The sequence below is a fragment of the Cibotium barometz genome, chromosome 17, assembly GCF_041138505.1.
Source record: "Cibotium barometz isolate CiBa-2024 chromosome 17, ASM4113850v1, whole genome shotgun sequence".
Lineage (NCBI taxonomy): Eukaryota > Viridiplantae > Streptophyta > Polypodiopsida > Cyatheales > Cibotiaceae > Cibotium > Cibotium barometz.
The window spans coordinates 36,283,516-36,427,694 of record NC_141062.1 but is presented as its reverse complement, the minus strand read 5'-3'; the positions used below and the strand labels follow the sequence as shown (position 1 = coordinate 36,427,694).

At 42.1% G+C, this 144,179-nt stretch overlaps 3 protein-coding genes across 4 annotated transcripts; 2 read left to right on the top strand and 1 right to left on the bottom strand.

Moving 5' to 3' along the window:
- Positions 1-3,807: 3,807 nt before the first annotated feature.
- RECQI1 (RECQ helicase l1) lies at positions 3,808-8,441 on the bottom strand. 2 transcript variants are annotated; one of them, XM_086811472.1, is made up of 10 exons: positions 8,206-8,439; positions 7,078-7,538; positions 6,599-6,859; positions 6,192-6,355; positions 5,983-6,079; positions 5,820-5,863; positions 5,602-5,716; positions 5,128-5,481; positions 4,794-5,018; positions 3,808-4,420 (listed from the first exon to the last, which is right to left on the bottom strand). In XM_086811472.1, the coding sequence occupies exons 1-10, from the start codon at positions 8,315-8,317 to the stop codon at positions 4,298-4,300; spliced, it is 1,956 nt and encodes a 651-aa protein (XP_086667598.1). In that variant the 5' UTR covers positions 8,318-8,439; the 3' UTR covers positions 3,808-4,297. The 2 variants fall into 2 exon arrangements, with proteins under 2 accessions (XP_086667598.1, XP_086667600.1); XM_086811474.1 differs by lacking the exon at positions 3,808-4,420 and adding an exon at positions 4,431-4,584 and having other exon boundaries at positions 8,206-8,441.
- Positions 8,442-41,276: 32,835 nt separating this feature from the next.
- Positions 41,277-93,766, top strand: LOC147629941 (vacuolar protein sorting-associated protein 35B-like). Its single transcript, XM_086811471.1, has 22 exons — positions 41,277-41,680; positions 75,010-75,106; positions 75,460-75,583; positions 75,685-75,870; positions 76,016-76,103; positions 76,347-76,403; positions 76,653-76,742; positions 76,849-76,971; positions 77,074-77,148; positions 77,777-77,836; positions 77,955-78,071; positions 78,172-78,411; positions 78,510-78,578; positions 78,734-78,823; positions 79,108-79,197; positions 79,289-79,378; positions 79,639-79,707; positions 79,825-79,905; positions 92,376-92,483; positions 92,571-92,674; positions 92,849-92,962; positions 93,091-93,766. Exons 1-22 carry the CDS (start codon positions 41,570-41,572, stop codon positions 93,299-93,301), a joined length of 2,394 nt encoding a protein of 797 aa, XP_086667597.1. The 5' UTR covers positions 41,277-41,569; the 3' UTR covers positions 93,302-93,766.
- A 37,764-nt stretch (positions 93,767-131,530) lies between these two features.
- LOC147629940 (stress-response A/B barrel domain-containing protein UP3-like) lies at positions 131,531-132,512 on the top strand. Its single transcript, XM_086811470.1, has one exon. The coding sequence runs from the start codon at positions 131,585-131,587 to the stop codon at positions 132,215-132,217; it is 633 nt and encodes a 210-aa protein (XP_086667596.1). The 5' UTR covers positions 131,531-131,584; the 3' UTR covers positions 132,218-132,512.
- The last annotated feature ends 11,667 nt before the right edge of the window (positions 132,513-144,179 follow it).

The following is a 144,179-nucleotide window of genomic DNA, read 5'->3' as shown; positions in this document are numbered from 1 at the left end:
CAAAGAGAGTCAAGCAGCAAGCCCAAACCATAGTTCAAGCCCAGTAGTAGCCGACATATCAATGGATCATTACCAAGCTGTACAAAGGTCAAGGCTTCCACAAAGGGAGCCCCTACATTTGGGTTCCAAGGTCAAGGAAACCCAGACCACAAACCTCTATAGATATGCCACCAAATGCCAAATCAAAGGTGGAGTGGAGAACTAAAGCCATGTGTTGGCGCCATTCCTAAAGCTTAAGTAGGAATGGAGAGAAGTCGCTACCACCTTGATTCATGAGCTGACACCACCTATGAAGGAGTCAAAAGAATGTATGGAAACGAAGCAGCAAGAGGCATCACCAAGTAATGTGTGACGGCCCTAGCCGCCTCCATGATCATCAAAGACGCACCACCTATAGTGCCAAACTCCCAAGAGAGTTGTGCACACGCTTCCTTGTTGGTATAGCCAAGTAAACCTAAGGCTCCAAGGGGATCAACACGGTCCCATAGCATCCCTGTGTATTGCCACACTACTGCAACACTAACTCACTAGCTAAAGGCCAAAGCTCAATCAAGCGCACCAGCTAAAATCGACTCAAAGCTTTCATTATTGATGGGCTTCACCTTCACACTCTCAATGAGTCACAAGGTAAGTTGGGAGCCTTACATATGTAACGTAGCACCACCCATCACTTGTACAACACATATACTTGGGAATGATTAGAAAACTTAAATTTTAAAAAAAATTCAACCCCCTCCCCCCATCCATAACACACACAAAGACACCCCCATAAGTATGCACATTTGGACTACACAATACTTTTGGCGAAGTGGGATCCGCGAGACGATCACGAACATGCTGTTTATCCAAGTCAAGTGCTATGAGATTATGCAAGGGATTGGTATCAAAGGCAAGATGAGAGCATACGAGATGATTGGGAGCTTCTTCAATAAGCACTAGTGGACAAGTTTGGCTTTACACAGGCAAGAAAATTTGTGGATGTAGTTTAAAGGTGAAACAAGAAGACCAAGAGACCCTTTGAAGATTATGGAGATAGAGTTATGTTGATGTGGTCCTATTTGGTAGCATTATTTGGTGATTTGGATGACTCCTATTTTTTGGCCATTTATGTTCAAGGTTCGCTTCCACAAATTCAATAATATGTGCTTCTTTTTGGAGCATCAGGACGACTGCATGGCATTGAGGAAGTGGAGTTTAATCTGGCGGGGCTTGATGGTGCTCTTCCACAAATTGTTTCTTTTTTATTCAAAATTCTATGTAGACAACGAGAATGTAGATTTGAGTTCATCTTCTAAGATGGAGACTATGGATGGTTCCCTATTAGATGAGGAGGAGGAGACTACTATGGTCTTGAAGCTGACCAAGGAGATAAGTGGCTTGGATGATGGTGTCTGTGTTGGTGCTGATTTGCTTGGTACCAATGTGAAGGTGCACTATGCCCTATGTGATGAAGGTAGGTATGTAGCTTGTTAACTTATTCCTGAGTTGGAGAAAGTAACACTAACTGAAGAATCATCTATTGATGATGAGGACGAGGTGTGTTGGGAGGAAATTCAAGAGGTATGTTATGATGACGATTTATATCTCAATGTGAGTCAGGAGTTAGTCTATGATATAGATGAGGATGGTGATAGTCATGCATGCAATAATGTGCATGTAACCTTTGAAGATAAACACGAGGTGGATCTTGGTGAACCTGTGTGGTGTGGACATACTTAATGATGATGCAAATGAATTTTAGAATGCAAAGAGAGATGCAGTTTTTGCTTGTGAGGAGTTACATTTGTTGCCTATGATGACATATTTGGATGTGGATCTAGAGAAGTACAAAAAGATGGATGTAGGAGGCAACACATTTTCTTCAATAGTGGTGGCATGTCTTATTTCAAATGTTCTATGCTTTGGGTTGACAACCTATTTAACTCAACAAAAAATCTAAAAACTATGTAAAAGCACTAATCTACAAATGGATTAAGTACTAATCAAAACATCAAGATCTAAACCAAGATGCAAGAAAGGAAGATGACTAAGCTGAGATATTAACTTAAGAAGACATTTTAAATGATAAGGTGATAAAAGGATAAAAAGTACAGTAGCCTAGACCAAGGTCACTTATATAGTCCCTAATCATTTCATACTAGCTAATCAATATGTCTGTGCCCCAAATCTATGCTCAAGGGACCCAAGGTCCATGTGCCTAGGTCCATACCCATACATGTGCATGTACATATATAACACTTTGCACAAGAGAAGATAGGGTTGCAACCAAGGGTGAGACTCATGCCTTTTTTCTCTCTACTACCTTTAGCAGCCATCGATTTCTAGGTTTATTGGCTTGTTCTTTGCTTTAGAATCAAACGCTTTGAGCTTGGTCTTCTTGTTTGCGAGACGAACGACTCGGTGGTGGCTATATTCCTAGAGTTTTCCGAGAGCTCTTTCTTCACTCTCACATACACTTATGCCATGCATGTTCATTTGGCCACTTTTCATATAGGTTATACAAATTTGAAAAAGGTAAATTTTTTATTAATAATTTCCATATGTAAATGAAGGATTGGATGATGCCCAAGTCATCATAGAAACGTGTGAAGATTTTATAGGTGATGTTTTTGGTTGATAAAGCCCATCTGTACGTTACTCTTGCTAGAGTGAAAAGTGCTTGTAAACACTCATCATGTGAACAAGATCTTGTGTAAGAAGTGGTGTGAAGGGATGTTTGAATAAAAGACTCTCTCTGTAATGTAGCTGATACAAAGTTAAAATTCACTAAGCTAAGATGGTTCAAGGTATAAAAACAACTCCATGATTAATTAGGGATACTAATCAAACACTAATAACAATTAAATGGACGTAATAACAAGCAAAGTTTCCATTAATCAAAGGAAGAAGAGGGTAAGTAGAAGCAAATCAAAGAACTAATGAAGAGTAGCGAATAGACTTGTGAAGAGATTAGCGGGTGAATTAGTGCTAGTGAACGTATGGCAAAGAAGGGAGAATAGGGAAGGTTTCATAGAATGAACACATGACTGAGATTAGTTGAAAGCAATAATTAAATATATTCGCTTGGAGTACTGGTAGTGCTTAGATTTGAGCAAATAGCTTTCACCATTGGCCCAAACACCCACCAATTTTGCAACAATGTGTTTCCTGCTCGTCAGACTTATTGCATCAATCGTGCATGCCCTGAATCATAATGAAGCAAACTAACCTTTATTTTTCATCGGTTTCAAACAATTGTGATTACTTTACGCTTAGATTTTTGCCACTTTAGTATTGCCTACTACAATTCATGAGAATGCTTAAAGTGGAATTACATTCTTTCGATGCAAACCCATCTGAAAATTGGTTTGAAGAGCCTCTAATTACATTCCAACGCTAATGATCGTTGCATTAGTTCATTCGTCACTATTGTCTTAATTTTCTACACGTTCAATTGCTGGGAAATTATTGCTTGGAGTTTTTAAGGACTTGACTTACATAAGAGATTCTTGTATGTACTCATTTTAACTGCAGTTTGGCTTTGTATGTTCAGATTGCTCAAAATCATAAGGTCTGAACAAGCTGACTCGTGCAAATGGGCTCTTTGCCTTGATATATTACTTCATGATAATTGATTTTTAAATATCGAACCAAGTGATTTGCTCGATGTAGTCTACCCATGTTCTTAAAAGGTTTAGATCCTTATGAATCACTTTTTTACTTTTTGTAATATAATATATTTTGGACTCTTGAAGTAGCTAAGAAATTGGAATTTTATAAATAAGAACAGTCATTCTTCATCTACTACCATGACAAAGCCATAAGTTGAAAAAATAAACTTTGTTTTTCAAATTATTTGGATAGCACTAGGACCTGTACAGGTATGAACTACACAACTCCACTATGACCACTATGAACATGTTGTCAACCCTCCTTGCCTTCAATAAGGCCCCTTACATATATAACACCCTTCCCATCCCTGCTGTCAAAGGATCACCAGGCAGCGGCAGCCACTCACTCATGCGGCCCAGCATAAGTCACAAGATACAAAAAGTGAACTTTTAAAATTAAAGATCAAAGCCATGAAGTCCCTTGTGAAGATAATTTACAAGCCATGAAATCAATGATTCCCACACTAACAAGTCCCCTGCGAGGGATTTTTTGCCCTTTACACCTTGTCACAGCTTTTGGCAACTTCAATCTTTAGCATGGTTTTTTGCACATGCCTGTCACTTAAAAACTTTTCAAACTTCTCACCTTAACTAAGGAGATGAGAGCCACTATAAAATTTAAGGAGAAAAGAGAGTCCAGCCTACAACTACAACTTATTTCCCTTCATCTTGCTTTGGCAATTGTCACAAGGGCTTCTACCAAGCCGGCAGTTGTTGCTATCAAACCTCTCACCAAAATAATCAAGCAACATCTCTCGCCTGCAACGATTCTGCAAATGTACATGTAAAATCAATCATAACAGCACCAAAGTTGCTCATGTTTACAGTGCGTGCGTCTGCAACTCTAGACTTTTGAATGTCTAGTAACTTCTTCATTGAATGAGAAGAAGTCTAGCCTAAAGTAAGAATGTTATGGCCCCCAGCACATGCATGTCTGCATAAAACATAGGAATCACTCTGCAATATGAAGAAGCATTGCTTTTCAAGCCATATTAACCAATAACTACCCATTCATCTCACCCTATGCGTGGGGCATACACGTAGACAATGCAGAAAATGTCTTCTTGATACCACCATAACCACAGAAATCATCCCTCCTGCACATTCAGCTTTAGTACTATTCAAAGGAGAAAAAAAGCTGACCTTTTCTCCACAGTAAGCCTGCATTTTGCGGGCCTGCTCCATTCCCCACTTGAACCTATTGCCACCAACTCCTTTTGCAGTGCGGAGCATGCACACTATGCGGCTGAAATCCTTTTTGGCATAAAGAATCATGCAAGTCGATGGTAGACCATCTCGTCCTGCTCTTCCTGACTCCTGATAGTAGCTCTCCACAGCCTTTGACATGGAATTGTGGACCACGAACCGCTGCAGACATACATTTCTCAAAGTTGGATAAGAATCCTAGTGATTTATCATGTGATAAGCATGTTCTAATCAACACTTCTAAAGTGCAAAAGCTCCAATGTAAACTGACCACATCGGCCTTGTCAATGCCCATCCCAAAAGCAATGGTGGCACACACCACTTGTGCTTCTCCATTCTGCCACTTCCTCTGCACTAGCATTCTCTCCCGAGCCGACAGGCCCGCATGATAGTAGACGGTTTTGATGTGGAACTTCTCATTGAGGTAACCGGACACATCCATGCATTCATTCTTTGAAAGACAGTACACAATCCCACATGTGCCATCGAATCTATCTTGAATAGCCTGGCCAAGCTGCTTGAAAGGGTCCAGCTCCTTTGTGACAACTTCATATGTGAGGTTTGGCCGGTCGAAGCTTGCTTCCAACACAAGGGCTTGGGGTATACAAAGAATTTTCATGATTTCCTGCAAAATTTAGAAAAGATCTCCAGTACTGTCAATATCTTCTAGCATGCAGTTTGAAATGGTGTAAGAGCCTATATGCTAGCATAACGTATAAGGCAGCAAGAGAATGGTAGTTCATACCTCCCTAACAGGTTGAGTAGCTGTAGCTGTGAGGGCCATGAGGGGAACACTTTGAAAATGCTGCTTCAACACTCCCAAAGCTTTGTAGTCAGGTCGGAAGTCATGCCCCCATTGGCTGCAAGACAAGGGGATACAAAGGCAAAGCAACAAGAAAAAAAGAGGCTCAAAAGCTGTGTTAAGAAGTGTTGGAGAACAAACTAGCTTTTGTTGATCATCACCTCACACAGTGAGCCTCATCTATCACAAAACGAGCCAATTGTCCCTGCACAAGTAAGCAGTTTCCTGTAATGAAAGCATGCAATTTGGGTAGATTATAATATTCACCATAGCAAGAAAGGAAGCCTGGCAACTCTTAAAGAAGGGCAGGAGGTTAAGGCTCACCCTTTGCTGCAAGCCCCGCAGCAAGGCTTGAAAAGATGGACTTCCAGCTATTTTCTCAGGCGTAACATAAAGGAGCTTGCAGGAGGGCCTCGCCTTCCTGGATTCAGTTGATCAGATGATTGATTACATGACAAACTTAAAGTTGCCATGCATCTCCTTGCACTCAACTTGAAGTGGGGGGAAGCATTACGTAGAATTGGCCGACTTACTTAAGCTCTTGCAAAACCGCCCCTGCTTGAGATGAGCTCTGCTGAGAGCTTAAGAATGTTGCCGGGATGCCAAACTTGCCTATGAGAGCAAGAACCTGATCTTGTATGAGAGATAACAATGGTGAAACCACGACTGTCACCCCCGCAGAGAGCACTGCAGGAAGCTAGGATCCAACATAAACCATCAACAGTTAGCAAGTTAACGAAGTTTAGTGTAACATGGGACTGCAGAAAGACATGTGGGAATCAAGCAACAAACGGACCATTACAATGCAACAAGATGACTCTTAAGTATAAGTTGCCATAACATTTTATGTGCACGCTCACACATGTGCATGCATGCATCATGTGCATGCATGTGCCATGTGCACGCTCACACGTGCGCAACAGACCTCCCACAAACTCACCTGATAGCACAAGCTCTTGCCACCACCAGTTGGCATTAGGAGGAAACAATCCTTCCCTGCCATTGTGGCTTCACATGCTCTACGTTGAAGACAGCGGAATGCCTTGTGCCCAAAGATCGCAAAATTGGCCAGATCAAAGTCATCCATACCCTTAAGCTGATCAAATGTGGGCGCTCCTGCCATTGAACTACCCAGCCCCGGAATTTCATGTGCCTTTTGGAAAAAGGATGCGATGGAACCACCTTTCTTCAGGTTCATATCCTGCATATAGACAAAAAGGCATTGCTTGATGTCCCTTGCAAGCATGCATCCATACATTCGCATCTCATGCAAGACTCTACAAGAATGCAGTTTACACATGCCGCATGCAAGTGTTTACAATACATCTTAGCATCATCTAAAACACCACACATATATGGATGGAGCTTGAAAAACATATACTAAGGTTTGAGCATGTAAAACATGGGGATATTTCATACCTGTTGATCAGCAACAGTAACTGGGGGCTGCAAACCCATTGCATGCTGCCTTTTCTTCTGAGTGGCATTCGCCAGATTACCATCTTTGAACTTTGACAAGAGGCTGATACCAGGTTTTTCGATTATCATAACATTATCACTATCGCTAGAATCCAGAACACAAGCGGAAGACTTGGGTACTTTTCCACCATGTACAGCTCCATCATTGATAGTATAATCTTCATCTGAGGTTTCTTCTTCTTCTTCTTCTTCTTCTTCTTCTTCTTCTTCATAATCACTAGCAGAGTTATCCACATTATCATCAGGAAGAAGAGCTTCCATATCCCAATCTTCTCCTGCATATTTTTCAGCCTCATGAGCCCCTGTGTCCCAGTCTTCTTCACCTTGAGTGGCATCTGCAAGCCTGGCTAAGTAGTCATCTCCACAGTGCTCCACAGTGAGAAAGTCCTGCCCATCATCTCCTGTCCCAAAAGAAGGCCCTAATCATAACATGCTCTGCATCCCAAAACTCTTCTTTGGCACAGAAGGGGAAAAAAACCCTGAAACCAGAGTCTTTTCACATAAACAAACCCTTACCGCAGAAGGGTAGAGAACCCTAAAATCTAGTAGCTCTGTCAAGGATTTAAATAAGACCATAACTTGAAGCCATATGGGACTTCCAAAAAGTTTGTTGTCTAAGAAGCCTAAGGGTAGGACCTAGGCTCTGTCAATGCAGAAGGTAATTCTGACTGTCTCAATATAGGCTGGTGAATGTACATATGCACTTGCTCATCCAATCCAAAAACCCTCAAGAATACAAAGTGTAAATGAGATATGGCACTCTATTTTAAAAATCTGCATATGAGCGTGTTGGTATTGCACAAACCTAAATCTCATATTGACCACCACTTTCTGCACCGCAGGCTAAACCTTCAAAACTATCCCTGTAAAACCTAAGGAGCAAAGAAACCCTCATTCCTAATACCTAGGGAGCAAAGAAACACTCGGGAACCCTAATCTCAAAACCTAAGAAGCAAAGAAAGAAACCCCGAGACCTCCATGTCACAGAAGAAGGGCATAAACCCCAAAAAAAAAAAGCACTAAGCCCTGTGTGTTGTTAATGGAGTTCTCTCAGGATAGAGAGCTTACCGTAGAGGTCAGCAAGTTGTTGCAGGCATTTGCGGGCGACATCAGTTTTGAATCCAAACTCTGAGGCGAGGCTGAGAAGCCTGGCTTTCTCCAGCTCTAAATCACACCCCATCGGATTAACTATCGCCCGCCAGTCTGTAGTCTATATTCAAGGTGTTTACACACTTGGTATGTCATGGGCGGACACTTGGAGTAACGGCCAGCCGGACATGGAAACATCCTTCCAACATACATATTTGGTCCTGCTAGTGTAGGGAGTCTGGACTGCCTTGGGCACTCAATAAAGCTAGATTATCTTATGGTGGATGTCTCTTTTTTAGGATTGCTCATTTCGAACTTTGATTATAGCATTTTTTTTTTTAAATGTCGCCTTTTTGGATTGCCAATTTTGGGCTTCCATTAAAGAGTTTTAAATTTGAAACAATGTCACCTTTTGAGTGACTACCGAGATGTTTCCTCTTTGTGTAGTGGGAACAGTTATGACAACTTGTTGTGCTTGCACCTTTCAAGGCAAGGTGTCCCACCCCCCCATCCTGAGATGTTACTCTCATCATAGAGCAGCTGCTACAGTAGTTAGCCAATTGAAATGATGAATGGCAAGATAATTAGCTCGTCCCCCATTGATATGACTAGCTATTTGATCGAGTGGGAGATTAGCTACAATGCCATGAGTGACAAATATGAAAATTTCCTTAGAGCTGGTGTTAGACCTTACAAAGGTTACCAAGTGTGCGTTGCATCTGTTGTGCAGGCATGATCTTGACAACTCGGGTCATTGTGGTGGAGAAGCCTTCTTGGAGGACTAGGGAGTGACTGCTGTCATATGAGCACATCTCACAACCAGCAAAGCGTCGAGGGGAGGGGAGGGGAGGGGGGGGGGCTCTTGGGCAAGCCAATGGCACTGTGCTCAACACTACGGCAGCTAAAGTCAATGTAGTAGCGAGCTGCTTGCCTCCCTCCTATGTGACTTCGTTTGCAGCAGTTGAGCACATCACGCGAGCCTTGCTCACAACCAAAGTGATGCATTGAAGACAAAGCCCGTCAGAAGGGATAAAGAGAGATGGTGATCTCAACTATCGCAGGAGGGTAGCCATGCAGCTCATTAAATCGACAGCACCTCGTAGGAGAGAAGACAGTGATCATTCCATAAAACGACGACAGCAAGAGCGTAGAGAACAAGAGGTTATGCAGGAGAGCTCTACAAAAAAGAATGTGGCTTGCGCTATTCGTTTTAAAAAGATAAGATAGGGTTTCCCTTCACACCCAGCCACGTCTTTATTTTAGCCCCATTCACACAGTTTATGGTTGAGATTATTTTGATTTCAAAAGAACTTAGCTTCATGTTACGGGCATGCAATTTGGTCAAGGCATATGTGTTTTTTATACATATAATTTTCTAATTCCCTTCATAGCCTTGAAATATTAGTCTTTTGAAAAAGCCGTGGTGTTTTTGACTACATTTGATTGGTGCCCTACCCTTGCCTTGATGCATAAAAAGGATTGTATTTTTCCTCATCCAAAATTATGAGGGTACCTTGCCCAAGCCTCGAGAGCTCAAAACGGATGTATTTGTGGTGTGTTTTGAGTTGTGCATACATGGGCATCACTCTTTATGGGTTGGTTTCTTCTCCTAGGCACATGGGTATCCAAAAAGCACTTGGGTGGCTCCTCTCGAGCAAAATGGTGCTTGAAATGGACTTGAGGTGTCTAGGTTAGCTAGATACATGCACACACACTCCTTGAACACTCCAATTTGCATTGAGGGGGACTGTTGAGATTGGCAATGCCAAATTGTTGGGGGTGAGAGGTGAGTTGGTCAAATTGGTTGGAGGGATGGTTAGTTCATACACTTAAGTTTACATTGAGGAGGGGTGTTGAAATGTGCAATGTAAAATAAACGGGTTATTTGGTTAAGTATGTGAACGCACCCTAGAGGTGCAAGATATTGTGAAAAGATAAGAATGCCACATAAGATATTGTGTGAATGGTGAGAGCCACATAAAAGAATGTGAAAAAGGGATAGCCACATGGCATGATGATGTGTAAAGGAGATTGGGCTAAAGGCTATCTATATTAGAAGCCTTTCATTGTATGGTTCATACACATTACGATACAGCAGGTTGAGTGTGCGTATCTTGTCTACCTCTCATTAGTGTGCAATTAACATCATGGAGTTTCTTGATTACTATTAGCCTCCTTAAGCATATGATTAATATGTGATTAGCACTAGAATTAGCACGATTCTCTCTTTTTTAACAAGTTCACACTATGGACCGACCTTTCTAAGTTATAGGAGGAGAGTAATTTCCCTTATAATATGTACTCTTATATCTTGAGTTTATGGTTGTAGAGAAGAGAAGCTATCCATCTCTTTCTTGGGTCTTGCTCTCTCTTGTGTATGTGTGTTTACTTACAAGGAACTCTCCCTCCCTCTTACATTCTCTTTATGGTATCAGAGCCCTAGTTCATGTGAGAAGCTAAGGAGGCAAGAACAAGGCAAGCAAGGAAGCAGTACACAGGTTATGGTATTTCCATCTCTTTCCCTCTTTGATTTTGGAGCAACACCTTTGGTAGCTGTGTGAGAGCTACAAGTAGATAGGGAAGTCATTATCTCAGATTGATACATCCTCATGGGAGAAGAAAGAAGATCCTATTATGTGTAGTTAACTTTATTAATTAATATTTTACACATTTTTTCGGGGCCCATTTTGGCTTTATGAATTTTTCACATATGTTGTTGCCATATATACATAGGCAGTGATGTGTGTGAACACACTTAGGACCGCCGGGGCACTTTTTCCCTCTTTAGGAGGTTTTTTCCCTCGGCTTGTATATACGCCCATCCTTCTAGGGCTAACTTATCTTTTGTACATTGACACAATCTAATACACTTTGTGTTGTGTGCATTATTGCTTCTTCTTCTTCAAGCTTTGTGTGCTTTCCTGCAACCCTAATTCCAACAATTGGTATCAGAGCAGGCATCGGCTCCCAGGGCTACGCCGCCAGCACCCTCCGACTCATGTTCTCCGATTGAGGTGAGGTGAGTTTTCACGAGCGCTTGCAGGTCCCTATACTCTGAGGTCATTTCGGGCTCTGTTTTTGCATTTCAAGTTCTGCACAGGTGTTTTCGTCATTTTCTGCAAAAATTTCGACAGTGCAGTTTTCTGCAAAATAGGCATACGTATTCTATTGTGGACCGTGCTACATAGCACGAGTTGTTTTCTGTTCAGTCTTTGCTTCATTACAGGTAGCTTTTGCATCAGTTTCAGTCAGTGGCCATGGCTGATAACAACAATGATGTATTTTGCATGTTATCTGCTGATGACAAATTGGATGGAGATAGCAACTACCCACTTTGGGCATACATGATACAGCATGTTTTGGTTGCAAAAGGAGTGTGAAACATTGTGCAGGGTATGGATGTACGTCCAGGTTCTGTGGATGTAGGATCTGTTGAGGATGTTGCAGGTTCTAGCAGCTCTACTGTTGCTGCTATTTTACCCACTGCTGAACAAGCTCGTTGGGATGGTAAAGATGCGCAGGCTCATGCCTTGATTGCACTTTCTATCAAACGTAACATCACCCCACATATTCGTTCAGCTAAAACAGCAAAACAGGCTTGGGATATTCTAGCTGGTTTGTATGCAGGTCGTAACGAGACAAAAATCGCTTACCTGCGTAAAGAGCTAGAATTGAAGATTATGCAAGAAGATGATGACATGAATGTTTTTCTTGCTGAGATTAAAGATCTCAAAGAACAGTTGATTTCTGCAGGTGAGATTATTCCTGATCATTCTCTTGTGCAGACTGTTCTTGATGCTTTACCTAAGACATATCAGACTTTTGCTTCCACGTAGAGACTTCTTAATGAGGACAGACCTGATGCTCTCAAGTATGATACTTTAGTCAACAAACTCTTGCAACAAGAAGTGCAGTCCAGGCAAAACAGGGCCAGGCAGCATGCAGTTGATCAAGCATTTATTGCTGCCCAGCAGTAGAGAAGAAGTGGTAAGGCAGCCCCTTCCACTGTTTCTTCTCCTATTAGTAGGTCTATAACTTTTTCTCCTTCCACAGGTAGCAACAATAAGTCTGAGAAGGCTCTTGATAAAGGCAAGAAAAAGACCAGGTGCAACTATTGTAAGGCAAATGATCATGTCATTAAGAATTGCCCTAAGCTAAAGGCTAAAGAGGCAAAGAAGAAAGAGTCAAATGCAACCACAATAGCGGATGCTTCTACAAATGCAGATTCTGCAAATGTTGTGCAGGATACAGAATGGGCGTTTAGCGTGTATTGCCAATATGACCCATCTGTACATGATGCATGTTTGGCAATTTCTGTTGACTCTAATGTATGGTATTTTGACAGTGGTGCTACAAAGCACATTATCTCGCATCGTGATATGTTCACTTGTCTTGAGGCTGTCTCTAATGGGAATACTATCACATGTGCCAATAATGCTTCTTACCCAGTGAAGGGCGTTGGTAAAATTATGCTTACTGCTGCAGATGGTAGCGCTTTCACACTTTCAGATGCTTTGTATGTGCTAGGGATAAAGAAGAATCTATTGTCTGTCTCTGCGCTTCCTAGACTTGGACTTGTAGTCAAATTTGTGGATGACAGATGTACTGTTCATGATTTGACTTCTGGTGATACGATTATTGCATCTGGCACCTTATTTCATGGGCTGTATAGGCTCAATTCTTATGACAAGTGTGTGGAAGATTCAGCAAATGCAGTTTCTGATGAAAAGGCAGTTTCAGATGCAAAACTATGGCATGCTCGTTTTGGTCATCTGAACTTTGCTAGTTTGCTGCATTTGCAGAAATTTGATATGGTTGCTTCATTGCCCCCTCTTGAGGCACCATTGAAACATGTTTGTGAAGGCTGTATTTTGGGCAAAATGCAGCGTTCTGCGTTTCCAAAGGATGGTTCTGTGCGGGCCACTCGCAAATTGCAACTTGTACATAGTGATGTATGTGGGCCTATGCAAACTCCGTCGTTTGGTAAACACTTGTACTTCGTGACTTTCATTGATGATTACTCAAGGCATGCATGGGTATATCCACTAAAGGCAAAGTCCGAAGTGATTTTGTGCTTCAACCAGTTTATGGTTGAAAATGTATCCAATTGTATTGTGGGCACCCTCCGTTCTGATCGAGGGGGGGAGTACTTGTCTAAAGAGTTTGATGCATTTCTAGCTAGTTGTGGGATAAAACACCAATGTATAGTGCCATATACCCCTCAGCAAAATAGTGTTACTGAGAGGAAAAACAGGTCACTTATGGAGATGGCACGATGTATGGTCAAGAGCCAAGCTTTGCCACATGCGTTTTGGCTTGAGGCTGTCATGTGTGCTGCATATGTACTCAACAGGTGCCTTGCAATCTATTACTCCATACAAAGCTTGGCATGGCAAGAAGCCTTCTATTGGTCACTTATGTGTCTTTGGTTGCTTGGCCTATGCTTTAGTGCCTGTGCAACAACGCAGGAAATTGGATTTGAAGACTGCAAGCCTATTGCTACTCCAATGGAGACAGGTTTGAAATTGAGTCTTCATGATGCTGGAGATCACTTTGATGTCACACTCTATCAGACAGCTGTTGGTTGCCTCATTTATGTATGCATTACGAGGCCGGACATTCAGTTTGCAGTCTCATAAGTGAGCAGGTTTATGCATAGCCCAGGGTCTCAGCATTGGAAGGCAGTTAAACGCATCTTTCGCTACTTGAGTGGCACCATACATCTTGGGTTGTTTTATCCCAAGGGGGGATCGTTGCCGCCAGATTTACATGCTTTTTCGGACTCAGATTGGACTGGTTACTATGACACAAGAGTGTCCACAAGTGGTTTTTGTTTCATACTTGGTAGCTCATGCATATCTTGGTTGAGCAAGAAGCAACCTACTATGGCCACTTCTAGTTGTGAAGCTGAGTACAGGGCAGCTTTCACAGCTATGGTTGAGTGTGTGTGGCTCAGACGGCTTATTGGCTGACTTGGGTGTTGGACAGGAGTCTGCCACCTCTATCTTCACTGACAGTCAGAGCGCATTGGCAGTTGCGAGAAACCCAGTTTTTTATGCTCGCACAAAGCACATTGAGGTGCATTATCACTATGTCAGGGAGAGACTCTCAGCAGGAGAGATCAGCTTGGCCTATGTGCCAACACAGGACAACCTCGCCGATCTTTTCACAAAGGCGCTTCCTTGTGAGAAGTTCGAAGCTTTCCGCAAAGCTTTGGGCTTGCTCCCCTTTGTGGACTGATCTACTTCGAGCATGGCACTCCCCTATACATGAGTGCCAGCTCTCGTTCACACCATCACTCCCAGGGGGGATTTGTTGCCATATATATATAGGCAATGATGTGTGTGAACACACTTAGGACCGCCGGGGCACTTTTTCCCTCTTTAGGAGGTTTTTTTCCTCGGCTTGTATATACGCCCATCCTTCTAGGGCTAACTTATCTTTTGTACCTTGACACAATCTAATACACTTTGTGTTGTGTGCATTCTTGCTTCTTCTTCTTCAAGCTTTGTGTGCTTTTCTGCAACCCTAATTCCAACATATGCAATGTGAAAGTGTCGATTCTAGTTCGGTGCAAAGTTCTAACATAAATTTGGTTATAGGAGATTATGAGATTTGCAATAGGTGTTAGTAGATGTATAATACAGTGGCATTATAACAGGTTTACAATATTGAAAACAATGATGAGTATCAAATTTTGCAAGACATTATAAGTGAAGAAGTTGTTAAAAGTGCTTAGTTACTACAAGTATAGATATCTGGTAGCTTGTCATAGATTGTGAGTGAGAAGATGGACAATAATAATTTCTAAGCATGGAAATTCATGATGATTAATTTCTTTATAGGAAAAGGATATTAGGAGTTCATCACACAGGTGATGAAAATGAGATTGCTTGCTAAAAAAAAAGGATATTAGGAATTCATCACATGTGATGAAAAGTGTCAAGAAAATTTGACTTCATAGCAAGTTCTGGCATATAAAGCATGGCATGAAAGAGTCAAAAAAGTATTATAATGGTTTTCTATCAACTGTGATAAGTTCTATGATTGTGCATATACAGGATGCATAAATACCTAAGGAGGCATGGGACACCTTGGTGAAGATGTATAACATAACATTCAAGTTACTAGGCCAAATTTGAGCTATGTTATTGGACTTGTGAGTCAATTTATGTAGGTGCCGCACCCAGGAAGCCACACTTAAATATGGCTAGATGGATTCTATGGTACATAAAGTCTATAGTTGATTTATGTACTTTTCATGAGTTTGGCACATAGATACATCTATATGGGCACACATATATTAATTGGGCTAGTAGTGTCACAAGCACGAGATCTACCAGCAGCTTTATGTTTTCTTTTGGGAGTGCTACTATGAGTTAGATCAGCAACAAGAAATAATTGACAGTTGTCTTGTCAAGTAAAGAGGCAACATATAGGGGTGCTGTTATGGCAGCTTGTGAGGTAGCTTGGTTTTCAGAAGCTTCTTGTTGATGATATGGGTGAACTCATGGTGGATAGGGCCGTTGTCATTTATCATGATAACATTAGCATACAACTCGGTCAATAACCTAGTCTATCATGCTAGGACAAAGCATATTGAGGTATATTATCACTTTGTGAAGGGATGTGGATTTGGTATATGTCAGCATAAAGGATCAAGTGGCTGACATCCTCGCGAAGGCACTATGTACAAAGAAGCTCCACAAGTTTAGGAGCTTACTTGGCATGCAGTGTGTGGAGTTGAGCTTGAGGGGGAGCGTTGAGATATTGAGCTTAACTAGTGCTTTGGACATTGATGACCCCCTTTGGCTTATAGCTTCCGCACTTATGCTGCATGCACGTTGGTGAGACTATGGGTGATAATGTGACACTTTGGTGTACTAAAGTTATGGCATTGTTATAGTGCTAGCTCATGTAGTCGGGCTCACACTATGGACTGACCTTTTGTAAGTTATAGTAGGAGAGTACTTTCCCTTATAGTATGTACTCTTATCTCTTTACTTTATGGTTGTAGAGAGGAGAAGAACATAGAAGAAAATTCACCCATCCATCTCTTTCATCTATCTTACTCTCGTTTGTGCTTGTTGGCTTGTAAGGAAATCAAGCTCTCCCTCTCCCTCAAATTCTAATTACTTCCATGATTGATGTTTTCCTTGTAAGGAACTCAAGATTTCCCTCTCCCTCACATTCTCTTTACTTTCATGATTGATGTTGTCCTGAAAAAATAGTTTAGTTTTTCATAGTGTGAAAAACTAGAGTTTTTCATGTTGTTAAATTCTTGGGGAAAAGGTTAATTATCCCCCTATCACATTAATTTTTGTTAATCACCATTTTTATGTTTTTACTAAATGATGTGAAAAAACCAATTTAGTTTTTCATGGCATGGAAGTACAAGTGATTTTCAGAGCATGAAAATCTCATGAACACCATTTGGGTTGGATTTGAGTTAATGATAATGAGGGTAGGGAGGAGAGATAAGTATGATTTGAATTAATGATGAGGGTGGGAGGTAAGTATGATTTACAGATATCCATTAGCTTATTGGTTGTTATGCCACCTATCCACCATGTGTCTACTTAATCCCATATGATGTTGCATTATATCCTTCACCCTAGTATATAGGGTAAAAACTCTCTAAGGCATCCCCTATCCCCCAACCTTATGATTGGAAACATGGGATCTAGGAAGGAGCGCCTCCCAGTGTCGTCGTCTGACAATGCCCAAATTCTTGCTCGCATGTGCCTAGCATCAACATCCTACATTTCTACATGGTATCAGTGGGGGGGGGTGCCCCCTCACGCCTTCTGCATTGCCATGCTACTCGCGTGCTAATACTGTTGAAATATACAAGTGAATAGGGTGTGTGCGGGAACAAGCCCTTGGTTAGAGGCTGTAAAAGAGAATGTGTAAATGTGAAAGAACCTGTGAAAAGGTGAGAAGAATCTACTAGGAGAGAATAAAGGGTAGCATGAGAAGATTTAGGAAGTGTGGAGATATTCTGGGAAAAGTGAAGAGGTGGAGAGAATCAAGCAAAAGAGGTGGAGATATTCTGGGAGAGGTGGAGTGAATCAAGGAGAAATCAATGGGATTAGATGCTTGGATGTAAACTCTATAAATTGAGGCATTGCCCTAATGAGAATTTGCTGGTTTTTTATTATCCATGCCTACATTAAGCTATTTGCTAATTACTCACTAATTACATCTTAATTATTTATTGGTTTTTGATTATCCATGCTTACATTAAGCTATTTGCTAATTACTCACATCTTAATTATTTGCTAATCACTTGTTAATGATGTTGATTCTAGTATTTGATCCACCATAGCTCATCACATTGCTCTAATTTCAACATGGTATTAGAGCCATGCCTAGAATCCATCATTTTGTGAGCTCATTATCTTGCTAATTATTTTGCTAATTAAGATTAGTAGAAAATTATAATTTTCCCTCTTTTTTCAACTAGCCTCTGTACCCCCAGCTGGTGGAGGAGCTCTAGCTCCTTGCACACTTCAAAATAGGCCAAACTCTTCTAGCACAAGGTAGCTAACACACTAATGCTCCAGCCAGTCGAATCCACGTAGCAAACTGCCAAGAAACGCAGGAGAAATCGTAATTTTTGCTGCCTGGTGCCATTTTTCTGAGGAGGTTTTGACATTGCTACTTCATCAAATCAAATTGCTCTAATTCCTTATAGCCCCGGGGGTTTTCAAGCATGCTCTACAAGCTGGTGAAGACAGAATTCAATTTGATCAAGTCTACAGTGAGATCCAAGCTCTTCATCAAATCTACAAAGTGACTTTGGTAAAACAGAGATTAAGCTTTCAATATTTGGTCAAATCTTGTGTTTATTGGCTTAATCCTATACTAGACTCATTGCTATTGATGGCTTTAAAAGCATTTGAGCTCATTTGAAGTCTAAGGCACCATATCTGGACTCCCCGCATACTCTGTTTTTTGCACACAAAATAGTGGATTAATTTGCTAATCAGTGATTAATCAATGCTAATCACTATATTTTGATATAATTGAGGGTTCAAATCAACCATTAGGTATCTGATACAGATCCCTATAACTTCAGATTGCAATTCGGAGTTGGTTTGATACTCCAACCATTCCGTATAAATTGGTTACCCTTGATTTAATGTAATTTCTGGTGATTTTATGCTGATAAATTTGTTGTAATCATCTTAAACACCAGATTGAGTTGTAAAAGTGTAGAAACTGCCCTTGAATCTTGAAATTGGATCGAGGTAAGACCCCCTTCACATCACCATGAGTACAGCACAAGAAATAGCCAAATTTAATGGGGAGCAGTTTTACACATGGCAGACAAAAACCATGTATTTGCTCATGAGGAAAAATCTGTGGGGGCTAGTTGAGGGAAGAGATGAATGTCCAGAGAGAGGGAAAAATGAGTGGAAGAGCAGGAATGAAAAAGCATTGGGACTTATTGCACTCAGTTTAAATGATGAAATCATTCATCACATCACAGGGATACAATGGGAAAAAGATGCATGGGATGAACTCAATAAATTATTTGGCACACAAGCTAAAAATTCAAAGATAAATCTATTCATGTAATTCTACAAATTGGACATGAAGGAAAGTGAACCTTTAATCACACACTTGAACAGATATAAAAGCATTAAGCAACAACTGGCAGCTATTGGCAAAAAGGTAGAAGATGATGAGGCACTAGCTGTACTTCTGAAGAGTGTGGACAAAGGAGAATATGAAAACATTGTAGCAACACTAAAGAATGTACCTGAATTGAAGCTACACAAGATAGAAGCAGCTCTACTAGAGCAAGAGAGCAGAGGCAAAGAGAAGAAATGGCTCGACTCAACAGCAGGAGAAGAAAAAGCATTCTTCACCCGAGGAGGATTCTCTCAAGGACGAGGACGAGGAAGAGGCAGAGTAGGAGGAAGGACCTTCACTTGCCACAAATGTGGAAAGCCAGGACACATGGCAAGAGACTGCTATAGCAAACCCAGTGGAGAAGGGACGACATCGGAAAACTTCATGGAGGCTCCAAAGGAAGTGGAGTCGGATCATCTTTTCTGAGAGAGAGAGAGAGAGAGAGAGAGAGACCCCACAACCCAATGTAACCTGCCCCAACAAAGTAAAACCACCTCTGAGCCACTGATGATGTAGGCCACGTGATAGATGTATGTGTGAGCACTTTAGTCAAGGTCGCGGCACTTATAGTAGCCTTGGACACATAGAGAGAAAGAGTGTCAAGGACTATGGAGTTTAGGGACTTGAGGCACTGGTCGTGGACTATCAAGTAAGAGGGAAACTTGGTATAGGGTCCAGGTGTGCTAGAGAGTTTTCACTTGAGGGGAGGTATTGAAATGTACAAGTGAATAGGGTGTGTGCGGGAACAAGCCCTTGGTTAGAGGCTGTAAAAGAGAATGTGTAAATGTGAAAGAACCTGTGAAAAGGTGAGAAGAATCTACTGGGAGAGAATGAAGGGTAGCATGAGAAGATTTAGGAAGTGTGGAGATATTCTAGGAAAAGTGAAGAGGTGGAGAGAATCAAGCAAAAGAGATGGAGATATTCTGGGAGAGGTGGAGTGAATCAAGGAGAAATCAGTGGGATTAGATGCTTGGATGTAAACTCTATAAATTGAGGCATTGCCCTAATGAGAATTTGCTGGTTTTTGATTATCCATGCCTACATTACGCTATTTGCTAATTACTCACTAATTACATCTTAATTATTTGCTAATCACTTGTTAATGATGTTGATTCTAGTATTTGATCCACCATAGCTCATCACATTGCTCTAATTTCAACAAATACAAGCCAAAGAAAAGGGACCATGTCAACATATGACATGGTAAGCAACATTATATTCCTAACTAAACTATCATGCCGGTAATTGAACATGCTAGTAGCACATCTATATAGGCAGGGAAAAGGCTTCAACCATGTTAGACATAAGGGGGTGGTGGCTATTCCATCCTGCCACCTAGCTGCCGTCGCCACGTGTTTGCTTAATCCCATATGATGTTGCATCATATCCTTCGCCCTAGTATATAGGGTAAAAACCCTCTAAGGTCTCCCTTAGTTTCCAACCTTATGATTGGAAACACATAATTAGGGAAGGTAGGCCTCTTGGCCCACAATGGCCACATTCCTGCCCACATATGCCTAGCATCCACATCCTATGCTTCTACACAGCTTTATCTATTTTAGATGGAATAGACAAGGATGTTGAACCTTGGAGTTACCACTCATCAAGTGGAGATGCAAGAGGAGCATGTTGCTTGCCCTTATTGAGTTGAGGGCAAGCAAGTTCAGCTTCTCCATTTTTGGGAGAGGGTTCTTGTGGTCTGCTTATTGTGCTCTTATTGAGTTGAGGGCCATCACATTTGACTCCTCTATTTTTAGGAGAGGGTTCTTGTAGTATGCTTCTTGTTGCTACTTTGGCCTCCATATCATGTGACTCTTTGGTACCCTTATCACTGAGGTTGGTGGTGAGGCTTTACTTTTGTTGATTTTTTTGGACACCCATTTGAAGGAATTGACTTCATGATACCCTTGAGCATGTAGTAGGTGGGTGGGCACCCATATTTTATGAACCTTTTAAATTAGAAGTTGGTTACATTGCTAATGAGGTTTGTTCTTTTATGTAGTCCTAGGGGATCTTATGGATTTCTTTGTGGGATCCACAAAGAAATCCACAATTAAGCATTATCATAATAATATCCCTGAGCTTGTAATAAGATCTTTGGGATCTTGTAATAAGATCTTTGGGAGCTTGTAATAAGATCTTTGGGACCCACAATGTTTGAGTTGATAAAAAGCTTTGATATGACGTCTCTCTCATTTGGGCTAGTCAAGGGGCTTTTCTTCACATTCTACCCTTATAGAAGTCCTTCAAATTTTATGGTAATAAATTTTGAGATGTTACATGACTTTATTTGGGTTTCAAATAAATATTTTTGAAGATTTCTATTGATAAGGCTAACTTCATGGTTTTCATCCCAACTTGTAATTTAAAAACATATGTTTTCTGAGGTCTAAACAAAGTTATGTCTTCACATACTAGTTCCTCATATTAAATAAAATTTTTATATTTAGATAGAATGGCTAGGATTGTGTGGGTTGCTATGGAAACACTACTTCTTTTTCTAAACTTTGGAGATTTGTGTTGAATGCGCCACATAGGTTGGTGAAGTAGACAATTTAGATTTCCACCCTCATATTAGCTTTGCGCTACAAGCAGTTGTTTCCCTAAATTGGATTACCCTTCTTGGCATGATCTTGCCAGCTAGCACTCGTGTTTGTGGATTTGGGTAGCTTTGATGATGAGGCTTGGGTCAGCAACAATAGAGGAGTTGCCAATGTCGAGGTCACATTAGGAGGTCACATTAGTGGTTTTATCTTTATCAATCTAGAGTGGTAACCTTTGGTGTTGTTGTCACCGCCTTAGGGATGTGTACAAGAGGGGTTGGTGACATTTACAAGAGGGGTTGGCGATGATGAAGTTTTGGTGTGATTTCCATGGACACTGCAATTCCAACCTCTATTCTTCTAGGAAAAGAAGGAACAAGATTAAAAGAAAGAGCAAGATTACGTATTGAGACCCTTGATGGTATTGAGACCAATGGTGGGTACATCAACATGAGCAAGAGAAAAAGAAAGAGCAAGATTAAAAGGCTCACACCCACCAATCAACATATGTATACCCATGTAGATATATCTCTAAACCAACCTCATAGAATAGTCCATAATCAATTATGGACTTTTGAGAATCCATCTAGCCATATCCAAGTGGGGCTTCCTGGGGGCTTGTATAAAATGACTCATAAGTCTAACAACATAGCTCAAGTTTAGCCTAATAATGGTCATGTAGATCAAGCTACCCACTATGCGCCTGTATATGGTAGGATCCTCCAAAAGCTCTCCTATATCTAAGGAAAGCTCTAAAATAGGCTTACGGTCTGTCGTACCATACTTGGACAACATGTCCAAGCATACTGCATTTTGTAATAGCAAAATACCATGAGGTAACATAGCTCACCTATATCCTTCATCTCAAACTTCCACTTCAAAAGTATCATGACATCACGTATGTCAAAATCACGTATGTCAAAATCACTATCACTAGCGATAATCAAGTTATCCACATAAGCGACTAGTAGCATGATCCCTCTATCTGTATTTTTTACATAGAGTGAAAAATGTACATTGGTGGATACCTGAAATCCAATGGTAACAAGATACCTAATCTTGTTTAACCATGATGTGGGTGTTCAAGCTATATAAGGCTTTGCATGACCTACATACAAAATTTGGGTGTACATCACTCTCATAACCCAATGGTGGCTACATCATGTATACTTCTCCTTACAAATCACCATGTAAGAAAGTATTCTTTAACGTCCATCTGATGTAAAGACCAACCCTTTGCTATAGCCATAGTAATGATAGCTCTCACACGGTTGCCATTCTCATCAATGCATAGGTCAATGTCTCCTCATAATCAATGCTATAGGTCTACACATAACCCTTGACAAAAACCAATCTTGCCTTATATCTGCTATCTCTTATATGCATGTACGTGCTGTGGGGTCACATTTTCTTTAGAAATCTCCAGGTCCTTTTTATCACCTATGGTGATGAACTCCCGATATCCTTTTCTAATAAGGAAATTGGTCATCCTGAACATCCATTGCTTGGAAGCTATTAGCTTCTCACTCACAATCTGGGATAGACTATCAATAGACATCTTTACTTGTTGCCAGCAACTAACATTGCTTGCAAAAAACCTCCAGAACTTGTAAAACAAATCTATAATCTTCAATAGCAGTAATGTAAACATGTTACAATGGCACTATATGTGAACTAGTTACATACACATTCATCTGCTAACACCTGTAAATCTTAGATATTCTCTGCATATATTGTTCTATAACCAAAATTGTACTATAACTTTGCACCGAACTAAAAATTGGGCATACATAGTCAAAATTGACACTTTATATAGAATGTCGCAAAAACTTGAAGAGGTAAAAAATGAGGCCCCAAACACACTTGGATATTTCCAAAATACACAAAATTTCAGTCAACAAAGTTAACTTTACACAACATGGTCTTTTTCCTTCACCCAAGAGGATGCCTCAATCTAAGATAGTAGCTCTCATAGCTACCAAAGGTGTTGCTCTAAAATGAAAGAGGGAAAGAGATGAAAATACCCTTACCTATGTATCGCTTCCTTCCTTGCCTTGTTCTTGCCACTTGCTTACCTCCTTAGCTCTCACATGAACCTGAGATCTGATACCATAAAGAGAATGTAGGGAGGAGGGAGATCTTTAAACTCCTTGTTGCAAGAAAACACACACACATAAGAGAGAGCAAGACATAAGAGAGAGATAGATGGTGGCTAAATTTTTTCCTATCTTCTTCTCTTGTCTACAACCATTACCATGAAGAGATAAGAGTACATACTATAAAGGAAAATTCTCTTCTATTATAACATGCAAAGGTTAGGTAAACCCAACTACATGAGATGATTCTATACCTACGTCAGACTCTAGTAATCTAGATGTGGCTACCACATAGCCTATCATCTCTACAATGGCAACATATCAACCATAATCTCACCAACCATGCTAGTGGTGTAAGTACAAAGCTGTCATCCTGGGCATGTCACCAATATCCGCGTTAGTTGAGCTTCGTATCTTAACAAATACTACTTAACTTTAGATCGTGGTACCGATTACTAATAACCTCTATCATTTTGGATGAGAGGGAAGACATGCTTGAGCTCTTGTTGCCCCCTAACCTTCCTTCCACTCCCACCAATTTTGAAACTCTCACTAACTCGTTTTCTTGGTTTTAACCCAATGATGGATAGAGGCCTACGACACATACAAGTATCTTACATTAGAGTACACTATAGTTCCAAACCTAAGGATGGATAGAGGCTTACGACACATGAGTATCTAAGCTTATATGAGAGTCCACTATACCATCCTTATGGTATACTATAGCTCTACCATAAAATATATAAACATCTAAGAGCAAATTTTAGTATATTTGGTACATGATTTTTATATCAAACATATTGAATATCCTACTATTATTACTCATGAAGAGCAATTAGAACTAATCCCATGCATTCATTCATACCACTGATCCCTGACTCTTAATGAATATAGAGAGGAAGAAAATCCTTATCCCCTTAATAGGCCTTTATCCTCCAAGCTCCTTCCCTGTCATGAGCCAGCCCCTAAAACCACTAACACTAAGGAACCTACTAACATATCTTCTTCTTCTTTCTATCATAATTTTTCCATTGACACTCTCATCCCCCCATCCCCGCTGTCTGTGCCGATAGAAATAAGCTACACTGAGGTAAAACCACTATCACCCTTCACCATGCCTATAGACTATGCTAACAAAAATATTTTGGCACAACTTTTTGTAACAGATTATAAGGATATCATTAGAGTGGGGAACCCGATCCATGGCTAAAGCTATTCTTTAAGGTGCTCATGTAGGTATAATTCCCAAGCCACTCTTGCTTCAACTTTCCAGTGTTTAAGCTAGTAAAGGTTTGACTGCATAGAGTGTTAAAGGAAGGGGCTTCTATTATGAATCATAGCATGGAGAAGGATCCCTGATGGTAGCTATGCCCTACTACTTGAAGAAGATAATTGTAGTTTTATTCGATTAAAAAAAGAAAGTGATGGAGAATTAGTGCTATGCTTTGACATGAATAGGGGAGTCCAAAAGAACAGGTTATGTAATATTATCATCATCTAAGGTCTCTACCAAGCTACATGCACATCACCTTTAAATACATGATCAATACATCATTATAGATGCCTCATCCTTATTTCCAGCACATTTTATGCAAGCTTCAATCACGTAGAAACCATTATAGGTTCAAATTTGGTGACATGGCTTTCAGGTCTTGACAAGGATAGAACATGCATCAGTAAGTAGGGGGGATGTTAACCCCATTTTGGGCTTAACAAAGGCACTCCCTACTACACATGGGAGTAGTAGAATAAGTGTGATATAAATGGCACTATAAACTAGCTTATTAGATTAGGGTGTTAAGTTTGGGTGCCCAAGTAAAAATAAGGGCAAGTTGTATATAAGTGACTTTCTCATAATGAAAAAACCAATCCCCCTTTATGCTAATTGAGTCTTTCACATCTAGTAATGCGGGCTCTCAAAATTCCAACAAGCATAAGAAAGGCATGAGTCCCACTATTATGTCTTGTAAGTGAGCGATATTTGCCTCCTTTTGAATCCTCTTTGAATCCTCTTTCACATATAGCAATGCGGGCTATCAAAATTCCAACAAGCATAAGAAAGGCATGAGGCCTACTATTATGTCTTGCACAAGTGAGCGATATTTGCACTCACTTAGAGGAGTATCGCACGGCTTGTATGGGCCTTGTTGCTCATAAGTCTTGTAGCTCTCCTGTTCTTGGGTTTCTAACTCTGTAATTAGAGATTCATCGGGTACTATACTAGTGTGCAGTTCTTGAAGAAATGGGTTGAGCTAGTAGTACTGAAGGTGGTATGACAATTGTGATGATTTAAACATAAGGGGTTTTGGGAGGCTATGAGCATATGAACTTGTGCCTATTGAAGAGTTACTAGTGGGGCAGGTAAGGCTAAGGATTTTGCCTCCTTAGCACGAAGAGTATTTGTCATGGTGCCACCATGATAGGTTTGTTGAGATATCGAGCTCATCTAGTGAGGCGGTGGACACTGATGACCCGCATGGGGGATAGGCCCCACACTTACACTTACACCACTGGCATGGATGGTGAGATCATGGGTGATATGCAGCCAGTGGGATGACAGGCTGTGTGACAACCATTCTAGAGACTGGCATAGTTATAGCGCCAGCTCATTTAGTTGGGTTCACACTATAGAGAATCCTAGTATGTATTTGGTTGAGTACCTTTTCATATGGAGTGTACTCTTATCTTTGTATATGGTGTGTTGAGTGTTGTGTGAAGAAGAAGAAGATTTTCAGCCTCTCACCTTGTGTGTTCTCTTTTAGGGTTTTGTGAGTGTGTGTGTGTGCTTGTTTGCAAGAGCTCAAGACCTCTTCTCCCCTGCATCTTTTCATGGTATTAGAGCCTGGTTCGTGCTAAGGGCTGAGCTGCAAGCAAGAGAAGCACAGGAAGCGATACAAGGGTAAGAGCTTCATCTACTCTTCCCTATTTGTGTTGGCGACGACTACACCCTTGTCGGGAGCTCTACGGGAGGCACCGACAAATGATCTCTAATTGAGGAGCTTTCTTCGCGAGCGGGAGTAAAGCTATAGGGCAACTATAATGTCCTATTGGACAGTCTTTTTCAGGCCGAAAACGAGATTCAGGCACGTTAGGACCTCTGCTTTTCAGAAAGCAAGCGATTTCGAGCACTGCGGGTAAGTCATCGATTCTTTGCAGAACTCTGTTTTAAGAACTGCAGGAAGACAGATTGGTTGTGCAGACATTGTGTATGCTGCAAGGAGGTCAACAGTTGCCATTGGGTGTATGTATACACATTGAGGTCACTAGTTGTGACATTTGAGTCTAGTACAGTACTGCTACAGAAAATACAGCAGTTTGTGCAGGACAAACCAGAGTGCTGTTTCTAGTAAATTTGTGTGTCTGGCAAGATGTCAAATGATGGAATAAACCAGATTGTTGCTGAGAAGCTTGATAAGAACAACTTCCATTCTTGGAGGTTCAGGTTGACAAATTTCCTGATGGAAAAGGGTTACTGGGACTACATAGAAGGTGAGCATGAAGAGGCACTGGAGATACCGGAGATCAATCTCACTGCTGTAGATGTGAAAGAGTTCAAGGATTGGAACCAAGGAGCCAGAAAAGTTATGTATTGGCTCTCTATCAGTTACAGGACACCATGATTGGGCACATGCAGGAGGCCAAGTCCCCCAAGGAGGTGTGGGACACCTTGGTAAAACTCTATGAAACGAATACCAAGGCACGAAAGATACAGTTAAAGAATGAACTTCATACTATGGAGGTTGGTTGCAAAAGGCAACAGAGTGGGCAGAATGTTTACATTGAATGTAAACATGCCTGAAGTGAGTGGTGCGATGTTTGCAAATGGTTCAGGAATTGTTACAGACATAGACATTTGGCATAAAAGAATTGGACATATGAATGTGCAGAGAATGAAGTCTATGCAGACAAAAGGTTCTCTGAATTTTTGAAGAAGAATGGTATTCGGAGACAGTTTACATGCAGATACACTTCGCAGCAAAATGGAGTTGCTGAGCAGAAAAATAGGCACATTGCTGAGATTGCACGAGCATTGATAGGAGAGAAGAATATGCCGTATAGCTATTGGGCCGAGGCTGGGTTGAGGCTGTTTCTACAGCAGTTTACATCACGAACAGGACTCCAACTGCAACCATACATGATGTAACTCCAGAGGAGAGGTTTACTGTGGCAGAAAACCTGATTTATCTCATCTGAAAGTCTTTGGATGCATTGCATATGTGCATGTGCCAGATGAGCTGAGACTTAAGCTGGATCCAAAAGCTGAAAAATGTGTGTTTTTTGGGTATTCCCTTGAGCAAAAGGGATACAGGTGTTATAACCCTGCTACACGTGAGTTGAGGGTAAGCAGGGATGTTGTTTTTTATGAGATGAGTAGCTGGTATGCTGCTGAAAAAGAACCTGTTGGGGCTCATGTGAGTGGAAATGGGGCTGATGTGAGTGGAAATGTGGTTGCACAGAATGCAAGTCCACCACTCAAAGATTGTGATTGCTGACTTGCATTCTGTGCAACCACATTTCCACTCACATCAGCCCCATTTCCACTCACATCAGCCCCAACAGCTTCTTTTTCAGCAGCATACCAGCTGCTCATCTCATAAAAAACAACATCCCTGCTTACCCTCAACTCACGTGTAGCAGGGTTATAACACCTGTATCCCTTTTGCTCAAGGGAATACCCAAAAAACACACATTTTTCAGCTTTTGGATCCAGCTTAAGTCTCAGCTCATCTGGCACATGCACATATGCAATGCATCCAAAGACTTTCAGATGAGATAAATCAGGTTTTTTGCCACAGTAAACCTCTCCTCTGGAGTTACATCATGTATGGTTGCAGTTGGAGTCCTGTTCATGATGTAAACTGCTGTAGAAACAGCCTCAACCCAGCCTCGGCCCAATAGCTATACGGCATATTCTTCTCTCCTATCAATGCTCGTGCAATCTCAGCAATGTGCCTATTTTTCTGCTCAGCAACTCCATTTTGCTGCGAAGTGTATCTGCATGTAAACTGTCTCCGAATACCATTCTTCTTCAAAAATTCAGAGAACCTTTTGCCTGCATAGACTTCATTCTCTGCACATTCACATGTCCAATTCTTTTATGCCAAATGTCTATGTCTGTAACAATTCCTGAACCATTTGCAAACATCGCACCACTCACTTCAGGCATGTTTACATTCAATGTAAACATTCTGCCCACTCTGTTGCCTTTTGCAACCAACCTACACTTGTTTTTAAAGTCTTTAACATAATAACCATCAGGGTTAAACCAAACCTGCAAACCGTGTTCAATCATTTGGCCAACTGAAACCGGATTCTTTGTTATGTTTGGAACATGAAGTACATCTGCAAGGTACTTCATTTTGCCATCCTGCATAGACAATGGCATATCTCCAACATGGGCAATTGGATGAGCAGTGTCATCCCTTGTTTCCACAAAACCTGGTCTTTCAAGGTTTTTCATCTCCTTGAACCACTCCCCATGACTTGTCATGTGGTCCGAAGCACCTGAATCAACGTACCATACATCATCTTTATGTGCTACTTCAACATTTTCAGACATGGCATTAACGACATGCTGCATAACAAACAACCTTTCATTATCCTCATTGTTTCTGCTCGAGGATGCATAGTTGTTTTGCTACAATTTTCCATTTTGCATACCAGCCTGCTTCTTATAACAATCTGCCTGCACATGTCTAGGCTTACCACAATAAAAGCATCCACGTGTATTGTTATACTGCCTTTGCCAATTTCTACGACCTCTTTGACTCCCCCTGTCTCTGAATTGGCCTCTGTCCAACTTTTCGCCTCCAAAGAGACACCAAGGTCCTAATCTGAATGTGGAGATGGGAAGCTTTAGAAATGAAGGAAGACCTTTCGTTAGAGGGTAGTAAATGGAGATGAGCTCAAGGAAGGGAGTGAGGTTAATGTCAAAGCATGGACAAATAAGGATACAAAAGCCATTGCCATCATTGGGTTAACCTTTAGGGATAATATCATTCATCACATTAGCGACAAAGAGCATGCCAAAGAAGCCATCGATGAGCTAGAGAAGTGTTTGGGGCTAGGGCAAAAAAATCAAAGATAAGTCTGAAAATTCAATTGTTTGGGCTTGATATGGAGTTCAAAGACTCATTTGTGGAGCATGTTGGTAAGAGAAGAGTATTATGATGCAACTTGCATGTATCAAGGCACCCATTAATGAGAAGGATGCAATAATGGTCTTAATCAACAATATGCATCAAGAGTTTTCTTCAATGGTAACAACTCTTACTAATCTTCTAAATCTTACTTTTGAAGATGTTGAATCCTCCTTGTTTGAAGAGGATAAGAAGCTAAAAGGTACATGACAAAGCTCAACAAACAACATGGAGACTACTTTATTTAATAAGTCCAATATCAAATGTAACCATTATGTAACCATTATTTAATAAGTCCAATATCAAATGTAACCATTATGAAAGAATGGGGCATGTAATGGCCCAATGTCATCATTGAAATAAGCCCAAGCTTGTATGTGATGCATGTGGCAAGGTAGGCCACCTTGAGAACAATTTTTGGTCAAAGTAGAAGCAACAATAAAATTTAATAGTGGAAGTAACCTCTTTGGTGAAGTAAAAGCATAGTGTATATTGTGTGTCCAAAGGGCCCAAAGGATAATCTACCATTAGTTTTGCCATCCAAAGTCATTTTTTGGACCCCGTTTTAGCCTTGTAAGGCTTGCAAACACTATGTAAAAGGTGCATAAGTGTTGATAGTTAGACACTCTATGTGGAAGTGACATCCTGCAAGGTTTTTTATAGACACTATGCATAAGTGTTGATAGTTGAGTTTTTTACTTTGTAATGTTTCTATGCATGTTTTGCTAGATTGTTGTGCATAGTGGTTGAAGTGACTACAACGATTTTAGGATCTGCACATATGGCAGATGTATAATGTTGATATGATTGGTTCACATAAGTGGTTACATAACAAGTTTACAATATTATTGGTAATTATGTATGCATCTGCCAAATAGATTATTGGAGATTGCAAGATTGCTTTGTGAGTGTAGAAGTTACTTTAAGTTCTATTTGGCCTACAAAATACCATTATTTTATGCAAGTGAAAGTTACTACATGTAAGATTGTTTGACAATTTATCCCACATTATGAGCGAGAACCTAGACAATAACAACTTCTAAGCATCTAAGTTCAGGATGACAAACTTCCTCATGGGAAAAAGATATTGGGAGTTTATTATTAGTGATGAGAAGGAGCTAAAGCTTCTTGATGACGAGAATCCCACAATAATGACTTGGTGTGTTGGCCACATTGAATGAGCTTGGAAAATATTATGAGCATTTATGAACATCTATCCAAACTCAAGAAAATTTCCTAATCTTTCAGGACCTTAAATCCCCAATCTTTCAGGACCTTAAATCCCTTTTGAGTAGTGAGGCAATGAATATCAAGAGTAAATCATTCTTCGAAAGCAGGCCTTCTACTTTAACAACACAAGTAGATCTTTATCTAGAGGATGAGGTGCAAGTGCAAGAGTAGGCCTTCTACTCATACACAAGAAGATGAATCGTCTATAATACCCTGCATGCCCCATGAATCTCTATACCCCCTTGTATTTTTTGATGAGTGGTGATAACTCCAAGATAACATGGATCTTATTCTTGTTTGTGAAGATGTCATTCTTAAAGATGATGTATGACATCGTAGAATTGATAGTTAAGATGTGGTAAATTCTATATCTCTCAATGAATAGTCCAAAATGATAGTTAAGTGGGTCCATAAGATGTGGTAAAGCCTATATCTCTCAATGAATAGCTTGAGATAAGCAAGATGCCCCTTCCACTTTAAAGGCATGTATAGGTCATCAATGAATATCTCCAAAATCTTTCCTCAATCTTTCAAAGGATATTTTTAAAGCAGATTCTTGAAGGCTATGCACATTGTTGGCGGGTGAACAACCCCACAGTTCACACCACCAATGGATGCTTTGTGGCCTCACATCGATAACTAATGCATCATGAGCTGACAATCTTGCATTGTAGCAACCTTTTACAATGGGTAGTACCTAGATGAGCAAAAAGTGACAAAAGTCTTAGTCTAGGATCAAGATCAAGGAGCTCAAGAAATTCAAGAAGATCATAAATTTCAAGAAAGACAAGGCAACGGTGGAGAACAACTAGAGCTGGAAGACATAGGCAAGGAAGACGAAAGGAAATCCATAGCAATGGAACTAATACCCAAAGTTCAAATGGAAGAGTAAGGAAGATCCAAATGCCCATGTTTTCTCATTTAAAACCTTATTTTGGCCCACTAGAGTTTTAGTAGCTCGAAACTTAGAGTTCTTTACAATAAAACTAGTAGGTGGCAAAGCAACCAGCTAGTAAACATAGGATGGTTTAGACCACTTCCAGACATTTAATGAGCTCTTGAAGAGGTTTCAAAAGGACAAGACAACCACATAACTACCCGTGAAGCTGCAAAGACTAACATAAAGGAAAAGGCCCATGGAAGAGTATGCTATTGAATTCAGAGTGCTCTTCATGAGACTAGATGAAGGTGACAAACCAATAGTAGATACTCTAACCCAATGGTTTGTGGGAGGATTTCAAATGACGTTGCAAATAGCTCAGCCTCATCTGACCTAAAGACTCTCACATTTGAGCAAGTGGTAGGAAGGAGAAATGAAAGCAGAGAGAATCCCAAGAAGAAAAGCAAGAAAGAGCCTAAGAAGAAGAATAAAAGTTTTGAGAAAGGAAAAGAGAAAGAAGAGGAGCCTTTAGTGCCGAAATCTTTAGAAGTTAATTCTAAATTGGGCTCCAATTTAGATTCGGATATTGATGAAGAGAGAAAGCCTCGAAAGAAGAAAGGTAAAAAGCAGGCAGTGGATATTCATGAAGAATTGAAGGCTACCCTAGCCAAGCTTGCTGAAGGACATGAAGGAAAGAATGGATTCAGAGTGAGACATGATGTCTCGTATATGAAGTGTAAAAACCAGGTCACACTAAGGGGGAGTGCTTATTGCTCAGTTGTGTGCTATCTCACATAATAGCTCAAAAGTTCAAGGACATCACATATAAATTGAGATGGAGGATTTCACGCAAAACCTAAGGCTATAAACAACGAAGGAGAATACAAGAAGACCACCATTAAAGCAGGACACTCTAGAAGAAGACTATGAAGGGAACCTAGAGATGGAAGAGTAAGAGGCATTGCTCAAGAAATGAAAGAGAAAATGGAAAAGGGAGAGCCAAGCAAGTCTTGTGCTAAGAGCACGAGAATAGGTCTGACAAAGAAAAAGGAAATGCAGGAGGATTATGAGCTTTGGGAAGACCTCAGTAGGATTGTGAGCTTTGGGAAGACCTTTAGTAAAATGAAGCTCAATGAGCTTTGGGATCAATTCATAATTCTAGTGCCAAATTGCGTCCAAAAATTTCTCCAAAAATTGGTACCCAACCAAAGAGAAGCTAGTGAAGATGGCAATGGAGCCATAAGCCATAGTAGCCTAATTGTACCAGTGTGGAGAAGGGTGGAGATTGTGATACAGCCGTGCCAAATGTGATAGTCAAGATGAGAGGAGAGGTCATACCTTATGTGATTTTGGATGGAGGATTGAGGGTCAACATTCTATCAGAAAGTTTGGCCAAAAAAATGGGCATAACACAATGTAGCCAGCACCATTTTAAGTCAAAATGGTGTTGACTAGAGGGGAATGGGCATAACAACAATGCAGCAAGCACCATTTTAAGTCTAAATGGCAAACCAAAGGAGTAAAAATGGCAAACCGATAGAGATGGAAGGATGCAGCAAGCACCATTTTAAGTCTAAATGGCAAACCAAAGGAGTCAAAATGGCAAACCGATAGAGATGGAAGGATGTGTGTTTTGAATGGCATTCATTGTAAAAAATGAAGGAAATATTAAGAGTCTACCTAATGCTACTAGGAAGACCATCTAAGGAGAGTGGCAAGATCAAGCCTAACTACCTAGGAGATAGATCATATCCGAAAAGGAAAAAAAAAAGTTTGAGTCTTTATGAAATCCAAGGATAAGTTGAATCTTGCTAGTAGACCTATGCCTGCAAAAGGGTTGGGGTGTCATGACTCAAGGATTCAAGTGAGGAGGCAAAAGCCCGTGTAGAGGGCAACACTCACCAACAGATTAAGCTAGCTGAAAGGGAAAAACCAATGTGGCTCCACCTCTAGCTAGAAGAATCTAGAAGGTCTCCATAGGGGTGGGCCTAAAGCATTGGTGGTAGGAGAAGAGCCAAGGAGCTAGAACAATAAGTCTATTATGATAATGCCATTGCTCTCGAATTTATAGAGCCTCATACTTTTGCTACCAAGATGGCAACCATGTTTAGGGCACAACTTAATTTTCCACAAGCCAAGGTGATAGAAGTGGAGCATAGGAGGGGATGCGAAGGCCAATGTCAAACATGCTCTAGCCATTGAAGAGAATGTAAACCCAGTTACAATGTAAGAAATGAAAATATAATTTATATAAGGTGATGCCAATGCACCGATTGCCTCAAGAAGAAAGGATGAGACTATGCTTAATTATTTATAGACTTGACAAAATTTGTCTAAAGCCTTCAAAGTCAATTGAAAGCTAGCGTAGTGTCCATCATGTGTACGAAGTGTTGATGGGGGTGAATAGCCTCATAGTTCACCACCAACAGATGCTTCTTGGCCTCATTGTACACTCGATGGTCTTACATTATAACAATATTTTACAATGGGTAGTACCTAAATGAGAAAAAGAGGGACAAAAAGCTTATTCATGTAAGAATACACAATAGCAGAAGTTGGATCAACACAATACAAAGCAATGAATTGTAAAAAGAAGTGGAGGGTAAACAATATTACTGCTTGCAAAAACTTGAATACAAACTAATGGTGTCTGTGTGCTCTGATTAAGGAGCTTTCAATAGACTTTGGTAGATAGAGAATGTCTTGCTTACAAGAGTGCTTAAACACAATGAACTCAATGATGAACTAAGGCTAGCAAAACTAGTCTATATATAGTACAATGGCACGACCATGTCAACCAACCCACAACTTGGTCCGGGATGACCAACCAACCAGATCATCCGAATGGGACCATATTAGACTACAACATGATTCCGTAGGGACCTACTATAGCTCCTACACTATCTAAGACCATGTGGATCCTCAAATGGGCCTTGCAACTCGAGAACATTGTGTCCTTGGTTTGTTGGTGGTCTAGCACTCACTAATGCCGTGACATGGCTTGCACAAGCATGCATCATACTTGGCATCTAAATTATGAACTATCCGGGTGCTCCCCACAATGGTCACTCCTCACCACAACTACCGGTCAAGTGCCCGAGTGCTCACCACAACGGCTACTCCTCACCCACAATTTTCGGGTGCCCAGGTGCTTCACAACAGCTACTTGGCAGAGTGCCAAGTCTACACAAGATGTTTCCTCACCATCTGGCCACCATCTAGTGTCTAAATTGGGAATTGATCAGTACTCGCATGCTCACCACAATGGTTACTCCTCACCACAATGACTACTCCTCACGGCAATGGTTACTCCTCACCACAATGATTAATCCTCACCATAACTATCATGTATGGGTGCTTACCACGCCACAATGGCTACTTGGGAGAGTGCGAAGTTTACATAAGCTATCTCCTAACCGTTTGGCCACCATCAAGTGCTTAAACTGAGAACTGATGGGTGCTCGGGTGCTCACCACAATGGTTACTCCTTACCACAACTATTGGGTGCCCAGATGCTCACACCATAATGACTACTCACCAATAATTGTCAAGTGATGGGTGTTCACCACATCAGCTACTCCTCACCACAACTATCGGGTTCCCGGGTGCTCACCACAACAGCTACTCCTTATAAAGGGGGCCTTACAAAATAGAGCACTTTCGTCACCCCTAGAAACAACACGAGGGTGGGAACTCCTGGCTCCTATTTCAAAAGCTTTCTAGAAAGTTCTCTAGCTCATATAGACTAACCTCTAAAATGTCCCTAGTTCATATAGACTGGTGCGCCAACACATGGGTTTAGACGGATAGCTTGGCTAGGTGATGCCGGCTAGGTGGTCCAGAAGGTATCAATAGGCTTTCTTTGTTTGGAAAGAGCAGGCTTTAGTTTATCTCTACTAGAGAGGCAGCTTCGGAGCTCTTATTCCAACCACCTTCAATGGCCATGACATTGTTATCCTTAACAACTGACTACACTCTACATTTTTATTTGCTCTTTGAGGTCTTCTTCTTTTGGACCTCTAGTTCTAAATCATAAGTCTTTCTAGGGGCTAGTGTAGCCTTTGGGGTGGCTTGCACCTCATGCTCTTTTACTGCTTGCTTTGAAGTTGAAGCTTAAAACTTTTGCTTATTGTAGCCTATCCCCTTGACTATTGTCGTCATCTTTGCTTAGATCATTGCGTGATGGCATTAAGGGGGATTATATGAGTAAGTCCTCCTTGTACATTACTCAATAAGTTAAGGCTCGTTTGATGCGTTTATAGATGCTTTAGCCACTTGGGAAATTTCTTTGTGTTGGAATATTCCTTATAAGCATGATTGAATCCGCTCTTGTAGCATGTGCCTCCATAAGGAATCACATTAGGGTTTAGGATGAGATTCAAAGTGCTTGGAGCACTCGGGGGATTTGGTGCCAAGTCTTTGTGAGGGCACTCTGTAATGTAGTGTGACCCTTTTCTTCAAAAGAATTACATTGGTGACCTACGTACCATATTGTTAAGATCTCTTGCTCTTTGTTACACCACAGCCTTGAGCAAAGAGTTATAGTCTATAAGTGAAGCATATTCAGGATGCCCATAGGGATCATAGCCTACATAGCATATTGTTGAGATCTCCCACTCTTTGTTACACCATAGCCTTGAACACAGAGGCATAGTCTATAAATGAAGCCTATTCAAGATATCCATAGGGATCATACTCTTGCTGCTTATGTGGGTCTGTAGGTGAAGCGCTGTAGGTGAAGCCTATTAGGATACCCATAGGGATCATACTATTCCTACTCATATGGGTTTTGATGTTCATAAGACTCATAGCTCTCTTGTTCATGAGTTCATATAACTATAGGTAGAGTCACCAAGTATTCTTATACTAGTGTGTGGTTCTTGGAGGAACCTATTGAGGTGGTAATGCAAGAGGTGGATATGGCAACTGTGGAGGTCTATACATACCTCTTTGTGCGGTAAGGGGTTTTACTAGGTAGCCATTGAAGCTTGTGTTCTGGTAATGTTCATAAGACTCATAGCTCTCTTGTTCTTGAGTTCATATTTCTATAGGCTGAGTCGTCGAGTATTCTTGAACCAGTGTGTGGTTCTTGGAGAAACCTATTGAGGTGGTAATACAAGAGGTGGATATTGCAACTTTGGTGGTCTATACATGCCTCTCTGTGTGGTGAGGGGTTTTACTAGGTTGGCATTGGAGCTTGTGTTCTGGTAATGGTTACCTTAGCATGAGAAGCATATGTTGTGGTGCAAGATGATCTATGTCATGGTTCACATGGCACTAGTAACAAGCACAAAATTGTTGTTGTCTAGGCCTTAGCATCAGACACTTTATACTTGTATGATTTTGGTGGAAAATTACACATACCAAGTTATATCTCTCCATTTTAAATAGGTGTGGGTGTCCTGCTTGTTGCTTGAGGAAGTAGTTGGGGCTGGCCCTGGGTTAGCCTTGCCACTACTAGCCTAGATATTATGCCAACTCTTCCATGCTCATGTCCTTGACTAGGACTATAGCTAGAGCTGGTTGGGCACACCCTTAGTTTGTTAAGGCTGAATGGAATCTCCAAATTGATCAAATTTGGTAGTCATCATCATTGAGATTTGTTTTGCCTAATTGTGAGCCTTTAGGTGTTACCCCTTCTTCAAGCATATCTTCTACATATTCATGTGGTGGCAGTGGAACGTAGGGGAGTGGCTACACAAAACTCTCTATTTCAGGGTTTGGGATTTCTTATCCCATGGGGTGATGTGCAGTTTCCAATGGCACTTGCCCTATGCCTCTAGGTGTAGGCTTATTGTTCCGATTGAGGACACGTTATGTGAATTCCCTTGTGGATCCCTTGGTTTGAGGTAGTCCCACAGATTGGCTCTTTACCCTTCCCCATGGTCCCTATTCCTCCTTCGAATGGACTAGAGATGAAACTTGGTTCCATTAGGTGAAGAAGCTTCTATAATGGGCTCTCATGTGGAAAGTGGGACTCTTGGATCTTGCACTATCTATGCTCGATGTTGGGTGTTTTGCAAAATGCTTGTCCCTAATGTTCAGTAAGAGAGACATGTCCCAATTCACGTAGATGTGGTTTTTGAGCTGCTTGGTCTCATCTCACCTTGGGATAAACCCATCTCAGGAGGATTGACACCAAATGTTCGAAACATTGTGGCATCCGGCATGGTTTGACCACTTCTTGAGAGAGCGAACCTTGAGTTTCCTAGTCCTAGTCCTACTCCTACTCCTTCATTGGAGCTTCGTCCAAAGACATGGCAATTTAATGTTCTTTTTCATGAAGTTTATGGAACTATTTACAGAGCTTATTAGTGATTTTGGGGTTTGGAGGACAGCCAAGCATTGGCTCCTATTTCTAGGGGTTGCATTGTTCCTCCACTCACATCTACATTTAGTTGGCTCATTTCGTCCCAAAGCTCCTCACTTAAGGTGGATCCAAAAGAGTTTTGCTTTTGTTAAGTACTGGGAGTACTTTGTTAAGTACTGGTTATTGCTGGGATCGAAGGCTAGGTGGGTTTGAGGGAGTATAGTTTGATGCAATGTAATCGATTGTATTATAACATTATGGGGGCGTTTTGTTGAGTACTGGTCATTGCTGGGATTGAAGGCTAGGTGGGTTTGAGGAAGTATGGTTTGATGCACTACAATCGATTGTATCATTGTTTTCAACAATTAGTATAGATTGTATTGTCATTTTCAATAATTAGTCTAAATTAGATTCGCACCAAAGGTTTCACTCTAGTGAAACGATCTCTAGTGCTTCCTGAAGCAGGTCTGAAATTGATTTTAGACATGCTTGTTATGGTCAAGCTACAAAAAAATATGATTCTTGTAAAAGTTTTTTTTTTTGGGGGTTTTTGAATCCTTTTTTTAATGTGTTGCTAGGCTCGCGTCTCTAGATTCATGTATGTAGACTCATGTCTCTAGACACATATATAGACTTCCACACCTTTTTTTGGTATGAAATAGGCTTACATGGATTTGGTGAGCTAGATTCACATCACGCGTGGTGGACATATGCCTATAGACTCATGTCTTTGGTCTCATAGATGTAGATTCATGCCTATAGACTCGCTTTTGTAGGCTCATGCATCTTTTGTATGAACTAGGCTCACAGGTTTTATTTTTTTTAAATAAGCCTACCTAGGCACATGCTTGTAGACTCACTTCTGTAGGCTCACGCCTCTTTGTATGAACTAGGCTCACGAATTTTATTTTTATGACTTAGGTATATACTTCTATGAAATAGACCTTGGTGGGCATAGTTGTACATTAATGTCCACATGACAAGATTTTCCCGTGGAAATTGTAGTTAGTAAAGATTGTATAATAGGAAAATCTTAGTTTTATGAAATAGGCCTATGATATGGTTGGTGTGCAATTATTAGGCATAGTTATACATTAATGCCCAAAAAACAAGAATTTTTCTTGAAAGTTGTAGCTGTTAAAGATTGTATGACAGGAAAATCTTCTAAGGAGATGAGTAGGTATGTCCTTACAAGTCTTCGATGTAATAATAATTGGGTTGGTACAATATTAGGTATAACTACCTCTAGACTCATGTCTGTTGACTCACGACTCATAGCTCATATGTCCACAAACTCTCGGCTTATGTGTTTGACTCACGACTCATAGCTCATATGTCCACAAACTCTCGGCTTATGTGTTTGACTCACGTCTTTTTTGTGGGACTGGGATCATGTCTCCTAACTCGAGATTTGGTTTTGCATGGTTTTTAGAGTTTTTTGGACTTGATGGGGGAGGGGGCTGATTAAGATTCTTAATTCTAATTAATGAAGGTTATGCAAGTGATTATGTATTTTTCAATTGTTTTTGGTTAATTTTGCATGCTCTAAGCTACCAATTTTGACAATGCATGTCACGAACACAAATTAACTCTCCCACTCTAATCCACATCTAATAGAGCTTAAAGCTTATGCTTTTGGAATGGATTTCACTCCTAATCACAATTACTAAGCTATTACTCGGCTCAATGCAATGAAATCTAACCCTTGTGGGCTCTAAAATCATGCAAATCTTTTGTAAGAGTAGAGAAGAGAAGAGCTTACAAGTAAGATTCAACAAATACATGCAAGCAATATTTGAGGAGAGAAGACCTTACAAGTAATCTATTGCAAGGGTAGAGGAGATAAGAGCTTACAAGTAATGTATTGCAAGGGAATCATTGTCCATTGCTTAGTGTAAAAAATGGCTTACATACAAGTGATTAGTTTTCACACTAGGCCGACCAAACTTAAAAATGGTACAACCATTTTTTGGGGTCTTAAGTAAGTATGTACATGAAGTCCTTAGACTTTCGTTATTTGACATTAAGATCAAGATAAGGCTCCTTTATATATTCTAGCACCATCTTACAAAATCTTTATTAAAGATAAGTGCCCATTTGAGCAAGTAAGATGGTAAAGTGCCCCTACCACATATTGGGCGGGTGAAACCATGTTAACCTATGAAGTGGTTAACACCATTAATTAAAATTTCTCGTTGTTGTGTAAGTGAGTTTTCTTGATTTATTACCTAATTTGCTTGATATGCTCTCTCTCTCTCTCTCACACACACACACACACAATCTTCATTGCCTTCTCTTTAGGGTAGACATGCTAATAAGGAGGCACTTTCTAAAACAAAATCATGCCCCCCCATTTTATCTCACACGAGAGCACTAGTAAAGAGGCACTTTTTCCCTCTTCAAACGATCAAGTAGTCTGATGTGGGGGTGTACTGCTTGATTTCTCTCTTTCTTTAGTGTTCATAAGCGTCGTTCTTCTCCCCCTTAAGGTGATCTTAAATTGGCACGAGCGTAGGAGTCAATAATTTTCAGAGAGATTAATATAAAAAAATTATCTTGCTTACGCGAATCCAAAAATCAAAACTGTTTTGAAAACAAGTGGGGTTTGAGTCCTCCTTGTATCATAATATGCCATTTTTATGAGGTTCCCCAAGATTTATTCGTTACCTCAATATCCTTATAGGTTAAAAGTAATGTAAGGCCCTTTATTTAGTCTCCTCACATTGTCTCCTTCCTATCTAGACATCCACTCATGTAGCCTCTTCTTCATCCCACCCGCACAAATGCTTACATTCTTTTTGCTCATTTTTCTTTGTTATTTGAAATAAATATGGAAATTTCCAAAACAATTTTTTACAACAAGAGGATGCATAATCTACAATGTTTTCTTATTTGTGTTGGGACAGAAATTGATCCATCCATAGCTGATCCTGCCCAACAATGTATTCACAAGAGTGTAACTTCTCACGAACCCATATTGGGTGTAACCTAGTGTAACTACTTCACGAACCCATATGTGCCACGCGTGTGTGTGTGTGTGTGTGTGTGTGTGTGTGTGTGTGTATGTATAGATAGGCTGCACTAAAATGAGAGAGATAGAGAGATCGCTTTTTAAAGGAAATAATTATTTTTTTGAGAAAATAATTAGAACTAAACATAAGGCGCCACGTGGCTCGAGGACACTACCCAAGTAAAAAGTGGTGGTAGAGTATATAAAAATAGAGCGTCCAAATAAAATATAAATATGAACAAAGAAAGGTAATGGAAAGAACGTGAGAGGTGTGTTCACATGGCGCGCAAGGACACACATCTAAGGCAGGCAGCTAGGCAGCTTTTCTCTTTGTAGGCGTTGATCTCTGGACTTGAACACAGGAACCAGGAAACCCTAATCCTAACCCTAACTATCTGACAGTCTGCCTAACCCTGATCCAAGCCTTTCCCTCAGGGAACCCTAACCCTAACAGTCTTTGTTGCAGAAATCGATTCAGCAGGGCCTTTTGACCATGCAGAGCCCCAACGGCGACGGAGTCCCCAGCACAGAGGAGCAGGAGAAATGGCTCGCTGATGCCCTGGCTCTTGTCCAGCATCATGCCTTCTACATGCACCGAGCTCTGGTATGTCATGCTTTTCTAATTCTCTTCTTAATCTTATGAATCGCATCAGATATCACCAATGGAAGGCTAATGTTAATCAGCTCCGGAATTGAACATCCATGAATAAGGTTCATCTGAGGTAGGGCTGAAACAGAAGGAAATTTATTGCCCCTTGAGTGTTGGTGAATTTAGAGAGTGTAGAGTTATTATCAATGGATACCTGAGTGGGCCCCGACAGGGAATGTGGGGCGAAGAGGTCACATTGCCTTTTGGTTGTCCTGGATGGTGTGGATTGCTGTGTATTAGTCACCGACGGGATTGTGAGGCGCAATGTGGTAAACAGATGCTCAATACTATTATTGTTGTGGTGGAGCAGAAGGTGGGTGGTGACACTGAAGTAACAGATCTATGCCGGTCATTTAGGTTCCCATGGTCTCGAACAGCAAAGTATGGAGATTTAGAAACATAGTCTTAGAGTTTATTTTACAGATGTTAACAAGTTATGGTTGTGCATGATCTCTTGGCCCAGTTAAGGGCCCGATTCAACCACAGTAGGACTCAGTATTGGCCTGAGGCTAGGCTGTATTGAGTGTCTGCTGAGAAAGTTGCAGCGCAAATGCCCCAAGATCCTGTGCCTGAATGGGCTGGTGTGTAACATAGCTCACCCTTGTACTCAAGGGAGACATGAGGCAGCTGATGCTGCCTTAGTTTTGCCAGGAACATACTATAGTCGATTTTTACACTATGTAAACATTTTTGGTGAGTTTCCTAGGGAGTTTTGGTACTCTTATTTTATTATAGATTGGGACTCAAGTGCAGCAAAGCACAAGACTTCACATGTGTAATGCAAATTTTTGTTTTCAAAGAGAGGAGGGTTGGCTTTCAAACCTTGGTTTCTATGATTTTAAGGTGCTCATCCATGGGATGTCATTTGGGGACAACCACATGTTATAAGCTTTTAGCTATAACTAGCCCCTTCCTATTATTTATTGACCCACAGCTAGTCTAGACCTCATCTTGCTAGCACCGTTAGCGTACACGTGAACCCTCGAGGTATCCACATCTTGCTAAGCCTTAACCTGGACACACTTTCTTATGCCATCAATGCGTATTAAACATTAAACATGGCCACAACCACTTAACCACAATCCATAAAGAACTTGCACAATAGACACAACACTAGAGTCAGAATGGGTTGACCCCCCTCAAAAGGTAATTACAAGCTCTAGGGGTTTTCCTAGATTTGGGCAAAATTGGATTATCCACATACAATACCATTTCATCATAATCATATACAATGAATCCATAAATCCCGGTTCTTAAAACTTGGCAATATCGTGTGCGGGTTCTCATTCTTCCCTTCAATGCACATAGGCCAGCATTTGCCAATAATCGTCTTGGTTCCACTTAAATACATGTGAATACGCATGGTATTAACCATGTGAACATATTTAAGCCCCCAAAACTCATAAAATTTACCCAGTAATGCACGCAAATAAAAGACATGTAGCCAAGCACGAATGAGTGCGTGTTCCAGATGGTAAATCATCTATTTCATACTTATAATTTAAATGTGCTAGGGGTAGCTAAACCGTGCACCCATCATTTGACTCAATAACCTTGCTCCATCACATGAGTACCGCTTGAACAAAATATGCTAACCCTTATGATATCAGAAATGTCTGCATATAAGGAAAAGCATTTTAGCATTTTGTCATATGTATCTTCAGAGACAAGTGTTCTTGTCATGTATCGTTAGAGACAAATATTTTTGCCATGTGTATCCCTCATAAACAATCTTGTCATTTCATCTGGTTCCAGAAGGATCCATTAGTATACATTCGCAAGCCCAAGACGTTGGTATAGTGGTCTTCTACAGGCCTATGTCAAAGCTTTTCAGTTGAGCACAACTCATTAGAAACCGGGGGAATGTCACCAATTGTAGCTTCTTCTTGATAGTCCCAGAGAAAATCTGCAATAATAGCATCAGCATGTAACAGCACAAACTTTTGTAAATAATCCTCTTTTGTGGATAGGGCATTGACTTCTGAATCAGAAGTCTCCTGTGTGACCACTAGGACGGACTCATCCTGCTCCTCCTGTGAAGATGAAAGAATAGGGGGATCATAGACGGCAAGAAAAGCAATCTTGGCATGAGACTTCGTACTCTCCTCTGTTGTTGAAGTATTTGAGCCATCTGTCGTTGGTGAAGTATCTGAGCCATCGGAGGAGGAATTCTACTTTGCTTTAGCTTTGACTTTAGCTTTGCGGGAAGCAGCCTGTCGGGCAAAACATTTGGCCTCGGAATGACCAAGTCGGCCACAAAACTCACAAGAATCCTTCATCTTGGAACCCTTGATGCTATTAGTGTTGGGTAGGAGGGTAGCTAGCACGCACGCACACTCACACACAAGCTCAAGCACAGAGAAACGTGAGTGCTGGAAAAGATGTACTCGATGATGAAAATGAAAGTACAATATGAGAGTACTAAAAAGCCTAGAGCTAAGTGCCCAACACACAAGAGTGTGTTCACACGGGGAAATAACCTGTGTCCAGCCATAGAGAAAAAGTGCCCGTGAGTAAGCTGGGTTCACACTTGAACTAGCCGAGAGTGGCCAGGTGGACATGACCAACAAACCCCCCTCAAGTGAATGGTGTGAACGGGTAGCAGGGTGATAAAGCTGTGAATGCTGCCGTGCACTATGCTCCACAGGAAGAGTGATCAAGAGAGATCACGATGGCGAAGATGAACTGCAGTGCCAATGGGAAAAGCAAGCACTATATGACGGGGAAGATGAGAAACCCCAATGTCATAGTGCTAAAGCTAGAGCATAGGTGTTATGACCCTGTCTTTTTCTCTTGACAGTATGCAAGTGTGCACGGGGACATGGTGGACAGTGTGAATGGCATCAGCTTGGGGCAATAGCTTCAAGGACAGATTCATTTATAAAGACCTTTTCTTTCATAACCCCATGTGCAAGTGGGGGACAAAGGATTTAAAGGTTTAAAAACCAATCCCTTTTTATTTTGGGATAAATCGTGGCCCTTGGAGGGGCTATGTTATTTTTTTGGGAGACCCTTTTTATGGAGAAAAGTGGGGCTGCAGCATATATGTGCTTTTCTTGGCGGGCAGGGAAAAAAGCTTCACGTGTGTGCGTTTTTCTCTTGGAGGGGCTGACAGGCTGAAGCTGCGGCACATGTTCTCTCTCTCTCTCTCCCTCTTTCGCTTGGCACATGGAGGACTGGACTGCATGCTGAGGGGGCACACACGCTTATGGAGGGGCTGGTGGCTGCAGAGAGGCTTCTTTCTTGGTGAAAAGCAGGCGGGGCAGAACAGCACGTACACGCCTTCTTCTTCTCTCTTATGAGGGGGCTGGCGGGCTGGGCTGCAGGAAAAGGAGAGCTGAGCAGGGACCGCAGAGTCCAGCTGGATAGCAGGCTCATCCACGGGCTTCTCTCTCCCTCTCTTGCTACAAGTCGGGTAGCAGCACACACAGGGCCCTTTTTTTTTGTGCAACAGACTGGCGGGCTGAACTGCCATGTCTCTCTCTCTCTCTCTCTCTCTCTCTCTCTCTCTCTTGCTAGGAAGCGGGGCTAGATTGAGCACGCTTTCTCTCTCTTTGAGGACTGGCAGGGCTGGACAGCAGGGAGCGTCGGGTTGGACAGCAGCCTTGCCCATGCGCTTCTCTCTCTCTCTCTTGGGAGGAGGGGTTTGGCAGCTTGGAGAGTGGATTCTAGGGACTGTTTATGGGCTGTTTTGGTTGGCCGCAAGTACAGGTCACTTGGATGTGTTTCTTGGCATGGAAGTGATGCAAGCTCGCATGGGTGCATGTTCATAGAGTAGATTGCTTTCATCCTGCTTGAAAGGAATAGAGGGACCTACAGTTGTGGTCATATCTATGTTTCCAGATGTTTCATGAGGAAACAGGTCATTGGATGTATGCCGTTGTTGGCACTGTCTTTGAATGGTGCTGTGTATGGTTTTGTGTGGAAATAGGATGGAGGTTTCAAGGGGAAAACATGCCTAAGGGTTTCATGTGGAAACAGGTCGTAGGTTTCTCGAGGAAACATGTTTATGGTTTCTCCAGGAGATAGGTCACATGTAGGCAATGGATATAGGGATTGACACATGTTGTATAGCCTTGTTGCTAATTGGACAGGGCTCGGGAAATCCATGGCTGAGATGGATAGTACTCTTGGAAGGCAGAGAGGGTTGGTACAGGTGTGTCGCTTGTATGGTATGCTATGCTGTGATTCGAGTTCTCTTTTGGGAAACAGTTTGGAGTCGTCGTCGTGATGCAGGAGCACTGGATGTGTTAGGGTGTGATGCTGTTCATAGGGTGAGAGGCTATGGATGGTTGTGGCAGCCCTGATCATGGGAGAAAGCTTCTGTATGCAGTCTCAATGTGTGGGAGTCTTTTGATGTGAATAATGGTTGGACTTGTTTGTGGATGCGGAGTGGACATGAAGCCATGATGCAGGGTCTTTGCAGGTTTCAGGAGTTCTACTGTGACGGCTGAGTTTCCAGTCTTATTGAAATCATAGCTCTCTTATAATTAATTAAAGAAATATTGCAAGGGGTGTCACTGCGTTTTGGGGCCATTCGGTGTCCGTGTATTGTTTGCAGGAGCACTCTAGCTCCCCTTGTTTGTTTTCCTTTCCTTGGTCCTCAAAGGTGTTGAAGTGTTTTGTGTGCAAGTTTGTTTTTGCACTGCTCTTTGGTTTTGCTTGAAGACTGCGGTTTACAATAGGAGTACATAAATGCATCACTTGAAATGCATGTCAAAGATCATGTGGACATCAACTGCATCAAATCAAGAGGCATCGCATAAGCCGCATTAGGAGGAGGTGTGTTATAAAATCCTCCAGTAAGGAAAGTAAATATAACACCCCCCTCAAGGTAAGCATCCAAATTGCCAAACTGAATTGCATGTAATCCACATCAATGACAACAAGAGAGCAAAGCATAGCTCTGTAACGGCACCAGTGATAAGCATAAGAAAATGTAGCAGATATACGCATGTGTAAAGGCAATAGGATCTAGAAGTCATGCTTGTGAGACGTGCAATGTAAGCTGCAAGAGGTAAACTCATCAATGGAGGGACCGATGAGGAAAAAATCAGCAATGGTAGGGCTGATAAAAATAAAAATTCAGCAATGGGGGAAAGCTGAAAATCGGGAGAAAAAATGGAGGCTCGGGGCGGGCATCAGCCAATGCTATGAGAGGATGGGTAAACTCTAGTCTCTCAGCAATGCCATGATCAATGGCATGTATGGTGCTAGCCTGAAGTGCATGTAATCCACATCAATGACAACAAGAGATCAAAGCATAGCTCTGTAACGGCACCAATGATAAGCATAAGAAGATGTAGCAGATATATGCATGTGTAAAGGCAACAGGATCCAGAAGTCATGTCTGTGAGACATGCAATGTAAGCTGCAAGAGGTAAACTCATCAATGGAGGGTCTGATGAGGAAAAAATCAGCAATGGTAGGGCTGATAAAAATAAAAAATTTAGCAATGGGGGAAAGCCGAAAATCAGGAGAAAAAGTGGGGGCTCAGGGCGGGCATCAGCCAATGCTATGAGAGGATGGGTAAACTCTCAGCGATGCCATGATTAGTGGCATGTATGACAAGTGTAAAGATGCATAATCCCACACAATGAATAATATATATGTGACATGTCAAAACCATGAGGGCAAGCCAACACTGGCCATGGGTGTAGAAGGCACTCCCAGTAAACATCACATGTGAGAGTGACAATGTCAACATTGTAGAAACAATCCCGCTGCAAGGAAAAGCAGCATAAAAGGCATCTCCAGTAGACATCACATAAGAGAAAGTGTCTAGCATAGACAAGCATAAGGGTCAACAAGAATAAGTGACCATGAGGCATCACCAACTGCATGTGGGCAAGTAAAATCCCAATTATTTGTAAGTTCAGATTCATTTGGCCTTATGAGGGTATATAGTCATCTGTCAAGACCTCATCAATGTCGATGAGTTGCTCTCGAAGGTCTTTCTCATGCGTAAGGTACTGATTGTCACCTTCAAGCATGCGGTTAGTCTCAAGCTTGCCCCGAAGGTAAGCTACATGAGCCTCATTGTGACTTGAATACAACTCCACCAAGGTATCCCAAGCACCCTTAGCAGTGGTGCAAGTACGAATATGTGGAATGATGTGTCTGCGGCACGAGAGAGCAATTAATGCATGGGCCTTAGCATCCCTAGCATCCCAAGTATGCTGCTGCTGGGTAGGAGGACGAGAAGGTTGACTTGCAAGAGGGTGAGTGGGAATCACTTCACCTTTCGTTGGAGTAGGTGCGAGGGGACGCCCCTGAGTGCCATCCACATATAGCCATACATTCTTGGCAACCAGTACTACATGACGCATTATATAAGCCCACATAGGGTAGTTATCCCCATTGAGCTTGTCCTCTTGAGGCAGCATGCCAAAGAGGTCATTGTTACTGTTGGCCATGACAACACAGCAAAAGAGATCTGTCATAGGTCACCACAAGAGTAGGCAATGCCCAACAAAACTGTAAGAATGCGGGAGAGAAATAGCAAGAAAATCAATGGACTAAAAGGGAACTCCTTCACCACAAGAAATACATATGCATGTCCCAAATTTGCAAGTAAATCAATGGACTAAAAGGGAACTCCCTTCACCACAAGAAATACATATGCATGTCCGAAATTTGCAAGTGTATTGCACGATAATGCAAATTTGTCAAAATGTCCACAATGGCATACATATACTGCAGCTTGTAACACCCAAAATGCTTGCAAATGTCTATAATAGACCTTCAAATAGTGTCAATTTCTGCAAAATCCCCAAATTTTTAGTGCATTGATGCACCAAATCTGATGAAATCAATGCCAATGTGTGCCAATGTTGCAATTTTAGGCTCAATGGTGAAAAGCCCCAAATTTTAACGAACAAAATGTGCAATTTCAGGTCAAAATCTGTCAAATCCCACAAACTTGTAAACCTGTATGGGCTGAAATTTTGTGAAAAATTTCAGATGCCCTAAATTTTACAGTGTCAGGTACACTTGTAGGACGAACAACAGGGTCAGATCTGTACACTGTCAGCTACGCGGATGCTCGGCAGGTACAGTACGGCTGCAGCTGTAGATCTGCGCAAGGCAGCAAGGTGGCACTATGCAGAAGCTGTAGGGCGGCGCAGGTCGGCCGTTGGGCGGCAGAGGGCGGCAATTGCAGGTCGTTGGCGGCGCAGGGCACTAGCTGGGCGGCACAGGGTAGCGGCCGCAGGTCGTTGGCGGCGCACAACAAGAAGTTGGAGGGTAGCGCTTACGAGCTGAAGGGGGTGAGTGTTCTTGCGTACAATAGGTTGAAGCAAGAGCAGAGGGCAGCCGGAGGAAACCCTAACTAGAGTGCAGTCGGAGGAAACCCTAACCCGCTCTGATACCAATGTTGGGTAGGAGGGTAGCTAGCTTGCGCGCGCGCGCGCACACACACACACACACACACACACAAGCTCAAGCACAGAGAAACGTAAGTGCTGGAAAAGATGTACTCGATGATGAAAATGAAAGTACAATATGAGAGTACTAAAAAGCCTAGAGCTAAGTGCCCAACACACAAGAGTGTGTTCACACGGGGAAAAAACCTGTGTCTAGCCGCCATAGGGAAAAAGTTCCCGTAAGTAAGCTAGGTTCACACCCGAACTAGCGGGGAGTGGCCGGGTGGCCATGACCAACAATTAGAATTGTCAGAATCGTTGTCATCGGAAGATGACTTTGTGGTGACTTTCTGCTTGTTGCTGCTGTTGCCACCACGGCCACCTTTGGTCCTGCCCTTGTCTTGGGTAAGAAATGCAAATTTTGGCTTCCCTTTGCCTCTCATCAAGCACTTATGATGTAAATAGCTCAAGACCTCCTCAAAAGAGGGGAGAGGTTTACGAAAATATATGGTATCTTTGAAAGCATCAAAGGAAGAAGGAAGTTTACCTAGTAACTTGTGGATGGGGTTATTGATAGCGCTCCCAAATTCTTCAAGTTGTCGTTTAAGCCGAGAGAACTCCCCAATCTTCTCAGTGATATTGTCAGAATCACTGATCGTCAACTTCTCAAGGTTCGCTTCCAACTTAGCAATCTTTACGAAGGAAACACGACCATACCTCCTTTGAATCTCTATCCATATGTGCCGTGCATTGCTCCTAGAAGAGATGAACTGAGCATTAATGGTGGGAGTCATGCAATGTGTGAACGAGCATCCAACTATCCTTGAAACGCTGGATCCACCAACGAAGGTGTAGAAATAGAAATCCATACAGCAGTACTCTTAAGACTTGGGGAGGAGCATAGATACTGTAGAAGAGGAGAACCAAGAGAAGTGGTGGGGTGGGTAAATGGCAGTGGATACAAGAAAGAAGAAGAAGTAGTGGGTAAGGTGAAACCGGCCTTCAGAAATTTGACGGGCAGTGAAACAAACACTTGCACACAAAACACTTCATCACCCATGGGGACCTGGAAAAGGAAACAAACACAGGGAGCTAGAGTGCTCCTGCAAATAGTACAAGGACACCAATTGGCCCCAAAACACAGTGGCGCCCCTTGCGGTATTTCTTTACTTGATCAAAATTTGAGTACAAAGTACAACTTGTAGAATCCTCCACCAATAGGATCCCTTATAGTTTCACCCAGGACTTCCAAATGAGAACTCTCGTTATTACAGCACAACATACCATAGAGAAGGCACACCTGTACAACACCTCCTTGCTTGAAAAGGTCTTCTCCATCTCTACCATGGATCCCTCAAACCCTTTCCCAAACAGCAGTAGGGCTATACCAAACCATATGTCCTTCCCTATAGCCACAACTTGCATGTAACCTCGAGAAAACTACAACGTGTTCACATGAATCCAAAGACATGTTTTCCATATGAAACCAAAGACCTGTATCCGATAAACCAAAGGCCTGTATCCCATAAACCATAGGCCTGCTTCCTCGTAACCAAAGTCCTGTTTCCTCTCGAAAACCAATGTCCTGTTTCCATGACAGATATACCATCCAATCATGGTGCCAAAGCCAGGGTTGTTTTCCATAGCAATAACCTGTGCTTTTTCCATAACCCAGAGAGAGAGAAAGAGAAAAGCCTATCTCTATTCTCCTTCAAAAGTATCTAGCAGCCTCCCAACACCATTGAGACTACCAAGAGACACCGTGTAGCCCAGTATGGCATGGCCTGCTTCCTCAAGTCTAACAACCGCACGCTGCACTCCACCCATGTTGCAGGGGTACAGCCGGCTGCCAAGAAGTCAGGCGCGCTTGGTGTGGGCACCCTCGCCGTTAGAAGACGCCGCTTCCCTCACTCCTCGCTCACTGGCAACCCCATGCTTTGTCTCCTTTTAAAAGAGAGAGATAGTCACCCTCAAGCTTCGAGCTATGGTGTGGCTGAGTGTTGCGTGATGGCTGTATGGGCTTGCTGTGCGCTCATGGCTGCTCTCAGATTCTGCGCCTGTTCGCTGCTGTATGGTCGCCCGCCTGGCTGCTTCCACATACGCAGCCCAACAGAGGCACCACACAAAAGCTCGAACGCCCACAGCACAGAGCCGCCACAACAGCAGCCCACGTGCGCTTCTTGTCTTGCAGACCTGCGAGGCGCCTGAGAACGAGAGAGATTCAAATCGTGAACGTCAAGGTGATGCGCCACTCCACCACATGACTCCACGACCCACGAATTTTGCCACCCTGCGCCTTTTTTTAAAGATGCGATTCTCTTCGCTTTTCTCCAAAAAGCCAAAAGCAAAGTAGCAAAAACACAAACTTCCAAAAATAATAATATTTTGAGTCATCAAAGGTTATAAAACCTTATAAACTCAAAATCCCTTTTTGTCCCTTTCACACTTGGGCTGTCCATACATGGGTTCCCTTCTCAATTTCAAACCAATGCCATTCACATTGTCCATCCCGTGCCCATGCCCACTTGCTTGTTGTCGAGAGAAAAACACAGGGTCGTAACATACCCCCCTCTTGAAAAATAGCAAGCGTCCTCGATTGCACTCAATAACACAGTAAGGCATCGTATGAGCAAAGATTCCCCATATGACAAAAGCAATACCCCTTCAGTGCATCTGGGTTATGAAACAATCATCCTGGACAATAAGGCCACACCGTCACGTCAAAGTGACAAACAACTCTTGCTTGTTCCTTCAGAACTTGCAGCAAAAGTCTAAAACCAAGTGGAAACACGTAACCTGTGTTAGCCAAAAACAAATCGATGTATCATTCTACATATGACAAACATATGCACGACACATATATGCATTCGCAAACAATATGCTCCTCAAGAGTCTCTACCTACTCTAAAGTAACAGTCTAAGGGCTGCTCGCAAGCCTTACACCCATGGACATCCCGCAAGAGTCACGACTGGTGGTACAACATGAGCATATGAAAGCATTCAATAACTCAAAATCCCTTCTTGTCCCTCTCACACTTGGGCCGGCCATACATGGGTTCCCTTCTCAATTTCAAACCAATGCCATTCACACTGTCCATCCCGTGCCCGTGCCCACCTGCTTGTTGTGCAGAGAAAAACACAGGGTCGTAACCTAAGGGGACAGGGCACAGGAATTTGGGTAGAGGGAATATGTATGTGTGAAGAGGACACATGTGTACTGTGAGTAGGGGAAGAGAAGAGAATCCCCAAGAGGGGAGAATGGTGATCTCTAGAAGCCATCATCTCCAAGAGCCCAAACCTCCTTTAGAAAGACTAGAAGATAGGGTGGGTTGGAGGGAACCAGAAAGAGAAGAGAATAGAATGACTCTCCAGTGGTAAAGGCTGTAAAGCAGCTCTGTAGGAAGAAAAACGTAGCACTTGAGGCAGTCTCCAGTGAAAATGCAGCTCCACAGGAAAAAACATAGGTTACTGATGAAAAACGCAGCAAGTGCACAGCTCCTATATGCTGTAAACAGTCAACAGCAGCATGGGAAAAAGAACGCAGGTCCTTGTAGATGTTTCCCACTTTGATACCATGAAAGAATGGGTACTATGCAATGATACCCACAAAGAACTGCTGCAGAAGCTGAAACAGTGTGTATGGACAGCAAGCATAAAAAGAGAAAAGAAGATCCCATAGACACACACACATTGAACTGGACACATGGCACACTTAGCCTATGCACACATAGGGGGTGTTACTGTCAGAATACACAGCGGAGATGAAGGCAAAATCTGGAAACAGAAGAGCAAGTGCAGAAAAAGAGAGCAATGGAGAGAGAGGCGTGTAACTCTACTATATATACACAAGAAGAATCCCGAATACAAGACAAAATGGCAAGAGGGCAGTGGGGCCATTTTATATGGCCACCAGACTGTAGTTGGCCTGCATCAGAGGCAGCCGACAGGCCCTGAAGCTCCACGACCAGCCACAACCACTAGTCGGCCAGCTGTCATGAGTCGGCCAGAACAGTGACCAGTCGGGTAATACCTGAGAACTCCAGCCACCACATGGCAGCCACCCAAGCCATAGAAAAATGGGAAAAATGTGGGGAAAACTACGGGGAGTGAGGAAAAATGGGAAAAATGTGGGGAAAACTACGGGGAGTGAGGAAAAATGAGAACAACAACTACAAGGGCGGGCACACCCACAACAAAGGCCCTGGTGTCCATATAAAGATAGGAGATGACTTCTAACACCCCCTCTCAGCTCCTGGCTTTGAAACCAACCAGAGGGAGCTCGGGTGCCGCCTGAGCAAATCCTGAGATAGCGACTTCGTAAAGAGGTCCACCGTACTGTCCTCCGTCGAACAGAACTCTAGCAAGATGTCATCAGCAAAACGAACTGTTCACGAACAAAGTGCCTCTGGATGACCGTGGGTTCCTCCAGTGGAAGCCTTATCTTGCCATGCAACCTCTGCAACCTCACTACCTCTGCAACCTCACTACCTCACAAGCAGCATCACAAGCAGCCCGGTACTCTGCCTCTGTCGACTACAAGGCAAAGATGACTGCCTCTTACTGCTCCATAAAACTGCTCCTGGGCTTGAAGTAGATCTCCTCATGTCTCGATCTCCTCCCCAATCTGAGTCACTCCAACCGTGGAGTCGGACTCCATCCATCAATCCCCCTCCTGTGTAAAAGAGTCCATGATCCTTCGCATGCCGCAAAAACCACAAGATACGCAATCCTGTCTCCCAAAGAATCATCTGCAACCATGAGCTCAACTGCCTCATCAAGAAGCTCCCGTCCAATTTGGTATCCATCAACCAAATCAATGAACCATTCTGCTTCCAAGTCAAAGAGGCATCACATTGCTCACAAGGATCAACACCTGTTACTACGGTGGGAAGCCAAGTCTTGGAAACCTGCTGAAGACCACGCAAGGCCTTCTGAAATCTGTCAACCACCCCCTTTGAATCCGGAACCACAAAGCCTGGAGAATCCACCTCCTTCTGCAAGTAATCAACTGCCACCTGCATGGCTTTTCGAGAGGTCCCCGTGGAAAGAACATCCTCATTACAGGAGTTTCTTTGTCCCGAATACTACAAGACATCAGAGCATAAGTTACCTGTTCAGTTTCCTCTGATTGACGAACACAAGAACCACCAACATCAGTACTAGAAAGTTCCTGCCAACTGCTGCCATCAACTGGCAAGCTTTTCTATCTGGTCCCGGAAAGCCTACACTTGCAGCGTATCCACACGTAAGTGGCTATTACCAGACTGCCACTCATCACAAACCTGAGGACTTGGGAGAGAAAGTGTTGAAAGCTTGTAAACTCCATTCTCCACTCCGCCTTCCCAGACTACCTGGCCTGTTGCCTTGTCCCGGAGAGCAACAAAATGCTCATCAAACTCCACCCGTACGCTAGTCTTGCAAACGTGATGCACTGACAACAGATGAAAACCAAGTGACGGAACATACAACACATGGGAGGAATGCTTCCCCCCTCTGCCATCGGGAACTATCTCCAACTTGCCCTCACTGTGAACTGGGATAGTGGATGTATCCCCAGTAAGAATGTGACCAGAATACCTGCAGAGATCCTGTAAAGCCGAACGGGAAGGAGTCGTGTGCCTGGAAGCACCATCGTCTAGAGCCGAGCCTGCCACTGGTAATCAAAGACGAGTAAAATGCTGAGTACTGAGAGGGCAAATGCGACAGCAACGTTATGGCCATGTCCTCCGATGGTATCTCCTTCCCAGCCTGAAGAACTTCCTGTTGAAGAGCTTGCAGCTTGTTAATATGCTCCCGCATCGTCGACGACTTTGCAGGGCTCATAACCCGCACCTGTACTTCCAAGGAAATCCTCTTCATAAGCGATACCCTGTTGTAAAGAGAAGCCAAATGCTGCCATATACCTCTGGCCAGCGACATATGCTTTACATGATTGATTACCTGCGGTGTGCAGTTGAGGAAGATAAATGAACGGACCCTGGCGTTGACACGATCCCACAAGTGTGCCTGTGTCTCCCGGTCCTTACGGGTCGACGGTAACTCCCCTTCCTCTACTTCCGGCCGTGGAGACCCAACAACGATGAAATCAGCAAGGTCGTAAGACTCCAGAACAGATTCCAACATAACCTTCCATATGCCGTAGTTGTTCCCGTCCAACTGACGGTCCACTAGGAACGTGGGGAGTGTAGGGTTCTTCACATGCCTCTCGGCCATCTCTAACAAATCTGCCATTGCAGGGATGTACTCTGAAAAAAAAGGTGGGTGGGTGGGAACAAAGAAGAACTTACACCTGCAAGTGGCTGTCCAGCAAATCAGCCTGCCGTCCTCTTGCTTCTCCTCTTCCCGAACAGCCCCGAACAGTCCACCAATCAGCAACACAGGTCCCCCTCTTGCTCACACAACTCCCAAGAACTATCAAGAGTCTATGGCTCTGATACCATGTCAGAATACGCAGCGGAGATGAAGACAAAATCTGGAAACACAAGAGCAAGTGCAGAAAAAGAGAGCAATGGAGAGAGAGGCGTGTAACTCTACTATATATACACAAGAAGAATCCGGAATACAAGACAAAATGGCAAGAGGGCGGTGGGGCCATTTTATATGGCCCCCAGATTGCAGTCGGCCTGCATCAGAGGCAGCCGACAGGCCCTAAAGTTCCACGACCAGCCACAACCACCAGTTGGCCAGCTGTCATGAGTCGGCCAGAACAGTGACCGGTCGGGTAGTACCTGAGAACTCCAGCCACCACATGGCAGCCACCCAAGCCATAGAAAAATGGAAAAAATGTGGGGAAAAATACGGGGAGTGAGGAAAAATGAGAACAACAACTACAAGGGCGGGCACACCCACAACAAAGGCCCTGGTGTCCACATAAAGACAGGAGATGACTTCTAACAGTTACACACCTAAGAGGGTGTTCACATCTAAGAGGGTGTCTGGCCCCGAATCCCAACAATAGCAACACAAAGAGTCAAGACACAACACTAGGAGCCGCATAGCAAACCTGTGGCCATATGACAATGATGATACATGCAGTTGTACAATACAGTGCGATGATGCCATGCGGCCAGCATCTGTACAATGATGATGTAGATGTTTGTATAGAAGATGACGTAGGCGTATGGAGGAGTCCGTACAACGATGGTGTGGAGAGCTTCTTGCTCTTGATGATTCCTTAATAACCCCAGCCATAGATTTATATGGGTCAGGTTGCTTTTCTTTAATTTGCTTTTTGATAGAAATAGCTTATATGTATTTATATCTTGCTTTCCTCTAATACCCGGCTCTCTTATACAGGTTGGCCCCCTTTGTTTGGCCTTGTGTGGTTCCACTTATAAATACATGTGAAAGAATATGCATGGTATTAAATCATGTGAACAATTTTAAGCCTACAAAACTCATGAAAGTCATTGGTTAACGTTAGATTAATGCAACACTACTGTCCTTGGGCTTTTCCAGTCGTCTCTGACCCTGGGACGCATACATAGCATAAAACCACGCACATGTCGGAATGCACAACGGAAAATGAGACAACTGAACTGATGTGAGAAACAAAACGCAGAAGTGTAGAGAGAGAGAGAGAGAGAGAGAGAGAGAGAGAGAGAGAGAAGCTGTGTAAACTCTACTATATACACATGATCTCTAATCTGCCCTCATTATGAATAGGGATAGTGGACTTGTCACCAACAAGGATGTGACTTGTTGGATTGCTCGCTGAAGCTCGCGCTCCCCCCCTGCTCGCGCTACTGCACACCCCCCCCCTCCTCCGCCTTCGCGTTTGCTCACCCCTCCCCCCCCCCCCCCCCCCCCGCCTGCATTCGCGTTCGCCCCCCCTCCCCCGCCTGGCTGTCCTGCGCGCCCCTGCGCTGCAGCGCCCGCCGCCCCCTGCTCTTTCTCCTCTCCTTCGCGCCCTCCCATCTTCCTTCAACGCCCCGCTCCCCCTTTTCGCCGCTGTTGCCATATCTTCCCCCCCGCCCCCTGATTCGCGTTGCTTCCGCCTCCCCCCTAGGGCCCTTTTTTTTGTCTTCGCCGCCTACCTTCCCCCCCTTTTTTTTCTGATTTTTCCATCCCCTGGGTTTTTCCCCCTTTTTTTCGTTTTTGCCTTCCACCCTTGTGTGCAGCTCGGCTCCTGCAGGACTCCGCTTCGCTCCGCCTTCGACCTAGCTTCAGACTCTGATGGAGGCTCCTCCCGCCCCACCTCAGAGGGACTCTCCCGCAGCCCCCTCGCCCGCCCCTGAGGATACCCCCATCAGGCTTTCTCTTTCGCCAATCAGGCTTTCTCTTTCGCCAGAAGAGGAAGCGAGCCTCACCGCAGAGGTGGAACGCCTCCAGGCGCATTCCACCATTTGCCGTATAGTCGGCACTCGCCCCAGCAGAGGGGAGATCCGGGATCTTCTCCAGGCCCGCCTTCTTGCAGATGTGGGCAAGATCCTGGACGTTCAGCTATACTGGGCCGTGGTCACTACCAGATCGAGTTCGAGACTGCCCAGAGCGTGGCCAAGGTCCTAGCCATGAGTCCCCTAGACATCAGGGGTGCTCAGGCATTCTTCAGACCTTGGCAGCATGGCTTTGACCCAGCAGCGCTCTCTTCCATGTTACAGTTTGCTTCCCTGGACTCCGTCGTCAGAGTTTTGGTTCCGGACATCTCCTCCCTTCCGAAGGTCATTCAGCTACCGAGGATAGGGGGGGGATGGATTGATCAGAGAGTGGAGTTCTCGGGGCTCCCGAACCAGTGCTTTATTTGCAGGCAGGTCGGCCATCTGGCCAAGGCCTGTCCTCGCAGGAGGCCCCGACCCTAACCGCAGCAGCAGGCCCCTGATGGCCCGCCCACAGATGCGGCTCGGCAGGCAGCCTCCGAGACACCTGCTCAGGCCACAGAGACCTCGGAGTGGCAGCCTGGACAGGGGCGCCGCCGAGGGAGACAACAGCCACAGCAGCATGCCCAGAGACCGATGCAGCCGCAGCCTCAGACTCGGCACCACTGGGTTCCCGTGAGGAACAGCTTTGCTCCCCTACAGGAGGAGACCCCTGCGACGACTGAGGACCAGGAGATGCCAGCACCCCCTCCTTCACCCCCCCCACCCCCATCCCCCCCTACCGCCTCGCTTCCTCCTTCGCGGCCTCCCGCCCCCGCTCCGGTTTCGGCAGCGGCTTCTTCACCCCCCCCCCCTCGCCCCCCCTCGCCCCCCCTCCTCCCCCCCCCCCCCCCCCCCGCCAGCCTTAGCTCCCCGGCAGGCCTTGGCAGTCGCCTGGCGTTCACCTGCAGTCCGGAGGGCTCTGAGCTCCGATCTTGATCGAGCACCGTAGAGGAGACTTACCATGCCGATTCGGGCTTCACGGATATCATCTATCCGCAGTCGGTTGAGTCGCCTCGGCACTAGACAGCGCTTGGAGGCTTTTGACTACTCCTTCACACGGCTTTTTGGAGCAGAGGGCCCCCATGAGCCAACACCCATCCGAGTTTATGTAGTGATACCTTTGGCTCGCGGGGAGGAGGCACTTGACTCAGCGGTGGCCTTCTCGTTCCCTCTCTGTGGCCCATGCGACCGGGAGTGGACTCGGGAGCTCGCTCTTAGTACTTTGAAGACTCAGGCAGTTGAGTTTTCACATCATGTGAGCGATCTGGAGGTGACAGATGTGATAGGCCGACTATGGGAGTTGGCTCATTTTTTCTTGGATCCCGGGAGTGTGGATGCCTCAGGGATTCGCCATTTGGTCGTTCGCATAGTGGCAGACTTAGCACGCGACCTTGGATATGTATGCATTCACGAGGTTGCTATGTCTGAGCGAGAGGCAGTCGCCATGGGACACAGCCACTGGCGCCTGATCCGTGATCCTTGCAGCACACCGGGTGGGCAGATTCTTAGCCGGTTGGATGGGGACTATTCTCCATCCAAGCCGCTTGCGAAGGCCCGCCGTACGGCTGAGACAGCATCCACCTCAGCAGGTCATCCATGAGGATCATCTCATGGAATGTACAGGGCCTCGGCGGAGCACATTACATACGCTATCATGGTTGCTTGAGGCAGGAGCTGCAGAGATGCCTGGTTGGTGGCAGTATTGATATTTTGATGATGCAGGAGCACCACTTGGGTGAGAGCAGGATCCGGAGATATGGTTCGGTGATGCCTGGTAGATGGGACACCTTTTGGTCTGCAGGGTTCGGTCCTTTGGGAGCCAAAGGGCAAAAGTGGAGTCAAGATTGAAGAAGTCAATGTGTCACATGCAGGTGATTGTGAGGATGAAGTCCTACTCATGTCTTCACTTGATGCCCATTCACTCCATGCAGGAGATGGTCATGGTATGCACTCATGGATCATTGATTCAGGTGCCTCCTTTCATGTCACAGGTTGCCAGATTCTCGGCAGAGGTGATGTGAGGCTTGTTTTTTCAGATGGCTCACAGCTTATGCCCCATGATGTCAGGCATGTGCCTGAGATCAAGAAGAACCTGTTTTCTACTGGACAGCTTGATGATGCTGGTTATGTTACCACATTTGGTAATGGAAAGTGGAAGATTAGCGAGGGCTCACTGGTTGTTGCCAGAGGCTCTAAGGTGGACACTCTTTACTTCATGCATGCTTGTGTTTGTCACCATGCTAATGTAAATGCAACCGAGCTGCCGGAAATCTCTCTGTGGCATAGCCGGTTGGGACACATGAGTGTCAAAGGAATGGAGCAATTGTCTCGTTTTGGTTACTTGCCTTCTCTAAAGTTCTCAAGTTTTCAGTTTTGTGAGCATTGTATATATGGCAGGCAACTCCAGTGCCCCCACAAGAAAGCTCTTGGACAGAAATATGCTCAGTTAGAGCTTGTGCATACAGATGTATGTGAGATGCCTCAGCTTTCTTTGGGAGGGGCAAAATATTTTGTGTCTTTTATTGATGATGCCACACGCAAGGTGAGGGTTTATCCTCTTCGTTTGAAGAGTGATACATTCTCAGTGTTTGAGAAGTTTGTTGCTCATGTTGAGAATCAAATTGGCAAAACACTGAAGGCTTTGCGTTCCGACAATGGTGGAGAGTATATGTCCAAACAGTTTCAGGACTTTTGTGATGCTAAAGGCATCAAGAGGGAGCTCTCTGCTCCTTATGATCCTCCACAAAACGGGACAGCAGAGAGGATGAACAGGACCATTCTGGAGAAGGTCCGTTCTATGTTGTCACATGCTGCGTTACCTCATGGTTTTTGGGCTGAAGCTGTTATGACAGCCGTTCATCTTATAAACAGGTCACCTAACACGAGGCTTGGTGGGAAAGTGCCAGAGGAAGTATGGACAGGGAAGCCTCCGTCCTACAAGCACTTGAAAGTGTTTGGTTGCGTTGCGTACGTGCACATACGCAGGGAAATACGCACCAAACTTGATCCTAAGTCTCACAAATGCATATTCCTAGGATATGGTGACAGAGGTGAAATGGGGTATAGACTTTGGGATCCAGTGAATAGAAAGATTATACGCAGCAATGATGTCATTTTTGATGAAACATGCATGTATAAGGAGCCTGTAAGGCAACAGGAGCCTGGCAGAGTCATCTTTGATGATGATGGACATCATGGACAACAACCAAGGGCTGTAAATCAGCCATTACAGCAACAAAACCAGCCCTTAAATGGTGCTGAAAATGGTCCAAATGGATAGCCAGAGATGGCAGAAGATATCCCTATGGAAAATTATCTTTGTCGGGCATAAAAAATCTTCTTAGGTGGCCACTGACCTGCTATTATGTGAAGATGGTAACATGAGAACATGTGATTAGCTTATTCCCATGTGTAGCCAAGCTTTTAAGGGGTTCCCAAATGGCAAGTGACCTGTTATTTTGTGAACGGTTACATGAGAACATGTGAATAACTTGTTCACATGTGTTATTATCACCAAAAATCTTGTGATCACGTGAATATTAAATCCCTGATAGAGACCAACGCTTTTTTCCTCATTGAGAGGCACAGCCGTTGCCATAAAATAATTTTTGTCTGGGATTTACTTCTTCTATCGTACCATAACAGAATTGAGTCTCAATTTAAGGATCCATCAGTCCAGCCTAACTGGACAGCAACCTGCAAATGATGGTCATTGGGTACGGAGGTCCACAAGACCCTCCAGACCCCCTGACAGGTTTGTTCCAGGGGTTGACTACTTGATGCTCACTGATTGTGGGGAGCCCTCTTGTTATAAGGAGGCTTTACAGAGGGCAGACACGGCTCTTTGGGAGCGTGCTATGAAGTCAGAGATGGATTCTCTGCACAAAAATGGAACATGGAAGTTGGTGCATTTGCCTACAGGCAAGAAGGTTTTGCCATGCAAGTGGGTTTACAGGCTCAAAGTTGCACCTGATGCAAAGCCAAGATACAAAGCCAAGTTAGTGGCTAAGGGCTTCAAGCAGGAATATGGTGTGGACTTTGATGAGATCTTCTCTCAAGGGGTCAATATGACCACAGTTAGAGCTGTATTAGCTTTGGTTGCTCATGATGATCTGGATTTGATTCAGATGGATGTGAAGACTGCTTTTCTTCACGGTGATCTCTATGAGGAGATATATATGCAACAGCCAGAGGGTTATGCAGTGAATGGAAAGGAGAAGCTTGTATGCAAGCTGAAAAAGAGTCTTTATGGGCTCAAACAGGCACCAAGGGAATGGTATCATAAATTTGATACATTCATGAAATCCCAGGATTTCAGGAGGAGTGGCATAGATCACTGCTTATACACCAAGAAAGCTTTGGATGGCAGTCTATTGATCCTCATCTTGTATGTTGATGATATGTTGATTGCCGGGAAATCTCGTAAAGAGATGGATGCCTTGAAGAAGAGACTGCATTAGACCTTTGATATGAAGGATTTGGGTGATGCAAATCACATTTTGGGTATGCGGATACTTCGGGACAGAAATCAGCATGTGTTGTATTTGTCTCAGAAGGAATACATTGGCAAAGTTTTACAAAGGTTCAATATGGAGGGGGGGAAGAAGACTAGTACTCCTTTGCCTCCATATGTGAAACTCAGTGCTATGGACAGCCCACAGTTGGATAGTGACAGGGTTGACATGGCCAAGATTCCGTATGCTCATGTATGCCATGGTTGCTACCAGGCCGGACATTGCATTTGCAGTGGGAGTGGTTACTAGATACATGGCCAAACCTGGCAAGAAGCATTGGGAAGCAGTGAAAGGTGTCATGAGATACCTGAAGGGCACACAGGATATGTGCATCTCCTTTGGCAAACAGGATGCATTAGTGCATGGTTACACGGATTCGGATTATGCCGGTCATCCAGATAACCGGAAGTCTACTACCGGTTATGTGTTTACATTCACAAGAGGTGCTGTGTCATGGATATCCAGGATGCAGAAGTGCACTGCCTTATCTACTATAGAGGCCGAGTATATTGCAGCCACAGAGGCTTGCAAGGAGGCATTATGGCTATCTCGGTTAGTGGTTGATTTGGGTTATACAGGGGATATTCCATTGTTGCATTGTGACAGTCAGAGTGCCATCCAGTTGGCAAAGAACCCTGTCTTTCATGCAAAGACGAAGCATGTGGATGTGAAGTATCACTTCATCAGAGAGGTGATAGAGAACAAGCTGATTCAGCTTGTCAAGATTCATACGGATGACAACCCGGCTGATCTGTTGACAAAGAGTTTGCCTCCAGAGCGGTTTGCTCATTGCAGACACTTGATGGGCATTGGATGAGGCCAGTTTTAGCCTTGATATGGCCTTGTATATTATCATGTACATGCTGATTTTTCTTTTCCTTTATTTAAGGGCACTTTGCCTTTAAGTGGGATGTTGTTGGGGTAAAGGCATTATGTCCACCCTTGTAGTGTGTAGAAGTCCAGAAGTTTTATAGTACATAGTACACTTAGTACTTTTAATGTACTAAGTGCACTATGTATACTAGAGCAAATATACATGTGTGATAGGGGAGTCACACACTCATACTTTGTGAGTTGACTTATTCCCACATGTCTCTCTCTCTCTCTCTCTCCCTTCTTCTTTGTGTGTGTCCCCCACATGAAACCCTAATTATTTCAGCTGAGCTTCTTTAGCTCCCTTCAACATCCAAGTCACGCACATAGTCATCAGCTGCAAAAATCTCATCCTTTGTACGAAGGATGGGTGGCAAGACCACTCTGCCATAAATAATCTCAAACGGGGCCTTTCCCGTGGAGGTATGAACTGTGTTGTTGTAGGCAAACTCTACAAGTGGAAGATACTTCTCCCATGCAGCCTTTTGATCTGCCACATAACACTTCAACAAATCCAACATGGCTGAATTTGCAGCTTCACTTTGGCCATCCGTTTGGGGATGATAAGCTGATGAAAACTCAAGTTTAGTGTCCATGTTATCAAATAAAGCCCTCTAGAAGAGGCTCGTAGTCGTGGGATCTCTATCCCCAACAATGGACTTAGGCATACCATGATGCTTGAAGATGTTAGCAAGAAAAAGCTTCACCATATGATCAACTTTAATGGTTTTCTTGACGGGCAAGAAGTGAGCGTGCTTGCTAAATCTGTCCACAATGGTCCAAATAGCATCATTCCCATGCTGTGATCTAGGCAAGTCCATAGTAATACTTTCCCATGGTTGCGAGGGAATAGGCAATGGTTGAAGCAAACTTGGAGGCTTTTGCCTATCAAATTCACCTTTTGGCAAGTAAGACATGCACGTACATATGCCTCAATGTCTTTACGCATGCTTGGCCAAAAGAAATCTCTCTCAATCATGCGTGTAGTAGGCATGATACCTCTATGACCAGACCAGCATAAGGTGGAGCGTGACATTCCTCCATAACCTTTGGACGCATATCCTTCACTACACATAAGTAGTTATCCTTCATAAGATAATCATCTTTGATCACATAAGAGGCATGTGAGTGACCAGCCATGAAATCAGTCCATATATGGCAAAAATTAGCATCCAAATGATACAAATCTCACATGGTAGATAAGTCCCCATGAGAGGCCACTGAAACTGTAGCCATATAAGGCATCCTGGACAATGCATTTGCCGCTATATTCTTCTTTCCCAGAGTATGTACAATCTGACAATGAAACATGGAAAGAAAGTTTGCCATTCTCATCTGCTTCTCCGAAAGCTTTGTTTGAGATAGAAAGTATCTCAAGCTTTGATGATCTGTCTTGACTACAAATTCAACCCCAAGAAGATAATGTTTCCATATCTTTAAGGCATGAATTACAGCCAAGAGCTCTTTCTCATAGATATCCATATGAAGCTCGGCATCATGCAATCGACGGCTCTCATATGCAACTGCATGACCTTCTTGATTTAGGACAGTCCCTATACAGTCGCCACAAGCATCACATTCCACTATGAATGACCTTTGCGAGTCGGGAACAATCAATACGGGTCCACATATGATAGCATTCTTGAGTAGCAAGAAGGCATCTTGCTCCTTTGGGGTCCATTTAAAAGTGGCTTTCTTCTTCGTGAGATCATGTAGAGGCGTGGCAATCATGGCAAAATGCCTTATGAAGCGCCTGTAATATGAACATAAACCCAGAAAACTACGTACTTGATGTACATTTTGCAACTTTGGCCAATTCCGAATGGTTTCAATCTTGGCAGGATCCATTCTTACACCATCCTTGGATACAATGTGACCCAAATAGTGTATCTCTGAAAGAAAGAACTCACTTTTCTTGGCATTAATGAAGAGTTTATGCTTCCGTAACTCTTCAAACACTGTGGCCAAATGAGTCCTATGCTCCTGCTCATTCTTGGAGAAAACCAAGATGTCATCAAAGAATACACCTGTGAATTTTCGATGGGGTCGGAATATCCTATCCATCATACGATTGAATGTGGCTGGGGCATTGGTAAGACCAAAAGGCATCACCAAAAATTCATACAATCTAAAAGCTATCTTGAATGCAGTTTTGTGGACATCCTGTGGCACCACTCGTATCTGGTGATAACCACTCTTCAAATCAATACGGCTGAAACAAGCCGAGCCATCAAGCTTATCCAGAATGTCATCAATACGTGGGATTGGAAAGCTATTCTTGATGGTGAGCTTATTTAGAGCTCTATAATCCACACACATGCGGAATGATCCATCTTTCTTTTGAACAAGAAGCACGGGAGAGCAATAAGGTGAGGAACTTGGTTGAACCAAACCTTTCTCCAAAAGCTCATTAACTTGCTTCATGATCTCTTCTTGTTGTGCGGCACTCACACGATATGCAGGTTTGTTAGGTGGAGAACTACTTGGCACAAGGTCTATGCGATGATCCTCGGGCCTTTGAGGAGGTAATGCTCCTGGCAATGCATCAGCAAAACAATCTTTGTATGCATGAAGAAAATTCAGCCTATCCTGAGTCAAAACATCCACATTTTCATGACTTGGTTCAATGCTATCACGAACAAAAACCAAGTACGCAGAAAGACTCTTTTTCATTGCTTTATTAATCTGGATGTGAGATACAACTGGGATAGAATCCCCTTCCTTGCCAGCATCAATAACATGCATGCGGCCTCTATGCATAAAGGAAATCTTGCTTGTCTTGTACTCTTTGCGGGGCTCAAGCCTATGGCCAAGCAATACATCACATCCATTAAGTGGTGCAACCAAGAAATGCTCATGATCAAGGTAACCCTGGATATGTATGCGCAACTTCCTAATAACTGGGGTAACCTGCACCTCTTTACCAAGAAAGGCAGCTTCTGCTTCAATTTGAGGCCCCATGTCGTCAACCTCAATGCTAAAGGCGGCTGCCATCTGAATAGAGATGAAGTTATCTGTTGCACAATCATCAAACATAAATAGAGCGGGCTGATCCTTGATTTGACCCCAAGCTTTGCATACCATCCTCTCTTTACCATCATGCTTCGTGTTTCCCTGCACATCAGGAACTGCATGCACATTTGCCTTGGGTTGCTTGTCCTCATGCTTTTGTTTGCGGTTGGGGCATTGTCTAAACATATGCTCTTTGTTGCCACAAGAAAAGGATTTTCCCTCCTTTGCATATTGCTCCCTTTGCTCGGGATCAAGCGAAATTTGTTCTTCTTTGGCCCATGATCCTTGGATGAGGTATTTTCAGCTTTACCTCCCTTTTGGACATCCCGAAAGCTCTTTTTAGGTGGCTGTCCACCTTTTTGCAGGTTTGGGACAGCCTTCTCTTTTCCCTTAGAACCACCCTGATCTTGCTTGATTTTGAGCACCAATTGCTCCGTAGCAAGAGCAGAGGCTATAAGCTGTTGTAGAGTGTGTTTCGGGTGCAATTCAATGCCCGAACGATAAGCTGGTTGCAATCCGGAGCGAAACTTCCTCTTTCGTTCATCCTCGGAGAGTTGCATAAAGGGAGTTACCTGAAGCAACACTTTCCAAAACTTATTGACATACTGCTGCACACTTTCTGTTGGGTTTTATGCTGTGTATGCACCCAGAGGAGTGCTAGTGATCATCAGTAGATTACTGGGGCACTTTTTACTTCAGTTAGTGGAGGTTTTTTCCCCCAGTTTAGTTCAGTTTCACTTATATGCAGTTTATAAGTGTTTTGGTTCACCCGGCACATTTATGGCCGGACATGTGAACACTTATCTTTTAGGGTCACTATCATGTGGCTATTGTACTTGATTTTTCTTATCATTGAAGCATACTGAAGTCGTGTTCACTCTTCTCTTGGTTTCCACGCTTGCTTGAACCTGTGTAAATCCTAACCCTAACCCTCCATTGTCTTCAATTGGTATCAGAGCATTGAAGCTCTGCATTGCTGCTGCCCGTACAGCATACGCACATCCAGTCTGCGCCGGCTTCAACATCTGCTGCCCGTACACCTTGTCTGCGCCGCCTTCAGCTACAACTGTGCGCTGTACAGCATTCCGTACCTGACAGCGCCGTACAGCATACTGTACCTGTCAGCGTACGTGTACCAGCCCCGTACAGTAAGCTCCGCCAGCAAATCGCCGCCTGCAGCCTGGAGTACTTGTTCGCTGCTATCAGCATCAGGACCAGCTCTTGTCAACGCTGGTCGCATTGAGTACTCAGTCGACTTGCTTACGTACAGTCAGCGCTAATCGTCACCTGCACAGAGAAACGTGCAGCTTGGTACCTGGCGACTGCACCTGGCGACTGTACAAACACTTACCTGACGTGTACCTGCTCGCCCAACATAGAATTGTACCTGCCCGTACAGTAAGCGTTACTTGCACAGTACTTCCACCTACATCAGCCTGTGAAGTACAGTCATTTGTACTTGCACTCTGGTGATCAGTACCTGCAGAAATACCACAACCTACACAGTCATTCAGTGGTAAGCATTAAAATTCAGTTTTTGGGCATTTTTATTTTCTCTGTGAAAAATATACAGGCACAACAGGCAGATTTTCTAGCAAAGAACAATACAGGTTTTTTTGCACAATTTGGGTGCAGCAAATTTGGGCATTTTGACATTGTGTACGCCATTTGCTGCTCTACTCAGTCATTGGTGCATTGAGCTGCACATTCAGAGGATTGAGAGTGCAGGCAGATTTGGGTGAACTGTATTCAGTGGAGTACAGTTATTATCAGGGTTTTTGCTATTGGGTTTTTTGGTAAACAGGTACAACATTGTGCGTAAAGCATAATGGCAAATCAACAGCAAAGTGATGTATTCACATATTTGTCTAAGGAAGACAAATTGGATGGCACGAACTACTCCTTGTGGAGTTTTATGCTGAAAAATGTGCTTGTGGCAAAAGGTCTTTGGGATTTTGTTAGTGGTGATGAACCACGTCCAGGTCCATTGGCTCCAGAGACTCCTCCCCAAGGGGGTGCTCGTGGACGAGGACAACAGGTACAGGCTCCAGGACAGCCATTGCCTGTTCAGAGAACAAATGCTCAAAAGACATGGGATGCCAGGGATGCACAAGCTTTGTCACTCATTCATTGTCAGTACACAGAGGTCCATTATACCTCATATTCGTTCAGCTGGCTCTTCACAGAATGCATGGGTGACTTTGGAGCAGATGTATGCTGCTCGTAATGAGGCTAGGATCTCATTTTTGAAAAAAGAGCTGGAAAATCAGAAAATGAATGAAGGAGATGATATGTCTAGCCACTTAAACAAGCTGCAGGATTTGAGAGAGCAACTCATCAATGTGGATGAGATTATTCCTGAGACACAGCTTGTGTCCACCATCTTGCACTCTTTGCCAAGATCTTACTTGGCTTTCCATACCTCTTTGAACCTCAACATGAGGAATGCTGTTGAACCCCTCAAGTATCAGGAACTTGTTGCTCTCTTACTACAAGAGGAGCAAATGAGGAAGAATATGAATATGAACACAAATGCTGAACAAGCATTTACTACAGGTCAAAAGGGGAAAGGAAAAACTCAGCCAAAGAGTGCAAATCAAAATTCAGGTGATGGTGGTTCTTCACAGGATACCAAGAAAGGTGATGGACAGCCCAAGAAGAAGGGCAAATGTCATTACTGTAAGAAGCCAGGTCACTACATCACGGAATGTAGGAAGAGGATTGCCAAAGAGAAGGCAAAGGAAGCTGGGATGTCAGTTAATGATACTTCTAAAGCTCCTCCAGAGACTGCTTCTTTTGTTGAGGACAGGGATTACTGTTTTTATACATGCAGCTATGATGCCTCTTGGTCTTCACAGGCACTCAGTTTGACAGAGCATGCATGTACTTGGTATTTTGATAGTGGTGCCTCAAAGCATATCACATCTCGCAGGGATTTGTTTAGTCATGTTGGCCCTGCCCCTGTTGGCAAAACTGTTCAGTGTGCCAACAATGCTTCATATCCAGTTCGTGGCATTGGGGAGATTCAGCTCACAGCCATTGATGGCTCCATTCTCCGCCTTACAGATGCTTTATATGTACCAAGGATAAAGAAGAATTTGTTGTCCATTTCTTCTTTAGCACATTGTGGAATGCAGGTCCACTTTGATGATGATAAATGCATGGTCAGAGACAAAGCTAATGCCTTGACCTTGATGCTCACTGGTACATTATGTCATGGACTTTATTAGTTGGATGCATTTCAGCCAGTGGATCAGTCTGCTTATCATGCATTCACTCTTACTCCAGCTATGGTTGATGCGGAGTTATGGCATGCTCGCATGGGGCATGTAAATTTTGGTAGTCTTATGCTTATGCAGCGACATAACATGTTTACAGATCTACCTCTCATGGAGAAGCCTCCAGATCACATTTGTGAAGGATGTATTTTGGGAAAAATGCACAGGTTTTCCTTCCCACGTGATCAGGCTCTAAGAGCAACTGCAAAGTTGCAACTTATACACAGTGATCTTTGTGGTCCCATGCAGACGAAGTCATTAGGTGGTTGCTTCTATTTTGCAACATTTATTGATGACTTCTCTCGTATATGCTGGGTGTATCCTTTGACATAGAAATCACAGGTATATGATGCATTTTTGGCATTTGTAGCACTTGCTGAGACAGAGTCAGGATGCAAAGTGAAGACTCTCCGTTCTGACCGAGGGGGGGAATATATGTCACATGTGCTGAATTCCTTTCTTGGGAGTAGAGGTATAAAACATCAGTATACTACTCCTTACACTCCACAGCAGAATGGGGTTGCAGAAAGGAAGAATCGGTTACTCATGGAGATGGCCAGATGTATGCTAAAGGCAAAAAGACTACCACATATCTTTTGGGTGGAAGCAGTAATGTGTGCTTGTCATATTTTGAATCGATGTCCCACAAAGGCATTGGTTTCTATTACTCCTTTTGAGGCTTGGCATGGCCGCAAGCCTTCTGTATCGCATTTTCGTATCTTTGGGTGTCTTGCATATGCACACATACCCAAAGAGTTGAGGAGGAAGCTTGATGATAAAGCCACAAAATGCATTTTTGTTGGGTATAGCCGTGAGAGCAAGGGCTACAGGTTATATGACCCACTATCCAGGAAGATATTCATCAGTCGGGATGTGATTTTTGATGAAAAATCAGAAATATCCATGGCTGGTTATGAGGCAAATCAGGCTGAAAATGATGTGTTTGAAGGTCTACTACCCATGGAGTTTCATTCCACAGTTGGTGATCCAACTCATGAGGGTACTGGACAGCCAGCAAATGATGTAGGTGGTGCAGAAATTCAGCAGCCAAATGAGCCAGAAGCTGAACCAAATATGGGACAGCAGGCACCACAGGTCAGACATATACCTAGATGGTATTTGAGGACATTACAGGACAGCCATTTAGAGGGTCCTCTTGCTGGTCGTACTCGTAGGGAGACAAGGACCAATGAGCATGCACACATCATGGATTTGAATCTGGTTATGGCAGCCAGTTTACAGGATGATGATGAGCTTGATTCATTCGTGGATGCACGAGATAATGTGCATTGGAACAAAGCCATGCAAGATGAGATTGATTCTATTAAAAAGAATCAAACATGGGATTTGGTTGATCTGCCCAAAGGCAAGAAAGCCATTGGTACTAAATGGGTCTATAAGTTGAAAAGACATACAGATGGATCCATTGACAGGTACAAAGCCCGTCTAGTTGCAAAGGGCTATGCACAGAAGAAGGGCATTGATTATGAGGAGACATTTGCTCCTACATCCCGTATGTCGACACTTAGGTGTGTCATTGCATTGGCTGCATATCGTGGTTGGGTTGTTCACCAGTTGGACATAAAGACTGCATTCCTACATGGGGACCTCGAGGAGGAAGTTTATGTATTTCAGCCCATGGGATTTGCAGAACATGGTCATGAGGGGAAAGTATGCAGGCTGAAAAAGGCCTTGTATGGTTTGAAACAAGCTCCACGAGCTTGGTATGCAAAAATAGATGCTTTTCTACTCACTCAGGGATTTGTGAACAGTCCATCAGAGGCCACTCTGTATGTAAAGAAAGAAGAGACAGATCTGCTGGTCATCAGTCTTTATGTGGATGATCTCTTGCTCATGGGATCAAATGATGACAAAATTGCAGCTTTTAAGGAGATACTGCAACAGACATTTGACATGTCTGACTTGGGCCTTGTACATTACTATTTGGGCATACAGTTTGTGCAGGCTAACAGAGGCATTGGGTTGTTGCAATCACGCTATGTTGCTAAACTTCTGGAGAAGTTTAAATTTTAGGATTGCAAGCGTATTAGTACTCCTATGGAGCCTGGGATGAAACTGTCACTACAAGATGACAGTGTTTCCTTTGATGCCACTACATATGCTCAGGCTGTTGGGTGCCTCATTTACTTGTGTAATACAAGGCCAGATATTCAGTATGCAGTCTCTCAGTTGAGCAGATTCATGCACAGCCCACGGTTGTCACATTGGCAAGCTGTGAAGCGTGTATTCCGTTATTTGCAGGGTACCTTATCTCTTGGGTTGCTTTATCCTGAGGGGGTGACATGGAGTTACACGCTTACAGTGATTCAGATTGGACTGGTGATTTTGATACCAGACATTCCACTAGTGGAAATTGTTTCTTCCTGGCGCTTCATGCATTTCTTGGCTAAGCAAGAAACAGACCACAGTGGCCACTTCGTCTTGTGAGGCAGAGTACAGAGCAGCCTACACTACTACTGTTGAGTGTGTTTGGCTGCGTCGTCTTATGACTGATATGGATATTTCAGTGGTGGAGGAGCCTACACCTATCTATACTGATAGTCAGAGTGCCATTGCTGTGGCCAGGAATCCTGTGTTTCATGCTCGCACGAAACACATTGAGATTTACTATCATTTTGTTCGGGAGAGACTCCAGGCAGGAGATATCAGTCTGATCTACTGTCCTACAGATCAGAATGTGGGAGACATCTTCACCAAGGCATTACCACGTCCGAAATTTGAAGCATTCCGCAATGCTTTGAATTTGTTTCCTTTTGGTGGATGATGTACAGTGATCACATATCACTCCAGGGGGGTTTGTTGGGTTTTATGCTGTGTATGCACCCAGAGGAGTGCTAGTGATCATCAGTAGATTACTGGGGCACTTTTTACTTCAGTTAGTGGAGGTTTTTTCCCCCAGTTTAGTTCAGTTTCACTTATATGCAGTTTATAAGTGTTTTGGTCCACCCGGCACATTTATGGCCGGACATGTGAACACTTATCTTTTAGGGTCACTATCATGTGGCTATTGTACTTGATTTTTCTTATCATTGAAGCATACTGAAGTCGTGTTCACTCTTCTCTTGGTTTCCACGCTTGCTTGAACCTGTGTAAACCCTAACCCTAACCCTCCATTGTCTTCACTTTCATTATCTTTTTGCTCAAGTCTATCCCACTTTTGGGTGAGAGTTTGCTCCGCATTAGGAGGCAAGAATTGGGCATAAAATCTGTCCTTAAACTTTTTCCAAGTGCAAATGGGATCTTTGGCAGTCTTTTCAGTGATCCACCAATGGGCAGCCGTCCCCTTCAAGAACATGCTTGCATGACGAATTTTGGACTTCTCCGTGAAGTCCTCATCACTAAAAGCAATGTCAAACTGTGCCACAAAAGCTAGCACCTTAGAGGCATCGCTCCGCATTAGGAGGCAAGAATTGGACATAAAATCTGTCCTTAAACTCTTTCCAAGTGCAAATGGGATCTTTGGCGGTCTTTTCAGTGATCCACCAATGGGCAGCCGTCCCCTTCAAGAACATGCTTGCATGACGAATTTTGGATTTCTCAGTGAAGTCCTCATCACTAAAAGCAATGTCAAACTGTGCCACAAAAGCTAGCACCTTAGAGGCATCATACTCTCCATGAAAGGCATCAAATTTCACGGACTTGTCCCCTGCCTTGAACTCCTTGAGCTTCTTGGGATGTGGTACATGTTCTTCTCTTTTTCTCTTCCCCTTATCCAACGGGGCAGTCCTCTCTGCATGGGCTTCATGGGCAGCCAAAGATCTTTCAAAAGGCACGGTAGCATGTGCATTATGAATCTGTGGCCCCGATGCATGTGACCTCCCCAAATGATGCAATGTCTCACCACAAGACAACTCAATGGGCAAAGTCTTTCGGCTTGCATGCCGACCACTGTCCCCATGATGTACATTCTTGGAATCCAAATGGCCTTGAGCATGCATAAATCTGTTTCCTCTTGTGCCATGAGGAGTGGATGCATGGCGAGAGGTGACCGAAACTTCTTTATGCAAGTATGATCTCAACCTTTGAGAGGCTGGGTCTCCATGCTGCAAACTGGGTGGATTCTTGAACATAAGCTGTCCATCCTCTCTCTCTCTAAGGTCACCCTTACGGATAAGATAAGAGAGTGCCAACTCCCTTGGCTTCTTGCCCACCTCTCGAGCCATAGACTCAAAAGTCATGTCCACCATCGCATCAGCTTTCTTGCCTTCTATGACACGTTGTACATGGGGGTCCTCATGCAAGAATTTCAGCTCTTGCTCTTTTGCCTGCAAGAGACACAGTACAGCAGGGCAGTCAATAGGCGAATTCAAAACAGGTGTGGAGAAGGCGTGAAGGGGAAGCTACAGTAGGCGTGGAGGAGAAGGCGGGTAGAAGGAAAGATCCACCACCAACCCACACGTGGTTTTTTTTTTCCCAATGAGTTCCATGCAATGCTATTATTTAAAGATGATAAAACCTTTAATCAAATTATTACTTTGGGCCCCACCCTCATTAGCAAGTGTCCAGCCTCTATTTAAATTGAGTGTGAACACAATACCTTATAAATATTAAGGTTCACTCAAGTTTATGGATTTTACCATTTAAAAAGGCAAAAATGAAAATACTTATCACCTGTTCACACGCCACACCACCGAGTCAGCAAACAGCACTCCACGGTACACTGGGGGCGTCCCCGTCCAGTGTACTGACACGGCATAACAAGCAGACACACGCAAACAAGTCATGCAAAAACAAATTTATGCATCCAAGCATAAATGCATGTGCACAAATAATGGACGAAATCTCTCTTTCATGAAACTTGTACAAGAGGTTCTTGTCGGGCACAAAACTGGCGCGACAGATATAAATAAATATGTCCTGGTCTTCCTATGGAGTGATAGTCCCATAGGTAAGACACCATCCTGGCCATAGGCACCAACAGGCTCCCGTCCATACAGCACGAAGCAAATCACACGGGTGGCACAAAGCTGGTTCCCGTCCATGTGATGCAGCACTGGTCACACACTGGTTAACTAGACTATCATATTTCTTGTTGATAACAAGGCCACCTTGCATAAGAGATTGTCCTAGAAGGAGGCGGCATACTAAAGTATACTAAAAAAATAAGCCCAACCCCCACCATTGCTTATGCTCCCTTGTAGCATGGTTAGCTTGATCTTGACATCTTGCAACTAGTACATCTAGCATGTTCTATTGTGCCATAGTAAATTCCGTTCATTGTCATGCACTTTTGATATGTAACTAATTTTCTCCATTTTTTAAATCGTGGTGACTCTTTCGTGGAAAAGGAGGATGCTCAAGATGACTCGCAAATCATGCAAGTTGCTATCAAGATATACGTAGATCGGACAGATTCGGCCAATGCAGAAGCAAGTGATGTGAAGACAACTGGAAAGATTGGCCAATATGCTGATTTTGCGACTGACCAACCCGATCCTAGCCTAGGGAACTGCCTCAAAAAAAAACTTTATTAGGCTTGATTCCCTGAAGCCAGGTGTATGGGCATCTGTCAGAGTCTTAGGTATAGGTAGAGGAGCCTGTATATGTGTGAACCCATAAGTAGCATGGTATCTAGCAATATACATTAGGGTTTGTGGAGGCTAGTTGGGGCCATGGGCTGTGGACAGTCTGGGGGCTCCCATTTTGCACTGCCCACTAGCCTGCAAGAGACAAGCAGCCAGGCTCATTAACCACTAGGCTTTAGCTATTACCCATCATGTGATCACATCATGATTGTAACTTGCATGCTTTATTTTCTTCATTAGATGCAATCACTAGACTAGCTGTTTGTGAAAGTTTTATATTTTACAAAAAGAAGATATTAAAGCTATGCCTTCTTTTTTTTTTTTCTTCTGTGCAATGCAGGATAATAATAATTTACGAGATGCATTGAAGTTCTCGGCCCAAATGCTTTCAGAATTGAGGACATCAAAGCTTTCTCCTCAGAAATACTATGAGCTTTGTATCCATTCATTCTATTGAAATATTTGTACGTTGTGACACATCCTCGTGCCCTCTTTTCTGCCCTCATGGTGTGTTGGTTGGCCTCGTGCCATCCCACTTGCCGCAGTAGCTTAGGATTTGTCAGCGTGGTGCATCTGAATGGGTCCCCAATACATGAATGTAATTGAGAAGCTGCCAGCATGGCACTTGCATGTCTGTGAACATGGTGCTTGCATGCCTGCTTGTGTGGTGCATGTGTCCCAGCATGGTGCTTGCATGTTTGCCAGCACTTCTTCTGTCCACCATCCCTTGCTAGGCTGAGGTGCCGCCATCTTGGTGCTAAAATAACTTGACTACCTTGACTATTTCAAGATATGAGAACATTTGATGAGTTGCGTATGCTGGAAGTCTTCTTTAGAGAAGAAACAAAGAGAGGGTGCACAAATGCTTATCTATACGAGCTTGTTCAACATGCTGGCAACATACTGCCCAGACTGTGAGTTTTTAGCCCGTCTTATGATATTGGGTTGCGTCCGTGTGACACCGTTGCGTTGCATTTGTGATAGGATGGCCTTCTAAAGGTGTTTGTGGGTGCAGGTATCTTCTTTGTACAGTAGGCTCTGTGTACATAAAGTCTAAAGAGGCACCTGCAAAAGAGGTGCTGAAAGATTTGGTAGAAATGTGTCGTGGTATACAGCATCCGATCCGGGGACTTTTTCTTAGAAGTTATTTGTCTCAGATTAGCAAAGACAAGCTGCCTGATGCAGCTTCAGAGTTTGAAGGGTAAGCTAATACCTCTCAGCTATCCTTTTTCTACTCATAGTGCTCTTTTGAAGATTTGGAGCTTTTACTTGGCTTTGTTTTCCTAGAATTTGTTGGTATGCATAAAACCAGGTATCTTATTTTTTGCTAGTTTTTGTCTCAGCAGGGAGGGGGGGACTGTTGTGGATGCAGTGGAGTTTGTCCTTCAAAATTTCACTGAGATGAACAAGTTGTGGGTTCGAATGCAACAGCAGGTTAGCTATGGAACGCAAGTATTGGGATCATACAGTTTGTTCAAGGATAAAAGGCACGTCTAGTGGTAGTGGTCTAGTGGTAGTAGTCAGCAGATTAGGTCTGCATTTGCCTGCATGCCCTAGGAAGGGTAGAGAAAAAAGGCCATGGGGAGCTAAACAATAGTTTTGCTCATGCAGGCAGTGTTGTAATGTGGTGATCCTATCAATGGCAAGCTCCCATTTTGGAAGTTTTCTGGTCTGCAGGGGCCTGCTCGGGAGAAAGAAAAGCGGGAGAAGGAGAGGAGCGAGCTTCGTGATCTGGTAAGAAAACTTGTCGTCTTGTGTGGAATAATACTCATCAAAATGATGGGCGATTCCAAGTGATACATACATAGGTACCATAACATACCATATCATACATTACCTACAATGCACACACGCATGCACACGCATCCACACACATGCATCCATGCATTTATGCTCGCACCTGCACCTGTGTGCAGGCAAATGCAAATACACAAGGCTAAATGCTAGGTTTACATCTGTGACTTAAATCAAGATTGTTTTCAGGTGGGCAAAAATTTACATGTACTGAGCCAGTTAGAAGGTGTTGACCTCGACATGTACAGAGATGTAGTCCTTTCTCGTGTCTTGGAGCAGGTAAATCAGTACAGTTACTCATGCTATCAAATATAGTTTATACCTTTGGAGTTCCAAGCTATGAGGTGGCAAATAGAACTATAATGAGCAGGATTTTGGCTTTCAGGTAGTCAACTGCAAGGATGAGCTTGCCCAGTATTACCTCATGGATTGCATTATCCAGGTCTTTCCTGATGAGTACCATCTCCAAACACTGGAAACCCTTCTTGGGGCTTGCTCACAGCTTCAGGTACAGACAGGTTATTGTTTGTAGGGTTTGGGCTCTGTAATTATCCACTTTTTTCACTTAAATTTATTGATTGTTTGTCATTATTATTTGGTGGCGGTGCAGCCAACTGTAGATGTGAAAACAGTTATGTCACAACTGATGGAGAGGCTTTCGAATTATGCTACATCTACACCTCAGGTGGGAGTGAAATGCTAGCTATGTTTAAAAACATACTAGAGTCTTAGCGGGCATGCAGATTTCACATTGTGAAGTTTTCGTCCGAGTTGCGGTCAATTGATATTGTGCTTATTCTTTCTATCTTTAGCGGTGCATTTGCCCTATCAACTACTTATTTGGTGTACTAATTCTTTCTATTTGTTACTTCCCTTAGTGCTAGGCTTCATTATGGCTGAGTTTGCCCTGCATCTCCAGAGGTTTGACAGAAACTCAGTACGAAGGGCTTTGTGTGAATATATGCTCTTATGTGTGTGGGTGTGTGGAGTGCGTGTGTGAGAGCATATCTTGATACAGAGTTCTACACCCACTATTGGGCACTGATGACGTTAGTGGGGATGTCGTAGTATCTAGTCCATACTATACATAATGGAGTTGATAGTTATATAGTCTTGTGGGTTGACTACCGTGAGTATATAACATGCACGTTCCTAAAAGGTGAATTTGGGCATGTTCCTGGATTCATCTAGGTATATATATATATATATATAGAGAGAGTCTTAACAGCTCAATATTTGCAGGTGCTTTCTGATTTTTTGCAAGTGGAAGCATTCTAAAACATACTAGAGTCTTAACAGCTCAATATTTGCAGGTGCTCTCTGATTTTTTGCAAGTGGAAGCATTCTCAAAACTTAGTGATGCTGTAGTAAAGGTACCTTTTTCTGCAACTATCTAGTCAATGGATGAGGATTTGACAGGAGGATTGTTAGAACTGTAGTTTTCTGAAATATTGGATTACAGTTCAAATATTTGTTTCAATCATGTGGCAGGTGATAGAGGCCCAGCCAGATATGCCACTGGTTGGTGCCATTGGTCTACATGTCTCTCTCCTTACTTTTACACTGCGTGTTCATGTCGACCGTTTGGATTATGTGGATCAAGTGCTGGTATGTATTGGTTGAGAAAGTGCATTTCAAACATTGATACCTTGAGAAATTGTATGCTTTGAGAAGTTTAAGTCCCTCCCTTTATGTACAAAAAATGCAGGGTGCATGTGTCAAGAAGCTAGAGGGGGTTGGCAAAGTGAAGGACAGTAAAGCAACCAAACAGATTGTTGCGCTCTTGAGTGCTCCTCTTGAGAAATACAATAATGTTGTGACTGTGTTAACTCTTACAAATTATCCAAAGGTCATGGAGCACCTTGACTATGGGACCAATAAAGTCATGGCGGTTGTGATCATCCAAAGTATCATGAAAAATGGTACATTCATTATGGAAGCTGACAAGGTGGGGTCGTATTTGGGCTTGTAAAATATTGTATTAATGATGCTTAAAATTTCCATAATCTAGCTAGTTTTCACCATGCTGATGCTTAAAATTTCCAGGTGGAAGCACTCTTTGAGCTTCTCAAAGAGATTATAAAGGACAGTGATGGTGCTCCTACTTTGGATGAGGTGAGAATGAGGGTCCTGATTGCAAGGTTGAGCTAACGTTTTTGGGCATGTGTATGCCAGAAGAGACATGATCTGTGTGCCGACCTACAGTCTTTTCATGGGCTTTTGGCTGGCCCATTTGGGCCTAAGTCTAATGTTTGCCATGTGTTTTGCAGCTCGATGAGGAAGACTTTATGGAAGAACAAAATCTGGTTGCCCGGCTTGTGCAAATGCTAGTGAACAAGGACAATGATGAGATGTTTAAGGTGAACCAGTGCACTACAACAATGACCATTTCATAGCCTTTGCTTGGTCTATGCATTTGTTAGAGGAAGGTTGATGGTTAATATGCGATGGCTGATCTAACGGTCTTCACAGATACAGGCTGCCCGCTGTCTTTATGGTCAGATGACCTGACGATGGTGGGTGAGGGCAGCTGCTCATGGATGGGCAGGCGATCAAGCCTGTCCATTCCTGGCTCATCTGATCCTGTGGAGCATTTTCTGCTTGTCCTTGTGTATGTTTAAATACCTTATTCTCTGTTTTGCAGATCCTTACCACAGTGAGGAAGCACTTTTTGAAGGGTGGTCCTAAAAGACTTGGCTATACCCTCCCTCCTGTCATCTTTTCTGCACTTAAGGTTGCGAATAAACCTAGCCAATTATATTTGTCTGGCTGATATTGCTGTGTGAGAGTCTGTGTGGTAACAAGCTGCATGGCATGGCATGCAGCTTGTAAGATTGTTGCAGCAGCATGGTGACGGTAGTGAAGTGGAAGAAGGTGCAGTTTCTTCTCAAAAGGTTTTCCAATTTTTGCACCAGGTTTGTGAACTGTACAGCTATCCTTTTACTTGAAGTGTAGAAAGCTGCACTGACCTCTCTCTATCTCACCCACTTTTACTTGAAGTGTAGAAAGCTGCACTGACCTCTCTCTATCTCACCCACTTTTTTCTTCTTATACATTCCCCCTCTGTGAACATCTATGCTTAGTGACTCGTCCAATCAAATGCATCATTTTACTCTCTCATCACTCAAATTGTCTTGTGGTATGGTTCCTGATGAGTATGGAATTGTTGTTGCAGACTGTAGAAGCACTTTCATATGTACCAGCCCCAGAGCTGGCATTGCGTCTGTACTTGCAGTGTGCCGAGGTAAAATATAAGCAAGGCTGTAACATGTTAGATTTGGTTGCTATGAACAAATCTTCACATGCATGGATTACACCCTGCCACCCTCAAACCATGTTTTCTCTCTCTCATGAAATGCAGGCTGCTAATGATTGCGATTTGGAGCCGGTGGCTTATGAGTTTTTTACACAGGCCTTTGTGCTGTATGAAGAAGAAATTGCTGTAAGTCCAATAATACATCTATATATCTAGGTTTCAATGTATCTACGGGGCAGCTTGTTGTCTCATCACACAGGCTGGATGTGGTATAATGAGAGAGTGTAGGGAGCTCCTGGTATGTGCAATACACAGGACGTAGAGATAAAGGAACGTGTTTTACTCCATTGTTCAGCACATGATGAGATTTGAGGGTACCATATATCTAGGTTTCAATGTATCTATGGGGCAGCTTGTTGTCTCATCGCACAGGCTGCATGTGGATCTAATGAGAGAGTGTAGGATGCAACACACAGGACAGAGAGATAAAGGAATGTGTTTTACTCCATTGTTCAGCACATGATGAGATTTGGGTGCTTTTTAGGATTGGATATCCTAGCTGTTCGTTGTCCTAGGTAGTGCATAGTTGTTTGACTATTGATAGGATGTTCATCGACTTGTTTAGGTTGTGATGCCTAAATCAGATGACTATTATAAAGACTTGCATGGTTAAGCTTGTTAAAAGCGATGTTCATAGTTGAAGAAAGCATTATCTATAAGCAATATCTATCCTACTTCTCACAGGTTAGTTGGATTCTCTTTCTTGGGATCTAGACTTCTGTTGCTGTGCTAGTACCAATTACATCAGGGTTTATGTATCCTTTTGTTTGGCGGGCAAGAAGATTGCATGGATATTCCATAACTATATTGTCGGTTATGGAAGTGGTTAATCTTGTAAGGACAACCCAATGTGTTGATTGTCCAAACACATTTATGGTTCAGTGGTGGACATTTTTGCATGAATCTAATTTATTGTTCCCTTAGTGTTTGGAAAATGATTGTCCTTTGCATTAGTAACTGTATCCATAGTATTCATTTGTTCATTCTCTACCCGTATTGTTGGAGTATGCACAGGCAGAAGCATAGACAATACAAGAGAGAGAGGGAGCAAAGGAGAGAGAGAGCAAAGGAGAGAGAGAGCTTGTGGACAAGATCACCTAATATAATAGCATGAAGCTGTACAATGGCAATAGCCAGCAAGGGAAAGTGTTTCACTGTGCTTGGATTGGAGATGGGAGGCCCCTTTATATAGTGATGCAAAGGAACTAGCCGACTGCTCCTAGAGCTGGCCGATTGCTCCATGACTTACCAAAATAGGAGAAAATAGGATAAAACTGAATAAACTAGAGAAAGCCCCATAACACTGAGATGCACAATTTCTAACACCCCCTCTGCAGCTCATAGTGTGCAAGAGTTTGAAGAAGATAAGTTGATGAAGATGTAGCCATGGACCGTCCAGTACTGCAGATACCAGAATCACCTCGGAGAGAGCATCCGCCAACGTGTTTCCTCGAAACAAAATGCCACCACGAAACAAAATGCCACCACGAACACCAAGGAACTTTGCTTGGCTGCGAATTCCTACACAAGTGTGTAGTGAACTCCAAGAATAAGACGATGAGCTGTTGGACACACCGCGCCCATAATCCCCAACAGTGGATTGTGAACACATCACGTCCCAAAAGCCTTGAACAATGAACTTGGAATAGATCTTGTCCATAATCTCTGCTACACCAAAGATGACCATGTCTTGCCATATTTTTAATGTTTGGAACTCCAACTCACGGTTCCCATGCATCAGAAAATGGAGTTGCTACCTGCCCCCTCTCTTGCCCACAAGCCTCCTTTGTACAAAGAAGCTAAGTGCTCCCATATGCCTCTCGCCAGCGTCATGTGCTTCACATGGTTGATCACCTGTGGTTTGCAATTGAGGAATATAAATGACCGGACCCTGGCGTTGACACGGTCCCACATGTGTGCCTGTGCCTCTCGGTCCTTCCTCGTCGATAATAACTCCCCTTCCTTAGCTTCCGGCCGTGGCACCCCTATGATAATAAAATCAGCAAGATCATATGACTCCAGAACTGACTCCATCATGACCTTCCAGATGCCGTAATTGGACCCGTCCAACTGACGATCCACTGGGAACGTGGGGAGAGTTGGAATCTTCACGTGCTTCTCAGCCATCTCGAGTAAATCTGCCATCTCGGAGAGTAACCTGAAAGGGTGGGTGGGTGGGAAAAATCTGAAAATCTGAAAATATGCAAGTGGCTGTCCAGCCCCTTAGCCCGCCTTCCTCTTGCACCTTCTCTTCCCGTTCAGCCCGAAACAGTCCATCGATCAGCAACCTGTTGCTCCCCCTCTTGCTCAGAAAAACGCCCAAGATCTCCTAGAGCCTAGGGCTCTGATACCATGTCAGAATAAGTCGGCCAGCAGCCCAGATGCACACACGACTGAAGAAAGTCCAGTCGGCCAGCACTGGGGTGCTCCTGGCATCACCTGGCAGCCCTCCAGCCACTAGGAAAAAATGGGAAAAATAGGGAAAAAATACGGGGAGTGTGGAAAAATGATATACGGGCGGGCACACCCACAACAGAGGCCCTGGTGTATACAAATAGACAGGAGATGACTTCTAACAATAAATACCCATTGTTCAGTTCCTTCATCTCATCTTTTGCTAAGTGCTAAAGCTAAAGCAAGGGCTAGGACAGCCTAGATCAAGCTAATGCAGAAGGGGTGAAGGATTGGAGGTCAAGGGCAGAGTTATCTCAGCCAAGAAAGGTCAAGTTTTCTGTATTTATTTTCAGATTTGCATCATTCTAATAAAGCAAATACACCATTCGTGGTGGGGGCCCTATAGAGGGTATTTGGGACCCAATACTGACTTTTCCCTCTCTCTCTCTCTCTCTCTCTCTCTCTCTATTTTTCTTGCACATCTATATTCAGTTTTTTGCGTTAATTTCGTCGCGACAAGTGTGTTGATTTCTGAGCATTGAAGTTACCGATCTCCCCCGAAGCTTCCGCATGTTACAGTGGTATTAGAGCCTACTTCAAGTGTAAAGATTCAGCAAAGAAACCAGAATTTTTTCTCGCTCGTGTGGTTGGTTTTCAAATTCAGATGGACTACCCCTTTCGGAGTGACTCTTGTCTCTCGAAGGATGGTTGGTTTTCAGCCTCCAGAAGCCTCCAGAAGTCTCCCACACACATAGTGGATGGTCAGATTGAGCTCCGGAAAGGAAGTGCGTTTTCCTGTCCATGGCGAGCTTCGATGACGAGAGAGACCAAGAACCTTGGGACCAGAGTGCACTGGGCAGCCCAGCTGGGGCACCAGGCTTGAGTGTTACAGAGATGTTCCAGCAGATAATGCGAGCAATTGCAGAGCAGACGACCAAGTTGGAAGAGCAGAAGGCGCAGATCCTGGCGCTGGAAGAGCGTACCCGTTCTCTTGCGTTGCGTTTTCCATCTCCTTCCTCCTCTCCTTTCGTATCCCAGATTCCAGATCCTCGACATAGGGACCCTCTCGTTGGGTCATCACCGCAGCCGAGCTCTTTGCTTGAGTTGCAGATGCGTGCATTGGAGATCCGACAATGTGAAGACGAAGCCATGTGACGCGTGGAACATGAGCGTTACCTTAAGCTTTGGACGCCAGATTGACACCAGCGGCGCCCTCGAATCATTTTCCCGAGAAAATAAACTTCAGTAAGTATAATGGTAAACCCGACTCCACAACTCTTTATTCATGGTTACATCAGTTTGAAGCTTACTTTGCCGCAGTTAGAAAGGCAGATACTGACAGAGTGATCTTAGCTAGTTGGTACTTGGAAGGTGAGGCCATTCCTTGGTGGACTCAGTGGGCTCATGCCCACACCCGATTAGGTATGGTAGCTTGTGTGGGACGAGTTTGTCCGCGACTTTAAGCAGCGGTTTCTACCGCCCCACTACCTTGAGCGACTCGAAGACGAGTTCAGGAGAGTGCGTTAGAACGTGTAACCAATCCTTCAGTTTGCCAATAGAATTTCGACTTTATGTTTGCAATTAGGCTTATTTGATTTGGACAAGAAAGGGCAGTTTTCGTATGGCCTTGACACTCAAATCTAGTGGGAGGTGCGTATGTTTAGGCCAGCCACCTTTGAAGACGCACTCTTGCTTGCGTGGAGTGCAGAAATGAAGCATAATGGTGGCAAGTCCAAAACTTCGCAGCCGGCTACTCCCAATGCTACCGCCTTGGGGGGAAAGGCCAAAACCAGACGGGGTCTTCCCCAGGACAGAGCATGGGAGCCTTTGGCTCCAAGAACTCAAACAATGCGTCCAAGCTTATTGCAGAGACCAGAAAGCGGAGGCAGGCAAGACAGGTGGCAAGTTGAGTGTTGAGGAGATTTCTCAGTACAAGGAGGAGGGTAGGTGTTTCTTTTGTCATACAAAAGAGGACATACTTCTTGGGAGTGTCCTAAGAAGACTACCACTCCAAAGACCGCAGCCGCAGCATCCACAGCTTCCGTGGTGAGCCCAACTCCCACACAGACCCTAGTGGCTGCCCCTAGTTCTTCAAATCCCAATGCTTTAGTTGGAGCAATTATTAGTTGGGAGCTCAAAGATAAGCAGAAGGGCGCTCGTGACCAGGAGTATGAGTGCAACGAATTGCTCAAGTCCTTTGGTTACATAGGTGGCCAGAGAGTCGTTGTCTTGTTTGACAGCTGCAGCACGGAGGATGTGTTCATGGAACAGGCCGCTCGGCGTGCCCGTTTCGTCCTGACTTTGGTGGACAAACAAGTTGAGGGTTTTAGCACAGGCATGACAACGAGCGTCAGGTATGAAGCTCTAGGTGCTAAATTAGTTATTCAGGGCATAGAATTTGTGCATGATTTTATGGTTGCCTCTCTTGTAGGAGAAGACATAATTTTGGGCATTCAGTGGTTTCACAAGTTTCTTCCTGATGTCAAGTGGGACAAGCACACGTTCCAGATTAATTGGAATGTGTCAAACGTTCCAGTGACCATTAAGTGTGAGCTAGGAATTTCGAACTTTCCGCTCATAAGTCACTTGCAGGCTAAGCGAGCAGTCAGGAAAGGCGCACATTGTGTGATGATATAAATCCAGATAGCCCAGACGGTGGCCAGTGCTTCCGAGAAGTATTTGGCTCTCCATGAAAATTTCCAAAAGATTTTTCTTCGGGACAATCTCCCTCCCCAACCCCCCTCATCCAGACCGGAGGACCACAAGATTGACCTCCTCCCAGGCTCGGAACCCCCGAGCAAGTTTTCGTATTGCCTTTCCAAGGCAATGGAATCGGAGTTGGACTGCCGGCTCCAAGAATTGTTGTTGCAATCTGGCTTCATCCGTCTCAACGTGTTGCCTTTTGTAGCACCGATCTTGTTTGTCAAGAAGAAAGATGGGTTTTCTTGGTTGTGTGTCGATTATCGTGCACTCAATAAGCTGACTATCAAGAGTAGATTCCCAATGCCTCGAATAGATTATATTCTTGAGAGGCTGAATGGGGCAAAGGTGTTCTTGAAACTTGATTTAAAGAGTGGGTATCACCAGGTGAGGATTGTGGAGGGGGACATCTCCAAGACGGCCTTCCGTACGGAATGGGCCCACTTTGAATTTGTGGTCATGCCGTTTGGCTTGACGAACGTCCTAGGTACATTCAACCGCATGATGATGCGTGTGTTCCGGGATTTAATTGGAAAGTGTGTGTTCATATTTTTGGACGATATACTGGTATTTTCAGCTACGGTTGAGCAGCATGACATTGATGTGGAGAAAGTCCTTAAGTTGTTGGAAAGCAACGAGCTCTACGTGAATGAAAAGAAAACAGAATTTTATTTGTTCAAGGTGCATTACTTGGGATACATAATTATTGGAGAAGGCATTTGACTTGATCCGGCTAAAGTGGCCGAGATTGTCAATTGGGAAGTACCTCAGACAGCATATGACATCAGATCCTTTGTGGGTATATGCCAGGTATCCACCACCCACATAGACAAGTTTTCTGACCTCGGCGGATCTCACCGATCTGCTAAAGGGTGTTAAGACAAGAAGACAACGGATTCGAATGACTCCACGAGCATTGGAGGCATTCAAGAACCTCAAGGTGGCTTTATCAGAAGCGCCTTGTATAGCACTTGCCTCGTGGGACGAGCCATTTCAGGTGATCACCGATGCGAGTAACATCGCAATTGGCGGTGTGTTACAACAAAATGGTCATCCAGTAGCTTACATGTCTCGTAAGTTACTGCGCGTAGAGAAAAATTACTCAGTCTACGATCGTGAACTCCTTGCAGTTATACATGCCTTGAAACATTGGAAAGATTTTCTTTATGGCCGTGACTTTGAGGTTCGCACTGACCATCATGCATTACATTGGATTCAGACAATGCCAAGTGCACAGTGGAGTGACCGACCATACCGCTGGAGCTAGATATTCCAGCAATTCGGTGATATGATTGAGTACCTTCCAGGAAAAGCCAATCCAGTGGTTGATGCTTTGAGCAGGAAGGGACAAGTGACTTCGATTCAGACCACTAGACTCGATCTTGTTGGTATAGGACTAGATGACATGAAGTACACGTACGCGGATTCTGAGGAATTCGGTACACAGTGGGAACATGCATTGGATGCCAGAGGACCATGCCACTTTCTGATACGCGACTACAAAGGCCGACTATATGTCATGAAGTCGTTCAGGGCAGCTCTTCTCCATGATGCCCATGATGCCATTACTGGTGGTCATAGGGGAATGAATTTGACTCTGGAGAAATTGGAATGACAATATTATTGGCCAAAGATGAGGTGAGATGTGTTTACATATGAACAACGCTGTGATATTTGTCAAAAGGTGAAAGGTCCTCGTGGAAAGAAGATAGGCTTATTACAACCCTTGCCAATTCTTGAGGGCTCTTTTCAAGATATTTCAATGGACTTTGTCACGAATCTGCCTCCCAGTCTGAGTAAGCGTAATACTCAGTGCTTAACTATTGTTGATAGATTTAGCAAATTTGTTATGCTTATTCCATGCAGGACCAATGTGACCGCTGAGGATGTTGCCCAGTTGTTCATTCGGCATTGGTACCCAATTGGCGGGATTCCTAGGACCGTAGTGTCAGACCGAGATGCCAAGTTTACCAGTCATTTTTGGAGGGCATTGTTTGATAACTTTGGTACTAAATTGGAAAAGTACTAAATTGAAATTTTCCAGTGCATTCCACCCATAAATGGATGGCCAGACAGAGAGATACTACCAGTTGGCCTCTGATGTGCTGAAGTGTTATGTCCACGATCAGCAAGGTAAGTGGGAATCATATTTGCCTTTAGTTCAAGCTGTTTTGAATGATTCTTTTTCTTCAGCTATTGGCAGGACTACGCATGCTCCGAGTTGGACTATGCACGATGTGTTTCACGTCAGTTGGTTAAAGTCATATGCAGGTCCGATCCCTTCAGAAGTTAAAGATGAGATGGAATCAGATATTGTTGATGAAGCAGAAGTTATGGTTCCAGAACAGATCCTTTTGCACCGTTTCAAGCATGGCCCAAGCCGAAGGCAAAGACAGTTCCTCACGAAGTTTCAGGACCGAGGGATCCACGAAGTGGTATGGCTTGACAAAGAAATTTTCGAGGACTATCCGGCGTTATTGACGGATTATTTGGAGGCTATGCAGCTTCCGTCAAGTTAAGCATAAGGGGATGTCACATGCATCCCGCACTTGGATGCCACGTAGACATAGCTGTACAGAAGGTGCAGGACCTAGGATGGTAAATTGGTCCCATGTGAGCCCAGTCCGGGACGAGTTAGCCAGGGTTCCATCCCAGTCGTCCGAGGTCAGGTGTGCATTGTCCTGCACATGAGTCCAAAGTCAGATGTGCATTGTCCTGCACATGAAACAGTGCCAGTCCGTGCTGTGAGTCTCCCTCTAGAATGATGTCAGTGACTCTGTATATCTGGTATGATACCGGCGGATGCGAGAACACTGTGTAGACAGTTAGGGTTTGCAGTTAGGAATAGGGGCCAGCCCATAGGGCTACCCCAAGAACTCTTGTGGGCATGGGGAAAGTACAAGACAATCCCCATAAGGGCCAGGAAGGCCCTGGCTGTACCCACCAGCCATGGGTAGGCCATGGAGGGTTGTAGGACAGTCCTAGGGGCACACAGAGGGTAGCTGATTGGTTATCCAGCCATGGGATGGCTATAGGGCAAGTGTGGGGCAGCCCATACAGGCTGCCTAGCCTCCATATGAGGCAGGCGCACAGTGTGCGCCTAAGTGCCCAGCCATTGGATTTAGTCATGCGCAGCTTTAATTAATATTTAATGCTGTAATATTCAGTCGTGGAACAGTATTGGGACAGCCGACTGCTGTCCTAGAGGGGTATAAATACCCATGCCTCAGTTCAGTTCCTTCATCTCATCTTTTGCCAACTGCTGAAGCTAAATCAAGGGCCAGGACAGCCCAGATCAAGCTAACGCAGAAGGGGTGAAGGATTGCAGGTCAAGGGCAGAGTTATCTCAGCCAAGAAAGGTCAAGTTTTCTGTATTTATTTTCAGATTTGCATCATTCTAATAAAGCAAATACACCATTCGTGGTGGGGGCCCTACAGAGGGTATTCGGGACCCAATACTGTGTCCTCTTCTCCCCCTCTCTCTCTATTTTTCTGCACATCTATATTCAGTTTTTTGCGTTAATTTCGTCGCGACAAGTGTGCTGATTTCTGAGCATTGAAGTTACCGATCTCCCCCGAAGCTTCTGCATGTTAATGCACTATGCTTGGATTGGATACTATAAAACCGAATAAACTAGAGAAAGCCCCATAACACTGAGATGCACAATTTTTAACACAGAAATATCCATGTTTGGTTTAGGCTTGGGATGTGAAAAGTGAAGATAATTTCCACTTGACATGATGCCTTGTGTTATTTAGTGTTGTGGACACACTTGATTGGTTCAGTGTAACATGTAATTCATATGATTGTGTAACACACAACAAGACCTCCTTCTTATACCTTTATGTTAGTGAGCATGAAGCAATCCGCTTCATCTTTGTTCACAAGAAGTAGAGCTGAAGAGAGAATGTAGAGATGGCACCAGATTGGGTCCCAATCTACCCACTCTCGCAAGCAGGAGTATTTGCTTTATTACTTTGGAGAACTTTTGTTACAATGCATAATACTTGTTGAAGATGATTAATGGAGGAATGCCAAATGCAAGGACGATCTAGACCAAATGTTTGTTGAACCACCAAATGGGTTGAAGACAATTGTGTAGCCACCTCGTAGAGCCTTATGCACACCCAGATTTGGTGAGGGAGATGCAATATTGAAGGTTGAATTCTGAATATAGCTTCGGGCTACCTTGGGGCTGTAGCACAAAGAGTGCGTGGCTGAGATGATGTATGCACAAGACCAAAGTCTCGGGCACACATTCTTCTGCACTTTTCTACTGCTTCAAACTATGAAGAATGAGATGATTTATGCAAGGGCTAAGGGGCTGCTTATATATGGCTCTATGCTGCTGGTTGGTGGGTTTAACTGCTGTCGGCTTGTTTATATGTGCTCACGACTGCTGATTTTAGTATTAAATGCTATCCAAGCTCATCATTGCTTTCACACGTGTGGCCGTCTGGCTCTGACGGGCCAGCTGGCTACCCAAGCCTCTACAAGGTGGCTGATTGGGAGTGGGTGCTTGTATGTCCCTCTTAGGTGATTAATGGCCCACAAGGAAAGGTTTATAGGTCGGCCCCAAGGGCTGGCCTAGAGTCTCAATCATGCTCCTAAACGCTACTTATGCTAGGATAACCTATATGCTTGACTATCCTCCTAGTGGGTCAAATGACAAAGTCTTAACACCTAAGGCTTGGAAAGACCTATGTAGCTCATGTGTGACATGTCCCTGGACTGGGGCTCACAATGGGTCATGGTGTACGACAGGTATTGCTAAAAAGGGCGCTACTTTTGTACAAGTAAAGCATTGATGATGAGCCGGTGTGTCACACACAGCTCAGTGCATGGGTGCATGTGACATTCAGGGATTGTTATTCCCAAGCGGTGAGCGTATGTTTTATTAAGTGATCGATATTAATACGCCATTGGGGTTGTTATTGAATGAGTGGTGTTGGGGAAGAGAACTTTTCCAAACTCGAGCCTTCTTGAAGGATGATAAAGCAAATCATGAAATCTAGTGCGCATTATTCATAAGCCATTCAGGTTGTTATTGAATGAGTGGTGTTTTGGCAAGATAACTTTTCAAGACTCTAGCCTCCTTGAAGGAGGATAAAGCAAAGAATACAATCACACCCCCCCCCACTAGCTCAGTACTTTCATAGTTTATTTCATGTTCATTTTGTCCTTTTTTTTCTGGACATCCAGAAGACATTGAGAGTTGTTCATTGATTTGTCTCATAGGTCGAGTTCGGGCTCTAGTAGACGTTAATACAGCTTTCTTTCTTCTTCTTCTCTCTCTCTCTCTCTCTCTCTCTCTCTCTCTCAGTTTTTGATACCTAGGATTTATGTTGCTGGGGGTTATGTTGTGCATCTCATCTTTGACATACTTGAGAGGACTTTTTAGTGCCGTTACAGGTGGCGACAATATTACGACAACCGTTCATTGCTTATTTCATTTGTTTCATGTAGTAGTAGCGGAACAAAAAGATCATGAGTTGAGACTTGGATACCTTTTAGGGCTTTTCCACGTCTTAGATAAGGTAGATACAGATTGTGGATTTGTTCCATGCCCACATGGTGGGTTTACCATGTGAATGACCTCTAATACTATTGCTTTCTTTCTCTCATGTTTCGCAGTCCCTTACAGTCCATGATCATCCACCACAGATACTGCTCTTTCTTCCTTATACTACACAGCCTAGCTGATGTGTAGGCATCATGGTCACATGAAAAACTGTTTTGTCCCTATACGAAGCACTAGAAGAAACAGACAAAATGTTTCGAAATTAAAAAAACACTCCCAACTGAAACGCCATTTCACTTCAAACTTGATTTAAAAAAGAAACCATATTCTTCTCCTCTTCTTTTTCTTCTCCCTCTCTCCATCTCAAATTTGACCTCTTGGTCAATTTCAATTTCACCTAATTCCATATCCAACTGTTAAAATTCCTTAAATAGCTCTTCTATTTTTCCCCAATTTATAAATCCCAATTTCATGCTTTCAATCTCAATGGTCGAAACACAGTTTTTCCCAAATTTGATTTTGGTCAATTTCTCCTAATTTCACGTCCATTTGTTGAAATTTTCTACAAGTGTTCCACTAGCTCTTCAATTTATCACTTTCTTCCAATTTTTCAATCCCAATTTTATACTCAAGCTTCAATTGCACCTAATTTTACACCAATTGTTGAAATTACCTACAATTTCTTTAATCTTTCACTCTCCCCCGATTTAATGAATCCCAATTTCTCATTCAGCCTTGAATGCATCTAGTTTCTCACCCATTGTTGAAATTTCGTATGGTTTCCTTAAATTCTCACTTTTTCCCAATTTGATTTGACAAGTGTCACTTCGAAACCTCTGTGTTTCATCCATAGAGACGAAATGAAACGAAACGAGTTGAAACGATGGAATGACGAAACAGACGAAATGTTTCTTGCGTAGGGCAGAAAAAAAATATCATGGTTGGCTCTATGCAATTAGCTGCACAAGGTGACACTGACTAGTGTTATGCAAAGCTGACATGTTGAATGACAAGTCTCATGGACTTTCTATGGATGCACAATCACAAGCAAGCTATACTGACAATTATGAGCAAAACAGATCTACTAGGGATGATTATCCAGCGTTACATCCACAAGACATGGTTTCAACTCGCAATGTTCCCATGGAAAACTAGTCTATATAGAGACCGGTCTCTCATGCTGACAAAGGAGGGGTTGATTGAGATGCTTGGATGTTTAGGGATTCACCTATCATATGTACTGAGGATTTCTACGGGGAAGCTCTGCATAGGTTGCCTGTAGAGACCGGCTGAGATGAGGGAATTTAGAGAGCTTAAGTTATGTACGACACAGATGGTGGAGATGGAGGAAAATATTTTACACCATTGTTCAGCATTCTAATGAGTTTTGAGGGCACTATTGTTGCTTGTTCAGGGAGTCGTTTGGTCCTTTATGGAGAGTCATCGAGTATGAGTTGTCAGGACTAAGATGTACATGCTTGAGGTTTGTAGGCGTAGGGAGCAACTCTTGAAAAACACACTTGCATGCAGGAAGACAGCAACCAAATACTCCTTTCTTTTTAGGGATTCGTCAGCATAGATTGAGGGAGCCAGTTGACACCAACCCACAAGACTGCCCAGTCAATTGAGGCCCTCTTCATGTTGACTTGTCTTGAGATATGTCTGAGACTTGTAGCATCTTGCAGATTCTGGATTAATGGAGCCACATCTATAACCTAGAGGAGATCAAAGGAGACAACCATCACACAGTCAGCCAGGGCAGGCAGATGAGGATCGTTGATATTGTTCCGTGGTTACGTGAAGGGTTCTCCCTCTAGTCCCCCTCAAGATTGTTTGCTGGCTTTGTAACCCTTAAACAGTGAGCTTACAGCCTTGGTAGAGGAGCATTTGTCCAGAACTCACTAGTAAATTACAGCACTTTTTTGGCATCTTCTGCTATGTTAGAAGTTGTCTAATATACTATATGCTGTTTTCCAACAGGACTCTAAAGCGCAGGTGACTGCGATTCATTTGATCATTGGCACACTTCAAAGGATGCATGTGTTTGGAGTGGAAAACAGGGATACACTTACTCATAAAGCAACTGGGGTGAGTAGTTGTCATGTCGTTAATTTCAAAACTATACTCTACAATGTGTAGGGATCTTGAAACCACTCATTTCTCATGATTGTGCAGTACTCAGCAAAGCTCTTGAAAAAACCGGACCAGTGTAGAGCAGTATATGCATGCTCCCATTTGTTTTGGGTGGAAGATGAAGGGGGTGTTCGTGATGGTGAAAGGTACGGTAGCCTTTCCTATTCTTAGCATGCAAAAATTAACAACAGTAGAAAACGTGCATTTGCATGAACATGTTCGTATCAGTTTGAGAGTCGTGGGCTCTTTCCGTTCTTCTGATGTCATTTAAGTGGTCCCTTAAACTACGGCCACTAACACGAAACATTGACTTCTACAAGGGTATTACTGTGTCTGAAACGTGCCTTGAGGATTGCAAATGCTGCTCAACAAATGGCAAGTGCGACAAAAGGAAGTAGTGGGCCAGTCACTCTGTTTGTGGAGATCCTGAATAAGTAAATTTCAAACCAAAACTCCCCTCCCTCCCTCATCCCCTCTTCCCCTTTTTTCCCTACCACCAGCACCAGAACTGCGAGTTTTACTATTAGAGGCATTTTCATGAGTGATGTTTCTTTTGGTGCAGGTACTTGTATTACTTTGAACATGGCAATCAACACATAACAAGCAATGTTATCCAGGGTCTTATAGAGCTGATTGTGACCGAAATGCAGAGTGAGAATGCCACCCAAGACCCCATGGTGGATGCTTTCTTGGCTAGCACATTGCGGTATGTTCGGTTCCAGAAACAGAAAGGGGATAGTGTGGCGGAGCGGTATGCTGCAATTGAAGTGTGATAGGCTCATGCTCATATTTATTTTGTAGAAATGAGTTTCTTTATGCTTGAGCCTTTGTTTGGGATGTGGCTACATCCTTGAGACCATTTCTGAGTCGGAACAGTTAGTGGGAAGCTTTGAATCTCAACTGGGCTCTTTCAAGCAACATGATAATGCAAGTTGACTGACGAGTTTTAGTGGGAAGCTTTGAATCTCAACTGGGCTCTTTCAAGCCACATGATAATGCAAGTTGACTGACAAGTTTTAATGTATAGTACAGTGCCACATCTGCATGCTACCGGCTCATTCAATGAAGAGCTATCTTAAGGGTTTTACGACCTCCTTGATTTGAATGTCAAGAACACCTTGCCTGTAATAAGTTGTAGCAGTTTTCTGTTGACTTTCTTCTTGTTTAGCCTAGAGAGATTAATTTTACTTGTGTACTTGATGTCATTTTACATGCTAACAAACTTATTGCTATAAAAACTTTGGTCACATTGACCCCACTAGGGGACATGTTAGTGGATGTGTATTTACCATAGGAGGACGTGGAAGTTGATGTTTGTGAATAACATAGCTCTCCCCTGTGTAGCATCATGTGTTTCTATGTGATTGTACTTGAGACCATGTCTCATCAGCATTTGAAATAGGTTTTTGTTTGTTTTTTTGTTTTTGTTGTGTATCTTCAACTGCACACCTCCGTTCTACAACATTCCTTGCAAAGTAGAGAGGTCCCCAAGTCACAACGTGGCCTCCATTGATTTTTGCATGGGGGTCCTCTCCTATTTTCATCGTAGTCTGTCAGCTTTCCTTCTCGAAAAATCTCTAGTCCATGTTTTGTCCATTCTCTCCCTAACCCAAGGTGTGCCAAGTGGCTACTTTCCTCCCTTAAGAAACGTTTCCCTTTTTGATCTGTCATATTAAATCAAACTCAAATTGTTGCAAAATCTTAGGCTGCCTTGCCACGAATGTTGGATTGATTTCAAAACCAATTGCGACCAAGTTTAGCACCATACTATCTCTATTTCTTCAAAGAACGAATGATAACAAAAGCTTATTTTTAAGGCGAAAAGCGATTGGTTTCTCTTTGAATAAGGATTGCTCTTACGAGGTAATTACTAATATTTGTTTTAAACTTGTTTCAAACGTGAACTTCTTGTTTCGTTCTACTGTCCTCAACACAGCAGTCACAGTTGTTAAAAGCTTTAGTTCATATTAAGTTAAACTCATACTGTTGAACATCTCAGGCATTCCTGCTATCAAGGCTAGACTGATTCCAAATCTACTTGATACTTTCATGGTCAATCACCACCAAGTTTAGTGCATACAAATAGTATCACCATTTCTTCAAAGCATGAATTATAGAAAAACCACTTTTTTTTATATGTCAAAAGCAGTCGGTTTTTGAGTTGTAGCTATCAAAAGCTTTATGTCCTTAAAGATCTCTTCCTTGGTTGATCTTCTGATTGGAAGTTTTTCTCTTCTACTTGAAGCTGCTCTGCAACAGAGGCATTTATTACCACACGATTTTAATTGAATTCGCGATAGAATTCTAATACACCACTAACTTATTGGTATAAGCTTCGGTTCCAATGACTTCACTACGCTACATAGTGCGACACATAGGGCACATCATATGATATGTGAAATGGGTCTCATGTGGGTTCACATGTTTGTCATGTGAGTCTCGTAGTTGCATGATGGCTATGCGGGTTTGCAAGAGGGTCTCATATGTGGGTGAGCTAGGAGAGTCCAAAATGGGCCTATTGATGCTGGGTCTCCATAGAGTTGTTAATAGCCCAAGGCTATTACAAAGGAAGCCCTCACATTGGTTCCCAATGTAGAAGGCCTCCAACCCAAACTCCATCCCATGCTAAACCTAAGATGTGGAGACCCAAAGTTGTGCCTTTGACACCACCACCAAAGGTCGGAAGATCTCCCAAGCATGAAGTAGCAATAGGAGAGGCATGAAGTAGCAATAGGAGAGGCAATACCATCCCCAATGGTGGCATTAACCAATTCCACTACGATCAATGGTACTTAACCGTCAAATGTGCAAGACACTAACCCCATGGTACTTAACCCTCAAATGTGCAAGACACTAACCCCATTGACACCACCAGGCGACCACAAGCTTCAAGCAGACCAAGGTCCTAGAGCACCCATCACCCCCGTGCACCATGCTGCAACATCAATTCAAAGGTCAAAGTTAATACAAGCGTACTAGCGTTGTCGGTGGTTGTGAACCTGACTGTTCAACCTGCATTTTCAAATGTACTTGCCCAGAGTTAAAAATCTAATTTTTTGGCCCTCTCTCACTATTTCTTCTACCCAATCAATCCTCACAAAGCTAAAACCAGAGTGCCCATCACCTTCATCATCTCCCAAACCTAGTTTTTGTAGCCTACACAGTTTTATCCAAATCTTAAAATTTTCCACAATTATGTCTACTTTATCACCAGTTCCCTTCATAGAGTCATCTGTTCTTGCTTGAGTAAGCTCGTTTTCCATCAGTGTGAGCACCACTCAAAAGACACTTTAGCATAAACCAAAGACTTATGGGTATTGCACAAGGAACATCAAAGATGCCGGAATTTGAGAGCCAAGATCATCTCAGCCTCAACGGCTCTAGAGAGCTCCCATAGTGGGGGTGCCTTGATCTCCTCCTCATTCTCCACTTCATAATACCTATAACAAAAATGAAGAAGTAGAGATGCTGAACAACACAAAAAAGAGGGTCACCCATTGACAAAGATCATGTCAGATGAGCCCTCTTGGCCCCATACATGATCAACCAAAAAGGCCACTGTAGAAGTTCATGACATGATCAAACGAGAATGCCACAAATGGAGCGAACTACTCGGACATCAAAGTACCAAAACTAGGGCCCTTGGTAAGGGTACTTGCCAACAATGCAACAAAATGGATGGAATTTCAGAATTTTGTTTCTACCATTCTCGAAAAAACAGAAAATAGAAAATAGAAATCATCTATATGCACACACGCATTCAAAATGCAATGTGGCTATGCAATGGGGCTATTCCCCGGCAGGGCGGGCGGTGCCGCTTATGGGAGGCCCTTGCACCATAGAAAGAGTGCAAGAATAAACCAATGTCGTGGGCTTTGTCCAACCACACTCAGGAGCATAAAACAACTCAACCGAGAAGCCAATATCCCATGACTAGCTTACAATTGCATGGGCAAAGTGTGGCACTCACCTCGTGAATACTTGTGCTCGGATTCTCGTAGGAGACGATGTTGCCACACAGTTGCACTCCAAAGCTCCACTCCATCGCCTACCGCCATCGCACTCTATCCATTCAAAGATAATTGGTAGCATATATACAAGGGTATGGCATATATAACATATAAGAAGATGAATCTTCTATAATACCCTAAATGCCACATAATTTATTATATCCCCTTGTTATTATGGCTGGTGTAAAAACTCTAAGATTACATGGATCTTATTCTCATCTGTGGAGATGCCATTCTTTGAGACAATGTGTCCAAGGATGGTACCGCGTTTCACCCAGAATTGACATTTGAGTGGGTTTAATGAGATGCGATAGAGTCTACATCTCTCACAAAGACTAGCTAAAGATGAGCAAGATGCTCCTTCTATGTATAGGCATAGGTCATCAATGAATATCTCTAAGATCTTCTCAGGGAGATCCTTGAAGGCTATACACATCAAGCATTAGAAGGCGGTAGGGGTATTGGTCAAGCCGAATGGCATGACACAATATGCATAGGTTCCTCATTCTATAAAAAATGATGTCTTATATTGAGATTGGCTGGGTTGATTGTTATTACTTGGTTATACCCATAGAAGCCATCCAAGAAGCTATAAGCTTCTGCTCCATAGACTCTTTCCAGTGTAAGGCAATGGGTAGTGATCACAAACTATGGCGGTGTTAATCTTTTTGAGGTAACACACACTAAGCTTTTTGTTCTTTTTGGGAACGATCACTATCAACACCCACTTGGTGTGCTTGATTTCACATAGAAATCCCACGTCGATGAGCTTATCTAGCTTTTCTTTAAGCATTTTTCTATATTTGAGATTCGTGTGGTAGGCTCTCGGTTTGGATGGTTTTTAGGATGTATTTCCAGGCGAATACATCCTAAAATTCTTTTTAAGGAAAGCTATCAATTCTCCTTTATGTCTGTGTATTTCCAGCCAAACACATCCTAAAATCCTTTGATTCTACTTCTTACTTAGGGGTGAGGTCTTTTGCAATAAACATTGGCTTAGTCTCTTCACCTTAGGAAATTTCTCTCTCTCTTTCACACGCACTCTCACTCGCTCTCTCTCTCGCTCTCTCTCTCTCTCTCTCTCTCTCTCTCTCTCTCTCGATATTGACACATTTACACACCAACACATTTCAAACTTTTGCAAGATATTCACATGCAACACATAGGACATTTCTCTCTCTCTCTCTCTCTCTCTCTCTCTCTCTCTCTCTCTCTCTCTCTCTCTCTCTCTCTCTCGATATTGACACATTTACACACCAACACATTTCAAACTTTTGCAAGATATTTCACATGTAGTAACACATAGGACATTTCTCTCTCTCTCTCTCTCTCTCTCTCTCTCTATGTGGGGATATTGACACGTAAACACCAACACATTTCTCACTTTTGCAAGATTTTGATAAAAGTCACTTCCATACATGAGACAATGAATACAAAATCCATGGAAAACAACAATAAATATTTTTGGCAACCAATGACATGGTCATCTCTATGACTCATATTCCATGTGAGGCACATGTACTACTTGAAGTTGCATGATCTTGCTGGTTTATGTTGGGTCATGGAGGTCCTCCCCAAGTCGGATACTGATATGGGTTGGTCATGTTAGGTTGTGATATACCATAAGGGTATGGCATCATTACTGGTGTCATTTCTACTCCTAGTGTGGTGGTGTCACACCATTGAACATCCTACCAAAGATGAGGGCTGGCTTCCTATATTTCTAGACTCGTTCAAGCCCCCAACAAACTTTGTTAGCCTATTGTAATTTCTGGGAGCCAAGTTAATATTAGAAACCTATTGGAAACTGCGAATACTTATGTTCAAAATACAAGTTGGGGTTTTTACACACTTATTGTTGTGAGATGTTTCTCCCAGTTCCCAGTTATACTGTCGGCTTCCCAAAATAGCCATGTGCTTTGGTGATATATTTTGAAACACTTGTATACAAAAAAATAAAACATGGTCACACAATTAAACACATGTTTTAAAGGAAACGATTTGAAACAGCTATAAAAGAAGGTTAGTGTCCATTACTACTTGGAGTACTGTTTGAAGTATTTGTGTCATTATCTTTGTCCTCCTCCACCTCCTCATCTTCTGTGTGATCGTCCTCCTCTGAAATCATCATCATCCTCCTCATCTTCGCTTACAACCTTTCTTTTCTTTGTGACTTTCTTCCTTTTTTAGGGACCAATTCTTTCCACATTTGACTTGCCACCCCTTTTTTTTTGGTCCCAATATTAGTTGCACCTTTGCCTTGCCCACTTACATGTTTTGCGACATTTGTAGGCAATGCTTCCCCCACTGCCTGCCCTGGTTACACCTTTCTTGCCATCATGGACTGTAGGTTGCTTGGATCCCTCACCTCTAGACCGCTTAGGTGAATGCAGATCTGCTTCACAAAATTACGTCAAACAAATGGTTAACATGGAGAAATACATGCAATATATCACATGGAGAGAGCGCCATTATGGGATGAATGATGGTGAGTTTTCCTCTATTGAATGGGATTAATGGTGAGTTTTTCTCATTATTATCAGAAAGGTCTTTAGAAAGGAGCTTAGGAGATGGATTGACATGCTTTTCTTTCACAAATAATAACATTCAAAGAGGAGGGGATAATCATGTAATCATTATGACAACATGATACCCACGTCTTTCAATGAGCATCATATAATTCTAGCATTAAGTACATGGTGATTGAAGTAAGCATGTTTATAGGTATCTATTGTTATAAACTATTCGATGGTTTTGGCTGGTCTCCATGTCAAAAATAGTATGGTCTTGATGTCTTTTGGGATCCCATTGATAACAACAGTGGGTACAATGATTCAATCAAAACTAGCTTCAATAATTCAATAACAATGTACACCACATAATGTTCTATTTTTCCTTTGGTTAAACTCTTGGGCAGCATCACAAAGAAAATATGTGCCTACACAAGTGTGGATTGACAACCATTTTTTAATAATGTCGACTAAAAGTGTATTCATCCTTTATTAGCTACATATTAAATGATTAATATTAGGGGTGAGGTTAAAATTCATTTTAAAACCATGTAAACTATATATATATATATATATATATATATATATATATATATATATATATATATATATATATATATATATATATATAGTCTAAAAAATCATGTATATCTACATACTATTTAAATTTCATTTCAAAACCATGTAACCTATACGAAATGCTATATATATTCCCAAAAATCTTGTATACATACATACTATTTATTAATCTCCACATGAAAAGGTTTAAGTAGAGGTTTATCGTAGAGTTGCACACACTTGACCTGGTTGAATATAGCGTGGACAACCAACTTTTTTAAGAAACGTGGAAGGTTGGCATGAGCGTGGACAACCAGTTTTTTTAAGAAATGCCGCCTACTTTGGGCCAGCTTCCTTGATAGCCCTTTCACCTACAATGAGTTAACAATCAAATAAGTAGCAAGATAAATGAGTGCCAAAATAAATCCTTTGCTAATCTATGTAGCAAGATAAAAGAGTGCCAAAATAAATCCTTTGCTAATCTATGTAGCAAGATAAAAGATACAATGAGTTAACAATCAAATGAGTAGCAAGATAAATGAGTGCCAAAATAAATCCTTTGCTAATCTAGCTTGTAGCAAGATAAAAGATTCAATTAAAACTAGCTTCAATAATTCATTTACACCATACACCACATGATGTCCTATTTTTCCTATGGTTAAACTCTTGGGCATCATAAAGAAAATATGTGCCTACACAAGTGTGGATTGAAAACCATTTTTTAATAATGTTTACTAAAAGTGTTTACATCCGTTAATATTTGGGGTGTTAAAATTTATTTTAAAACCATGTAACCTATAAGAAATGCTATATATATATATATATATATATATATATATATATATATATACCCAAAAATCATGTGTATCTACATACTACTTAAATTTCATTTCAAAACCATGTAACCTATAAGAAATGCTATACATATTCCCAAAAATCCTGTATACATACATACTATTTATTAATCTCCACATGAAAAGGTTTAAGTAGAGGAATTAATCAATTAATTAGATTGATTAAGAAATGGTGTTGCATGGTGCAACTAGTAGGATAAACGAACCCTTTTCTAATCCAGTTAATTAAGAGATAAATAGGTGTGCATATAATTAGCTTCAATAAGCTATCATAATTAACTACTACCCTAAAAGGTAATATTGATATGAATATTACACATGCATAGAGAAAATAATTAGCTTCAATAAGCTATCATAATTAATTACTACCCTAAAAGGTAATATTGATATGAATATTACACATGCATAGAGAAAACTTCAATGTAGGGGAAAAAGTGAAACAAATGCCAGTGAGAGAGACCCCTTCTTTATCATGTCATACCAATGTCTTAAATCCCTTATTTATCATATCCTACTAATGCTCCAGGAAAAGTTTGAGTTACGTGTCTTAAACCCCTTCTTTATCGTGCCATACCAATGCTCTTGAAGCCTACCTCAACCCATATAAGGTTGAGGTAGTAAAAATGCTCTTGGAAAAGTTTGAGTTGTGATTGAGGTTTGTGTGTGTGTGTGTGTGTGTGTGTGAGAGAGAGAGAGAGAGAGAGAGAGAGAGAGAGAGAGAGAGAGTTGGATAGAGAGGAGGAATGACAAGATCATAAAATGATTTATCATAAGAATAATAAAATTAAAAAAAATAAAAAACTCTTTTTGCAAAAAATTTAAAAAATATATTTTTTAACTTTTTTTAGCATTGAAGTTAAAATGGTTAAACAAACACTAACTCTAATACAAACGGTATTGTAGATGATATTTGGTAATTATTTATTTAGGACCTCCTAACTAGTGATTCCTTCTCTCTCAAACATGCACACATCCCTCTCTCTCTCTCTCTCTCTCTCTCTCTCTCTCTCTCTCACACACACACACACACACACACACACACACACACACACACACACACACACACACACACACACACATCCCTCTATCTCTATTATGGAGGCTCTGCTTATTTTCCCCAACAATGATACATGTGAGATGAGGGTGCCTTTGAGCACTGGCAAAGGCTTTGTGAACAAAGAATTTCTTATTCAAAATGTTCAACATTACAGTTCAAGGGTTTAGAAGTGATCACAATCACAACAGATAAGAGACACGTGTTGCCCTTGTTCCACTTCAAGATATAGAAGGCAAGGATCTCTACCTTCTTGATATCTCTTACATATGAGGTATGTGTAAGCTCAGAATCTAGTACATCAATTGGTACCTCTAATTATGTGAATATTAAAAGTTCAACAAATTCTGATGATAGAAGACATCTGTATTAGATGCAGCGCCTCTATACACCTAGTTACCCAACCATGAAGTACTTTCACCCTTGAAATTGAAAAGCAATGTAGAGTTCTTTTTGAACATGAGGAAGGAGAACACTTTGACAAAGCTGGTGAGACGTATACCATGGGTGTTTAAGGTGAATGAGCTTCCTAGATTCTATGATGGGGATGTAATATTTGAGTTTCCTGCCACCCACCATGGGTTGTTTTGGAGCAGGCATCGATGGAATGGATCATAAGTACGATGGCCACATGTGGACAAAGGTAGCTACATTAAATGTTAACTTTCGAGGGGTGTGTAGGATAAGGCATTGCATTGTTGAAATGCATTGTTTATACACCACATGCCCTTGGTATTTGAACAATGGCTTCCCTAATGACATTAGTTTCAAAGGGTGCATAAAGAAAACTTGTGAAGTTGGTGTCAACTTTCTAGGCGTGTATAAGATAAGCCATTACATTGTTGAAATGCATTGTTTACAAACCACATGCCCTTGGTATTTGAATAATGGCTTCCCTACTAATGACATTAGTTTCAAAGGGTGCATATAAAGAAAACTTGTGACGTTGGTGTCCTGGCCATTAATGATGGAAAGCTCAATTGTCACTATTGCAAAAAGCCAGCTACTTGCAAGGCATCTTGTGCATGCTATGTGTATTATGTCATGCCTAGTGATGATAGTGTAACACGGCTTCTAATACACACCAGAATTCATTCACATGGTGTCTAGGCCGGAACATCAAAGGCATTGCTTGATAAGACTAAAGCAATGGTTCAAAGAGTAATTAAAGTAGATGTAGGTGGTGGTCCAAGGAAGGTGTAGATGTGTGTTGCCAAGGAGTTGGTGCTAACTTCATTAGTCCGAGAAGGAGATCAAGGACATGAGCATGGAGAGATAAAGAATTCAATAATGTGCTAGAAGAACTCGGCCCGCTAGTTGAGAACAAGTGGTGAGTTAAATTAGAGAAGCATTTGTTAAGGCCATATATACAAAGTGATTAAAATTCCTTTCTTGTAGGTTTCGAAGGTCAGTAGCTCATGCACACCAAGGACCACCTAAGTCATCGTTTGGCTATAATGACTTGCTACGTTTGAAGAGGGATTGTAATTATGACTTCTTCCATGGAAGCCGATTTCTAGGTCAAGGGAATGAAACTAAATGTTGTTTTGCTTTCAAGATGTCTACTAAAGGACCAGCCTCAGGTGTTGAACTCGTCAATAGAATGCGGCATTCAAGAAATGGTGATCTAAGAAGAGCTTGGATCCAATTTGACCACACTAGACGCATCATGGATTGGGTAACAATGGCTTGTCATGTTTATGATCCAAGGTAGTACCAATGTCTTGTTGCTAGAAATAATGGCTAAAAAAAAGTTTTTTGTTATTACCTCTTTTAGCATATTTATTTTTAGTTGCAGCTTGCAGGAGCTTCTAACTATTGTAACTTGCAAGATGAAAGAGGAGGACAAGACTTCCCAAGTATTGTTTGGGAGTGCATAAATAATGTCATGGTGGCACACGGATTTAAAAGGCAGACTTCTTTGGTTTCATGGGCAGATGAAGCCCAAGCAAATTGGAATGCCATTAGAGAATTCTAGACTGAAGGACAAGAAATGAAAGATCGCGAACGCTCATGTTTATTTCATTGGGCATAAAGCCTAAATATACATGCCACAAAGTATGTTATAAAGGCCTTCCAAGGCGTGCATAAGAGCATGTGCAAGAAGTGGCAGACCGAGCCAACAAAAAAGGTTGTACTAGCTCAAGGGTGACTTATCCGACAATGGTGGCATAGTGGAAATGTAAAAGATTCAGATATACCTGCCATGGATCTTTGGTTGAACTGGTGGGAAGTGGGCATTGCACATTGGGGTAATATAATGATTTCGGTATGTATAAGAACCATTGTCTTTAAAACTAGTGTCTTTATTGATGTTTTTAATATATCTCTAACTATTGCATAGGTGGAGAAGAGCGGTGATCAGTCATGTACACCACGAACAAACTTGTTAGAGTCTAAACATGGAAGTTGATTAGCCGAGGAGGGTTTCAAACAAAAAATAACACTCTACAATGCATGTGTATCAAACATGGCCATGTGTATCAAACATGGCTAATGCTTTATTATAGAGTGCAAAGCAAAATTCATATACGATAGGCAAGCATATCGGAGCAGGTCCAAGTCTTGAAAAGCTCATTGAGAGGAAAAATGTACATACTCCAAGCCCAACACAAGTTGTAAGGACAATAAAGAGTACCACTGCAGGTACACCTATGTACAAGGCCCTAACTCCTTTGGCAAGTGATCGGGAATCAGCCCGACACACAAGAGACAACAATGTAATGTAATTAATGTGGATGATGATGCTAGTCATAGACCTGAGTACAAAGTGCATGTGAGAGATAGGAAGTCTATTGGATGTCACAAGAAAATACCCTTCATGGATGAAGATGTGGACACAAGAAATAAATCGAGTTTCAAAATCATAATGGAAGCACCCATAGACAAGACATTTTGGGCAATTAGGAGAACTCCAAAGGGCAGCAGAGTAAAGTGTTTGGGTTATATAGGTAGTAGTATGTGTGGTCGTGTGATTGTAGGATGTGTAAAAGGAGTACTTGTACCATCATGGACCTTGCTGTTTTGCAATAATGACATCATGCATACATGGGCTATGGACAAGAACATTGACCATACCCCATAGAATGTGCTTACTATATGGCCAGTGGGCTGAAGGCACAAATCTAATAGTTGAGGAGGTAAATGCATTGGTGCTCATAGGGTATAACTTACATAGTAAGCCATTTAGGAAGGGAGCAACAAAATCCATTGAGCTCAAGTCAACTAGAAGTGCTGCCTAGAGAAGAGACAAACACATTCAAAAATGATATGTCATGAGATAGTCATCGCACAAGATACATAATAGGCATTTCAAAAGAAGCTGCAAAAAGGATCAAGAAAGCACTAGACATAAATGCACAAGTTACACAAGTGCAGGTGTTTCAATCTTCCAAACATGAGGCTTTCACCATTGAGACTTTTGGAGAAGGTTTTCATGTGGGAAGTTATGATGTTCATATCAAAATGCATCCATCATGCTCATGTCTAGATTTTTTGGGAAGGGTCAACAAGCAAAAACACTACTTAGCATGCAAGCACTTGTACTTTGTGTATATGAGAGTCATGGGATTGAGAGAAAATGAAAATATGTTTATTCACCAACCAATCAGAAAGGGAGGTAACTGAATATATATGCAGAGAGAACGAACCTACCCTGAATTGGTTTAGTGGACAACTCATGTTCCTAATTTTACTTTAGAGATGTATGGGATGTGCAAAAATATTATGGGGTATCATTTTATTGGAACAATTTCCATGGAGTAATTTTATTTGAGCTTGTATCATTTTATTGCAGTAATTTTATTTTGCTATTGACAAATATTAAGAGAGATAGATAAGAGAGACAAAAATAGAGAGAGAGAGAGAGAGAGAGAGAGAGAGAGAGAGTGACTGCTTGCCATATTTGGGTTTATGCTTGCCCAAATTTTCTCGCCAAAAAAAATCCACCTCGGTGGATGAGTCTTCAAACATTATAAATCTCCTTGAAAAAGAGAACTTGTAAGAACTTAGACTTTGAAGGACAAGATTGCTATGAAATTTGCACTCATTAGGCATATACTCACTCAGAGGTGGGCTAGGACCTACCAATGTGCAAGGGATATGCATTGATCCTTCCGTGTAGTAGGAGGAAGTGCATCTAAAGGGGATGAGATAAAATAGTCATCGAACACCTTTGTGGTGGACAAGAAGTCTATGAGGTCTACTATGTCCCACAACAGGACAGGTGATACTTGCACTTATTGCATTTATACTCACTCTGAGGTACGCTAGAGCCTATCAATGTGTAAGAGATGTGCACTGATCCTTCCATAGGAAGTGGTACCTTTGAGACGGGGATGTGATAAAGTCATCATTCACCTTAGATAAAATCTTATGCTAGCTAAAATGATCCATGAAAGGCCAACTTTCACCTCCCACGACTGAATCCTACCTCATTACATCTAGCAATGTGGGGATCGGTTGGATTGATTCCAAAGGTAAAGGCTCCCGAACTAGTTTTGTTTGTGGTATTTTAAGGATGGTTATGGGTATGTCTAGGCCTTTTTCAAACTTTGAGGTTCCCTCACTAGGACTATGATTGGCTTTGGAATGGGGTATGGGATACACTCTGGCAAGGTTAGTGGTTCTCGTACACTTGACCACTTTGTTCTAGCACTAGCGCTAGCTCTAGTTTAGCTTGCACTTCCTTGCAAGCTCTTGGGCTTGCTTCATTCTCTCTTTTTCCAACATAGGGTTAAGGTACTCCTTGAGTTTCTTTGGAAGGTTTTTGTAATCTATGGGTTACTTTTCATTGGGAAGAGTAGGCTCAAGTGGGATTTAATTGGTTGTCTCCATAGGGAGGCAACCTTGGAGCTCTCATCCAAACCACTTTTAATGGTCATGACATCATTTCCCTTTACTATATCAATAGTGCATTGTGATTACATGCGTTCTTTAAGGTTTTATTCTTTTGGACCTTTGGTTATCATTTATTGGCCTTTTAGGGGCTTGTGGACTCTTTGGGGCTTGCGCCCGGAGCTCTTTGGTGGTTGTTTACTTTTACAGTTGAAGTCTAGGCTTTGTGCTTGGATGTTCCTCTAGCTGACACCCTCATCTTGGCTTGGAGCCTTGTAATGAAATTAAGGGGGACTATGTTAGTCCTTCTTTTATGCTTAACAAGTTAAGGTTCGTTGAAGTGGTAGTAGATGCTTTTTTGCACGAGGGCAATTGTCACTTTGCTTGGAAAATCCTTGTAATAAGCATGGACGAATCTGCACTTATAGCATGTTCCTCAATAAGGAATAACATTGGGGTTTGGCATGAGATTCAAAGTGCTTGAAGGATCTTCTGCAGGGTCTTTGTGGGTGCACTCCACAATACAGTGTGGGCCTTTGTACGGTGGCCTATGTACCATATTACATCAGTGGGGCCTATGTACCATATTGCATTAATGTAATTTATTTGTGGGGGAGTCACTATAATATGGTGTGGGCCCTTTTATGGTGGTTGATGTACCGTATTATACCATATTGCATCAGTACAGTGTCTTTGTGTGGCATGAGATTCAAAGTGCTTGAAGGATCTTAAGCAAGGTCTTTATGGGTGCACTCCGCAATATGGTGTGGGCCATTGTATGGTGGCCTATGTACCATATTGGGGCTTATGTACCATATTGAATCAGTGTAGTGTCTTTATGGGGGACACACTGCAATAAGGTGTAGACCTTTACATTAAAAGAATTGCATAGGTGGACCTACATACGATATTGTTGAGGTCTCTCTCTCTTTGTTGCACCATGGCTTTGAAAAGAAACATAGTCTATGAGCAAAACTTGTTTAAGATACCCATAGAGATCATATTATTGTTTCTCATATGGGTCTTGTTGGTCATAAGACTCATAGCTATCTTGTTCTTGGTTATTTATCTCTATGGATAGTGTCATTGAGTATTGTTGTACTGATGCAATTCTTAGGGGAACCAATTGAGTTGCTAATATTGCAGGTGGATATGGCAACTACCTTGCAATAAAGGGTATTGATATAGGTAGGCACTAGGGAGGATTACCCATTAAGGAGTGATTGGTAAGGATGGCAAGGCCAATGGTTACCTTGGCACGATAGAGTTTACCCTATTGGGATCCCTTGGTACCAACAATGAGGTGTGTCATAGCTTTTGTGGTGCTACCAACAACGAGCACAAAATTGTTATTATCTAGACCTCAACATTGGAGACTATGTACTTGTATGATTTTGACAAAAAATTGCATGCCAAACCTATCTTGCATGTAAATAGGTGTGGGTATCTTTCTACATACTTTTCTTTTATGAAATAAGCCTACTTAGGGCATGGACTTGTAGGAAATGGGCCTATGAGACAGGGTTCGCATGCACTTATGGGAAATTATTCTTTAATTATTAATCCCTTCTTAATTCCCCAATAGTTATGCATGGTAAGAATTTTCGTTAGAATTTGTAGCTGCTACATATTGTATGATAGGAAAATCCTCCAAGGACATAAGTAGGTATGTCCTTCGAGTTGAGCCTTTAAGGTAACAATAATTAGTTAGTGCAATGCTAGGTGTACATACCTCTAGATTCATGTCTATAGGCTAACAATAATTAGTTAGTGCAATGCTAGGTGTACATACCTCTAGATTCATGTCTATAGGCTCACATGTCCAAGCTCATGTCTCATATCTCCTGACAATAGTTTACTTGATCTCTCTTCTTTTATCTTCTTGTTTGCATGTATGCTCTTGAATCTTGCATGTTTGATGCTTGCTAGATAGGATTGGTTGTAGGTTAGTTTCTTGCATTAGCTTCCCCTTCATCCCCCACCTTTTGTGAGAGAGAACCATCACAAGGGCCATCTCGTTTCACCTCTATCTAGGCATGGAGAGCTCTCCCTTCACCCTATTGGTAACACCCTATTAGTAGTAGTAAAGGAGCATTTCGGGGTGATAATGGAGTGAGGATGTGATAAACGAGCTAGGCATGGAGAGCTCTCCCTTCACCCTATTGGTAACACCCTATTAGTAGTAAAGGAGCATTTCGGGGTGAGGAGCATTTCGGGGTGATAATGGAGTGAGGATGTGATAAACGAGCTAGCACACCCACCATTGGGAAGTTGCATTTAAGGCTCTAAGGCAAGACCTGATATAACACATGCTTTGGTAAGGCTAAGGTAAGCTCTTAACTTGAACGTATTTGGCACCCACACTACCAAGAACTAGCTCAGGGAGGATTAGCTCCATCCATCCATCCATTCCAAGCCATTGGGATCACCCAGTGGATTAGAGTGGGATAGTTAATTGTATTTATTTTATAAAATTTATATGCATTGTTTGAATTGGCATCTTAAAAGCATGTAAATCCAATAATAAACAATCAAAAACATTTAGTTCCTTACATAACAAACATTAACTAGGATTAGTACCAATAATCACTGCATCAAGTCCAAAAAATCATAAAAAATACCAAAAACCATTCCAAAAACCAAAACTTGAGTTGGAGGACGTGAGCCTATAGTCTCGCACAAAAAGACGTGTCTAGATACATGAGACTATAGACATGAGCTTGGAGATATGAGACATGAGCTTGGACATGTGTGCCTATAGACGTGAATCTAGAGGTATGTACACCTAACATTGCACTAACTAATTATTGTTACCTTAAAGGCTCGACTCGAAGGACATACCTACTTATGTCCTTGGAGGATTTTCCTATCATACAATATGTACCAGCATCTACAAATTCTAACGAAAATTCTTACCATGCATAACTATTGGAGAATTAAGAAGGGATTAATAATTAAAGAATAAGTGCATACGAACCCTGTCATAGGCCCATTTCCTAGAAGTCCATGCCCTAAGTAGGCTTATTTCATAAAAGAAAAGTATGTAGAAAGATACCCACACCTATTTACATGCAAGATAGGTTTGGCGTGCAATTTTTTGTCAAAATCATACAAGTACAGAGTCTCCAATGTTGAGGTCTAGATAATAACAATTTTGAGCTGTTGTTGGTAGCACCACAAAAACTATGACACACCTCATTGTTGGTACTAAGGGATCCCAATAGGGTAAACTCTGTCGTGCCAAGGTAACCATTGGCCTTGCCATCCTTACCAATCACTCCTTAATGGGTAATCCTCCCTAGTGCCTACCTATATCAATACCCTTTATTGCAAGGTAGTTGCCATATCCACCTGCAATATTAGCAACTCAATTGGTTTCCCTAAGAATTGCATCAGTACAACAATACTCAATGACGCTATCCATAGAGATAAATAACCAAGAACAAGATAGCTATGAGTCTTATGACCAACAAGACCCATATGAGAAACAATAATATGATCTCTATGGGTATCTTAAACAAGTTTTGCTCATAGACTATGTTTCTTTTCAAAGCCATGGTGCAACAAAGAGCGAGAGACCTCAACAATATCGTATGTAGGTGCACCTATGCAATGCTTTTAATGTAAAGGTCTACACCTTATTGCAGTGTGTCCCCCATAAAGACACTACAATGATTCAATATGGTACATAGGCCCCTAATCCAATATGGTACATAGGCCACCATGCAATGGCCCACACCATATTGCGGAGTGCACCCATAAAGACCTTGCACAAGATCCTTCAAGCACTTTGAATCTCATGCCACACAAAGACACTGCACTGATGCAATATGTAGAAGTGACTTGTTTTCACGCTTGGTCAGTTAAACTTAAAAATGGTCTGGTGAAACTTAAAACTCTAGTCTTAGGCAAGTTTATACATAGAGTCTATAGACTTTTCTCTAGTCTTAAAAATGCTCTAGCCTCTCTAGTCTTAAGTATGTACATGAAGCCCATAAACCATCCCTATTTAACATTAAGCACAGGGTAAGGTTGCTTTTTGATTTCCAACACTTCCAAAAAAGGAAAAATGAAACAAATTAAGAAAGAGGGAGAGTGAGCATGAGAAATAACGTTCGTTAAAAAAAAGAAAACACAGTGAGAACACACCAGGCAAGCATGAAAGAGAACAAGAAACAGAAAGAGCAAGAAACAACAACCCCATGACAAAATGTGTTGCCATATATATATAGGCAGTGATGTGTGTGAACACACTTAGGACCGCCGGGGCACTTTTTTCCTCTTTAGGAGGTTTTTTCCCCCGGCTTATATATACGCCCATCCTTCTAGGGCTAACTTATCTTTGTACATTGACACAATCTAATACGCTTTGTGTTGTGTGCATTCTTGCTTCTTCTTCTCCAAGCTTTGTGTGCTTTCTTGCAACCCTAATTCCAACAATTGGTATCAGAGCAGGCATCGGCTCCCAGGGCTACGTCGCCAGCACCCTCTGACTCACGTTCTCCGATTGAGGTGAGTTTTCACGAGTGCTTGTAGGTCCCTGTACTCTGCATTTCAAGTTCTGCACAGGTATTTTCATCATTTTCTGCAGAAATTTCGACAGTGCAATTTTCTGCAAAACAGGCATACGTGTTCTATTGTGGACCGTGCTGCATAGCACAAGTTGTCTTCTGTTCAGTCTTTGCTTCATTATAGGTAGCTTTTGCATCAGTTTCAGTCAGTGGCCATGGCTGATAACAGCAATGATGTATTTCGCATGTTGTCTGCTGAAGACAACATGTTGTCTGTTTCGCATGTTGTCTGCTGGCCATGGCTGATAACAGCAATGATGTATTTCGCATGTTGTCTGCTGAAGACAAACTGGATGGAGACAGCAACTGCCCACTTTGGGCATACATGATGCAGCATGTTTTGGTTGCAAAAGGAGTGTGGAACATTGTGCAGGGTATGGATGTACGTCCAGGTTCTATGGATGTAGGATCTGTTGAGGATGTTGCAGGTTCTAGCAGCTCTACTGTTGCTGCTGTTTTACCCACTACTGAACAAGCTTGTTGGGATGGTAAAGATGCGCAGGCTCATGCCTTGATTGCACTTTCTATCAAACGTAACATCACTCCACATATTCGTTCAGCTAAAACAGTAAAACAGGCTTGGGATATTCTAGCTGGTTTGTATGCAGATCGTAACGAGGAAAAAATCGCTTACCTGCGTAAAGAGCTAGAATTGAAGATTATGCAAGAAGATGATGACATGAATGTTTTTCTTGCTGAGATTAAAGATCTCAAAGAACAGTTGATTTCTGCAGGTGAGATTATTCCTGATCATTCTCTTGTGCAGACTGTTCTTGATGCTTTACCTGAGACATATCAGACTTTTGCTTCCACATGGAGACTTCTTAATGATGAGGACAGACCTGATGCTGTCAAGTATGATACTTTAGTCAACAAACTCTTGCAAGAAGCGCAGTCTAGGCAAAACAGGGCCAGGCAGCGTGCAGTTGATCAAGCATTTATTGCTGCCCAGAGAAGAAGTGGTAAGGCAGCCCCTTCCACTGTTTCTTCTCCTATTAGTAGGTCTGCAAATTCTTCTCCTTCCACAGGTAGCAACAATAAGTCTGAGAAGGCTCTTGATAAAGGCAAGAAAAAGACCAGGTGCAACTATTGTAAGGCAAATGATCATGTCATTAAGAATTGCCCTAAGCTAAAGGCTAAAGAGGCAAAGAAGAAAGAGTCAAATGCAGCCACAATAGCGGATGCTTCTACAAATGCAGATTCTGCAAATATTGTGCAGGATACAGAATGGGCGTTTAGCGTGTATTGCCAGTATGACCCATCTGTACATGATGCATGTTTGGCAGTTTCTGTTGACTCTCATGTTTGGTATTTTGACAGTGGTGCTACAAAGCACATTACCTCGCATCGTGATATGTTCACTTCTCTTGAGGCTGTCCCTAATGGGAATACTGTCACATGTGCCAATAATGCTTCTTACCCAGTGAAGGGCGTTGGTAAAATTATGCTTACGGCTGCAAATGGCTGCGCTTTCATACTTTCAGATGCTTTGTATGTACCAGGGACAAAGAAGAATCTATTGTCTGTCTCTGCGCTTGCTAGACTTGGACTTGTAGTCAAATTTGTGGATGACAGATGTACTGTTGATGATTTGACTTTTGGTGATACAATTATTGTATCTGGTACCTTGTTTCGTGGGCTGTATAGGCTCAATTCTTATGACAAGTGTGTGGAAGATTCAGCAAATGCAATTTCTGATGAAAAGGCAGTTTCAGATGCAAAACTATGGCATGCTCATTTTGGTCATCTGAACTTTGCTAGTTTGCTGCGTTTGCAGAAATTTGATATGGTTGCTTCATTGCCCCCTCTTGAGGCACCATTGAAACATGTTTGTGAAGGCTGTATTTTGGGCAAAATGCAGCATTCTGCGTTTCCAAAGGATGGTTCTGTGCGGGCCACTCGCAAATTGCAACTTGTACATAGTGATGTATGTGGGCCTATGCAAACTCCGTCATTTGGTAAACATTTGTACTTCGTGACTTTCATTGATGATTACTCAAGGCATGCATGGGTATATCCACTGAAGGCAAAGTCCGAAGTGTTTTTGTGCTTCAAACAGTTTTTGCTTATGGTTGAAAATGTATCCAATTGTAATGTGGGCACCCTCCGTTCTGATCGAGGGGGGGAGTACATGTCTAAAGAGTTTGATGCATTTCTGGCTAGTCGTGGGATAAAACACCAATGTACAGTGCCGTATACCCCTCAGCAAAATGGTGTTGCTGAGAGGAAAAACAGGTCACTTATGGAGATGGCACGATGTATGGTCAAGAGCCAAGCTTTGCCACATGCGTTTTGGCTTGAGGCTGTCATGTGTGCTGCATATGTACTCAACAGGTGTCCCACTAAGGCCTTGCAGTCTATTACTCCATACGAAGCTTGGCATGGCAGGAAGCCTTCTATTGGTCACTTGCGTGTCTTTGGTTGCTTGGCCTATGCTTTAGTGCTTGTGCAACAACGCAGAAAATTGGATGATAAGGCTGTCAAATGCATTCTTGTTGGTTACAGTGCTGAGAGCAAGGGTTACAGATTGTATCATCCGCAGTCAAAGCGTATCTTGATTAGTCGAGATGTTGTTTTTGTGGAAGATGCTGTGCAGCCTTTGTTATCATGTACCAAAGAGACAGGTGTGAGCTCACGGGATGTATTTGATACATTGTTGCCTCTCTTTACAGGTGGGAATTCAAATGTAAGTCCTAATGAGGTAAATATTCAACCTATGCAGATTTCAAACGACATCATAGATCAGCCTATTTCTGATGCAGATTTATAGGATATAATTCATGAGGATAGGGCTGAAAATGAGCAGGCTAGAGGTATGCCTAAATGGCTGGTGCAAACCTTGCGTGATAGTAAAATTGATGCACCTATGTCTAGCCGTACTCGTTCAGGTTTTCAGCATGCCTCTTATGCATCAGATTGTTATGCTTTGGCTGTGTCTAGTATGTGTGAAGAGGAAGAACCTCTTTCATTTGATGAGGCACAAAAATCAGAAAATTGGTTGGCTGCAATGCAAAGTGAATATGATGCTATAATGAAGAATGGTACATGGTCTTTGTGTGATTTGCCTATTGGTAAAAAGGCCATTGGATGTAAGTGGGTTTTTAAGTTGAAACGAAAGCCAGATGGCAGTGTTGATCGCTATAAGGCTAGACTTGTTGTTGCAAAGGGTTATGCTCAAGAAAAGGGCATTGATTTTGATGAGACCTTTGCTCCCACTTGTCGTATGACTACCATTCGTAGCATTTGTGCATTGGCAGCTCATAATGGTTGGAATGTACATCAATGGGACATAAAGACTACGTTCTTGAATGGAGATTTGCATGAGGAGGTGTATGTATCGCAGCCTCGTGGTTTTGTTCAAAGAGGGAAGGAAAACAAAGTGTGCAGGTTGAAAAAGGCTTTATATGGTTTAAAGCAAGCTCCACGAGCTTGGTATGAAAAGATACATGCATATTTGACTCTACATGGGTTTCAGAATAGTCCAACAGAAAGCACTTTGTATGTTAAACATGTGGATGGTGTACATCTAATCATTGCTCTCTATGTTGATGACATGCTGCTCACAGGACCAAATGAGAGTCATATTGCTGATTTTAAGGCTGATTTGAATGCCTCTTTTGAGATGTCAGATTTGGGGCATTTGCATCATTATTTGGGGATACAATTTAAGCAGTGTGATGGAGGTATTGCTTTGTGTCAGACAAAGTATATTGAGACATTGTTGCGGAGATTTGGCCTTGAAGACTGCAAGCCTATTGCTACTCCAATGGAGACACGTTTGAAGTTGAGTCTTCATGATGCTGGAGATCACTTTGATGTCACACTCTATCAGACAGCTGTTGGTTGCCTCATTTATGTATATGCATTACGAGGCCGGACATTCAGTTTGCAGTCTCACAGGTGAGCAGGTTTATGCATAGCCCAGGGTCTCAGCATTGGAAGGCAGTTAAACGCATCTTTCGCTACTTGAGTGGCACCATACATCTTGGGTTGTTTTATCCCAAGGGGGGATCGTTGCCGCCAGATTTACATGCTTTTTCAGACTCAGATTGGGCTGGTTGCTATGACACAAGAGTGTCCACAAGTGGTTTTTGTTTCATGCTCGGTAGCTCATGCATATCTTGGTTGAGCAAGAAGCAACCTACTGTGGCCACTTCTAGTTGTGAAGCTGAGTACAAGGTAGCTTTCACAGCTACGGTTGAGTGTGTGTGGCTCAGACGGCTTATGTTGGCTGACTTGGGTGTTGGACAGGAGTCTGCCACCTCTATCTTCACTGACAGTCAGAGTGCATTGGCAATTGCAAGAAACCCAGTTTTTCATGCTCGCACAAAGCACATTGAGGTGCATTATCACTATGTCAGGGAGAGACTCTCAGCAGGAGAGATCAGCTTGGCCTATGTGCCAACACAGGACAACCTCGCCGATCTTTTCACAAAGGCGCTTCCTCGTGAGAAGTTCGAAGCTTTCCGCAAAGCTTTGGGCTTGCTCCCCTTTTTGTGGACTGATCTACTTTGGTCATGGCACTCCCCTATACATGAGTGCTAGCTCTCGTTCACACCATCACTCCCAGGGGGGATTTGTTACCATATATATATAGGCAGTGATGTGTGTGAACACACTTAGGACCGTCGGGGCACTTTTTCCCTCTTTAGGAGGTTTTTTCCCCCGGCTTGTATATACGCCCATCCTTCTAGGGCTAACTTATCTTTGTACATTGACACAATCTAATACACTTTGTGTTGTGTGCATTCTTGCTTCTTCTTCTCCAAGCTTTGTGTGCTTTCTTGCAACCCTAATTCCAACAAAATGATCTTTATTAGAGAACCAATTTAATGACGATGACTTAGTGTTGATCACCTTTAATGGGCTTGGAAAAGATTCTGATCAATTTTGAACATCTATTCAAACTTGAGAAAGTTTCCTAAACTCTCATGGCCTTATAGCACTAGAAAAATGTCGATAGTAAATCATACTTCGATAATATATAAGAGCAAACCTTATTCTACTCTGACACATGTAGAGGTAGAGGCAAATATTCATTTAGAGGCGGAAGTGCAAACTAATACGGGAACATAAATCATAGACAACAACAAGAGGGGATTCTAATTCGCAAACAGGTAAAGAGGGGATTCTAATTCGCAAACAGGTAAAGAGGGGATTCTAATTTGCAAACAGGTATAAAGAGGGGATTCTAATTTGCAAACAGGTAAAGAGGCCACTCTAGATGCAGGGGGAGCTAGAGAAAGGCCGAGATGGATGGCAAAGAAATTAGAGTGAAAACATGCAGTACTATTATTGTGAAAAACCAAGGCATATAGTAAAGGACTACTCTATATAAAGCAGAATGATATAAAAAGTGAGAAGTTACAATGAGGAAAGAATGCATCTTCAAGTATATAGGCTAAAGATAGAAGTGAACAACTATTTCTTATGCAACAACATATCCTTAGTTTCATGACTAGAGATGCATCAAATTAAAGGTGATGTATGGTATAATGATTCTAGTGTTTCAACATGACCAACCATGGTGAGTGGTTTAGAGAATTGAGACATTTAGAGAAATTAGGTTCTATAGAAATATGTGATGATACAATGCATCCTATTGTGCATGTTGGTAAAGTTTCTTTGTCTATACAAGATGGAAAAATGAAGTATCTTATTGATGTGCTTGTGTTGAATATAACAAAGAATCTAGTTTTTGGTGGTTAGATGATTAGCAAGGTCTTTATGAGGTTTAATCCTCATGGATGTTATGTGGAAGATTTTAAGAACCACTGTTGCTAAGTTTGGGGGATGTAGACAATCCACAGAGATTACGAGTAAGTACCAGGCTAAAAGACACTCTTAAAGGGGAGCTATATGAACTACTTAAGCCTTATGTGGATGTTTTCGCCTAGAGCTACACCTATATGAAAGTCATTGACCCTCAGTTCTATTCAGCATTGCATCAATCTGGAGGATGATGTAGTTCCTATCCATCAACATAGGTATCGATCCAAATTATGCTAAACATGTTAAGGAAGAGATTGCAAGTTGGGTTTATTTATCCCGTGGATGAAGCCTATTGGTTGTCACCAATCGTAATTGTTCCCAATAAAAATGGTAAATTAAGAGTTTGTATAGAGCTAAACGCACCTACAATGAATGGATCCTTTCCCACTACGATTTACAGATTCCCTACTGGATGTGGTATGGGTCATGAGATGTACTCTTTCCTTGATGGATTTAGTGGATATAAGGATCCAGAAAATACATCTTTTGTGACTGAATGGGGAGTGTTTACTTCAATGTAATGACATTTGGACTAAAGAATCCCCCAATAACCTTTCAAAGGGATGGTATAAGAGATATTTGATGAATATACATCGAGTTTCATGTGGGTCTTTCTCGATGATTTCAGTGTTTTTGGGAAGGAAGCAGTTCACCTGTAACATGTAAGATTATGTTTGGAGAAATGTCAGAAGGCTTGATTGAGCCCTGATCCGGCCAAGTGTGGTTTTGTAATTAATAATTAAATCCTTCTTGGGCACATTGTATCCAAAGATGGCTTGGCCGGTGGATCCAAAGAACGTGAAAGTCATAAAGTCTTTAAGTAATCCTAGTAATGCAAAGCAACTTAGCAGATTTCTTGGGAAAATCTACTCGCACAGTAGGTTTCTTTGATACTTGGATAATATGGCATATCCCCTCCATGCTCTAATGAAGCAAGATATTGTCTATAAGACAAGGAATGTAATAAAGCCTTCTACACAACAGCTAAAACAAATGCTAATGGTAGCCCTAATCTTGCAAGTGCTGGATTGGTCTAGGCCTTTTCATGTGTTTGTAGACGCTTTAGATGTTGCTATTGGTGCATGAGTCTTAAGATGGATGGTTTCGGCCCATTTATTATGCTAGTCGGCTACTCTCCTGGGAAGAGAAGAATTATTTCACTACGGAGAGAGAAGCCCTTGGGATGATTTACTTTGCTGACAAATTCATACACTATTTGTTGGGAAATGAATTCACTTTTCATGTGGATCATTAGGCTCTTGTGTACTTAATCAATAAGCCTAACCTGATAGGTAAGCTGGCCCGATGGATGTTGTTTCTTCTTAGGAATTCACTTTTCAAACCCACCGCACCAAAGAGCATGTAGTCTGATTTCTTATCAAGGATTGATACAAGTGATGCTCGCACCGGGTGATGCGCATATCTTTTTTGTCAAAGTAATTCCAACTTCTCTAGATTGGTATGCTGAGATGTTCATGTTTCTAACACAAGGGAAGTTTTTGCCTACCCTATGTTTCTAATTCATAGGATCAATGGAAGCAATTGGCCTTAAAAAGAAAAACTTTCATGACAATTGTTGTTGGAAAATTGTATAAGATGGGTATCAACCAAGTGCTCTAAAGATGTGTACTAACACATGACCAGCAAGCTATTTTGGTGGAGGCCCATCATGGCATTATAGATGGACACTTCTCCAGAGACATTATGGGATGAAAAGTGTTCGAGGTTAGACTTTGATGGCCGACAGTCCTTAAGGATGCATGGTGGATGGCCAGAGAGTGTGATGTATCCTGCATAGGGTGGACCAAATATCTCATAATCCAATGTTCCTTGGGAACATTTTCAAAAAATGGGGGTTGGATTTTGTGGGTCCCTTTATGAAATACTGGTAACAAGTATATCATGGTTGCCACACTGACTACTGCATCAAATCTCATGTCTTAAGGGATAATAAGGTGGAACCTGTGGTGGCCAAGTTCTTGTATGAAATGATTATGACCCATTATGGGTGCCTAATTGAGTTGGTAAGTGATCAAGGAGAGCATTTTCTTAATGCTGTGATCGATAGTTTAACGGGCCGTCGGGGGAGGATAATGGAGACTTAGGCAACTTGTAGTAGCAAGTTATTTTTCATTTAAAATCTTTTACTTTGTTTACTGTTTCTTATCTTGCTGCTTAGATGACCTTTCTTGTAGCTTTATCTTTGATTACTCACCTTCATCCTCACCTTCCCTGTTGTTCACCCCATCTCAAATCATGGTGAATTCGAACGCATGGTGACCCTTGCCAATATACAAGCAGGTGTGCACCAGCAATGGCTTAGGCAGGCGTGCCTGGAGGACTTGTGGCATTACCATGGAACACTTGGGAGGAAAATCCCCATGCTTACAATCATCTCCAAGATCTACAAACACAGCCAATGGTCCTTCAATCGGATGTTAGCTATACACCTTTCACCATTGAAATGGTCATAAGGGTATTCTTCCTTCCCATGGATAGTGCATCTCCAGCCCATGCTACAGAGAAGGAAATGGTGGCATGGTTCAAACCTCTCATGTAGATGAAATTTTTGATACAAAGCTGTGAGGATGTTCTGATTTAGTCGTGGGTTAAATTCTTAGTAGAAATGATTTCCCTTAGACACAAGCTTTCCAATGCCTCTAGACGGGTGGAAGGATGGATCTTGGTGATGGTGGAGAGGGGGGATAGCATCCCTTGGTTGAGCATACTTCATCATCAACTGCTACTACTGGAGATCAAGAAGATCTCAAGAAAAGCCCACACAAAGATTGGACCATCTTTGGCTTCTCTCTCCATGGAGTTTCTGTAGGCACACTCTAGCTATCCCTAACCCCTAGTGCTACCTAGGTTATGTGGTTGACACCACCATCACCACCAAGGGAAGCTTCCTCTGACCTAATTCTTATTGTGGGGGCAATGAAAGAAGTGGACCAAGTCTCACCGTGTTTAAGCCAAAGCTATAAAGCAACAGTTGCATGGCCAAGCAGTGGATATGCCTTCGATGCCAAAGTATCAGAAGAAAAAGACACTGTACAACAAACTATGAAGGTAGAGCAGCCCATCATTACCATTGATCTACTTGAGGAAGAGCATCGGATTGGAGTTGGAGAAGACCAGCCCATTGAAATAGGCCAACCCGCTAAAGAAGAGGTCCAATAAAAGATGCAAGTAGTTGAAATAGAGGAAATTAACATTGCAAAAACCAAGTCTGAAGATAAGTAGGCAGAAGGGAGCAACCTTGGGATATCCAGTGCTCTAGTTTTTCCTTGTGAGGTTTGTATTATGGAGTGGGTTCTGTAATCGACATCGTATCTCTGTCAAATGTGGCCCAAAATGCTTTAATGTCTCGGGAGAGGGAGCGAGTGTTGCATAGGCAGATTATAAACTCATAACTTAGTTATAAATCCCATAACTACAAAGCCTAACTCATGCCAGATCTCAAGATGAGGAACAAGTAAAGAAATGGTGAGACAACCCACCTAGAAAATTTTTGAGAAATCTGTTCATCATGTGGATATAATAAGTCCAAAAACTTACGTATAAATCCCGCTTTGTTGCCCAAGTTGCCATTGATGCTGAAGAAAAGACACTGAGGTCATCATGGTGGGAACATCATTAGAGGAATGGGATAACTGGGAACTCAAGGGGCTGATGGATGTAGCAAAGCTATATGTGGATAAAGTCCAAAAATTTATGTATAAATCCTGCTTTGATGCCCAAGTTACCATTGATGCTAAAGAAGAAGACAGTTAGGTCATCATGGTAACAACAGAGGAATGGGATAATTGGGAACTCAAGGGGTGGCGGATGTAGCCAAAGTTATATGAGGATATAGAGAAATGCCTCTTAAATGATTTTAGAGTGTCCATCGCCTGCTTGTAAGAGGTGGTGGCTTTGTATAATCCACACCAGCCTAAACCTGATGATGATGAAGGGGAAACTAGTTAAGAGGAGGCATCGAGGTGATGGGTGTAGGTGCAGGGTTTCAGATTGCAGAACTTGCCAAAACAAATCAACCTAGACCTTTTACTTTTGAAGCAGAGCCAAAAGACTAGGTGGAGTAGTTGAAAAAACACGTGGAGTTGCTAGAGAAAAAGTTAAAACTTGCCCACGATTGCATCAAAACGTCCTATGGAGGAGACAACAAGTTTTAGTGACAAAAAGACACTACTTCTCGGTGCTGTTGTGATCCCTTGGCAAGTTTAGATGTCTACACTGTTAGAGAGCATTCTCTAGCTATGAAAAAAGAAGTTCAATTATTGTTAAAAGATGAATACAACTCCTCTGGTTACAATTAAAGAAATATGAGATGGAGGAGCTTGCTAAGGAGAATCAACAACCAGTGCAGAGCACTGATACACTGAAGAGCTTAGTTAGAGGTGGAAAAACTTGTGGGAAAATCATTCTTGAGCTTCAGAAGTAGATCAAGGAGATGAAAAAAGAAAAGACTATTATTGAATCATGTGCGATCAAAGTACAGGAGGCCCACAACGTCCAATTAGATGGGTTCCAGAAAAGTTTTTAAGATTTGATAGCTTGACTTCATGAAAGATGCCAGGAGCTCACCACTCTGTGCACAAGGTGTACATTCCACATGAGCTACTTTGTCCTTAGGCACTCCTATCAGCCCTATTGGTTTGGTGTAGCAACAACTAAAGAGTATGTGAGAAAGGTGGGAGAGTGAGTAGAGAGAGTGTGGGAGAAAGATAAGAGAGAGGGAGAAGGTCAGAGAAAGGGAGTGAAGAAAGAGTGTGGGAGAGTGCATAGAGAGAGAGTTTGTGATAAATAAGGTAAAAGAGAGGGAGAAGGTGAGAGAAAGAGAGTGTGTTTGACAAAGGAGAGAGAGAGTGTGTGTTTGACAAAGGAGAGAGAGAGAGAGAGAGAGAGAGAGAGAGAGAGAGAGAGAGAGAGAGAGAGAGAGAGAGAGAGAGAGAGAGAGAGAGAAGTCTTCCTCAACAATACCCCCAATCTCTCCCATAACATCCAAACTAGCCACACGATACGGCTACCGGTCTCAATATCCTATAATAACAACATCATCCCCACAACGACCAAGCCCTCGAGGATGGCAAAGCAAGCTGCCTTGGCAAAGTAAAGCAATTGACAACAAACAAAGCCCTCGATCACACCAACAAACTAAAGCCCCCATCTCATTGGCAAACCATACCTATGCAACACGCTTAAAGCACCACCCAACACATGGCAAAGCATGCAACTAACAAGCTTGCCACATGGACAAACCAAAGCCCTCATTCACACACCGATAAAGCAAAGCCCTAGATGGTCTCATTGGCATGCAACCAACTAGCTTGCCATGCTTGACGTTAGAAAAATAAGGCAAAACCACCACTGGAAAAAGTGGCACAACCGAGGTAAAGACAAGCAATGTATGACATTTTTGCACGCAAAAGTCAATGCACTGCCGATGTCCTCGTTCTTCTTGGCAATCAGTAAGTGCAAGTAAAAAACTTCTTGCACTTCTTTTACTACTTATTATGGCTCCCCACATTGAGTGGGTAACCCAAAGGTCAAGCAGTACAATTGGATTTATTTACCAATGACTCTCCTAGAAAGTCCAAAAGCTTCCACTGTGATAGTCCAAAACTCTTCCCAATTATGGCCAACTCACCTTGCCACTTCACACACACCTGGCACTAAGCTAAAACTATCAACATAATGATTGTGGAATTACTGAAAACTAAGAATTTAATCCATTAAGTTCATTTGATGTTATGGGCCTTACTTTTCAAAATAGGGAAGCTAAACAAGAGCTAGACACTACAATTGATAGATGCAGGAATTGAAGAGAAATTGAAACAAATGCTGACATTAGACCTATCAACAAAAGAGCAAGATGCCTACATCAACATGCTTAAAAGGTATCCCACTCTTTTCATCACTAGTTATTCAAAAATCACAGAAGTAAGGGATATTGAGCATCATATTGAGTTAAAGGCATAGGTAAAGCCTGTTGATCAAAAGTTCAGAAGGTTAGGTGTGGTGCAAAGAGATGCCTTGTTAATAGAAGTGAATAAGTTGTTGAAGGTTGGATTCATTTATCTAGTGGAGAGCTCTGAATGGGTATCTCCTATGGTGGTGACTCTACAAGCCCCTTAAGGCAGCCACAAAAAGAGCTCAGTTAACTTTACCATTCCAAGATGAAATTTTGAATGAGGTGGCTGGCCATAAATGATATACTATTTGTGATGGATACTCATGATATTTCTAGATCAGAATAGAAGAGGAGGACCAAAGGAAGACCACGTTCATCACCCCTTGGGGGCTATTTTGCTTATATAATTATGCCATTTGGTCTCATGAATGAACCTGCCACATTTTAGAGGTTTATGAACTATGTTTTCCAACCATTTTTTTGGGTCATCCATTAGAGTTTTCATAGATGGTTTTTGCATGTATAGCGGCACGTCTTTACATTGCCAAAAGGTGGTAGAAGGCTTAAAAAGATTGTTCTAGCTTGGTGGACAGTTGAGTCTAGAGAAATGCCACATTGCCCAAACTAAGGTAAGGCTCTTGGGCCACTTGGTTTCATAAGTTATTGAGGCTGATCCGTCAAAAGTGCAAGATCTCTTAGCACTCCCATCTCCATCAAATACAAAGCAACTAGTCACATTTCTTCAAAAGATCACGTACCTTGTTAGATTTATTCACTTTCTTGCTTGCATAAATAGTTTCATCAAATACAAAGCAACTAGTCATAGTTCTTCAAAATATCAAGTACCTTGAGCTAGATTTATTCACAAATATCTTCATCAAATACAAAGCAACTGGTCATAGTTCTTCAAAAGATCAAGTACCTTGCTAGATTTATTCACTTGCTTGCACAAATAGTTTCACCATTGCAAAGACTCACTCAAGAGAGTAATTTTACATGGGATGATGAGAGTGGGAAGTATTTAATGAGGTAAAAATCATGCTTAGTTCTTTACCAATCATCATGCCACGCCAGTGGGAATTGGTTTTTGATGTTTGTTCAAGTGTTGGATCTCATGCAGTTGGTGCAGTATAAATGCAAAAGGATCCAAAGACAACTTTTATGCGTCCAGTTTACTTTGCAAGCAAGGTGATGATGATAGAGGCTAAGAGAAAGTCTCCAAATGTTGAGCAAATGATGTTGGCTATCATGTTTGCAATTAGGAAGTTCAGCTCTTATCTTTTTACAATTGAGAACACATTTCCTTATTTGGTTCAACACTTGAATATCTCACCAAAGATCGCAAAGGTGGATCCTAGAATTGTAAGAGTTTGAGTACACCTTTTTGGTTGAGGATAGTATCGAGCAGGCTTAGCAGATGTGTTAACATACTACTATCATGAGAAGAAGGTGGCCCTAAAAGCAAGGAAAGAGACATAAGATCCAAAGGTAGAGGAAACTTTCACGAATGCATTCACATTGTATTTTGATGGAGCTTACAGGAGGAAGACCGACTCTGTAGGAGAAGGGTTCATCATTCTAGTCCTTGAGCAAGAGGTGGTCCTTTAGGAAGATAAAATTCAGTCAGATGTCCATTCAAACAATGAAGTAGAGTATGCCATCCTTAAGATGGGATTGGAAGCTTGTTTAGGATAGAAAATTACAAGGTTGGTTGTAAAAGGAGATGCCATGCTACTAGTAAATTTTTTTTCTATAGAGTGTAACGTGAACTTCAACTTTTCTTTTTGAAGCTTCTCAATCTGAGTTACACAAAAAAAGTTATAGCCGTTCGAACATGCAGTCTTCAGGTCATGAGCTTACCGAGTTGGCCATTTACTCCACCCTGTGATTGATCTCTATACCTTCACATGGTTTCGAGCATTCGTTTCCATTGGTGAGTTGATTTTGGTGTGTGTTTATGAAGTGGATGTCTTTGTTTTGTTCTTTCATTGTGCTTCTTTTAAGATCAAGAATTATCTAGTGTTTATCTTTGTGAGTGTGGTTCTCTTGGGAGGTGATAGAAGCTACCTTTCAAGAAAATCCCCCACTAGGATGGATAAGCTTTGGAGTAATGAAGGTCAAGGAGGTGGATGAGATTTAGAGAGTTCCATCGAGATTATAAAATGTTGTGCTTGATTAATGTAATTAGAGCTTGATTTGTGTTTAACATTAAGTCCTCTATAATTATAATTAGTATCTCATTATATTCTTAATTACTCATGAAGTTAACTTTGTACTTGAATCTTCCTAGCTCCTAGATTTTTAATAACCTCCCCTCGCCTCCTTTTTTGATGTTGCTACTTTTGGCTGCACTTGGTGAAAATCAAACTCATGATTAGTGCAACGGGACTTTGAAGCTATATTAGTTGGAACATTTAGCCAAGATCCATGTGCATTTTATGAAAGATGTGGTGCTACTTCAGAATTTCTTAAACTTTTCTTTTCTATTTTCATTTTCTTCCAATATTGTAAGTACCAAATCTTTCCATATTGTCACCTCCTTGAAATAAAACTTGCATGGCATAGTCAAAATGGTAGAGCGCTTGAATGCCTAAGTGAAAGTGTCAAGTTTGAATGCCTAAGTGAAAGTGTCAAGTTTGAAGTTTGATCATTGTAGCAATTGTAGGCATCATCTATAAGGGTGAGGCCCACACAATTGTAAGTACACACACACACACACACAAGTGTAAGTATGCACACACACACACACACACACACACACACACACACACACACACATGTACTTACATATATATATACATACATGCATGCATGCATGCATACATATATATGTAAGTACACACACACACACACACATACACACACACACATATATATACATATATATACATATACATACACACACACACACACACACACACACACACACACATGTAAGAATATGGCACAATGGAAATAGATACAGCAAGAGAAAGTACACTAGACAATGCAATAGAGAGAATGGAGAGAATTTTAAAATTTTGATTATACCAAACAAGAGATAGGTACACTATGATGGTGCTCTCCACCCGTGCGCTCTAGTGTAGAGCTTAGATAGCGATCTAGATAGGTGTAGAGCTTAGATAGCGATCTAGATAGACTCTGGATGGAGGGCGTACTGAGATTATAGGGAATATATGCTCACAAGCATTGGATGCCTTTGCTTGTGCCAACTATGTCTATTTATAGTGCTAAAGGTAGTGCGGTGGATGCGTCTAAGACAGGGGCGGCTACATTGCATTGACGTGGATCATTGTCCGCATATTCATAATGCATCCCCACCGACCACCGCCCACTAATGAACTTAGTTCCCAAGGGAATATTCCTTAGACTCCAGCTAACGCTTGTACCCCTCATCATCTCCTAACCATCAATGGTCACAATTATGACCCCTTCCAGCATCTAAGCTGGGGTTCCCACTAAAGATATGTGCACCATGACTTCTCCTCATAATGGGGGCCCTACAAATGTGCACCACACATCAATGTGAGATACATACTGAGAGGTGGGCATTGAACATATACTAACACCCCCCCTCAATGTCCACCTGAAGATGAACTAAGAGTTTCTTGGCCCAATGCCAAGTCCATGAAGATGTCGAGTGAGCTGGTCATTCCCAAGAGCTTTGGTGAAGATGTCGGCGCAGTTCTACTCCATAGAACAGTACTCCAGCTTCAGAATCTCATCCCCGGGATCAACTCCCACACATAATGATACTGAATCTCAATGTGCTTTGTGCGAGCATGAAACACAGGGTTCTTTGTGATGGCCATGCAACTTTGATTATCGCATCGTAAGGTCATGGATGACCTCAATGGAACTCCCATATTTGCTAAAATCCGCCTCAACCATATTGTCTCACAAGCACCAAAACAAGCGACCTTGTACTCTGCTTCGATTAAAGAAAGTGCCATTGTGGGTTGCTTCTTATCCAAGAGAACACACCGGATCCAAGTGAGAAGCAATATCCAGAAACCGACTTTCTGGTGTCACAATCTCCAGTCCAATCGGAGTCACAATATCCCACTAAGGAGTAACCAGATATGTATGTAATTCCATACTCAAGAGTACCTTTGATGTACCTGAGAACATGCATTGCTGCGTTCCAATGACTTTCTCTTGGTTTGTTGGAGAACCTGGTCAACACACCAACTTTCTCTTGGTTTGTTGGAGAACCTGGTCAACACACCAACTGTATAGCAAATGTCTGGTCTAGTATTGCACAAGAAAATCAAACTCCCAATCAACAAGCTTCCTGTACATCTTGATCTCAACCAAAGGTGAAGTGTCCTCAAAAGAAAGCTTAAAGTTTACCTCCATTGGTGTACTTATTGGCTTGCAGTCTGTCATACCAAATGCCTTCAAGATCTTTGTTGCATACTTCTACTAAGAAATGAAGATCTTTGTTGCATACTCCTGCCAAACCTCGATCCCCAAATAATAATGCAAGAGCCCCAAGTCTGTCATCTCAAACTCAGAGCCAAGCCTTTCCCATGTTTGCTGAATTAAGTCTTCATGATGGCTGCTGCCAGTGATAATCAGGTCATCCACATAGAGAACAACTATCACATATTTGCCATCCTTTCTAAGTACAGAAAAGTTAGCATTAGATGCACTTCTAGAAAAACCAATATTTTTGAAAAAAGTATCTATTCATTGGTACCATGCCCTTGGGGCTTGTTTTAGCCCATATAAAGCCTTCTTCAACCTGCAAACCTTATTTTCTGATTTGGGCAGCTCAAACCCTAGTGGCTGAGAAACGTACACCTCCTCCTTGAGATGTCCATTCAGAAAAGCTAATTTTACATCCATTTGAAAAACTGGCCACTTGTTATGTGCAGCCAAGGTAAGTACTATGCGAATAAGTGGTCATTCGAGCTGTTGGGGAGGCAAAGGTTTCACTGACATCAAATGCTTCAACTTGTGAAAAAACCTTGTGCAACCAGCCTAGCTTTGTATTTCTCTAATAAACCATCAGATTTATACTTAGCTTTCCACACCCACTTGGTGCCAATTACCCTCCGTTTTAGTGGTCGATCTACCAGCTCCCAAGTGTTGTTTTTGATGATGCTGTCATACTCTGATTGCATTGCTGCCTTCCACTTTGGATCCGCCAAAGCTTCTTCTACATTTGTGGGCTCCTTCACTAAATCCATTATCTCAGCCATCAAGGCCATATTGACAATGGGTTCAGAAGAACTTCTCTGCTCCTCTATTCTCTTTGATTTGTGTAAGCCATCTGCTGAAGTTTCTACAACATTAGGTTAGGGGTTGCGATTATCAAAGAGCTACCTTTACCCAGGTAGGAAGTGGCTATCCTTTAAGTGCAGGGGCAGGCTAGTGTGATTTTTGAGTCTTCATCATCCGAAAACTCCTCCTCCTTCAGTTTTTCGGTGCTTGGGATGGGCATATGGTGGATTATTTCTCCATTTGATGATAAAGTGGACGGATCCTTGTCCTCCACTGAATGTGGATGCTCCACAAACACCACATCTCGGTTGACCATTATCTTCTTAGCCTCTAGATAAAAAATAGTCGATAAGCCTTTGACTCTGTACTATATCCAAGGAAGATACATTTCTTGCTTTTGGTAGCAAGCTTAGTTCTATTTGCATCTGCTGGTATATGCATGTAACATTCACAATCGAATGTTCAAAAATGAGAACATGAAGGCTTCTTACCCGAATAGGCCTCATATGGTGTGATTCTTTTGAGCGCCTTTGTGTAGGATCTATTGAGAATGTAAACTGCAGTGTTGACTGCTTTAGCCCAGAAAGAGTCTGGTAACCCTTTCCCTTTTATCATGCACCTTGCCATTTCCACAACTGTGCAGTTGCGGCATTCCACAACTCCATTTTGTTGAGGCGCATGTGCAGTAGTGAGCTAGCGCTTGATGCCATGCTCCTCGCAGTATTCATTGAATTCGCTGAAGTGAATTCTCCTCCTGGATCCGTCTGGAACTTCTTTACCTTATGTCTAGTCTCATTCTCCACAAATTTATGCCACTGTTTAAACTTACCAAAATCTTCAGCCTTATCACATGGAGGACATAAACCCACATCTTCCTATTGTAATCGTCGAACTAACAGCATGAAGTAAGAAGATCTCCCTAATGGAATAGTAGATATCTTACCACAAAGATCAGCATGTACCAGCTCTAGAGGAGACTTTGCCTGATTGTTGCTGTCTTGTGGAAATGCCTTCCGTTGTTGCTTGCCCATCATACAAGCCTCACATGGTTTCTGCAATTCTACAAATGCAGGTAAATTTTCCACCATCCCCATTTTCTGCATCTCGTTTAGCATTGCAAATCCGAAGTGACCAAATCGCTCATGCCAAAGTTTGCTTGTGCCCTTGTCTACAATAGCTGTAAGAGCACTCAATTCGTACAAACTGTTATTCCTCACAGCTTTGCCAATTGTCTTTCCCTCAGCATCTAGAATCTCTGCTCCTGTTTTCTTAAAGTGTACTTCAAGGCCACGATCTATTATTGCAGAGCAACTGAGAGCAAGTTTCTCTTTATTTGAGGCACATAGACCACATTAGACAGCTTCTTTTCTTCACCTGTAGAGCTGCCAAATGAGATGCTTCCAAACCCTTGGGCTGGACATTTAGCATTATTACCGACAATAACATTGATGGATTCCTGTAAAGGCTGCCAGGAACTATACCAGTCCTTTGGGCTGGTCATATGTTGGGATGGCCCATTATGAAAAATCCATGAAGCCTGAGCAGATGAGCATACCTCTTCTATGACGACCCCGAGTTCCAACTCAGCTTGGGCATTGTTGGTTGACTCCTTTCCCTTCCATGAAGTCTTCATGGTGCTGTTCTTCTCATCAGCCTGCTTCTTTTTGTAGTCTTTGACGATGTGACCCTTCTTAGCACGTACCAAAAAACTTATACTTCTTGGGTTTTTTCTTCTTGTCTCATCAGAAGTTGCCCCACCTCTGCCTTTTGCATTTGCCGTAAATGCGGTGTCACCACCATCACGGGTCTTGAACGAATCTCCTCCTCAAATAGCATAGCACTAAATTCTTCAAAAGAAAGAGGCGGTACTCTAACTTGGGTGTTTAGTTCCGTAACCAAGCCATCATACTTTGGCGGTAGAATTCGGATGCATCTCCAAGCCAACATTTTGCTGGTCTTTATGATTTCCACAGCAGCCATCTGGTCTCACAGATTTTTGATTCGAGAGATAAACGCTTATGCATCCTCTTCTTCAGCAAACTTTTCAGCAGAAGCAAGCTGATTCTCTAGGTTTTGAATCCTAGTCTGATTCCGGGTCTCATACTAATTTCTGAGTATGGTCCAAGCCATGGATGCCTTGGTTGTGTGCTGAATGAGAGTAAGAACAGAATCACTTACACTGGTAACAATGGCACAAAGTGCATCTGCATTGCACCGCTACCATGCCCGAAGAAGAGCAGCCTCTGGTGGAATCATTCTTGTGTTATTGCTGGGTTAATGGTTTTCACCGGTTCTTGGTCTGTTCCCAGAACGGTCTCCACCAATAACTCATAGGAATCAAGGATGGCATTGATTTTGAACTTCCAAAGAGTGTAATTTGTCCCATCTAATTTTCCTTCAGTGAAGGTAGGTGGATGGATGCGCAACACTGGAATAGCAGCATGCACCAGACCTTGAAGCAGACATCACTCCAAGCTACTTCTATGCAAAGAAAGACTAGACTTTGTGTACTATTGTTGCTAAGAGCACCTATTGCTCTGATACCATGTAAGAATATGGCATAGCGAAAATAGATACAGCAAGAGAAAGTACACTAGACAATGCAATAGAGAGAATGGAGAGAATTTTAAAATTATGATTATACCAAACAAGAGATAGGCACAATATGATGGTGCTGTCAGTGCGCTCTAGTGTAGAGCTTAGATGACGATCTAGATAGACTCTGGATGGAGGGCGTAGTGAGAGTATAGGGAATATATACTCACAAACATTGGATGCCTTTGCTTGTGCCAACTATGTCCATTTATAGTGCTATAGGTAGTGTGGTGGACGCGTCCGAGACGTGGACGGCTATGTTGCATTGACGTGGCTCATCGCATGCATATTCATAACGCGTCCCCACCGACCACCGCCCACTAATGATGAACTTATACCATTTTGGGCCGGGGCAACGCCTCGGACCCCAGCTAACGCTTGTACCCCTCATCATCTCCTAACCATGAACGGTCACAACTATGACCCCTTCCAGTATCTAAGTTGGGGTTCCCACTAAAGATATGTGCACCAATGGCTTCTGGCCCTACAAATGTGCACCACACATCAATGCTGAGAGGGCATTGAACATACACTAACAATACACACACACACACACACACACACACACACACACACACACATCCGAGAGAGAGAGAATGAGCCCTACTCATCCATCCCCCTCTTTAGACGCCATGAGAGAGAGCGAGCCATCCTCGTCCATCCCCCTCTTCATACGGCATGAGAGAGATAGAGAGAGAGAGCGATCATGGTGGCGAGTTTATTGAGGATGCAAGAGAGAGAGATCATGGCGAGTTTATTGGGGACACGAGAGAGAGACACAGAGGTAGTCTACAACACAACACAAGAGAGCGTGGTCACACAGACACAGAGAGAGAACCCCGTAGAGATACTGACGTGCCAAAGAGAGAGAGATAATGATACGTGTGAGAGAGAGACATTGACGTGTTGTCCATTCACAAACCTTCTTTATATAGAAAAGAACTTTTGAGATATCCTCCAATTTTTCCTGTAAGGTTGATAGATAAAAATATAATCTTTCTTTAAGGTTTGTACATCAACTTCGATCCTCCTAGAGCGTCCCTCAATGATTTTATTAAATAATACTTTTTCTTAGGTTGAGATGAAGGTTTTTTAAGTACTCTCTCTCTCTCTCTCACACACACACACACACACACGGGGAACTCAACAGACAATGGCTTCCTTGTTACGCGTAGTAGAGCACGTTGTCCTCTTCAAGGCCAAGCAAGGAGCAGCTCAATTGGCCCTCGACGCTTGCATCGCCAAAATTCGGGCGCTGCGTGATCTCGACGGAGTGCTGCACCTCTACGCGGGTACTGCGAGCACGTGCGAGCCGGAGGCGGGGGCGTGGACGCACGTGCTGTACGGCCGCTACCGGGACAAAGAGGCCCTAGACGCCTATTCCGTGCACCCTAGGCATCTGGATGTGGTGGCAGAGGGGGGCGCCATCTTCGAAGACAAGATGGCCCTGGACTGGGAAGCCAGTGTGATCCCGGACCAAATCGGGGCCTTCTGCGCTGCCGCCGGCATCGCCTTCGTGGAGTGGAAGCAGGAAGGGGAGGACCACACCGCTGCCCTAACCCAGGCCTTGGCTACCGCCCATCCTAGTGTTTCACACCACACTGCCGGCCCTAACTTCTCGCCGGCCCGTGCCAGGGGCTTCCAATGGGGTTTTGCGGCCCAATTTGTGAGTGCAAAGGAGCTCGAGGTGGGCAACTTCCTCAAAACCCTAGCTCACAACCCCTCCCTGGAAAGGTTCCTCTACATAGATTTTGCAACAAAGGAAGAGCCACCTGCAAGCATGTGATACAGGTTTGCTACATATTGTTTCAAACATAATTGAGACTATACATGTTCTATATAACATGGATGACAGGAGTTATTGGTTGTCCTTATGCACCTTCATAATCCGAATGATACATGTAGTGATATCATATTTATATATATTTGCTGCAACAGAAGCACATCAAGTGTCATTTTTACTGGTTGGCATGTGCATGCTGCAGTAATAGATGCTATTGTTGCCTTGTATAAAGAGGATGACATGCAATAATACCATTGCACATGTGGGATGTAAATATGTCACGGTAGATGTTTTTACCTCACCCTTCATACTCTGGATATGCATGTGTACATACTGCAGCACATGTTTGTATTGCTTCATAGTCTAGTTGATGCTATGGGATGAACAGCTTCGGTGTATGCTACTGTACTTCGTGAAGATTCCTGGTGTATTTCAATAAGCTGGCAAAGCTTTGCACATAGGCTAGGTGAAGAGCCAAGACGAGGTTATTTGTGGAACGAAGGGCTCGGGGGTATTTTGTTGGTTCTTGGGAAGGTTTGAAGTCTGTATCAATAAGCAGGCAAAATCGTGCATTAATGAAGAATTCATTTCACTGAAGATTTGAAGGGATCGATGAGACTATGAGTCTTCCTCTGTAAATGCTAAAACTATGTGAGCTAGCAAGTAAGGATGGGTTGTAGTACAGGTTGCAAGGGAGCCGATTTAAGCTGGTACAGCCATGTGATTGGAGGTCTATGACCTAGTAGGCAAACAATTGGTAGGGATTGAGATGTTTAAAGGGATATAAACTGGCTTCATGGGGGCTGTTAGGGTTAGGATTACTTGGGCATATGTAGGGATTGTGCTCTTTCTTGTTAGGCAATAAATGGATATCCTACTTGTATGCAAGGTTGAAGAAGGTTTTGTTCCGGTCTTGGATTGTAGGAACTGCAGCACCTTTGGTGTGCTTACATTTTCTAGACATTTGTAGTTTGGTGTGTGCAACTTTCTGGTTTTGACTTTACAAGAGGGCTGGATCACATAAACCTTAGGAGTTGTAATGCAGCAGGAGACTATCTGGGGCCTATAAAGAAGAACATTTTGACTATGTGGTTGTGGTGAAAGAGGCTTTGCCATTGACTATGGGAGTAAGTTTGATGGTGCCCAAGTGGATTCTGCATTCTATGTAAATAGATTTAAGCTTTGACATGTGTAGTGATATTGCAGCATAATCTTGCATGGGAGATTGATCCAAACATTGACTCTCTCTCTATCTCTCTGGTGAGTGCTTTTGTACAATTTTGCAGCATGTACAGAGACAATTGAGTTCATACTTGATTTGTCAATGTGCAGAATACTTTACTTGTTTGCTATTTACTGAAATGATGTATGGATTCAAGGATTGATAGAGTTGCATGGGATAGTTATTATCGTTATTGAGATTACAACCCTAGGGAGAATCTTCCTATCGGTGATTTCCTTGAATTGCTCAATGACACCAACTTCTTGACTGTATTTGCCATGTGGAATTTTACATTATTACATATGGAGACTGTAACTTAGTGGCCCAAAAAGTGATTTTTTAAAATTCCCACCCCAAAATGGATTATAGGACTCCAAAAAATTTCTCCCCAAGCTTGTGCAACTCTCAATAACATCAATAATCATAATTGCTACATTAATCTACTCTCTTTATTGCCGAACACCATCACCTCATCTCATGCTCATACCTTCTCTCTCTCTCTCTCTCTCTCTCTCTCTCTCTCTCTCCATCCACACTTTGCAACCTTTGCATGAGATTACCAATCGCAAGATAAAAGGTGATCGATACTTTTGAGTGGATGAGGGGTATGGTGCATGTAGGAGTGGATGAGGGGTATAGTGCATGTAGAATCTGTGTGCATGCACAAAGAAGAGTAGTGATCCATCAATAGCAAATATCTTACAAATAAAGGGAAAGAATAATATGGAGCTTTGGGTGGATGGTTCTATATATCCTCAAGACACTTTAGTCCATGCAGATTCTCCATTCCGAAACTTACCTTTCTTTATAAGATATGTTGATTATCAGATCATGAACATTGGCTACTGGGGTATTGCGAAAGTAACCCAACAATATAATTCAAGAGGTTTAGCATGGCAAGATCTAGGGAGACACATAAATCTCATGCAAAATATTGCATGCACATTATACAAGGTTAAGTAATGCTTATGCAATAGGATCTATAAGAAAAAGCCATGAATTTAGAAATTTAGGTGAAGAGCTTTAAGAACAAGAGCAAAATCTATCTAAGGACCGTGATCAAGACCAAGAGAAGCTAAAATCTCTTAAGTAGGAAAAGATAACTCTTATTTTGATGAACAAAAAGTACGAAATATGTGTCAAGAGTGTAAAAGCATGAGTTGAAATACTCCATTCCACTTGGTTATAAGCAAAGAAAGAAAGTAATTGGATGCAAATAGAAAGCTTTGTAATGAATGGTGGTGAATTGTAAGCCTTAAGGTTATAAGGATGCAAGTGTGTTTTTATTTATATGGGATTTATTAATTATTTTAATTTTGTTGATGCCGAATTTGATATGTAGGAACTTCTTCTATTATGCAAGCAAAGAAGGGATAGATGATGTGGTAGTGCTTATAAAGACATACTTCAACTTTCTATTAATTCTTAGGGATCCGTGGTAAAAAAAAGCTTCAAATGTTGCCCTAAATGAAGTTGTGGGAGATCTTGTGTGGTTCCTTGATGTAGATGAAATTGAGATTGCTATTAATTTTAATGGTGTTATAATTGTCAAAGATACAAGGAAAAATGTTGTGAGGCTTGCCCTATTTAAGAATAATGTGAAGAGAACAATCATTCATTATTCACATAAGGTCAAATATAATAAGGGCCATAAATGAAAGAGAATAATCTCAAAGGCCTACACCATGAGTAGACTAGATGGATATTTAATCACTAAATTCTTCTCATCATATTAATACCCTGACCTTGTCTCTCTAGAGGGACAATGAACCCACCATGCATATCTTTTAATTGTAATTGTCTTCACTTTAAGTGTGACAACTTCCCCAAATCCCTTGACCAACTACTTCAACCAGTCATGAGGATGCAATTGCCACCAGGACGTGGAGAATGTCAACCACTTTTGGTTAGATGGTTCTTCATCAACAACATTCGTACACCATGTCTTCACTTTAAGTGTGATAGCTTTCCCAAAATCCCTTGGCCACAACTTCTTTAACCAATCATCAGGATGTAATCAACATTAGGAAACATGGTTCTTCATCAACAACATTCGCACACCTTGTAACGAGAATTTTCACTTATATTGTAATTTCCATCATTTAATGTTGTAAGCTCTCTTAAGATCCTCTCAAGTCTTCTATATCAAGGTCATAACAACATGAGAACTTGGCTAGAAAGTCCAAATACTTGTAAAAGTCTTGTAATTGATCATGGGCACCTTGGGTCACTTATTCTTGGTGGGTTGCCTAGTGATAAAAGGTTTATGAAGTATAAAATCCAACTTCTCATGTTTGTAACTCAAAATTCCCATTCATACAATAGAGTTTGTGATGCACCCAGGGGGAGTCAAAAACAAACCACCTCCAAGTAACCTCTAAGCTAGAGAGTGTCCAAGCCAAACAAGAGCCTCTGAGTCACCCAGCCAAGTTAGAATTAAAGGGGGGGGGGGAGGGGGTAGGTGAAATGAAATTGTCACACATCGATGTGGATCTTCACAATGGGTGGTGCAACCACTCACTTACAAGCTAGAAGTGGTAATCCTCACATAAATCCAATCACAATGCAATTCATGACTACTCAAGAAAGAGAGGAGAGAGGGGAAGAAGGAGAAGCAAGGAACATGAGCCAATTAGTGCAAAGGAAGCCTAAACACTAATCCTAATCTCATCCACACATGCGAGATTAGTGTTGAAGAGAGAGTAGAGAGCTGGCTTGGGTAGTGAGTTGGTTGCTTCTTTGTTGCTTAGTTGATGTGTGGCTTGTGTTTGTTGGGTGGCTGCAACTGCTACATGTGCTTTTGGGGCATCTTCTCTTTCTGCAGAGTACAGAGACAACCATTTTCTACTCGACCTACGCATCATTTTCTTATGTGCGCTCTTCTTTGTTGATGATGACGAATGCTGTAGCATTTTCTATAGTTGCGTCACTACTGCTTCTCATGTATTTTTGTTGTTGTGCTCGATTTGGAGCTGCTGTCGTGCCCACGATGAGCTGCTGCAAGTCAACGAAGGCACTGTTCTGCTGGCCGCAACTACTTTTTCTAGCCGCTTCTCTCTTCTCTCTAGACTGGTTTTTAATGCTTTAGATGCTAAGGATCCTTATCAAGGCAGCTCAATTCATTTCACTGCTGCATGTGCTGATTTGTTATTTTTTCACCACACAAAGCTCCTTTACCCTTGTGCTAGAAGAAAAAGATCCTAATCTAAGAAACCCTAATAGCAAAGATAAAAACCCAAATATTTTTTTTCTAATCAAGTGTTTAAAAAAATTCTCTAATTAATTGCTATGGCCAGCCCTAGGTGGCTTTGATACCATGTTAAGAATGTGGATCTAGGGTGGCTCATACAAGTGATTAAAGACATGATTAAGGAGAATAATAAGGTGATTAAGAAAGTATACAAGATGTTAACAAAATGGTATGCTCACAAAATGTCACATAAGCTCATTGCAATAATCAAGATCCATACACCCATATTTATAGTCTTGGGAAGGGCTCCAATCCATACTTTTTGTGCACCCTAGTGCTGCCAACCATGTGTTCATTAATGCTCACACTACATGTGCAACCTTGTACTTTCCATGTGTCACCTTCTGACCATTGACTTCACCGTTTACAAGTGACCATACAAATCAACCTTTGATATTAGACCCTTAGTCTATTTCTTTTTCTAATGTGCATGCTTCTTCTCTTGTTCATGTGACTCACTCCCTACCTCTTCTCTTGTACTCTTTGGCACCACATATCTCAACAGAGTTCTCAGCTCGAGTTTGGTAATTTGGTAAGTTCCCTCACTCCATCAGGGCCTAACACCTACTCCCACTTATGTTACCACTACAACCTCTAGCATGGAGAGCCAACCAGGTGCTAATCAGGAAACTAGCTGCTACTGATCAAGGAACTAGTGGACATGAATTTGATATTAGACGAAATCCTGCATAGGGGAACCCCTAGAATCCTTTCTTGCTTATTATTGGGATTAGAGAGGAATTTGAATTTCAATTCCAATTTTCCAAGCAAGGGTATAACCTTAAGAATGCACCTTAATTCAGGCACATGTAGATCTCCACTACAATGTTATCGTTATTATTAAGGGCCCCACTAAGTACTAGAACACCTAGTCAATAACATTTTGATAGCTCAAATGGTAGCCTTAATGCCTTTGAATTGCATCAAATGCGTTGTGGAAAATCTAGATAAAGAATTGCCCATTATATATAACTACGGTTAGCTTCACAAATAAGGAAAGATGACTTTAATTCCCTTGCATGCCCTCACATGGTTGCAAATAAGGTACTCATGAGCATTTGTTGTCCAAAAGGGTAACTTTAATCCCCCTGCATACCCTTACATGGTTGCAAATAAGGTAGCATCTTGAAAAAGGAGAGAGATCTAAGACACTGACAAATAGAAAAGTGTGAGAAAAGCACGAGTAAAGGTGAGGATAGGTTCAATAAAGATATCTAAGATATTGAGACATAGAAAAGTGGGTAAAGGTGAGGACACATTTAGATGATCACACGAATACCTTTACATCAACCTTCACATCTACTCCTTCTAAATAAAATCCCCTCTTGGAACAAGATATGCATACTGTAGTTGAGACTAAGCTAGTTCTAAAATAGATAGGTTTTCCACCAAAGGAACCCAAAAGTGTGGGTGGATATCCAATTGCCAATGCTAAACAAGAGATGAGTATATTAGAAGAAGCTACTAAGTATGAGATTTCTAGGAGAAGTTTGAAGCAAATCTCACGATTAGTTAGATAATTAAAATAGTGCATCCAAACCTATAAAGCTTTAGACATTCGAAATCAAATCTTAGAGCTTCCAAAAGGGCATTATTCAAGAGGCACTAAGCTTTTGACTTAATTTCCAAAATGTTTGAGGAAGGATGGCATGTGTCCATAGACATGACTCCTACATGACTTGACAAATAGGGGGTGCCTGAGCATGGGAAGGGCACCCGTAGAGACACAAAAATGGCCACCAACAAGAGATGATATATGCTAACGTCCCCTTTCAGGTCCTAGGGGTGGCTAAAAGCCCAAGGAGTTGTCATGAATGCCAATAGGTGATGACCAAGATAATCCTTTAGTGAATAAATTCGTAGTGTTGTCCTATGTAGGATAATAGTCAAGGATAATGTCTCCCAAGATCACATGCCAAGATCCATGGAGGAAGTGATGGGCTTATAATTTATCATTTTGAAAGCCTCTGACAGCTTTGTAACATACTGCTGAGAAATGAATATGCCATATGAGCGCTAAAAAATCTCCAATCCACGAAAGAAGTGAAGCAACCCGATATCTTTCAACCATCTCAAATTCCTTACTTGCAACCTTTGTCTTGGTACCTTTGCATATTTAAACAACTACGTGCAATTCCTCAAGTCGGTGATCTTTGCATAAAAGAAAATATCAAATGCAAAATATCCATCACAGAAAATCAAATTTCACAATATCAAAACCTCATGCAATACCTCAATTCAATGACCTTTGCATGGAAAAATAACTATGCGTGATACCTCAAATTGGTGACCTTCACACATACCAATGCCAAATACCAAAATAAACTGCCAATCATGTGATACCTCAAATTGGTGACCTTCACACGACTACACAGGTCTCAATACCAAGTGTAAAATTTAGTGCAACTGTATGTGAAAGGAGTCAATCAGGCCAGAGTGTGTGTCTGACATTCACTGCAACTTTTTGCAATTCTTCTACAGGATGATTCTTGTACTTAACCAAATATCTAACATAAACATTGCCATTGCAAGTTATACTTTGCTCACGATTAAGAATTGAAAACGGAAGCAAGATGAGACATAAAACCACATAAAGCATGGAAACATACATACCAAGAATACCATGAAAGCTCCAACAGGTAGGAGAGAGAGAGAAGCATTGGCTCAATCGGCCCCGCAATTGAGTGCCATGAATGGTCCCCTTAGTGGGTATTTATAGCTTGTATTATGATAAATTTGGCAAAAGCCAGTTACAATGATTTTTTCGCCCAATTTAGGAAATTTGATACAGGAGGGTGTTCTCACATGAAGAGTGCATGTATACAAATAGTGTGCACATAATAGTGCATGGCCATACATGAGTATAGGGTGTCTACATAAATCTTCATGGTTGAGAGTGTTCATATAAATCATTCTGCTGATTCCAACACTCAAGGTTGAATAAGTGCCATAATGTACCTTGTTTGAAAAACAGAGATACCAAAATAGCCCAGAGTTGCTCTCTATACTCGAGGGAGGGTGGGCGAGATAGAATGTGGGTGGAGAGGGAAAAAACACAAAGAATGCAGATTTTCCCCTCTGGAGATGAAAATGTAGGTGTGAAATACTGTGGGTAGCCACCAAGCTAGTGTGAAAACGCGATAAAAATCAGCACCAATCGACCCCCAATTAGAGATCCTAGGTCTAGATACCTCTGCTCTAATATCATGTCAAAGGGCAAAGGCAACAGAGATGTAGACGACTGACAAAAATGCTGAAACACCAAGTGAGAGATGAGAGAAAATAGCAAAACGCTGATGCATTAATCCTCAAGAAAAAGATGGATACAACCAACCCATAGTAGGGAAGAAGTGGTCTGCATAGGCAAAGGGCTAAATGGTGCTTGCTAGATGACCAAAAAGAAATGATCATGTGATAATGAGGGGGAGGAGCAGCATATATATACTCTCCATATGAACCAGCCGGCTCACTCATGACTTCTATAGGACTTGAAAAATCGAAAAAAATAGGGGGTGCTTGAGCATGGGAAGGGCACCCATAGACACCAAAATAGCGACCAACAACATCAGGAGAGATATATGCTCACAGGTATAACTTTAAAGACACTTCCACTTAGCAACAACTATTTCAATGTGATGCCAAGGTAGGTACCAAGTACCTTGACATTGAAGGAGAGGTGGATATACATAGTGCTAAATCAAACGAGCTAGTTGTCTGACAATGAATTCTCCAAACAAATCCACTTAACATGGTTAGTGCTAAAATTAATTGAGCAATGAATGAGTTGTGTGCCGTACTTATGCTTGTTTATTTGATAGTAGTGAATCCTCCAAACAAAAGGACATGCCTTTATGCTCTCAAATAAGAACAATTTTTCTTGAACATAGAGAAAATTCAAGAAGATATGGTATGCTTCTTTCTATAATGCCACCCCACTAGGTAGACTCCTTTCTCGCCGATTGATATAATTATCTAGAAAAAATAAACTATTTTGGATTTCTCATTTACTTTACAAGAAGTTGATATTTTGCATAAAAATGGATGAGTTAAATTGAAGAAATGACAAAAACTAGAAAGAGTAAGCCTTGAAAATTTAACAAACGAGTAAAATGGGAAAAAAATAGAAAGAGTAATCATTTTTCAATGAAATAATAAAATCAAATGAGGGAGAAAATGAAAGCCAACATTGTAACACATAAATAACACCAAATTTTGAAAACACAAATAAAGGAAAACTAGATGTTGATCCTATATTTTCAAAATTTAAAACTTTCTTATAGATAATATAACCAAGTGGAACATCTATTCTAGTATAATGGAGGCCAACATGATGTCAACAAGAATAACATGTTTTATCTTTGCTCCTGTCTCATGACCACCTAGAATCCTCAATAAGGAAATTGTGGTTTGTCACCTTGGCTTCTCCTTTTTAATGCTTAACTTATGATAAAATACAACAAGCTAATCATTTTTGGAATTATAATGTAATGTTAAGGGCATGGTGCCTTGCAAATCTACCTTCAACTTTACATGTCCCTCTTTATAATGGGAAGTGAATTTGTCACAAGTAGATACATGCTCACCATATAAAAATGGTGATCATGTACCTAATATATAATAGATAAAATGTTCACCCATAATAAAATGGTTGAAACCCAAAATTTAACAAAAAGATTTGAAAACACATTTTTTTTCCAATTCTCCACATAACATTTCTTTTCCAATTCTCCACATAACATTTCTTCCTCGTAACATATACAATTTTATTGTCGAAATAGGAAACCTTGTGGATTTTCTTTAGCTTTTTCATCCACCTTGCTCAACTCAATGTTTCCCTTCCACGAGGGCCTCAAATTTAAGATCACTAACCACCATGAGTGATTTTGAGATTTTTGAGCAATACTATGGAAAATATCAAGTGATTTCTTGTCTTCGTTTTCCATCTCAACCTTGAATATCAAGAATTTATGTTGGAACCCAAAATCAATAAAAATTTATGTTGGAACCCAGAATCAACAAAAATATTTGAAAACACAACTTATTTTTTTCAATTCTCCATATAACATTTCTTCCTCATAAGGTACACAATTCTATTGTCAAAATAGGAAACCTTGTGGATTTTCTATAACTTTTTCATTCACCTTGCTCAACTCGATGTTTCCCTTCCATGAGGGGCCCAAATTCAAGATCATTGACCATGAGAGTGATTTTGAGAGAAATTTGAGCAATACAAGGACAATATCAAGTGATTTCTTGGTCTTCATTTTCCATCTCAACCTTGAATGTCAAGAATTTATGTTGAAACCCAAATTTAACAAAAATATTTGAAAACACAACTGGTTTTTTTTCAATTTTCCATAACCTTTCTTCCTCATAAGATACAAAATTCTATTGTCAAAAGAGGAACCCTTGTGGATTGTCTTTAGCTTTTTCATCCACCTTGCTCAACTCAATGTTTCCCTTCCATGAGGGCCTCAAGTTCAAGATCACTGACCATGAGAGTGATTTTGAGATTTTGAGCAATACTAAGGACAATATCAACAAGTGATTTCTTGTCTTCATTTTCCATCTCAACCTTGAATGTCAAGAATTTATCATCTTTGTTATAGACTATAAATTATGATGGTATTGCCTTTATAAGATTGCAATATCATTTCATCCTCTCACATCCCAAACACTTCAATTAAATTTGTAAGCAAGATCAACTTTTTGTCCCTTAAAATCTAAAGCTTTTGGCAAGGAAGGTACTTTCTCATTTCTTTCTATTTTAATGCAAATGGTACTGGTGCTAACTCCACAATATTATTCAAAAATTTCATAACTTATACGAATCTATGTATTGTTTGAAGAGATTGGTTGGCCAATAAGGCTGCTCTAATAACATCCAAGACCTCCTAGATATCACACTAAGAATTGTTTGAAGAGATTGGTTGGCCAAGGCTGCTCTAATAACATCCAAGACCTCCTTGTTATCGTACTTATGAATTTCCTTCTGTCCAATTACTTTTAGGTTTATAAAGTTTATCTTGCACGCCTAGATTTTCTCTATTGACCTACTTGTGCGAATCTCAAGTACATGTATCCACTTGTAAGATAGTTTCAAGTATGCATACCCACTTGTCAACAGCTAGATATATCTTTTGGGCTATTAGAATCTCACCATTTATAAATGTAGATATACCTTTTAGGCTATTAGAATCTCATCATTTAGCTTTAAAGTACACGTACCCAAAGCCAGATATACCTTTTGGGCTATTAGAATCTCACCATTTGGGGTGTAGTACTCCATTACTTTGCCTAGATAAGAAACACCCCTAGTGCTATTTCATATGCTTGTTTTCACGGTTTGGGCTATCTCCACAAGAAATCAAGATCATATCACACCTATAAAGTTGCATCATAAAACATGTAAGAAAATTCAACTATACATTAGCACAAATAGCACGACTTATAAAGATGCATCCTTAAACATGTAAGAAAATACAACTATGCATTAGTACAAAAGAACGATCTTCACTGAACAAGAAATCAATAAGAATAATTTCAAATTATTGATGCAAAATCGATGTTATAAATTGATGGCAATCGCATTCCACCCATTCTGTCCCGTGAGGGAGTTTAGATGGACATGTAGTGAGAAAGAAGGGTGTGTTGAGTAGTGAAGTTAGATCTTTAAATTGATAATCTAAATATGTTGGAAGATGTTGAACTTTTTTATACATGGTACCTATAGTACCTATGGGTGATTATATACTAGGTTGGAAACCCCATGTTAAGTCTAACTGGACCAACCAACTAGATGTTGGCCCACCATACACTATACCATATGCTAAGTTCAACTAGACCCAATTGAGCACCTCACCTGACTAGCATAATAATAGAATAAACACAAGACAAAAGGTCTAGGCGCAATGTCCAGACTCATCCAAGGTTATTTGGCATTGGCCCCAATAAATCAAGACAAAGGTGTCTTGGGAATATCCCCCTCTATCCTTAGAGTAGTCCGATAAGGGTATATCATTTCGCACTTACACATAGCAGCTTACTTGTGCTAGCATGATGCCAAGCCTACCTAACTGTCTCTTAACTATCTGATTGCATATACCCCGTGTGTCTAAACCGCGCTCTTATGAGAATTACTCTTGTTTAATGGGAATTATATTTCTTATTTTATACCCGGGGAGATCTATGTGTGCTGTGCTTGTTGGTACGTGTAATTTGATATTATGGTTCTCATGACAATGTTGGGATTAATTGATGTGCTTAATTAGTTATTTAACTAACTTGGATTGTGTCTATGATTATAGGTATCGAGATGTGCGAGGGTACCGATTTAGGTGTCGCACTATACGAGGGTACCGATTGAGGTGTCATCGTATGGCATGAGATGTGCGAGGGTCCCGATTGAGGTGTTGCACTATACAAGGGTATTGATTGAGGTGTCATATGGATGAGTGGTGGCATGAAAATGGAGATCATTTGCTAATTATGTA

What these genes read in the sequence shown, in the direction of transcription:
- RECQI1 (XM_086811472.1), bottom strand. Translation starts at nt 8,317, where the DNA reads ATGGGGTGTGATTTAGAGCTGGAGAAAGCCAGGCTTCTCAGCCTCGCC. An exon ending in ACAACTTGCTGACCTCTACG is followed by an intron (nt 7,539 to 8,205) that starts GTAAGCTCTCTA and finishes CTTTTGGGACAG; the next exon opens with GAGATGATGGGCAGGACTTT. An exon ending in GATGAGGCTCACTGTGTGAG is followed by an intron (nt 5,717 to 5,819) that starts GTGATGATCAAC and finishes CTTGTCTTGCAG; the next exon opens with CCAATGGGGGCATGACTTCC.
- LOC147629941 (XM_086811471.1), top strand. Translation starts at nt 41,570, where the DNA reads ATGCAGAGCCCCAACGGCGACGGAGTCCCCAGCACAGAGGAGCAGGAG. An exon ending in TGTATGAAGAAGAAATTGCT is followed by an intron (nt 79,906 to 92,375) that starts GTAAGTCCAATA and finishes GTTTTCCAACAG; the next exon opens with GACTCTAAAGCGCAGGTGAC. An exon ending in GGTGTTCGTGATGGTGAAAG is followed by an intron (nt 92,675 to 92,848) that starts GTACGGTAGCCT and finishes GACTTCTACAAG; the next exon opens with GGTATTACTGTGTCTGAAAC.
- LOC147629940 (XM_086811470.1), top strand. Translation starts at nt 131,585, where the DNA reads ATGGCTTCCTTGTTACGCGTAGTAGAGCACGTTGTCCTCTTCAAGGCC.